The 128392-nt window shown below is 43.9% G+C and overlaps 1 protein-coding gene across 4 annotated transcripts; it reads right to left on the bottom strand.

Annotated features, from left to right (window-relative positions):
- Positions 1–7066: 7066 nt before the first annotated feature.
- Positions 7067–113278, bottom strand: TGFA (transforming growth factor alpha). 4 transcript variants are annotated; one of them, XM_054476293.2, is made up of 6 exons: positions 113177–113278; positions 74275–74328; positions 25401–25521; positions 16114–16263; positions 12986–13095; positions 7067–10649 (listed from the first exon to the last, which is right to left on the bottom strand). In XM_054476293.2, exons 1-6 carry the CDS (start codon positions 113214–113216, stop codon positions 10642–10644), a joined length of 483 nt encoding a protein of 160 aa, XP_054332268.1. In that variant the 5' UTR covers positions 113217–113278; the 3' UTR covers positions 7067–10641. The 4 variants fall into 4 exon arrangements, with proteins under 4 accessions (XP_054332268.1, XP_054332269.1, XP_054332271.1 ...); XM_054476294.2 differs by having other exon boundaries at positions 25401–25518; XM_054476296.1 differs by lacking the exons at positions 74275–74328; positions 113177–113278 and adding an exon at positions 41045–41102 and having other exon boundaries at positions 7076–10649.
- Between the last annotated feature and the right edge of the window lie 15114 nt (positions 113279–128392).

Raw genomic sequence — 128392 nt, 5'->3', positions numbered from 1 at the left:
GCCACCTGCTTGCTCATGGCCCACCATCGATGGCCCCATTCCCTCAGCCCCATTTTTTCTGTCACAGACTTTCTTCTTCAAAGGAATTCATGGACTAACCAGAGACCTATGACTTGTGTGACCAATGCATTGATCCCTCAGGGTCCTCAGGGCCTGCCACAGTCCAGTAACTGGGTCTGGAACAAAGGGACAGGGTATCTGGGAAGAAGGGAGGGTCTCTGGCCGACATCTTAGAAGGGGTTAGAGGCACACAGAATCCACATTTGGCCGAATGCCCAATGGCCATTGCTTGAATCAGTATTCTACGAAATCAGAATATCTGCATCTTCAAAAGAACTTTTGGTTATGAGAAAAGAATCTGAATTTCACGAAAAAACTGATTATTACAATTTTATTGTTAAAAATTAATAATTGTAGCAGATGCTATTTTCACCACATCATATGCCCTCAGACCACCTAATTTCAGTTGCAGCTTTGGAAGAGCTTCCTGTGCTCAGTATCAGTGTCACATATCAGGCCCCTAAGATCTGTGCTCTGTGTGTGTGTGTGTGTGTGTGTGTGTGTGTGTGTGTGTGTGTGGTGGGGGTGGAGGATTAATGACCCTATGGCAACTCTCACCATTGGGTGATGGAAGTCAGTAGTTAATGCCTTCTGCTCTTCAGAGGCTCAATTCGGAGGTGGCATTCTACCTATTTCCTCAGTGGGTGCGCAGTAGGATTGAGCCCCAATTTTACATATTGGTAGTCAGCTCACTGCTAATTTCCCATTGCTGACTTTTCCTCATTCTCTGCCTCACTCTTCTTAGTCTCTCACTCCTGCTTCCTGAGATTGCCTCTAAAATAAAAGATCTGCCCCAAATTATTATCTGAGGCCCTGCCTTTGGGGGAGGCCAGATTTAAAAATTTTGTATTATAGAGGAGGGACAGAATTTTGTAGCAAACTCAGTTGCTGGGTCGCTCTTAGACTCATTGCTCTGCCTATTCCTAACACTAAATAGATGTTCTGTTTTGGCTGATAGAGATTATATTCACATCATTGCCTGTTTGGATCAGAGGCCTCTCAAGGGAGCAGATTAGACTTCAAAGAAACCAACCACAAGAAGGAAATCTCGTAGAGGAAAGCTTTCTGAGAAACCTCCTCCCATCTTTCTCCTCTCCTTTGTCTTTGTGTACAACTTCCTCCTCTCCAGTCTGAGCTCAGGGCTCAGGCCAGGCTGCTTCCTGTTGGAAGGTTGCTGGGGTGTAGACTGTCAGTCAGCAAATGAAAAGAGCTATGAAATCATGACCATTCTCTGAAGAGTTCACTCTTCTGTGTGAGACTAACACAGAGGGTAGAATGGATGTGATTAAAAATTTTTGTCAAATCCACCTAGGCTGTGACAGAATTCTTGGTAAGTCATGGGTCAGAACATACAATGTATTTTTGCCTGGAAGCAAAGCTCCTCATGGTAGATAGGGAACCAGGGAGGGTCGCAAAGACCTATTTGACCTTCGAGGGGTCTGATAATAGCACCCAACACAACATACCAATAATGCAGCCCCACAAGACCCAGGGATCCCATATGACATTGTTCTCTTACCTCCAGAGACATACGGTGGTCCACCCAAAGCCTCATATCTCTAACGATTTTTTTCCACAGAATGTTACCATGTTACCTGCCATGCCTCAGGCATTGCGCTAAATGCCCGGGCTACAAAGATGCACAGAGATTCCTTACCTTGAAGAGTTCAAGACCTGGGGCACAGAATGGCCAGAGACACAAGACAGCTCATGGAGGAGGAACGAAAAGTCCAGCACCGTGAGATGAGTATTCAAACACAAGTTATGCAGGGGGCCTTGGGGTGGGGGCATTATCTTTTCATGCTCCAGGAAGTCTTCAGAAGAAAGTGAGGTGTGTGTGAGCCTGTTCTTGAAGGAACAGAAGTTTGCTCAGGCAAAGATGTAGAAAAAGTCTTTCCCAGCAAAGGGAACTACGAAGGTAGAGAGGCGTGAGGGGCCTGGCAGAGCCAGAGACAAGCAGACAGCTTCAGAGTGGCGGCTGCTAATGAATAGTGGCCTGGTGACAGATTGTGCTGGGGCCACAGGGTCGTTTCTTAACTGGAACCACACTTAGGAATGGAGATATTTTATGAAAAGGGCCAGATTTTCTGTGTCTCTTGAAAAAAAAAAAATAGCAAAACTGACTTCCCTGTTGGAGATCCACTTTAGACTGGGACCGAGAAGTGAACTCCCCCTTCAGCAGTGGTCAGTGCCTGCCAGTACATCACTATGTCCACCACAACCCTGGATTCAGACTCGCTCATCATCATTCATGCTTTCGTCAAGCAGCTGCACTAATTCAGATGACCCACTTCACTCCAGGAGGTGTTTGACTTTTCAGCCTCTGGGTAAGCATCATTGGATATTAAAAAGAGAGGAAGGGTAAGATTGGCAGAGTTCAACTGGCAACTGTGGGAAGGCATTACCACCCCAGTACTGAAGGGGCAACTGGAGGATGTGGTGTCCTGAAGCCCAGTGGGAGTGGGGCTGGGGAATAGGGGCCCAGGAAGCCTAGCCTTAGGGACACAGTTGCTGCCAGATATGCAGCATTGGAGCAGGGAGGGAGCGAGGATGACAAACCCCCATGTCTCTCCTCCTACACCCACTCCGATCTCCTGCTAGTGCCTCCCACTGGCTGAACTGGAAGCCAGAGGACAAGAGAGCCCTAAGGAGGTGGCCCACAGGGGTCAGCTTCTGGGCACAGGGCAGACATGGGGAGAATGGATCTGGGAGTGGCAAATGACTGGCACAAATAGGCACCTAAGAAGTGGAAAGCACCAGAGAGAGCCCTCTCCTGATGAGAGTTGCTGGGGATGTGGTCCCTGTGTGGGGGCCATCCTTAGGATGGCTCTGATGTTAGGAGATGGGAGGTGAGGGGACTGAGCAGGGCCTGAGATCCCCCACCATCACTGGGAAGCCCTGGGAGGACAGAGGATAAAATCTGAGCTCACAAAGATTATTCCAGAAGAGTGCAGTGGGAGGTGGAGGCTTGGAGCTAAATAGGGGTAACCCATGGACTCATAGGTAGGAGATGGTGGTCAGATGCCCCAGGTATTCTGGCTCACGCTCTAGTTCACCAGGAACCCTCTGGGCCCTGGTTGTTACCCACCTCTGTGTGATCACTTTGGAGTTAGGAGGCACACTTGCCTGGAGGACAGCCAGAGCCAGCAGGCAGCTCTGACAATGAAACAGAAGCTTCTACTGAAACAAAACTAACCTGTCTCCTGACCTTGCCCCTTGAGGTCAGACCAAACCTCCTTATGTCTGAAGAGAGTTGTCTTCACTCCTCTGGGTCATTAACCACTTGGAAAGGTGATGTCCTGAGATCATCACCCCCTGGTTTGGTCCCATTTGCTACTGACTCTATGAAAATATTTCTCATGAGCACCTCCCACCGCCCAGCTTCTTTTACCTTGAAGGTCAGTGGGGGACATGGCGAGGGGGGCCTCCCTCGAGCAGGACAATATATTGATAGCATTTAGGATCACATCAGATTTTTTTATTCCAAGAATCAGGCTGTGCTTATGAGATTCAGCTCACAACCCTGGGCTAAATCGGTGGGAATTAAACAGACAGGCACAGGAGGCTCAGAAGGAAACAGTAACATCCCAGGGTGACACAGCCAGCAAGAAGCAGGCTGTAGTGAAACCCTGGGCCTTTGCCTCCAAGCCTCCTCCCACCACAGGGGCTCTGGACCTCTGCACTCTGGTTAGGGGGCTCCTTTCACAAGGGCTGGTGGGAGAGTTATGCTGCAGTGGAGGGGCCTGGCTGTTTGCTCTGATCTGGTAGGACATGGTTTCAGTGATGCTGGCTCCTCACAGCCCAGTTCTCCTGGGATGTCACATGTCCAGAATCCCTTCCTGCAATGCGCAGGACCAACAGCTGAAGCCCCAGCCCCAGGTTGGTGGAGATGTCCTCTTGCCCAGCTCGCAACTTCACCTACTTCCTGCAGGGCTTCCCCTGCAGGTCTTGGGATGGAGGTCCTTAAGGACTCTGGGTCCCAGGCACCTGTGCAGATGCACAAGCCTGAGGCTTCCATTGGAGCAAATGGTCCTGGAAAGTGGTCTCCCCTACCCACTTTCTCTCTTTCCCTTTCAGCATAAATGCCCAACTTTCTTTTATTCCCAAGTGTAAAATTTGGCTCCTAAAAAGCCACTGCCTTGGGAGGCCAAGGTGAGTGGATCACTTGAGGTCGGGAGTTAGAGACCAGCCTGGCCAACTTGATGAAACCCTGTCTCTACTAAAAATATAAAAGTTAGCCAGGCGTGGTGGCTGGCGCCTGTAATCCCAGCTACTTGGGAGGCTGAGGCAGGAGATTTGTCTGAACCTGGGAAGCAGAGGTTGCAGTGAGCTGAGATCATGCTACTGTGCTGTAGCCTGGGTGACAGAGTGAGACCCTGACTCAAAAAAAAAAAAAAAAAGCCACTGCCCACTTGTGCGTGACCTACGACCTCAAGCACCAGCCACAAGGCACTCCTTACAGGAGTACCCACAGGAGATTTCTCACTTCTCTGCCTTAGGCGATCCCACTTGAGAGGAGGCCCAAGCTTCTGTCTCCCCAGAGGTGAACATCTGCTGGATATTAAGGAATCTCCTTGAGGATGGGCCAGGGTGGGGTGCGCTGGGTGAGCACCAGGTACTCTTAGCTCCAGGCATCACACTTCTCCCATGCCACCTGCTCCCTGGGGCCTGGTGTATTCGAGAATCACCTGGAGAGATTTTTAAAGTGATGTCTAAGGTCCATCCCCATATATTCAAATTCCTTATTGATCTTGGGTGACAGACACCACGCTATGAAACAGGCATCGCTAGACACAGCTTCTGTGACTGCAAGCAATTCACTCCTGACTTCTGGAGGTGAAAGGCTGTGGTGGAAACCTCAGAGCCTGCTGGAAGTAGCAAGTCCTGCAGAAAGCAGTTGCGGAAGAGAGGTTTCAGGAGTCAGGGGAAAAAAGTGCTGGTAGTGAAGCTCTGAGCTAGAGAGGAAGCAAGGCAAGGGTTATACTCAAATGTCCCCAAACAGAGCCAGGCATAAGTCAGGGTAACCAGGAAAGATAGGGGTCTGAAGTTTGGGCCAACATGATCCAAAAAGGCTAGACCCAAAGCATCCAGAACATGGCTTTCAGGTTGTCAACTGCAAGTCATCTGGATGAGGAAAGGTCTGGCTTGATTCAAAGTTGATTGGTGCTTTTTCCTGGGATGGGTCCTCCCCACCCCAGACAGTTCAGTGCACCTGACCAGGACAAGGGGCAATCACTGGACCTTGGTTCTGGCAGGCAGGCAGGCTTGGCAGGTAGATGGCTTAGAAATTGGGAAGGAAGAGAAAAAATAGGGACTAGTGAAAAATCCCACTGGTTAGGAAGAAGGCCTGGAGATGTCTCTAAAGACTGAATAGGGTCATGAGGAGGAAGACCAGGTTTGGGTAGCAAGTCTCCCCACTCTCTCTTAAGAGGTAGGGAGAGACTTTATTGAGGGCCAGAATCTTTCTGTAAGTTTGGCTGATCCTAAGCCCTCTGGGTTCTGGACAGCAAGCTCCACATGCTCGTCCCTCCCTACAAAGAGTAGAACCTTCTTTGGGGCCCAGGATTTTATACTGTGCAGCAACGATTTCACCCTCCACTTCTCTGTGAGTGCTTCCTATGTTGCATAGGTGAATCCTACCCATGGGTTAGAAGTGCAGAGGCCTGGCTGGGCGTGGTGGCTCATGCCTGTAATCCTAGCACTTTGGGAGGCCGAAGCGGGTGGATCACAAGGTCAAGAGATTGAGACTCTCCTGGGCAACATGGTGAAACCCCGTCTCTACTAAAAATACAAAAATTAGCTGGGCGTGGTGGCGCGCACCTGTAGTTCCAGCTACTCTGGAGGCTGAGGCAGGAGAATTGCTTGAACCGAGGAGGCAGAGGTTGCGGTGAGCCGAGATCACACCACTGCACTCCAGCCTGGGTGACAGAGATGCCACCTCAAAAAAAAAAAAAAAACAAAAAAAAAACAACAGAACTGCAGAGGCCTTACTATGGGCTTGTAAGATCCGGTTGACAGTTTTAGAACAATTCCTTATAATTAGCGACTGGGTGGTAGGGAACAGGGGTGGGTGAGCCCGGGGGTATGGTGGGAGATGGACAGATCTATTTTTTTCCTTCAACTAGGCTGAGCAGAGAAGATCCAGATAAATGCAGCCCTTCATTCAAGGCTACACTTTCTGATGGCTATTACATTTGAACTCCAAGAGGTAAACTCTGTTTCACTTCTTCTGCAAAGCCTTTTCAAAGCTTTTCCATAAAACTGTAGCTCAACACTAAGTTGTCCCTTCACTGAATCCTATAGCACAGTAGTTCTTAAATTTGAGCATCAGCCAAGCGCAGTGGCCCACACCTATAATCCCAGAACTCTGAGGCCAAGGTGGAGGATTGCTTGAGCCCAGGAGTTTGAAACCAGTGTGGAAAACACAGGGAGACCCCACCTCTCTACAAAATTAAAAAATATATAAAAATTTTGAGCATGTATTAGAATCACCCAGAGGGCAGAGAGAGTATGGAGCACCCCCACAGTATAGTTATAGCAGGTCTGGGCTGGAGCCCAAAGATTTGCATTCCTAACAAGTTCACAGGTTATACCAATGCTGCAGGTCTGGAACCATGCTTTGAGAACCACAGCTGTTAACATATATGCTCTACCTTATAATTTCATGGCTTATTTGTATTGTCTAGAAATAGTCCTGAATTATTCTCAGCATATCAGTCTGTCTTCTCAACCAGATTTCAATTCCTGCAGTGGCAGAGATTGTATATATTTTCCACCACATCAATTAGCATTATTGGACACATAGTCTACTAAGTACTTATATACTGGGAAGAGCTTCAGAGAACTTGAATTCTTCAAGGAGACAGGGATCAACTATGGTTAATTATAGGACTTCCACATTTTGCAAAAATCATCTAATTTTTCCTCATCATTCATATTTGCAGAGAAAAGTCTTCATTTCCTTGAGCAATATCCTAATCTCATTAAAGAAACACTCCAGTCTTGATTTAGGAAAAAAAGATTCATTCCTTCATCCTTCCAAATAAGGTACAGTACAACTCAATAACAATGCACATTACTGAAAAACACAATTGCGTCTTATATTGCTCACTACTCTTTAAGTATAATTCAGATATTAAGGAAAAGAACTGCTAATCACATGAACACATTACAGAAATCAAAAATTAACTTATCACACAAAATAAATTAAAACATTAAATATTAACCTTTTCAGTGCAACATATACAGACGTCAGAGTAAGGAGTTCTAAAAAAAAGCATCAGGTTTATTATAACAAAGATAATGAAAAGTTGACCATTTTAGTAAATTATTAAGACTAAGAAGAGGAGTTGCTTTTTCAGTACTCTCTCTCTCTCTGTGTGAACCACTAGATCTTTCAGAAAGTCTGGTAAATCAATGGCTAGACAGAACAGGTCTTATGTTAGAACATTTAAAAATATACATGTTTGTCTTACTTCTGCAATGTGCTCTTGGTTTTGGGCATTTGAGTCATTCCTCCCTCTGTGACTGGGCAGGTTGGAAGAGATCAAAGCCCAGAACCAACTAGAGGGCAGGGGTCTCCTGAGCAGTGTTAGAGCCTCATTAGTCCATCCTGGCCAAATTGACTGAAAAAGCAACTGGTGACCCACGTGCCCTCGAAAACTTGGCTTGAAGATAACAGGCAGTTTTCTGTACCTGCAAAACACAATCCCTTGAGAAGCTCCAGAAGCACAAATTCTCCTCCCTTACCAGTGTAGGTGGGTGAGTGGCAATCCCATCTGTTTCTCCTTTCTCAGGAAAAAGAACTCTAGGGCCATTCTGCCCATCTCTCCTGCGGGGACAAAATGGCCAGTGCATCCCTGGCTTGGCTCCATGTGTGTCCAGCTGGGGCCCTGTCTTCCAGATCAGGGTTGGCTGCTGTCTATCTTTCCATGTAGAAGAAAACATTTCCTGCCAGGATGCTTAAAAAAAGTCACAGCCTGCAGAGCAGTGGGAAAATCCAGGCTCCATAAGAGTATTGGAGGCCTTTTAAAAAATGTTATTTTTTTAAATGGGGGCTTTTCATTGTCTCCTGAGCCATTGGAAACAGCGATGCTCCCCACTGCCAGGTGTGTGGCAGCTTACCAGGTCAGGATGTTAAATGATTCTCTAATTGTAGTGAACAATTCATTTTCTAAAGGGCAAGGAAACACAGGGAGCTTGCAGAGATGGATTAGAAGATGCATTTTTAACCTGAAATGGAGTATTTTTACAGCTAACCAAAGACTACCATTGCCATTTAATGGCAGAGGGATCCAATGCTTATCAGTCATTTGATTTCTAGAAGAAAAATCCCCAAATAAGCCAGGCTGTCCTATCCTGAGGCATGGACAATGGTCCAACCAGGCTTGCATTGATGCAGCCTCTTTTTCAGACCTGCTGGTTTCCAAAGGACTGACTTGGAAGGCACTTCTAGGGAGGCGTATATTTGAGGCCTCTCACTGCGTGTGTGTTACAGGCATAAGGATGAGGGTACTGGCAGGTGTGACTTGCTGGACCTAGGAACCAGAGCATTCACAGACACTAAATCTCAAGTCTTCGCAGGGAACCTCTGCTTCCACCATCTGTCCAGCCTCATTCCCACGCCTCTGCAAAGTCTCTTGGATGCTAACTACGATTAATGATAGAGGTCTAAAAACCAGTGTCCATTGATTGGTCTCTAAGCAGGATGCTACAGTCAAGCCTCAACCCACATATCTGGCCCAAGGGTGTACACTTGAACTTATTTTAGTAATTTAAAAACCTGGAGCTGTGTCAACTATGTTGCTAGGGGATCAGCTCTGAACAGATCCAGGTGCTTCAGGTGTGGCATTGTTAAATAAGAGTGCCAAAAGTGAAGACACGGGTCATAGAATTGTCTGAATTATAAAAAAAAAAAAAGAGAAAATTCATAGAAATCATTCTTCCAGACCAAGGAAGAAGAATTAGGGGAAGACAAAATTCTCTGAAAATTTCAAGCCAATTTAACATATTTTAAATGTATCTTTCACGATGTAATAAGCTAGGTGCACTTAAGAGTTAATACATAGAAATCTTTCACTTTTCAAATATTAGTAGCGTTTCCTCACACAAGGAGTTTATATATTATTTCTTCGTTACTCTGTTTCCAAATTTTAATGAAAATTCCTAGGGATGAGATATCCACTATGTATTTGAAGGGACCCACTGCTTCTCACAGGCAGGCCCCACGGGTCAGATGGACCCAGATGCTCAGGGGAACAATTGCTCCTTCTCTTGAGGGGAAAGGAAGACCCACATAGTGGAAGTGACTTGTTAGAGTTTTTGTTAATAAAGCCGGCATCCTGAATGGAAATGAAGAAAAAAAAATTACTGGAATAGTTTCCCTAGTGCTCGAAAATAAATAGCAAAGTTAAACTTCTCCTTTTAAAAATAAAGCAACAAACCAACCAAGCAACAAAATGGAAAATAAATGACTGGTCCCCCTTTCATGGATTTGGCCTGAAATGCCTATGGCTCGTGGCTAATGTTCTATTTCTAAACATACTCACGGAGGGCTCATGAGGAAGTGAGCCCATTTAATCACTGGGCAGTACAGTATGTATTGGGTTTATCCTGTGTAGACACACACACTCTTCCTCTCTCCCCAACAGAGGGGACAGATCCCTGCTGATGGATTTGCTAAGCTTTCTCCCAGAATGTATTGAGGCATTTACCGGCTTTGTGGCTTCAATGGCACCACTTCTGAAACCCTACCTTTGTTCCTACCAGTAACCCAGCCTCTAGTTCCATCTCTGCACCCCGGAAGACTTTTCCCAAGCCTTAGCTGTCTTGAGGAGGCCAGACATTTCTAATCAGTATAGCTTTTCAGTCAGCAACACATACATCATTAATGTAGAAGTCTGAAGGGGTTTTATACTTTTTACATTGACTTAAGAGATTAAAAATAAAACCATTATCCATCTAATAAATAAGACATTATCTCCAAGAGTGGCGATAGCTTGGGACAGTCTTCAATGTCATGTATCCATGGAAGATGTTGGGCTGGTTGAGGGTCTTGTGGTTAGAGGATACAGCTTCTCTTAAAGCTGGGGTCTTCATGTGTCTTAAACAGTTTCCCCTCCTTCACTTTCTTCCCCAGTAGGCAAATGACTGACAGAAAACAATAACTATAGAAATCTCCTGTGTTGGGCAGAATTCTGTTGTGGGGAGGTGGCCCATTAAAAGGAAATATATAGCCCGGAATCCATGGCTGGCAGAAGACAACTGCACACATCTGGACTCAGACATCAACCGATGAACACACCTCATCTAGGTGAACAGGAGTCCGTCTCTTTGCAGTTCTTTTTCAACCAGTCTTGAAATCATGGTCCACTGATTTCTTCTCTAGGTCACACTGAATAACCCCGAGCAGACAGAGTTCTTGACAGAGTTTTGAAGGCCCACAAAAGCCTGCACAGGTGATTACAGGCCAAGTAGGAAGGTCTGCGGCACATCCAGGCATCTCTGGCAGTGCTGTCCTGAAGAAGCCTTTCTTTATTGATCTGCCACAGTCCACCTGGCCAAACTCCTCCTCTGGGCTCTTCAGACCACTGGCAGGAAGGAAAAACAGGTTAAGCACTGTGGGCCACACCCTGGCCACGTTGGGAAAATAAGCTTAGGAAAGAGACTTGGAGATGGCAGAGCCAATGTCACCAAGTTCTCTCAGGCAGTTAGGCCCGAGTCCAAATTCTGCTGGTTCAGTCTCGGGGACCGCAACCTCTGACATTGTGCTTTCAGTGCCAAAGGAAGCTAGAGAGACTGATTGAAAGTGAGTGAGTGAGTGAGTGAGTGATAGCAGAAGGAAGGCAGATGGAGGGGAGCGGGGGGATGCCCCCTGTTGTGAGGGTCTCATTTTAATCTGGCCTTCAGTCAGCTCCTGTAAGAGCTGGGTTGGTGGGCAGCCCTGGTCCAGGGCTCTGGTGGCAGAAAGGCTTCCCCTGAGGCCATACAAGAATGGACCCATTTATTTTTCAACAGCTGGGCCCTGAGGGTATCCTCTGTGTCTGTCGTGGTGAGGCAGCATGGACCGTCCTCAGTTCCCGAGTTCAGCTTAGCCTGGACATCTCTCTAGATCCTTGCCATGGTTCCTCTGGAGGTGCTCACAGGTGAGTACCCCTGGTTCACCCATCCTTTAGGCCCAGCAGGCCTGGCAGGTGCTATATGAGGTTGTGATATGCACCATCTGAGGGAGAGGGACTTCAGCCCAGGTGGCCATCTCTAAAGGCCAGACCCATCCCCAGGCTTAGAGCTAACTTCTTAAATGTAGGTAGAGAAGAAGTGACATTAACAAGAAACTTACTCCACCCCAAATGACTCTGTTAGGTTCAGACAAATGCTACAGAATCTATTACAAATTTTCTTAAAAGATTAAAAACATTTTTCTATTGGTGCTAAAAGAAAAAATAAAAATATTTACCTTCATTAGCTCAATAGATTAGCCCAAGGTAGCTGAAAGGAGATGTTGAGAGGGGGCTTTAGAGGCCCTGGTTCTCATCCTCACTCCCCCACTGATTCCCAGTGGGACCCAAGCAGGCTGTCAGCAGACTCAGTTTACCCACATCACTCATGAACCATCCTCTTCCTAAGACCACTGTAAGGCTGAATGGATTTGCATCCTCAAGAGCTGTGGCTCCTAAATCTCAAGTGCTGCTCCCGCACTCTCTGTGTGCTCCCTTACTGTGCACGATGACTATGGTTATTGAAATAAAGAACAAACACGTGTTCTTGGGCCTTCAGCTCCCTCCAGATGACCATGAGCTCTAATGAATGCACATGTGTCCAGCCTCCCAGCAGCCTTCCTCCCTACCCTCTCCATGGACCCTGGAACTTCTGAGCGCCAACTGTTTACTAGGGAAGGACGCCTCTGGGTGGATTCGCTTTAATGACTGTCTCTTGACCCACTATGTCCTCAAGAAGAACTTTACAACGGGCTCTCTTGGTCAAAATTGAATCCCTGAAAAGCTGGCCGGTGTGAGACTTTTCCGGCCCTGTTTGGATGAAGGACTCTTCACCTCCACGAGCCCAGAGCCACTGATGCTCCGTGGAGGCTCCTGAGGTGCAAGCTGGGCCCCACATCCTGATGTCTTCATGGATGTTGGCGAAACTATCCAGGAAACAAGGTAAACTTAGTGAAGATCATAGGATCTAAGGGTTTTAAGGTCCTTAGAGACCTTTCATAGGCCAAATTCCTCCTTTTACAGATGAAAAAGGGGAAGTGACTTTCTCAAGGGAAAGAGAATGAACATCTCTTGAGTGCCTACAATTTGGGTGATACACTATACTAGGTATTTTATATCAGTATTCCTCCAATTTGCACATCTTTTTAAGAATAAGAAAACCAAGGCTAAGACGGGCACAGTGGCTCATGCCTGTAATTCCAGCCCTTTGGGAGGCCGAGGCAGGCAGATCACCTGAAGTCAGGATTTCGAGACCAGCCTGGCCAATACTGCGAAACCCCATCTCTACTAAAAATACAAAAATTTTCTGGGCGTGTTGGTGGGCAGCCTGTAATCCCAGCTACTCGAGAGGCTGAGGCAGGAGAATCACTTGAAACTGGGAGGTGGAGGTTGCAGTGAGCCAAGGTCGCGCCATTGCACTCCAGCTTGGGTGACAGAGTAAGACTCCATCTCAAAAAACAAAAAAACTCTGAGGCTCTGAGAGGTGAGTAACTTGTCAAAAGTCCCACAGCCACCAGCCAGGATATAAGGGGTCCCTACTAAGTAAAAGGCACCTATGAATAAACTAAACCTGACTTGGTAGAATGAAACAGTCTCTTCCTTTTCTCCCCTCTTCCTGCTTCATACTCCAGGAACTTCTGCCCTGACTTGGAGAAAGTGGTCGTTTTCTCCACCCAATAGTGTCTCCCACCAGAGAAGAGGTTCCTTACCTGTTTCTGAGTGGCAGCAAGCGGTTCTTCCCTTCAGGAGGGTGCTGGGCTTCTCGTGCCGGCAGATGAGGGCCCGGCACCACTCACAGTGTTTTCGGACCTGGCAGCAGCTGCAAAGACACAGAGGACCCATTCTGGGCAGGAGCCTGGCAAGAGGGCCAGGTTGGTACAGCATCTGCCCTAGGGGCCTGCTGGGCAGCTCCAGCTCTAAACCAGTTCCAAACCAGCTCCCCATGGGGGCTTCTAGAGGGACAGGCACCATAGGGGGCTGAGGGCATTGTAGGGCAGTGGCTTTTTGGGGCAGATGCTGGCCAACAACAAAAGCATCTGTTGGCTGCCCTAAAGTATTTGCTCCGTTTCTGCAAGCCGACCTGGCTTCAGCTTCCCCAGCTGTCAGAGAGAACTGGTCCTTCACCCGGCTTTCTTGATAAAAAGCCAGGTGGGTAATTCCACAAGTGTAATGGCCTCAGAATTGGGACAAAGGACTGGGATAAAGTGGCCACCTCCAGCTGGCAGGGCTGTGAGGGTTTAGGAAGAGGTTATTCATCTGGTATTGCCAGTAGCAGAACAGGGAACTTGGATGGCTGAATTGACCCATGGAAAAAAATGGAAGAATGAGTTATGGATCTCAATGGCTTTGATTCCTGCTTTCAGGACTAAAATTCTCTAGTTTTGGAACATCTACCCTCTCTGTAAACCTGTGTGACCCGGAGTCCTGAGGCATCAGGATTATAAAGGCTCCTGCCTCCCTCTGTGGGCAGGAATGGACAGTTTTCAGACTTTGCATGAAAGAAAAAAGCCCCAAAAGAACAGAAAAGAAAGCACTGAGTGAGAGATGAGTTCCCCACATACGCTGCCAGCCATTTCCCTTGGGCTATCATGGAGAACTTTGTTTCCACTCATTCTAACCTTAATGCATATATAATTTATGTATCCCTGGGCTAGGGCTGGAGTTAGGAGAAATTTCCTAAGGTGAGCCAGGTGGCAGAGATGAAGAAATAAGCCTGTTGCTGGGCTTCTCTCTTGGTATCCGGTGGACATTTCACGATTCCCATCCCAGCCTCTGTCTTGGCACTGTCCTGCAGTGAGAAGCTGGAAAGGTTACTGGAGCCCCTGAATCTTTGGACAGCAGGGCTAAGGAGGAGGCTCTGAGACCTTCCTGCCCAACCTGCTTATGTCACAGGTGAAAACCGGGAGCCCAGAGCAGTGTGCCTGGGCATGAGGCCCTCCTGAGTTTCAGAGTCTGGGCTGGAAACAGCACATCCCATGCCAGGGGGCTCTAAAGGCCTTGGTTCCAGAGCCATCAATGACTACTTTCTCACAGTCAGCCAGCCAGGTGGACTTGTCCTTGTCACTTCCCAGATAGGAGCATCCCCGGGCAATGGGATCAAGGCCTCTAGATCCCTCCAGCATGGGACAAGCTGGTCCCAACTTGGACCCTGCAACTCAGGAGGGCCCTAAGCCCAGGAAGCCAGCAGCCTGGCAGGAGTGAGAGCTTAGTCTCTGGCTCTTGGATTCTGAACTTGGTCTCTGGCAGGGAGACCAAGGCTGGGAAGGGACACAGGAGTTGGGACTGGCCGCCTCCCTGGAAATGAGAGATGCTGTCTAGGCATCTAGATCATTCCTGTTTCCAGACAATCTGCCAAAATTAGCTCTTAGGTCCCTCTGGGGAGGCCCACATGGGCCCCCAGTCTTGTTCCTAAGTCCCTGTGACCCTCCTGGCCACAGAAACAGGACAATGGAAGGATGGGACAGCACACACAGCTACTGGCCATGAGAAGCAAGGCTGGCAGCCCACTAGCTTGCTCCTGCTCCTCAAGGAGGGTCTTTCTGAGTGGCAGAGCCTGGGCTGTGGCCCAGTCTGAACCAGAGCTACTTGTCTTCTCCCAGCAAACGTGTTTTTCCAAGGCCCTTGGAAGCAGAATGGATACTGCTTGGTGGGGAGGGAAAGGCCAGCCCAGCTCAGACATCAAACCTCACCACTCAGTGCTGCCTTGGTCCAGGAGAAGGATGTGAGCAGGTTGTGGCTACTGTCAACAAGCTGGGGCTCTAACGGGTACCTCATTGTTACCAGAACCAGGGCCATGTGTTTCAGATGTCTCAATAGCCACAAACCAAAGGGACAGTTTGTTTATCTGTCCAAATCTTAGGCAACCTTGGAGGGTGTAAGTCTGGCTTCTTGCATCGACATGTAGCTACTGACCACAGCCTTGCCAGAGGGGCCCATCCACTGACCGTCTCCACCATGAGTTAACCTACACTGAATTGAGTGGCAGCCTTTAACTGTTCTGTGACTTCTTTGTGCATATCCAATTAGGTATATTAGGTTGGTGCAAAAGTAATTGTGGTTTTGGCCTTAAAAAGTAATGGTGAAAACTGCAATTACTTTTGCACCAATCTAATAAATCCCCTAAGACTCAGACTTTAGATATTTCCAGGGAATAAATCTGGCATAGTTCCAAATGCTAGGAATATTGCACTGTATTCCCAGGGTCTCTGACCCTGCACAGCAGTACAGTCAGGAGATATGGGCAAGCAAATGGGGCCAAGACACACCTGAAAAGGTCTGTGCTGGTCTAGGCCCCAGGGAGGCTTCCTGGAATATACAACACAGCAACTGAGTTTTGGAGGATGAGGAGGGACAGAGAAGTGGACAAAGAGGAAGGGCCGTGCAGAGTGATGGTCGTCAGCCTGTAACAGCAACAATGGCCATCGACATGGTTTAGTATTTGCAAAGTGACTTCTGCAGAGAGGAAGTACTTCTGCTGCAGATGGAAGGAGGCTAGGAGCTGTCTCTAGTCCTCTCTGGAGCACCTGCCCACTTCATCACTATTCTGAAGACTCCAACACAACCGTGGAAAGAATGAGCATGCCTTTGGTTCTGCACTGGCCTCCACAGTGCACAAACCCCTCAGCTGGGGATCCGCCCAGGATGCGCGAGGCCTTCATGCAGCTTGGCTGCCACGCCATGCCAACAGTCATCAAAGTAGCATTTAGCTTTCCTGACAGCACTCAGACATCGCAGAAATAAGCTGTGCTGAGGTGGCCCTGTTATCTGGATATACTGCAGATGTCCCTGGTAGGGGAGGCGGGCAGGGAACCTGGCCTTAGGGGCAGCAAGTACTCACTGTATCAGCACACATGTGATGATAAGGACAGCCAGGGCCACGATGGAGACCACCACCAAGGCGGTGATGGCCTGCTTCTTCTGGCTGGCGGCCACCACGGCCAAGAGGTCCGCATGCTCACAGCGTGCACCAACGTACCCAGAATGGCAGCTGGGGAGGAAAGGAACGTCAGTGCACTCTCCTGACAAAAGGTCTTGTTACCCTAGCTCTCCAGGGAGGGCTTTCCTGGAGGGACCCAGAGCCTGCAGGTAAAGCCCAAAGGGGCCCTGCCAGCTTTTGCAATTGGAGGGAAAGGTGTCAGCAAAATGCCTATTTCCCTGCCGCAGGCACCACTGCTTATGTGGAGGAGGAAGGGGAATCTAATCATCCTTATCATCTGCGGATGCAAGCTATGGCTGAAGCAATCCGTGACTATTGTGACTGGGCCAAATCCTGGAGGAATAAAGGCAGCAAATGTGTTCATGACACAAGCTTCATTTTGCAGTTCATAAAAAATCCAGGTTAGTTTTAAACCAAATGTGTATTTTCACAATTTCTGGTGATGAGAAAGAAAACACCTGAAACCAGTGGAGACATAGGCTTGTGGTTTGCCTTTTTGTCGTCTTCGAGTTTAATTAGTTCTTCAAGTATTTACCAGGTTACTCAGCACCACTACCTGGTCATTGTAGGACTGGAGAAGTCACTACTCTCCCGTGAACCCTGGTGTCCTCCTGTCCATCAATACCTGGCCTACCTCCACCCAGGCTTAGTAAAGGCACAAGCAAGGTCGTGTTTGAATGTGCGTGTAGCCCGTACAGTGTGGTGCTAATACCACGTGATGTAATTCCTGGTATTGCTACCATTCAGAGTCAGTCCTGGGCATCAAGATTTTTAAGGCTCCCAGCTGATTCCAGTGTGCAGGGGAAGGCGATTCATTCAGAGGTTCTTTGGTATTAATCTTTCAATCACAGCCCCCTGCTATGCACAAGTGGGTCTCAAAGGTGCTTCAGGATGTGCCCTGGCCACAAGGATGGGATGGTCATTTTCTTTTACAGGCATCCCCTCACCCTGAGCCGCTAATCCCCCAAACATGTGATTCTTCTTAATAAAAGATACTTAGCTTAGACACTGGTCCCTTTGTTACTTCGTTACTCCCTTTGTATAGAGTAACATTCTTATCATCAATAGAAATCTAAGATCGCCACCTCCTTTGCCAGGCGGGACTTCTTTTTTTTTTTTTTTTTTTTTTTTTTTTTTGAGATGGAGTCTCGCTCTTGTGCCCAGCCTGGAGTGCAGTGGCGGGATCTCGGCTCACTGCAACCTCCGTTTCCTGAGTTCAAGTGGTTCTCCTGCCTCAGCCTCCCTAGTAGCTGGGATTACAGGCACATGCCACCACGCCCGGCTAACTTTTGTATTTTTAGTAGAGACGGGGTTTCACCATGTTGGCCAGGCTGGTTTCGAGCTCTTGACCTCAGGTGATCTGCCCACCTCGGCCTCCCAAAGTGCTGGGATTATAGGTGTGAATCACAGCACCCGGCCTCCTGGTGGGGACTTCTTAGCAGAGCAGCCCCATATCATATGCTAGATTTAAAGTTTTGTTTAGTTTTGTTTTTCCCCCAGACATGGCAGTGATAGCTAAACTTTTCTAAAGAGTTTATCTTTTGATTAATTAGCTAGCCTCTAACCTTCACTTTTAGATTAAAAGGCCTTTGAAGACTAGGCACACTGAGAGGGGATCACAGAACTCTGAATAAGAACACTGACTTTCAACGGCTCAGGGGCTATGGGACAGGGGCAGGGTTTTGTTTGCTTGCTTTGATTTTAATAACAAAATTACCTAAAAGCAAAAGTCAAGAAACAGCTCTCCCTGCAGGCACTGGCCCTTTCCTATGAGGCGGAGGCGAAGAGTGGACTAGACTCCAGGCTGAGAGGTGATAAGCAACAGGCTTAGGCAGTGCATAAATCTAAGCCATCCATATCTCAAGAAAATCCTGCAAAGGGTCCCTCCCTCTAGCTCCTCCTCAAGTTTTCACCCTGCACCCAGATGGCTCTCCAACCTTCCAGATGGGGTCCCTGAGTCGTGCACTTCCTCTGTGATATCTAGCCCTCTCTCCTGCAGGGCCCTAATCCACACCTGTACTTTATCTCTCACCCACCTAGGTTCCAGCCAATCCAAGTTGTTGCCACTCCCCACCCCCAGCCCAGCGTTAAATCCACACACTGCACCTAGCAGAGTTCCCAGCATGTGGGGACTCAGGACACACCTGCAGAATGAATGAACAACTACCCTCCATTGTGCATCTCAACTCTGGCTACCTTTTCCACCTGGAATATCATTCCTCACTCTCCTCCTCAGGCTCCAACCCAAGGACCAGATTCTCCAGAAAGATGTAATTTACAGACTCGTTCACGTTCATTTTTGTCATCCATCCATCCATTCTTCCATAGCTCACTTGGATCTCCCTAACCTCTCCTCCTTGATCCCCCCAGGACTATGCCCACCTTTCTGACTGCTCTTCTGTGACCAGCTTCTCTTCTGGTCCCAGCCTCTCTTCTGGTCCCAGCCTTCTTGCTCTTGCAGGACAGGGCTTAGCTCTACAGAAACTGAACGGAATGGGGCCGGGGGGCCTGGGCTTTGGAGTGGATTATCAGATTTGTAACCAGGAGTTGTAGGCAAGCCAATGAGACTTCCATGCAAAAGGGTTAGGGTTAGGGTTAGTGCTTCTTTCTCCCCGGGAAAGGTACCATAATGAGGATTTGCCAAGTCTTTTGTGAAAGGCTCAGCGTATAGGAAGGTGAGCAAGCCATGACAATTTCACACAGCTTGAAACGTTTCTACTTTAACCAGCAGGCCCTGGGAAAGAGGGATTCTAGCACCTCGCCTATTATTTGGCTCTAAAAACACTACGATTTAACACATCAATACTGGAGACCCCAATACATTTCATTTAAATAAAATAGTGGCAGCCAAGTGCTAATTACAACACATAACATTTACTGCAAGCATTAGGCTAAACTCCTACATGAATCATCTCTTTTAATCCCAGCAATCACAACTGACCTGTGAGGTTGTGGCTATTATTTACCTTGTTTGACAGATGAAGAAACAAAAGCTTCTAGAGGTTTGGGAACTAACAATCTCATCCAGTAAGGCTACCTTTCCGGGTTAATAATGCAAATTGGTTTGGAAGATACCCTGGGCTAGTGATTTAGTGACAAACACAAATCTGATCAGACACAAGAGATGGGCTACTGATTGTCCTGGAGCAAGGTCTTCTTGCTGTCAGTGCGGCAAGGTGCAAAGGTGCCCCCAGACAGTGCCGTCTTAACGTACCAAAGGAGATAACCCCCTCGGCTGGGACACACCTTGCTGACTTTCCATGCTTTTTCTACCAGAGGAACATTTGCCATTCATGCATGCTGGCCCCTGCAAATCAGCTCTGCTTTAAAACCGCCCCGGCAGGAGCCCCAGCCCCTTAGGAAAGTCTTCATGCCAGCAAGAATGCCTATCAATCTAGTGTAATAGCTGCAAATGCTCAACTCCCAGTCCCACAGAGTGAAGGAGCCCAACTTGCTTCTGAGCAAACACTTCCCCAAGGTGGGAGGCACCTGGGTAACTGCCTCATCGTTGGGACTCCAGGTCATGACCTAGAAGAGCTCCAAGAACAGTGCGTCTTAGCCCCAAGCAGCCCAGTGGGTCTCACCTAAGCTGGGACCTCCCCGATCAAAATCTCTCTGCAAATGGGGCCTGGGCATTTTTAAAGAAAGGGCCGAAAGGTAATTCTGACGTGGCCAGAGTTGAGAGCCACCAAAAATTTTTAACAGTGAAACCAATGTTTCTCAACCTTGGCTGCCTATTGAAATTGCATGCAGAGCTTTCAAAAATCCTCATGTCCAGGCCACACCTTTAGATCAATTAAATCAGAATCTCTGGGAGTCAGTCCTGGGCATCAAGATTTTTCAAGCTCCCAGCTGATTCCAGTGGGCAGGGGAGGGCGATCCTTTCTCTTCCTAATTGTAATAATGGAAATGCTTCTCAGCTGCTCTTTATGACGGAAAAAGAAAAAGGTTTGGTGACATACTTTAAAAAAAAACTTCCCAAGCTTCTACTAATATTAGACTTAATTATGCTGATTATTTTAGGCACAAGTCACAGAAGGAGTGGGAAGAGTCACCTCACCTGGCTGCAAATGAATCACACTTGATCCAGCTGCTGTTCTCGCCTTTGCCTCAGGTAGGCGCTGGTTCTCATCTGGCTGCACATTCCACAGGGCTATGAGGCTGTGGGTGCACTAGGACCAAGGGCACGTGTATTGGGCTCACGCATTCTCAGCCTTTCAAGAACCAGATTCACCAAGTCCTATAACCTCTGTGCTCTGGGGGCTGGTGGGGAGAGGGCTGGAGTATGGACAGCCCTACTTACATACTCCTTCCAGCAGGACCTCACAACATCCCTTGGCTGCAGTGATGGTGCCAACAGCGGCCACAATAGCAAACACTTGAGCTCATATGCTGTGCTGGGAACTGGGCTTGAATGTTCTCCAGTGCTGTCTAATAGAACTTTCCGTGATCGTGACAGAGTCTATATCTGGGCAGATGAATACAGTAGCCACTAGCTACCCTGAGGTATTACATCCTTAAAATGTGGCTAGTGAGACTGAGAAACTAAATTTTAATCAATTAATTTAAGTAGTCCCACTACTTAAGAATCCAGTGGCTCTTGTCATAGGCAGCAATTGCTCTCTATATATTATCATCACTGGGTCCCCATTACAATCCTATGAAGTATTAGTATCCTCATTTTGTGCACAAAGAAACAGAGGCTTAAAGGAGCCAAGTCACTTGTATGGGAGACTCAGCTGGACTTTACCTTGGTCTGCCTGACCTCCCATCCATGCCTTTAACTGTGGTGTCCTCCTGCCTGGTGTGTGACCCCCACTCTGGGAGGACCTGCACTTTCTCCAGACCTGTGGATGGGAGTGATGTCATCCTTCTTAACCCTACCCCCACCACCTGCTGATAGATCTATGTAAGGGGGCTCGAGTACCAACAAGAAAACTGCCCCCAATCCTAATCTCTGGGGAGGCGCCACCTTGGTCACACAGGCAGCCAGTTATGAACTGATGGCGGTCAGGTCTCTTCGGGTGTTTAACTCTGTTCAGATTCCACTGGAAGGTTCTGTGGCCAGGGCCAGGTGGAATGTTTCCCTTGGCTGACAGGAATTTGCTTTCATACTTTGCTGTGGGAAAGTTGTCAGGGAGTTGGGTCACCAAGGAGCATCTGGGACAGGTGAGAAACTTCAAACTGGTTGCCAGGGGTAAACTTGTCACCTGGGTGGCTTCCTTCAACGGTTTTCCTTTGTTTGAAGGCTTCCACAGGCAGCAGACCAATGGTGTGGGGAATCTGCCTCGGGGAAAAAGTGATCAGAGTCCTAACCTTGCATTTCTATAGCTTTACTGTCTTTGCAAATTCTCTTCCCATTAGTTTTCTGATGTGGTTGGGACTAGGGGATTTATTAAAGGGAGCTGTAAAATACCATCTAGAGTTCACTTGAAGCATAAATATCTAAGGCTAGTTTTCACCACCTTTGGCAGTCTGTGACTAGTTATTTGTTTAAACTTTTTTTCTTTCCTTCATTTTATAGCGTGAGATGTCATTTTAGGTTTTCTGGAAACCTAAAGACTGTTGTTTTTATGGAGGACGGAGTTTAAGACTTATGATATTTTAGAAAGTGCTCCCTCTCTCGAGACTAGAATCCTGGCTCCCTGTGGGTTTGCTTGATGAGGCCATGACAGATGGGGCCTGACCTCAGGGTATTGACCAGGATGTGTGTGTCAGCTTCCCAGGGCTGCGCGAGTCAGAGGAGCAGGGACAGAATGTTCTGCTTTCTCTGCATGCACTCAAGAGTTTCTGGTCTAGTGGGAATTCATTAATTAGAACATTCTTTTGGGTACTGTAAATACAAAAAGGGATAAGGTGTGGTTTTGTCTTCCCAGAGCTCACAAGCCATCAGAGGGGTAAGGAGTGCTGTCAGAGGGGTCTGCAGAGGACCCTGTCCCAGGGCTGAACACATGCAAGCCCCAAGGGGTTCTGCGGATGGCAAAGTGAGCCAAGTGGCCTGGTGTAAGCAGAGCAGCAGGGCAACAGGTGACCAGGGACCAGTGTCACGTTGCTGTGGGGAATTTTGGGGAGAGGTGGAGAATGAAGGGCTGGAGAGCGCGAGCCCTATCTGGGGCGGCACACCTGAGTGAGTCCCAGCTGAGGGGCTGTGTTTGGAAGTTCGGGCCTGGTGTTGCCATTCTGCTTATTCAAGAGGAGCTGGACGTCTGCATGGAAATGTGAAATCTGCCTTCTAAAATGCTGACAACTGATTAAAGCCATCTAAGAACAGTGTGGCTCATTATCTGTTGCCATGTAAAGCATTTCTGTAGACTGAATACTGTCCCTGGGCCATCAAGATCCAGGGGGGAAACTGAGGTAAAGAGCTGTAATTGCTTGCATGGCCGTGCCTCCCCCAAGATGGTCAGCTTTTCCAAATGCGAGTATGTCTCAGCTGTCTCTGTAGCCCCGCACTTGGCCCATAGGAAAAACTTGTTAAGAGTTTGTGGTCAGGGGACTGAGCTTGGGGATAACCCTGACCTTTCTCAGGAGGAGGGTTAATTTGCAGGGGGAAAATGCCTGGAAACAAAAGAGCTGAGTGGTTTGAGGTGAATTTTGCCAAGCAGAGGCACAGCGCCCTCTGGGCAGCAGCTGGGAGCATGGGTTCTGGCGCTGGAATGATGGGACCGAACCCCACCTCTGCCAGTTACTAGCTCTGGGATTCTGGGCAAGTTGCTCAACTTCTCTGAACCCCAGCTTTCTCACTTATACAACAAGGGTAATAATCCCTACTTGAGAGGGGAGCTGTGAGGGATCCATGGTTACGGTGTGCAGAGTGCTGGATACCATGCCTGCCATGAACTAAGCTTTTATTGAGCACTTACTATTATTATTAATAGTAATGTGTATGATGTGAATGTGGAGAGATGGCCAATCACCCTGATTAGCAAAGTGTAAGGGTGTGTGAATGTGATGGACAGTTATAATATTTCCCTTGGGCCAAGAGCAGGGCTTGGGACTGAGGGGAATGGGAGAGCAGTCACCCACCCCAGTGTTCAGAAGGGTTCCAGCAGCTGAAGAGGGGGCTCCTCCGCCACACAGGTGGCTGTGGCTTGGCTTGCCTGGCTGCCAGCTCTTGGAAAATTTACACCAGCCCTGATCATCTGGTGGGGAGGGCACCTAAGGAAGAAAAACTGAGCTTCTGACTCACTTTGGGTCAGAACTTGGTAAAGACCTGCCCTTTTTCTCCAAAGAGGATTCTCTCAGCTTATAGCCCAGTGCACAAGAGGCCCTGTATGCTTGATTCTGGGCCGAGCCCTGGACGTGGCTCGTGGGAGGGTACCTTCTGCCTGTTGTACAGGGAAGCTTTCTGATATCTGGGTCAAGAGGGCAAACTTCCTTCAGGGCCAGTGTTTTTCCACAATGACAAGGGCACTCACGAAAACAACCCCATCAGTCCCACAGGGGCCCCTAGTATGTTAATTATTAATAAGAATGATAATCATGAATAATGACAATGTCTATCATCATCATCGTGCTTTGTATTAACAGGGTGCGGAGGCCTGTCATCTGGAGGAGTTTCTTAGCCCTGCGGTGTTCCGAGGAGGAGGGTGGCCAGTGTGCCGCTCCTTTTTCCTCTCCAGGTGAGGCTCAGAGGCACCCTGAGGGGCCTGCCCAGGCTCAAACAGCTGCACCTCAGAGGAAAGCCCTGCCCACACCGCCTACTGCAGCAGGCTCTCCTGGTCCCCAGGCTCCTGGGCTGATGCATCTGATGGCCTTAAGCATCATGGCTAAGAACTCAGCTTCAGGAGCCGAAGAGGCTGGTTCGAGTCCAGGCCCTGCTATGCGGGCTGGGTATAGCCTCTCTTTCTTCTTCATGGGGTCAGTATGATTAAATGAGTTAGCACATGGATTGTACTTCAAACAGTACTTGACATGAAGCCAAAACCTTAATAGGTGCCAGTTTTTATTAATGATTAGTATGAACCTGCCAATCCTCAACCATATTTGACCTACAAAAATGGCAATTTCATATGGATCCATGACTCTTAACTTGGGGGCAGTTTTGCCCTGCAGAGGACATTTGACAATGTCTGGAGATATTTTTGATTGGCATGGCCAGGGATAGTAGTGCTATTGGCATCTAGTAGATAGAGGCCAGGGATACTGCTGACTTCCTTCAGTGTACAGGTCAGTTTCCACAACAGAATGACCCAGCTCCAAATGTAATAGTGCCAAGGTTCAATATAGGTCCCCCTAATAGTATTCTATTATAGACAGACGGATTGTCTTTAAATATGTCTTTCTGAAACCCACATGGCTTCCATTGACTAAAGAATAAAGACAGCTTTCAACAGGCTCTGGCCTCCAATTTGTCTCTAAGCTGGTCTCCTCTCTGTCTCCCTGGTGTAGCCACACTGATCTGCAGTAGCAGGTCCCCTGAGCATGTGAGGCTTGGAACAACCTCTCTACTTCCCCCAACTGGTCTAACCCTAACACCTGCTCTGGGAAGCTTTCTTCGAGTGAATTTCTTCCCCAACCTGGCTGACTGTGGCAATCACCGCGGCTCTGAACTAATGTGATTCCCAGGTCCCACTCCTGGAGATTCTGATTCTGTAGGTCAGAGCAGGGTTCAGTAATAGTTCGAGAAGCCCCCCAAGGAGGATGATGCTCAGCCAGGTGTGGAGACCACCATGCATGTCCTGCATCTTTATTTCTAAGTTGCTCCTGGTTCTGTTACCATTTATGTACACTAGCCCTTCGCCTGCGCTTCTGGCTTGTTTTATGAGCTGGATTGTGAAGATGCTGGAGGGCAGAGACCACATCTTAGAGACTTTGGCCACTCAAAGTTATCCATCCCAGTGCTTTGTGCTCCAGAAATTCTAAGTTGTGAATTAAATTGGAATCCAAGAATTTTCAGACTTTGCTAAACCCATGAGTGACCTGAGATGCTTGTTAAAAATGCAGAGCCCCAGCTTGAACTTCCCGGGGTTCTGCCTCAGTGGCTGTGGGCTGGGGGCCCTGGAACCTGGATTTTTAGCCATCTGGTTTTGAAAAAGGTGCCCCTCAGCCCACTGTTCCAATCCTCTGACACATCTGGCTCCAAGGGTCTTGGGGCCTCTGGCAAGTCTTGTGGAGGTAAATGCTCTTCTAATTGGATGTTGGACTGACCCCAGCCCCAGATCTCCAGGAGAACAGGGGATACTCACACACATGCTGGCTTGTCCTCCTGCACCAAAAACCTGCAGGTTCCATGGAAGCAGAACTGAGTGTGGGAATCTGGGCAGTCATTAAAATGGGACACCACTGCTGCGGCCACGGGCGGGTCTGCTGGGGAGAGGAAAGATGCGGGGCTCAGATCCAGGAACAGCTGACATGCATACCCCACACCTCCCACCCTACCAGTCAAGAAGGTGGAGCCCCTGATGGCTGGGACTTTGGGTTCTCACCTGGGGCACACCCTCCTCAGCTCTCACTTACTTTCTAAAGCCTAAGACAGGCCTAGAACTCCTGTATAGCGTGCTTTCCAGCTTTTTGTTTTCATAGACAGCAAAACAAATTTCCCCTCAAACTAATGTAATTCAAAGATAACAGAGCAATTTTACTATTTCAACACAAGAGCTACCTAATTTCACTTTTGCAAAGTGACAGTGATTTTTTTTTTAGATAGCTTTCATAAGAATCTGTTTTGAAAGCAAGAGAACAGAAAGGTACAAAAGAATATTCTGTAACCATTAAATTGATGTAGAAGCAGAAGAGTTAATGATGCAAAAAGGTGCTTATGATATACAGTAAGTTAAGTAAATGGGTTTCCAGTATTGTCTGTATAGTATGATCCTCCTTAAAAAAAAAACAAAACACAAATAGAAATTAGACATGAAGGAGTCTGGGAAGGACATACACTAAAATGGTAGCAGGGCTTCTCTTGGTAGGATTAGGAGTGATAAGGCTATAAAGATTACTTAAAGTCCCATTACTGGGTATATACCCAAAGGAATATAAATCATTCTATTATAAAGATACACGCATGCGTATATTCGTGGCAGGCCTATTCACAATAGTAAAGACATGGAACCAACCCAAATGCCCATCAATGACAGACTGGATAAAGAAAATGTGATACATACACACCATGGAATACTATGCAGCCATAAAAAGGAGTGAGATCATGTCCTTTGCAGGGACATGGATGAAGCTGGAAGCCATTATCCTCAGCAAACTAATGCAGGAAGAGAAAACCAAACACTGCATGTTCTCACTTATAAGTGGGAGCTGAACAAAGAGAACACGTGGACACAGGGAGGGGAACAATAACACTCACTGGGGCCTTTTAGGGGAGGGTGTGGGAGAAGAGCATTAGGGAAAAGAACTAATGCATGCTGGGCTTAATACCTAGGTGATGGGTTGTTATGAGCAGCAAACCACCATGGCACACGTTTACCTATGTAACAAACCTGCACATCCTGCACATGTACCCTGGAACCTAAAAAAATTAAATAATTTAAAAAAAAAGATTACTTAAAGCAAGAAACCCATATGAGAGCAGCACAGTCAGTGTTGGGAAATTCTTTTCTCTTTCCCATAATGGGGAGAGAGAAAAAAGAGCAGAGTAGTTGCTGAGACGGGTCCTACTCAGAACCCTAGTACCATGACTCTCACGAGCTTGGGGTGGTCACCAAACCTCTCAGGGTTTTCCATCCCTGGCTTTCAGACAGGAATAAAAATAGCCAGCCAATTCAGGAGCACCGTCATGCACAACAGACCTGCTGACCAGGCAGCACTTTGGGCTTATTTTATTCCACTCTCATTTTGTCCGAAGTAAATTTGAGGCATGGTATGTAGCTATTTCAAGACAGCTCCATCGATATAGTCTCCATTGCTTCTTTCAAGAGGTCCTCGTATGCTTCTATTTTGGGTATTTCAGGAGTGGGTCTTTCCCACTTAGTTTTTTTTGGGGAAAAAAACCATGTTCCTGGAGCTCTTGCTCTCTGAGAAAGGACAGAACATTTCATATCTTGGGAGATTTTAGACCATCACTAAATATTAAACTCCTGTTACTATCTTTCTATTCATGAGCTGCTTCTAGAAGTGTCATCATTTTAGAAGTCCCATAATTCCAGGGGGGAAAAGCAGAGGCTAAAAATACAACAGAATCCTTGACATTGAAGGAGACACATTGTGTAGTGGTTAAAAGCATGGGCTTTGGAGTCAGAGACACAGGTTTGAATCCTGCCTCTGCCACCTGAAGCAGCTGGCCTCTCTTAGCCTGCCTCTGCAGCTACAAGACAGTGGGTCCCCCTGCCTCCTTGGTGCCTCTGCGGTTGAATGAGGTAATGCTTGTTAAGTTCTGTACTCAAGAGATTGTCTGGTATGACACTCAGCTGTTAGCTCTCCTGCTCTCACCACTGACAATCCCAAGATATGAATGAATATCCACATGTGGTAAAACCACTACAGTATGTAATCCCCCCATACATTCAGTGAGGTGTAACTAAAAGTCTAAGTGTCCCCTTTAGCCATTAATGACAGTTACTGTCTTTCACACATGAGGACAAGCAGAGAAGCCCAAAGCCAGGTGGAGATATAGACCTGGAGCTGCTGGACCCTCCTCTGAGCAGGAGTCTGCAGGACTGCTGGGTCCAGTTGCCTGGGTTGGTTACAGTCACCTGCATGTGCTTGGCTTGAGTGGTTGAGGAACAGGCCCAGTCACTGGCTAACAGTAGACGCTGGATGCTGAATTGAGACAGGAAGGGTCTGCTATAGTTTGCATAACTGGCTTCTCTGTGCTCACTGAACTTGTCAAGGAGCAAACACAGAGAGATGAAGGGGCTAGACTCTAGAGGCCAATGCAGGCCGGCAAGGCAGCAAAACTTCATCTGTACTTACAGCCACTTCCCATTGCTCACATTAGCACCCGAGCTCTGCCTCCTGTCAGTTTAGCAGTGGCATTAGATTCTCATAGGAGTGGGAGACCTATCGTGAACTGTGCATGTGAGGGATCTAGGCTGTGTACTTCTTATGAGAATCTAATACCTGATGATCTGTCACTGTCTCCCATCACCCCCAAATCGGACTGTCTAGTTGCAGGGAAACAAGCCCAGGGTTCCTCCTGATTCTACATTATGGTGAGTTGTATAATTATTTCAGTAAATATTACAATGTAATAATAATAGAAATAAAGTACACAATAAATGTAACAAGCTGGAATCATTCTGAAACCAGCACCCCTCCCAAGTCCATGGAAAAATTGTGTTCCATGCAACTGGTCCCTGGTGCCAAAAACGTTGGGGACTGCTGGGCTAGTGGATCTCATTTGATGTACATGTGCAAAAAGGCTTTTGACAGGCTCCACAAAACCACCGTTTAAACCACCATCTCCAAGTGGCTAGAGGAAGTCCCTTTGTCAGGGCTTTGGGCTGGGGTTCCTCCAAGTGTGATCTGCAGACAGACAGCTTCACATTCCCCTGAGTTTGCCTGCCATCCCTACCCAGCCCAGACCTACTGAATCAGGATCTCTGGGGTGAGGCCCAGAAATCTGTGGGACAAACTTGCTGGGTGATTTTTTAAAGTCAGGCCTATTGAAATAGAATTGCTATACTGTAGTTTGCCCTGCAGGTAATTTATTTATTTATTTATTTATTTATATTTTTATTTTGAGACAGGGTCTCACTTTGTCATCCAGGCTGGAGTGCAGTGGCACGTTCATGGCTCACTGCAGCCTTGACCTCCTAGGCTCAAGCAGTCCTCCCACCTCAGCCTCCAGAGTAGCTGGGATTAACAGGTACATGCCACTGCATCCAGCTAATTTTTGTATCTTAGTAGAGAGACAGAGTGTCACCACATTGCCCAGGCTGGCCTCGAACTCCTGGGCTCAAGTGATCCGCCTACCTCAGCCTCCCAAAGTGCTGAGATTATAGGTGCGAGCCGCCACATCCGGCCCCCTGCAGGTGATTCTGATGCACACTAATGTTTGAGATGCAGGCTTGTGTTACACAGAAGCAAAGGATAAATGGGCTCTTGCAAAAGTGGAAAGGCCAGGGTCCTTTTTGGAGCTGATTATCTTCCAGCTCTTCAAACTCCTGTGTGATTCTAAAGCCTGAAATCTGTTGAGGTTCTTCGTGGTAAAGTATTAGGTCAGTAGAAATACACTCAAAGAAAGAGAAAACTTGGAATCTGTTTTGGAACACTTCTCCAAAACTGATTGGTGAAGGGTGGACTCTGCTATGGTCTCATTTAACCCCTATTGATGGATACCTTTGCCTCTTTTTATAAATGACATGAGGTGGTGTTATAAAAATAGGTACCATAAAAAGGCAATGCAAACAAGAAACAAGCCTGTGTGGGAGAAAGAGAGAGAAGGAGAGAGACGGGAGAGAGGGACATAAAAGGGAAGAAAGAGGGAAGGAGACAGAGAGTAGAGAGAGACAGGGGTGGGGTTATGAGAGCGATGAGAGAGAGAAGGAAGAGAAGGAGAAGAAGGGAGGGAGGGAAACAGGAAGAAACAGACAGGCAGGCAGTGAGAGAGGGAAGCAGAGAGTGGGACAAAGAAAAGTAAGGGTAAGGAGCAGCAATGAGCAAAACAGGCACCAGCTTAATACACAAAGGTGGATATCAGAAAACCACATGCACATGCCAAAGCTGAGGGACAAATCTAACTCTATGCCTCCTGGCAGTCTTAGCAAGGATGTATAAGGTTCATTAGATAGGAATATATATACCTGTTCTGCACAAGCTGTACAGGCTCAGCTTTCCCTAAGTCTAGGGTTGGAGAGCAATGGTCAGAGAGCAACTTCTCTTCTTCTGCGGGTGTTTTTGAAGGGGACTTCATGTGCTATGGTGGATGACATCCTGAACAATTTCCCAAAGAAGCATCTGCCCGTGTAAACCATCAGTTCCTTCACTTCACACAGCTCACTAAGAAGCCAGAAGAGTCCAAGCTGTGAAGAAGCTCCATGCAACAGTAACAGTGATGGCAGATGACACGTGGTGGTCTCGCTCTGTGTATTCAGAGACCAGAGTGGAAACAAGCCTGAGGCTTAGAGTGCAAGCTCCTGGTCCTCCGTAATTCCACCTGTCTGCCTCAGCCCAAAGGGCAGAGAGGATGAAGGGAGCTTGATGCTAGTGGATTATCATTAAAAGGTTGTTTATTTAAAAAAACCCTTTTCCTGACTACAACCATGATACATTCACTCTTTTGAAACTTTTTCAAAAGTTTCAAGACATTTTCTCATTACAAAAGTGATATATTTTAGGAAATTAAAATAAATCAATATATAATAAATACCATATTAGAGAATAAAACCCATCTGTAATCCACTGTGTAGAGAGAACCATGTAAGTACATACTGCACATGAACATGCACCTAAATTTACTCTTTCTATTCTGTTATGTGCATTCTCCCCCCGCCCCCCCCCATATAACCAAACTTCTTAAAAACAAGCATTTAATTCAAGTTTGAGGTTCTTTGCGCAGGGTGCTGTCCTGCCCCCACCACCCAGGAAGTTCAATGTGCACCATGTGCAGAACGGGTTCCGCTTCCACTGGCATATTTGGCAGCTTTGGAGCTTGTCACAGGTTTTCTAATAGGGAATGTGATTCAAACTTGAGACCTAAGTGGACAGGGAGGAGTGGGTCAAACCACAGTCCCAAGGGCAAGCCACACTGTGGCCACTCTGCTCTTCCTGTGCATCCTTAGGGTGAGCCAGCTCCAGGAGGGGCAGCATGGGGGCTTGTGCGTCCCTAGGGTGCTGTGCAAGCCTTGTGAGCTGATGTGCTTTACTAAAGCCATCTCCAACAAGTGAGGGGAGTAACTGTTCTCATTTGAGGGCCTTTAAAGGTGTCTGTCTTAGATCCTCCCAGACTCAGCAAAGAACACCCCCAATACCACAGCAGGGTCAGCCCAGGCAGACAAGGCTATTTCTATGAAAGGCACTTTGGTGAAGGTAGGGGAGGGCAGGGACAGGGATGTCACTTATTGAGTGCTTGCTAAGTGCTGGGGGCTTTCCTTACATCATACCCCAAGTCGAGGCAGGGTAGGCGGCCTGCTTTAACCTATATAGTCTCCATTTTTTAGATAAGAAAACTAAACTGAAGCTTAGACAACCTTGTCAATGGGCAAGGGTTTGCTCAGTAACTTAGAGTACCATCTCCTCCTTGGGGGGCAAAACTGCCTCTAGTTATTTTATAAAAATGAGCATTACAAGGAAACCCCCAAATTCCTGGTATCTGTCCTAAGAATGATTCTCTCAGCCTCTCTCTCAGAGTCTGCCTCTTTCTTTTCTTCCTGCTTTTCTCTCTCTCCCTATTTTTTTCTCTACCTCCCCTCACTCTCCCTTTCCCACTCTATTGTTTTTTCTGAAAATTCAAGAAAATAGCGAGTGAGGGAAGGAAAGACCTAGAGACTTAAAATTAAAAAAAAAAGAATCACTTAGAAAAGGAAGGTGGCAAAGGCCAGCAGGGAATATCCAAAGAAAGTCTCCCCAAGATGTGCCAGCTGAGGGCAGAGAAGGACTGGCGCTGGCCCCCAGGACTCTGGCCCATCTCCTCCAGACACCAAGTCTGAATAGCACTTGGGGCTGACGATAGGAAAAGCAAATGTTCCAGGTTTTGGAACAGACCTCATATCGAGCCCACCAGCAGCTGGAGTTTCAAAGCCACTCAGTTCCTGTTGCCATGAAATTTATGAGAGGCCCCTCCAGCATGTTAACCAAACGCACATCTTGCAGACACCACTGCTCTCTGGGGAAGCTGTGAAAGCTGGGTCTGGAGCCCAACCCCACTTACAGGAAGAGGGTCTGGAATAGCAATTGAGGGGCAGGGAAATCCCCCATCCAATTCGCAGGAGGGGTCTCCGCAGTTCAGAGGAGCTAGGGAGACAGCCATCTGGACAGCTCCTTCCAACAGCCCTGCTCCCCTGGGAGCAGCATCCACACCACTGAGCACAATCACCCCCTTTAAAAGCAGCCCTAATTGGACTTCATGCTGTGCTAGTCAGTGGGAGCCGGCTGAGCCCGTGGCTCTTAACTCTCTTCCCCAGATGTCAAAAGTTGTGAACACGTTTGCCCATTGCAGAGCTTACATCATTTATAGCCATTTCATAACTTCCTCAGATATCATGGCTAACTTTCTAACAATTTAATCATGACGTCTGGCTTTTTAGTAGGAACTTTCAGCCAAAGTTTCTGACCTGGGACTAAATATTTTGTCATCAGATACTACAATGGCAAAGCCAACTAATACTTTTTGGATGTCTAGGAGAAAAGGCAGTAGATTAATTTAGTAAAGATGGGAGTCAGCAGTAGCTACTGGGGAAGCTGAGAGGGTATAAATCTGATACTCCCAGGTATCAAGGCCTCCCTTCCACCCCAAGGCCAGGCTGGAGTCACCCAAAGCTCTGGACTCAGCTCTGGGATGGGAGGCTGGCTTCAGGGCAGCAACAGGCCCAGTTTACAAGGGTGGAACTCCAAGCCTGGGAGGCGATGCGTGAACCTGCAAAGGCAGCTATGGAGTGAAGGAGAGGCTGGTGCGGAGGCTTACACTCGGGTGGCAGAACTGCTAAGCCAGAGCTTAGAGAAGTAAATGGTCTAGAACCCAGTGGCTGTCCTGAGAGACTTGGTGAGCAGGGGTCCTTCTCCCCTGGGCATGTGGGGGCAGGTGAGAATAATTCTTAATTTTTGTGAGTGATCCCGAAGAGGAAGGGCACTGTCAGCATCTAGTGTGGCAATGCTACTGACCTTTGCAGAGACAGCAATGCCCCATCAAGGAAACTGATTGACAGGGGCATTTCCTGGGGCTGTGTGTGCAGGCAGAAGAACAAGAGAGTTTTCAAATGAGCAGCGGATGTCAGCAGAGTTACGGAAAAGGAATCCCTGTCACATTTACAGTAGGAAATTGATCTCAAGTGTTACCAACTAATGAGGGGAATTCAATTTTGCTGTCTTAGAGCGGGGAGTGTGGCATGGTGGAGATGAGATAAATATAATTATGCAACTCATTCATTATTAAACCCAAGATCACTGAATATCTTTTAAATGATGGATATAAAACCATTTAAAAACAGAGTTTAGCTCTGCAGTACCATCATTTTAGAGAGAAGGGGCCTTCGTTGTAGTTAAGCAGTGAAAGAGAGAAAGGTAACTACAGTGCTACAGTTCTCTTGCTGTTCCACTTGTTCAGCTGGTTGGGGTGGGGCAGGGCCATTTTTGTCTCTACCATCCCCCAACCCCAGATTCTCAATTTACTGAGAGAACTCCTATGCTTAAAAGAGAACATATTTTTCCTGTAACATAATCCCTGAAAAATTTCCTAATTCTTCAGTGATCTTTTCCAATATTGACCAAATCTGACCCTATTTGCTTTTTAACTTTCCCTGATCATACACTGACTTTAGATCCTACCCACCCCTCCATCCCCATTGAAAGGCAGGGACTCCATATTATCTCACTAAACATCAAAAGCACCCTGTGGGGTTAGCATTATTAGTCTCTATTTTTAAGACAAGAAAACAAAACTGAAGCTTAGATAACCTTGTCAATGGACACGTAGCTGGAATGTAGTAGAACTGAAATTTGATCTCAGTTTTCTCTGATATTGAGATACTGAAGAGCTATAGAAAATTAGGATGCTATTCAAGTCCAGAAAGACAAATGCTGAGAAGGCACATGATCCCAACCCACAAATCACACTGGCAGTGAGGAAGGGGAACACTTAACTAGTGAACATCTTCTAGTAATCAGAAAGGGGCACTTTCAGGAGAAACAAGAGGAAATATTACTTTATTTGGGGGAGGAGTGGGGAACTATACATATGGAACTTATTATTCTCACAAGGGAGCAGTGGTTGAAAATACAGATGCAAAAGAGATTTCTACATGTCCAGGGATGATGGTTAATTGAGGAGCTGCTGGAAGTAGGGTGGTGGCTGGAACATGAGGTGCTATCAGGCCTTCCACTAAGGGCAGGAACCTCTGGGCTACACAATGCTCTTGTCCAGGAGCTCAGAGCAGGCCTAAGATGGCCTTCTGAATTGCTTTTGCAGCTTCAAACAAGATGCTGTAGGTGAAACCTAAGGGAACATCTGAGCCATTTTAATTCCCTCTGACCATTTCTTCCTTTGGGAAAAACCCAAGGGGCATCAGATGTGATGGAACCAAATTCAAACAGAGATATCGGTAAAGAAGCAAACAATTTAGTTTCTACTTTCCTACAAAGATACTGGTTATTGATAACACAGCAGCCGTGTGTGCGTGTGTGTGGGTGTGTGTGTGTGTGTACTGGGAAAAAAGATACAGAGAAGCCCCACTGGGGTTCATCATGCTTACTTTGAAGGCAAAAGCAGAGTTTGCATCATTTGGTACCTTTTTATTTTCCAACGGAGAAGAAAATCAGATAACATGAACACAGAAGTATTTTGCCAGCTTTCAATTTTATCTAAAGTACCTGGTCTTAGAGTTTTTAACCCAATGTAGAATTTTCTGAGGTTGGACTATGATGATGATGATATCATTATTAGGAACAGCTACTATTGGATTGTCCACCTATTGCAAGTGCTATGCCCAGCATTTTATAGAGCGAATTCTATTTAATCCCCACAAAAATCTTGCAAGGGAATCCTCACTATCTCATCTTACAGATGAGGAAAGTGGAGCTGAGGGGGGTTAAAGTTGTTCAATGCTGCGAAGTCAGCAAATGGCAGAGCGGAAACCAAAACTCATGGTTGGTTTCCTCTAAAGCTCTCGCCCTTTCTAATACAGCACACTGTCACTTCAGAGGGCGTGTGTGCATGTGTGAGAGATAGTTGAGAGTTAAGAAGTCCTTATGGGCATCTTCCACACACTCAAGATGACTCTCATTTGGAAAATAAACAAATCAGGAATTACCAGGAAAAGTTAGGGACATTTTAGACTTAAAAGGGCTAAGAGTCCCAAGGCAAATGGCTTTAATTAGCAAAGAGGCTTTGGGAAATTAAAATAAAACCTCAGTGGAATCATGTTAAGTGCGGGCTAAAACCAGAGACGGTATCCATCTAAAGATGCACGACATACATATTTCAACTTGGCCTGTTACCTGTACCCCGACTCCCCCTGGGAACACCACTACCTCCCCCATAAGGCACAAGGAGGAGAGAGGCAGGTATGAGACTCCACAAGCAACCTGCCAATCACCATTCTACATTCATTATGGATTAAAATGCAATGGAAATAGACAGGAAGGAAATATACTGGACAAAGATCACACTCTCTGCCACTAAGCTCCTCTTCTTCCTCATGACTGCATTCTCCAGCTCCCAGGTTGCTTCTTCTATCCCTACTACCTTGGTCTTGGTAATTTTAAGCAAAAAAAAAAAAAAAAAAAAAAAAAAAAAAAAAAAAAAAATTAAGAAAATTATAGGTCATGATTTTGCTTTGAGGACTGGAAGCTAAGCCTCCCCCTTTTCTTTTAATATGTGATAATTTGATTTCAAAGAGACAAATCATTTCCTTCTTTCATGTCTTCAAACCAGAAAGCCCCTTATTATAATTATATCCTCTTGGTGTCAACCAGCATTTGGAAAATACTTTACTTCCAAGTTCCATTCACAACGTAAACAAGGAGGTCTATGTTTGGCTCTCATCAGCTGGCTTTGAATGAGAATGTGAATGGCTCTGGGAACTGGAGCCCAGTCCTACTGGATGGGGAATTCTGTTCTGGCTTTGTTGGAGGAACGGCCCCGTTAGAGCCCAGGGCTACCTGCCTTTGCAGTCTCTGTGTGCCTCTATTCTCCTTATAAATATCAAAATTATTAGGTAAAGTGGTTGGCAGGAAACTCTCAATCCACCCTTAGGAAAAAATGCTTCCTCTTGTTGAGTCTTTGAACCATAATCCCTTTAAACCCTCTACACTGAGCACATATAAGCGCTATTGGGATGATTGTTTTTCTAGAACATTTTATGTCCTCAGAACTTTTGACAGGCGCCTTTTTTCATCTGCAGTTTGCAGATGCAGTGTGGGTGGAAGAAGGATACTCCTCATTTTAAGTGAGGAAACTGAAGAATACAGAGGTAAATTTAAGGCAAAACTTAACAGTCTTAAAAACATAGAAGTGAATTTGTAGTTGGGACTATGTCCCATGACAAAATTGTGCCTCTCTTTCCTATTCCCTCTGAGTTTTGTAAAGATGATTTTGGTTGTCCTTAGATAAAAGCCCTTCAATCAAGATTATATTCAAGAGGAAAGAAGCTGAGATGTAAGAGAGTGGTCAAATTATACGCAATTATTTTCTTTTATAAATTTTCAAATTTCATGAAGTGAGCATTTTAGAGTTTGAACACAACCATTTAAAATTAAAACCCCATAACATTATAAACACAGTTAAAGCTTAACCAATTTTTATTTTTAGTGTTTTATTCACAGACAGAATTGTAGTGTTATAGAAGACTGGGCTTGAGGAATCTAGATTTAACCTGCGCAAGAAAAATCATGTTACTGCCTCATGTTTTATCAATAAAAAGGAAGAAGGAGGAAGGAGACAAAATAATCATTTAGAGAAGACAGAAGATGCTCAGAAGAAAGATGTTTGGTAAGAGATGACCTCAGGCTTGGTCTCTACGGACAGAAACCTCACACACTCCTACCATAAACAACAAAATCCCAAAAGAGTACAGCCTATTTGATCCATTCCATTTCCAACCACTATACTTATGTCACTTTTTTTCTTTTAATTGAAAGAGTTCAGCTGGGAAACTGCTCTCTGAAGGAGGCAGGGAATATGCAAAAGATAAAGTGTGGGCCAGAGACTCCCAGGAGTTCCCCTAAATCTGAAGTCCTTTTTCTCCTGAGAATAGAGACTACATTTCCCAGCCTCCCTTGCAGTTAGGTGTGACCATGTGACCAGGATATGGCCAATGGATCTCAGCAGAGGTAACATGCTCCACTTCCAGGCTTGGTCCGTAAGAACCTCCCTGTGTGACCTCCCTTTGTCTTTTCCCAGCTGCTGTCTGATTAGAGAGGCTCCTGCAGGACATGGAGGAGGGAGGAACCACAGGATGGAAGAAGCCTGGGTCCTTGAATAAGCACATGGAAAGAAGTCTGCAGGGCCAGGAAAATCTGCAGAGCCTTTGACATGAGCAGGAAATAAACAACATTCAGGGTTTATCTATTACAGCAGGGAGTGTTACTCTAATGCCAAGCCTGAAGTCTGAACAGTGTTTAGGGGTTGGTTAGAGAATTTCTGATGTGGGACGAATCCTCACAATAAATCATATCCTTTTCTCTCTTTCTCTGTCTCTTCTGGGAGCCTCACCCAAACATCAACATGCCCTGTGCTTACAATCTGAAGTCAATCTGGCCCTGATTGGGAGGCTCCACTTTGAAACCCTGGTCCCCAGCTTAAGGTCTGTTCTGTCCGTTCTCCGTCCTGGAGGGATCAGGTCGACCTTCACAAACCTCTCCAGGAGTAGTAACAGTCTTTTGGGGTGAGGAGTGAGATCAGCTTTGTAATTGAACAAAGTGTGGATGGGGCAAAGGCTGCTTCTGCAACTCTATAAAACAACATATAAAGTGGTGCCGCCACAATTGACAGCAGGCAGGGCACAACTGTTTTGATGGAAATGCTACACAGCTGATGCAAATGTACTGCATTCTCAAAACCCTCTGGGCAGAAATCGCCAAGGCAGGACAGCATGGTAACTACTATAACATCAATCTTCTTGACATAGAAGATGGATGCCCTACAGTTCTCCAAATGGCCATGATCATGTATCTCACCAGCTGCAAAATCTTAAATCGATACCACTGGAAAGAAAAAAGCACGACCATCCTGGCCCAGAATATCTTGATCATATCTTATTATAACTGGGAACTTCTCATCCATCCATTCTTTAGCTTTACTGGCAATGTGTTACACATCAAATAACTTTTTATAACAGCCCCCACAAGGGATTTTATAATTTGTTATTTAAAAGTTATGCATCTTCATTGTATAATTTTTGGAAATACAAATATCCTAAGCAAGCGACTTGCCGTCTTATCACTGAGAAGAAATAACCTGTGCTTAGAAAACATTTTACAAATGCTTATTATTTTTAGTAGGTTGCCTTTTTTGTCTTTTGTATAAAAGATCATGTTTCTTTGACTTCTTTCCTCTTTTGTGGTGATTTAGAATATAAATACTCTTTTTAATGTATTGTTTAAATTTTTAAAAAATTTAGTTTATTTTCTCAACTATCAATGTTAAAAATGAAATTTGATGTGTCATTTGATAAAAAATTAGCATACTTACTTCCTCCTCCTTTTTCTTCCCAGTTACCAGTTTTTATTTCTGTCATCTGATTTCATATCCTCATTATTTTATATATAAAACTTATATTTCAATAATTAATTTTGACATCTGTACTAGTATAACTAAACTGGCAACAGTTGCTTGGACACATTATCACTGGTTTTGAAAAAATTATATCCTCCCCATTTGGGGGTTTTTATCTTGATACAGCTGTTATCTAGCTGCAGAGGCTCTTTGGACATTTTTTTCCAGGAAGGGCATGTGAAAGGTATATCCATATAATGAAATATTATATGTCTGAGAACATCTGTGTTTCATTAATGTACATGGCTTTGCATGTGAATGACAACTTGGGTCATGAGCTTTGGAGCCCACAGGCCTCCCACCACTGACTTCTGGCTTGTAGTTGATGAAAAAACTGAAGCTAGATTTACTATATTCCTTTGTAACCTGTTTTTATTTTCACTTCAGTGCTTATAAGACCTTTTCTTTGCAATGAGAACTGGTTAAATTACCCTGAAGTTAATGCTTTCAATCTTAAGGACAAGTCTTTTTCAGCTTAAGAAAGTTCTCTTTAGTATCTTTGATGATTGTGTCAGCCTTAGTTTTCTTGTTTCCTTTTGGAATTATCTGTATGTTGGATCACCTGGTCCTTTTTTCCTTTTTTTCTCATTATTTTTGTTTTTCAGTCCTGAGTTCTGGGAGAAATTTCCCAGCCCATTAAAAAAAATTACTGACTTTACTGTGATATCTAATCTTCTGCTCATTAGTGTATTGTGGATTTAAAATTGGTCAGCATATTCTGTCATCTCTTTGTAGCTGTTTCTTACATAGATGCAATGTCAGCTTCAGTCTTGAAGACATAAATTAGATTATTCAATATCTTTACCCATTTCTTAGGAATAGAGGCATTAGTTGAAATTCCTCAAAAAATCTCATATGATGAAATCCTTTCTTGTGGCCAGCAATTTCTTGCATCATCATCTTTACAGAGAAAGATCTGCTTTCGTGTAGCATGATGGGGAGTTAAGTTGGGCTTCATCAGAGACAATGGCCCTATTCAATATTTGGGGGCCAGATAAAGACAGAAAAGGGGAAATTTAACTGTAGTGCCTTCAAATATTTAAGAAATCTATTTGGTAGAAGCAGGAGACAACAGGTACACACCAAAGAGTTTTCTCTTTTCCCCTGTGTTTTCCAGACATTCATGCCATGCCAGTAGTGAGAGCTGACTGAGTTTGTCACTTATTGTGGCCTTGACTGTGTCCTTTCTTGAAGCATTGGCAGGATCCAGATGGCCTTTCCTCACCCTCATACCTTGGCCTTCCAAGATTTGGCTGTTTGGGTGATTCCGCTCCTGACAATCCTGTCTTCCAGAGGAGTGATTGTTGGACTAGGGTAGGAGGGCTGCCACCTGCATGCTCACTGGCAGAAATTCTTCAGAGCTTCTAGTACTGATACACATTTAGAAACGGTTTCATATTTCACTGATTATTTCAGTGAGTGTCCAAGGGTAGATTGGGCTAAGGGAGGAGTAAACGTGGTATGCTGTAGTGTTAATTTCCCTGGAAACCCTTTGCTTATGGACGTTTTCTACATTATATGCCCACGTGATGACCAATATAACAGTGCCTCGCCACCCCCACTAACCACTTAAAAAGTTTCTCCAGGAGGCTCTTTTAAAAATGAGTGCATTCTCAGTTCTCTCTATGGGAATCCCCAGCAAAGCATCAGCTAGTATTTTTGCATACTCAAAGAGTGGACTGATTTCCGTTGGTGGATATCTGAGCCTTCCCTGGACAATATCCCCCAGAGCTGCAACCCCCCTCCCTCTCTCCAAGGTGTGCCAGGATTCCCCGTGAGGAAAACTCAATGCCAACATTCCTGCCTCTTCCATAATCTAAAGGCTCTGCCTCATAAAAAAGTTGGGAATTCCTGGTTTAAATCCCCTGGGCTAAGCGTAAATCAAGCAACTTGGAGCTCTGCTCTTAAAAGGAGAAATGTTGGGGGATTCCAGAAACACCAGGGTCATTTTACCTCTTAATAGTTTCTCCAAGCCATACTGATTCAGAAGCAAAGACCTCATAGTTCCATGACAAATTTGTTTTTCCTCAAAACTAAAAGAAATGAAGCCCTAAGGGTCTCATTTCACAAAATTCTCCCCTAATCCAGAAGTGAAATATCAAAGAGTTGGAGGTACTCACAGCTAACTTTCTACCCAGTCAGGGTTCTGCATATGGTGTCCCTGGGAGAGGACACCCAGCCTGTGCTCTACTCTTCCAGTACTCAGGGGCTCAGTCTCTAAGGTAGTACTAAGTACTACTTCCCCGAATAGAATGAGCTGCCTTAGTACTGGCATTCTGTTTGGGCAGATTATTGCTAGGAGTTTCTTCCTTAAACACATTAACATCTGCCTCCCAGAAACCTCTGTGTATTGTTTTGAATTCCATCCTTGGAAGCCACACAGAATAAGTCTCCCTCTTCTATACAGCAGTCCTTTCCCATTTCTATAGTCAGCCACCAAACCTCTGGGTCTTTGTGGTCCTAAACTCCCCTTGACATCCAGCCTCCAACGTAGCTCCCAATGATCCCTACCTCCTGGTATCCACAGCCTTGTGAAGTCCCCTCCCATACTGTCTCAGGGTTGGTCTGTGTGACCAATAGAATATGAATGAGATGTGACTTCAGAGACTAGGTCATAAAAGGCACTGTAACTTCTGCCTTGTTCTCTTTGTCTCTCTCTCTTGAATTGGTCACTCTGGAGGAAGCTAGTTGCTAAGTCATTGGGACACACAATGGAGAGGTCCATGTGGAAAGACTGAGGCCTCCCAACAATAGCTTTAAGTGAGCCATTCTTCAGCCCCACTCAAGCCTTCAGATGACAGTGCAGCCCCAGTTGCCATCTTGACAGCAACCTCAATGAGAGACCCTGACCCAGAACCTCCCCGCAAAGCCACTTCTGAATTCCTCTCAGACCCTGTGTGGGAAAATAAATGTTTATTGCTTTAAGCTACTAAATTTTAATTTGTCATATAGCAATAAATAACATAAACTTCAAGTTTCTATAAGTATTCTTTAAGCAAGAAAGTCTGCAAACCTCTTACCTCAGGGAAAATTCTGATTTTTTTTTTTAGTGCCTTTCTTAAAATAGTCTACTATAGAGAATGGTGACAACAACAACAACAAAACACATTTACCAAATACGTTGGATGTTGGCCTTTGTGCTAAGAGTTTTATACCTACTACCTAAGTTAATTCTTATAAAAGCCTTGTGATATAGGTTCTATTATTCTATCCATTTTACAGATGAGGAATACAGGTTTAGAGAGGTTAAAAGCCTTGCCTAAAGATGTAGGGCTAGGAAGAGGCAGAACGGAAATCCAAAAACAGGCAGTGCGACCTCAGAGTCCTAGCTCTAAAGCTCTGGGTTACAGGAACAGAGTACAGTAGGAAAACCACCTCCCATGACCTGATTTCTACATTGATAGAACTTAGTTCTCCATCAATTTTGCCAGCAGTCCTGGAATGCTGTTGGATTATATAAGCTTGTGGTCAACTAAGGCCTCTGGCTGTTTCTCCACTTAAACTATTGTCAAATTTGGCCTCATATCTTCCTAATTAAATCATTACTCTTAACCTAAATACTAACTGTTATTATAAGTGTGTCACTGTTCAATTTAACTTGGTTGGTTGGCTGTGATCCATTGTTCTGGCTCAAAACTTTTTTTTTCTCTTGAGTCTTTATTCTATCGTCTAATACTTCAGCTATCATTCTGGGCACTGTGTTGTCTCTAAATCTGATAAACTTTGCCTTACATGTCTTCCTTTGATTTGCTCATAAAATTCTCAACAGGAAAGAAGGATAAAGCCTGCTGGCATACCCAAGAGTCCCCCTTCTAGGTCAATACATCAACAAATGTTTTCTGAAGATGACCTAGTTAAAAATGTCCTGCCCTTCCCAAAAGCTTCTAGGTAAACCCATGTCGGGTATGTTTGGGGATCTCTTTATTTAAAGAGGTCACTGGCATTGTTCCTTCTCACCAACTAGCCAACTGTGAACTCTTGTAACTCATATTTCTCCATTTTGTCCAACTGAATATTTTGATTTTGTCATGTGCCTTGTTGAACTCAACTTGTATTCTCTTATACAGCCTTATGCTGGTGGCATTTCCCTCATCAGTCTTACAACACTAAAAAAGAAGTAAAGTTAATCTGCTGTGACTCATTTTAATAGATTTACTCAAGGGCTTAGGTTTTAATTCTTTATTTGCTGTAATGAATTGGTCTAATGTTTTCCTGGGAGTGTCAAGTTTTATCATCTACATTCTAAACAATCTTCAGGCATTTTTACGTCGTTAAAGTCAGAAATGTATTTGTCTTTTTCCATTCTCTGAGCAATTTTTACATTTGCTGCTATTTCTTAAAAGTCACCAACAGGGATGGGTGATTTTTGCTATAGGTTTCTCAGTACATTGAGGTAAAATTCATCTGTACCCGTGACGAGTAAACTCATCTGTGGTATTAGGGGTCTTTTACTAGGATACTCACTCAACCTTTTATTTCATATTTACTGTGTTTGTTTTATTCTTTTTGACAGAAAATATAAAAGCAAAATTATGTCAATAATAGTCTTTTCCTGATCCTGCACTAACCTTTTCTACCTGCCACAAGAGATGGACTTATTCTTTCCTTTTTTTTACCTGTCTGCTCCCAAAGATAGCCTCAGAAAACCATTGGTTTGTGGCCAATAGCCACAACTCTAGTTCTTTCTGTCCTTCAGTTTTCCTGACATTCTCATAAACACCTGCCACCTAGGAGGCACCAACATACTTATTCACTCAACAAAGTGCTCTTCCATTCTATTCTTTGTCACCTCTTGGGACACGTCCTTCTTTTGATGTTCTTGCATAACTTATTAGATGATGTATCAGAGAATTCCTTCTGCAGCCACATTTGGGTTCCTTACAGTCTCTCTCCCCTTTACTTTCTCATGCACCCTCTGACTACAAACTCAGAACTCTATGAGCCTCTCAACTGGCCTGGCCATATTCCCTTTTAGAATCATGCTTGTGGGATCACATCTGGTTTTACCCTGAATTTTTGGATACTCTGATTGCCTGAAATTGAACTCTACCTAGTGTTTCCTTCTCTCACTTCTATAGCACATATAGATACCAACCTGTTATCCTTTCTGATCAAGACTGCATTCACAGAAGCAGGTGTCCCTGTTGTCTTCTTTATCTTCTGAGTAATACATAACCAACAGGCATGTAAAGAATTCTTCAGGTGTTCAGTTTGCGGCATGCTGAGATTTCCAGAAAATGTACCCATCTGAAGTTTGCTGTCAAACCACATTCTATCCTTATGACTACTTCGTCATCAAGATCCAGACAATATTAATTTCTTAGATCAACCATCTATCTACAGAATTGATCTATGATGATTTAACTTTTGATATCCCCACTATTTTTCTTGAAGCAACTGTCCATGTCATTATTGAGCCCATTTGTTTATTTGGGGCTGCCTGGCAAACATTTCTTTACTTCCTAACAGCACTCAGGTTTTCTTTTAGGGAATTACCTCTTCCCCTACAGGTTTACATTGGCTTATCACCATGATCAGATGTGCTACCCACCCTTCTATCCTCTCTACCTAAAATATGAATCTTGATAAGAAAGACAAAAAGATAATGCTGATGGAATTCATGCACTATAACTGTGGCATGTTGAGCAGTTTCTGTTCTGAGATAGAATCTGCCATTCCTGATTCCTGGCTTCCTGGAGTCATCTGGGTTACTGTTCTGTTCTAAGGGTGATTCTCCAGCTTTCCCACAGATTCTGTGTGCTCCCAACAGCCTTCCAACAAAGTTGCTTTTGTTCAAGTTAGTTGGAATTGATTGCTGCAACCAAAGAACCCTAGGTGATGTATTCAGAACAAGATCTGTTCTTCAACTGACTTATAATGCTATTCCTTGTCACCAACTCTCCAGTGTCCACAGGATCATGGAATCACCCATTCAACTCACTGCAACCATTGATTTGCTTCAGTTTTCCAAAAACATTTCCTTAACAAGCCCACAGGCAGAAACTGAATTGAAATGCCAAGTTTCATCTATTCACTGCCCCCAAAGTGAGCTATAAAGCTGTAGTTACCCAAGGTGGTAAGCCTTGTTTATAGCAATACTGTGTTCTGTAGCTTTACCGCTCTTCCTTCTTCACTCAAGCTCACCCTTCCTAAATTGATACACCTACCTTCACAGTCCCCCCACCTTTTTTTTTGAGACAGACTCTTGCCCTGTCACCCAGGCTAGAGTGCAGTGGCACGATCTGGCTCACTGCAACCTCCGCCTCCTGGGTTCAAGTGATTCTTCTGCCTCAGCCTCCTGAGTAGCTGGGATTACAGGTGCCCGCTGCCGTGCCCGGCTAATTTTTGTATTTTTAGTAGAGATGGGGTTTCACCATCTTGGCCAGGCTGGTCTCGAACTCCTGACCTCATGATCCACCTGCCTCGGTCTCCCAAAGTGCTGGCACAGTCCCTTTTAATGTTTTATGAAATTAGAAAATAAATCCAGTATCACCTCTGAAGACTGAGAATCAATCCAAAGGAACTGAACACTGCTTAGTTTTCAAACCATCCCTGCTACCCTTCCCATAGCATCTGGCTTGACCATTTTGAGTCTTTTTTCTTTCCCCGCAATTTCAGCTTAGGGACATACTGACCAGCTCAGTGGCTCTTTTGCCAAACATGTACTTACTTACTTCCCTGTCTTTGTATGCTACAAAGACATTATAGCTGAAATTATATTCATATATTGCATTTATGCAGGCAACCACCCCACTCTGGTGGCTGGCTGTGTTGGCCCTTCTCTATCAAGTCTCAGATGAACAGTCAAGAAAGACCAGATACTTACTAATTGGCTACATCAGGGGCAACACTGTATCCTTCAGCAGGAAGTCACAATTCACAACCATATTTCCTCCTCCTGGAACTGAAGACTCTTCTACACTCCCAAGTGCCAAGCTGATGGTATTTGAAAGGCAAAAGCTCACAAAGTATATATCTTAATTACAGTGCCCTGAACATATTTTTCCTAGCCTGCTACATCAGGAAGTCATTGCTTTCTACTGCCCACTGGAGTGGACTTTTCCCTCACCTACCCACTTGTGACACTCTTCTTGCAGATGGAGGTCTATATTTTGCCTCCAGCCAATATGGCAAAAATGACCTCTGTAGACTTAGATGGTGAAACAATGAATATTCTGACCTATTCCACAGTGGCCCTTAAGGGACAAAGGGTACAGGGAACAAAGGCAGGATATTTTGCCTCCTTCCATCCGTGTCTGAGTACCTCTAAGGTATACTCCTCTTGGTTGTATGAGACCCCAACTACAAACACCAAAGCTGTCTCTCAAAAACATCTAAGCAAATTCCAACAAGATCCTTATAATTGCACCCCCTGCCTTTATTCATTTGTGTTTTTTGTTTGTTTGTTGTTGTTGTTTGTCTTTTTTTTTTGAGACAGGGTCTCACTTTGTTGTTCAGGCTGGAGTGCAGTGAGGCAAACACAGCCTTCTGGGCTCAAGTCATCCTCCTGCCTCTGCCTCCCAAGTAGCTGGGACTACAGGTGCGCGCTACCACGCCAGGCTAATTTTTGTGTGTTTTTGTAGAGATGAGGTTTTGCATGTTGCCCAGACTGGTATCAAACTCTTGAGCTCAAGCTATCTGCCTGCCATGGCCCCCTAAAGTGCTGGAATTATAGGCGTGAGCTACCATGACTGTCTATTTTTTGGTGTTTTTTTTTTAGATGGAGTCTTGCTCTGTTGCCCAGGCTGGAGTGCAGTGGCATGATCTCGGCTCACTGCAAGCTCCGCCTCCCGGGTTCACACTCATTCTCCCGTCTCAGCCTCCCGAGTAGCTGGGACTACAGAAGCACGCCACCACGCCCGGCTAATTTTTGTATTTTTAGTAGAGACAGGGTTTCACTGTGTTAGCCAGGATGGTCTCGATCTCCTGACCTCGTGATCCGCCCGCCTTGGCCTCCCAAAGTGCTACGATTACAGGCATGAGCCACTGCGCCCAACCCTGTTTCTTGTTTTTAATCACTTTTGAAATTGCAAAAGCAATACATGTTTAAGAGAGAAAACTTGAGAGAACAGAAGAGTACAAAGAAAGAATAAACTCAAAGCATGCAAAAGCCATTCACAGATAACCACTATTAAAACTTTGGAATATAAATATTGTGTTTATTTTGTGTTCTGTGTGCCCAACAGGGAATAAAATGATACTACTCATGAACATTTCCCCAACTCAATTAAGTATTATGCTACAAGTTGAGTATTCTTTATTCAAAGTGCCTGGGATTGGAAGTGTTTTGGATTTTGGATTTTTTCAAATTTTGAATATTTGCATATACATATATGAGACATGAGATATCTTGGGGATGGGACCCAACTCTAAACATAAAATTCATTTGTTTCATATATACCTTATACACATATCTTGAAGGTAATTTTATACAATATTGTAGATAATTTTGTGCATGAAACAAAGTTTTGACTGCATTCTAACTGTGACCACATGAGGTCAGGTGTAGAATTTTCCATTTGTGGTGTCATGTTGGTGCTCAAAGAGGTTCAGATTGTGGAGCATTTTAGATTTCAGGTTTTGGGATTAGGGATGCTCAATCTGGACATGGTAATCTTTGATGGCTGAAGTTTTCATCTAATATATACTATTTAACCAATCTCCTCTTATTGGGCATTGTGATAGCTTCCCAATATCTCACTATTATGAAACATTATATGAAACCGAATATCCTTCTACATAGATCTTTGTTCATGCACATTTATGATTATTCTTCTGAGAGTAGAATTAGTGTGGCAAAGCAATGCTCATTTTTCTGAGATACATTATCAAGCTGCATTCCAGGAAATTTGTAACAATTTACACTCTCCTGAGGAGGAGATGAGTGTTTCTTCATAACCGTTCCAATGCTAGATATTTTTCATTGCCCTTTTTGTCAATTTCGTGGCAATGTATGAGACTCTCTTATGTTAACTGCATTTTCTTAATTTCTTGATGTACATTTTTTTTCATATGATTCTTAACATTTGTATTTCAACTTTGGTTAATTAGCTGTTTATATCTTTTGCCTGTTTTTCTAGTGATACATTCTTTCTTGTCTATTTGAAAGTGTTCTTTAAAATACTAATAACTCTGTATCCTGTTATATATGTTACAAATAATTTGTGGTTTGTGTCTTCCTTTTGCTTATGCAGAAGTCACCCTGACATTATTAGTGGCCTTCCCTTTCTTAAGATTATATAAATATTTACCTACGCTTCCTTCCATTATTTCATTGTTTATATTTAATTATAAACCATCTATATTTTAGTGCATAAGATGTATTTCATTATTTTCTAAACAGCCAACCAATTATCCTAACTCCATTTGTTGAACAGTTTATCATCTCCTTATTGATTTGAAATGTTACCTTTATCATAGGCTAATAACTCATTTTCAGTCTTTCTGCTTAGTTCCACTGAGATTCTGTTTCTGTACCAGCACCAAAGCATTTACTGTAACCTTGTAATATGTTTAATATCTGGCAGTACAAATTTGTCATCTTCCCTTGCCCCTACCCCTCATTTTTTTGAAAACACTTTGAATATTCTCCCCCGTTTGTTTTTCCAGATGACCGTTAGAATCATTTATAAGTTCTCTTCCCCATATCCAAACCTTTAGGGGACTGACATTATAATTATACATCAAGTTAGAGATAACTGGCCCATTTACAACAAGGAGTTTTCCTAGTCACAAATGTGCTATGCTTCTCCATTTATTCGCATTTCTGTGGTGCACCCTGCAGTAAAGTTCCACGGAAGTCCTGCATACAGCCACCACTGCTGGATTTATTATTTCTCTGTAACACCCTCAGCTTACTTTTAACCATCCCTGACAGAAAAAGGAAAGGCCTCCAGCCACGAAGCCCTGCTATAATACCATACATTGGAGGCTGGAAGGGTGTTCCAGGGCTGGAAAGATGGCACAAAAGATTCCAGTCAAGCAGCACGGGCCCCAGTAGCAGCTCTGTCACACTCACTCTAGATGATTTTGGCCAAGTCCTTCCCATCCCTGGGTCTCAGTTTACTCCTCTGTAAACTGTGCTGCCTGTCTGCTCCTGGGGAGAGGGTGCCTGGCTCTGTGCCACAGGCAGAGGCTCCCTGGGCAGGTGAGCGCCTTCTCCCACCAGCTGTTAGAAAAAGGTGGGCGTTGGAATGCTGCTCAGAGGCACCCTGGCTTCGCTCAACCTGGCGTTTCACACACCCATTCCTTAACCTCATTCTCTCCCTATTTCATTCCTCTTCCCACACAGTGTTTACTAAAATCTCTCAACACCAGACGAAGCACAAGACCAGGATGTTCTGGGCTGCCTGGGGAATGTTCCCACAATGGTGAGCCGCTGGGCAGAGAATCACACGGTCGCCACCCATTCAAGGCAGGGGCACCTCAGTTTCCAACTCAGGGGTCATGGACGTGCTCAGGGACAAGAAAACCATCAGACAATGTCTGAGAGAGGGGCTTTTCCTTCGGTGCTTACAAATAAAAGACAAAAATCCTCACAGGAAAAGAAGGATAAAGGCTGTGGTGGCTTTGCTGTTTGTTTACAAAGCAGTCAAGGGACAAGTAAGAACCTGTGTGGCATTTTATACTCACTGTGTCTACAATCTAGGGTCTAGCTATACGTTCTCTTTTATAGTCTAGGAACTTGCTGTTCAAAATGTGGTCCACAGACAAGTGCCACTGGTGCTACCTGGGAGCTTGTTAGAAATGCAGAGTGTCAGGCCTCACCCCTGAGCCACTGAATCTGAATCCGCATTTTAACCAGGCCCCCAGGAGAGTCCTCCACACATTGTAGGCTGAGATATGTGGCTCTGGTTTACCACCTCGCAATCTTCCACACGCATTGCAATCACCTTGGAAAAGTACCCATGCCAGGGCCCACCCCCACACCCAGAGATAATGATTTAATTGTTATGGGGTGCAGCCAGGACAATGGGATTTTAAAAAACTCTTCAGGTGATTCTAATATATAGCAAAGTTTGAGAACCACTGGTCTAGTATACATACAAATAGATTAAAAGAAAAAATGAGAAATCCCTTCCTGTACTATAAATAGAATCATAGAAAGTTTATAAACAACTGTAGCAAAATTTATTGAAAATAAATTGAACATATAACCACCAATCTGATGTCTTTACCATATAGTGTCAATAAATGATGTACTTGAGAAAATAACAACGAATTGCACTATTCAGAGAAGGTAAAAGATAACAGTCTCTCTCCCATCTTCTTTCCACCTTGTGACTAATTAAAACAAAACCTCCTCATATAGTAATTTTCAAATGATGGCAAATGGGAACATTTTTGTGCTTTAGCCTTAGCACAATTTTCCTTTAGCACTGGAAATTTCAGTCTGATAATGCGCTTTGCACTACAGTTACATAAGTACAGTGGAAGTTCTTGTGTTCACTTGTAGAATACAGAGTTTCCTTTTACTCACACACTCCTTTAATGCAGTTGGACATCAATCTTTCCCGCTTAGAAAGGAGGTTTTGTTTCACTGCCAGGGGATAGAACTTCCAAAAAACACAAATGTCTTTCAGCATCATGTTGAGTAAATAATCAAGGGGGTATGAATTGGTCTCTCTCTAACTTCCTGCCTTATTTTGCTTTCAACTCATAGGTGAGTTATGAAAAGACATCTGCCCTAACGTTCCAGCCACCTAGGCAGGATGTCAGCTCCAAAGACAAGTCTCAGCTTATGGTGCTTCCCATGCTTTTTTCGGTTATCTGGTCCTGGAGTCCACTTACAAAACATAAAGGGTAGATATGTCTGTGGACCAATTAGTGCCTTTCCATTCAATTCAAGCCATTCATAAAATTGACTCAGAAAAATAGAAAGTGGCTCTTGGTTCAGGTTTCTCCAATCAGATCAGGTTTTATATAGGATATGACCATATTCGGTGGGGAACTGATCACAGAAAAATTGACAGCATTCTGTAGTCCAAGCCCAGTGGCAGCACAGAGTTCACCCACCCACCTACCCATCTACTTTTAATTGAACTCCTATTAAGAAGGCACTGTCAGCTCCTATGGCCCCACCAGAAACCCAGAAAGTTTGCTGAGATTGGGTCTGAGGACAATGAGTGGAGGTTCGGGATGGTGCTTCCTTCAGGCTATTCAGCAGCCAGGTATGTAGTGTCAGGGATAGGGTTGGAATGGGGTCTCCCAGGACAAACCCATGTTGGGGCATGGCAACAATAAGGTGTGGGGAGGTTGGCCAGGACCAGTGGCTTTCAGTTCAGTAAAGTGTGGGGGACCCAAAACCCTCCCAACCCAAACCAAAGTTTTCAGCTTGGTATGATTCAGAAGTCATCCATACCACACCAGGCAAGGAAAGCCCACTCCACTCAAGATGGCTCCACCAAAGCCCACCTGTGCTTCCATGAGTCTCTGGATTGTGAACTGGCCTATATGAAACTTGGTTTTTAAAAATGTTCATTCCCTTTATCTTCTTGAAAATTCAAAAAGGATAAAAGTGTACAATGTCAAGTCTCCCTCTTATCCTGTCCCCAGCCGGCCATGCCCCTTCCCCGGAGACAGTGGCATAACAGGGTCCCATGCACATGACTGTTGGCATTGCCTTTATTCTTGGAAGGGCTCTTCCTTTATGAGCAAAAGACATTTTTTGCTGTCCTCCGGCCCCCTAAGGAAAGGCTCACATATGGCTTCCCTGCCCTGTGCAAGATTCCATGGCTCTGTCAGTTTCCTACCCTCATCCCTTGGGAAGTCCCAGGGCAGCACTCCACACATCACAGAGTAAAAGTGCATAAAACCCAGTAAATGAGCTGCACAATGGCACATCTCCAGCTTCTTGTAGGTGAGAACTTCAATTCTACTTTTTTTTTTAATTTCTTACCAAATATTAACTTAGCTCTTTCCTTGTGCAGGAATACTTGGCTAGATGCTGCAGAAAAGAAAAACCACGAGCAAGTCATGCCTTATATTCACAGGATCTTAGACCTGCATGAGGTCTAAGATTTATGATGATACAGGGAGAGGAAAAAGTATCAAGAAGGGAAGAAATGGGGGAAGGCAAGAATATAGACAAAACTTTGGGACCTGACACAGCCAGGGGTTGGGAAGGGAAGAAGAGAGAGCAAGCTTGTCCTATATTGATGCGAGCTACCCCATAGCCTATAATTGCACCTTAATAGATACTTGAATGCGCCATTTCCTTCTCCACACCTGGTGAAGGTGGAGCCCAGAGGAGAGGACTCTAGAGCAGGAATTAATGGGCTCTGGCTTGGATCATGGTCAATCGAGCATGGCCCTGGCATCTTCTCAGCTGGACTGTGGTCCCTTGAGGTCCAGCGTGGACAAGATGAGTGGCTGCATGCCCCATTTCTCACCATCGCCAGGCAAACAAGCATTATTTTCCCATTTCATCGACAAGGAAACAGAAGCAAGAGGTTAAGTGACTTGTCTAAGGATGCTCTCTGCTTGTTGGCACTGGGGCCATTCCACAGCTCCACGACTGTCTGGTGATTCAAGCCCAGGCTTCTGTTTTCTTCTCTCACTGTATGAGGCTTTGTTCACCTTGATGTTTCTGGACATCCCTTTTAATTATTGAACTGAATTTGTGCAAAGTAGGGGTTTTCCATATTCTCATCTTTAACTTCAAAACCCAGATTCCATTTCACAACCTTTCCAAATGTTGGGTTAACAAGTCATAACTACGACCCTTTTACATGTTTCTTAATCACCAATTGTGCTTCAAATGTGCTCTGAAAAACAAAGGTGCCTTTCATGTTATTCCCTGATAAAAAAAAACTTTACATTTAGTTAGAATGCTAAATTCTATAGCAATTTGTGTCCAATGGTTATAAGATTAATTCATTCTGATTTTAAAACTCATTCTCACTTGAAAATTTTAAAATGTAGCCCTCATTCCCTATAGGCTCATATACAAATATGAAAACTACATGTATGTATTTATCTTTCATATATTCAATCTCAAATGGTAATGAATATTGATTATGGTTCCTGTGCTTATATATAGATGAAAGAATGTACATGATAAAACCCAAATGCTCCACGTACCAAGTTATTAAACACGCCATATACCCTGTAGTATCAAGCAGTAACTCTCACCATTCATGTTTCAGTTTCCTTCAGCAGCACTGACTGTGGCTTTCTATGGGCCAGAGAGCATGTGAGGAGACTCAGGAGGCCCACCTTCCCTTCTGGACAAGTGACCGGGGGAACCTGGGCTGTTCCACTGCATGGCCTTGACATGACACTATAGCTTCAAACTTCTTATTCTGTATGTGCAAAATTTTGCAGTGATTTTAGCGTAGGAGTCTGGGTAGGAGGGATCTTTCAGGACATCTTTGCAGAAAGACCTAGGACCACCATGGGAGACTCTGTGAGGCCTCCACCCCCAATTTGTTTTGGTTCTGATGGCTTCTAACCTCTGTGTTTGCCTCCACAGTACCCCCTGAAATGTTCTAGAATCCCCCATATGAGAACACACTATTCACCCAAGCACCCACCCCAAAAAGGAAAATGCTAACAACAGTGTAGCCAGCTTTTAAAACAAATAAACTAAAATCTACTCAGCAGCCTCACCCATACTTACCAGTGCCATAACAATGACATACCTAATGATGGTAAACGAATGCTTAAGGAGGAACAGAACTTTAGAGCAAGAAGGGAACCTTAGTGATGAAGAAAAGGAGCTCTAAAGAGGTGACTTCCTAAGGTTGGGACTAGAATCTAGGCCTCTGAACTTCCCACTCAGGACCAACTCGTGTATATGCTCTACATTAGTACAAATTTGATTTTTCCTCCTTTTCCAAGTGCATTAGTTTCCCATTGCTGCTATAACACATTACCACAAATTTAGTGGCTTAAAATCACCCACATTATCTCACATTTCTGGATGTCAGAAGTCTGAAACAAGTCTTATGGGGATAAACTCAAGGTGTCATCACCAGGAGGGCTGGTTCCCTCTGGAGATTGTAGGGGAGAATCTGTTTCATCTTTTCCACCTTCTAGAATCTGCTTGAATCCTCTGGCTTGAGGCTGCATCACTCCAAGCTCTGCTTCCCTCATCACATCTTCTCTTCTGTTTGTGACCCTCTTCCCACCCTGTTATAAAGGTCTTGTGGTTATACTGGGCCCACCCAGATAATCCAAGATACTCTTCCCATTTCAAGGTCCTTAACCCCACCTGCAAAGTCCCTTTTGCCACGTAAGGTAACATAGTCAGAGTTTCTGGAGAATATGAGTTGGACATCTTTGGGGGACCACAATTCAGCCTTCTGCACCAAATGAAAATAATTTCCTTCTGTTTGTTCAATCATCTGTTTGTGCTTGGAGTTTTCCTGATAAGTATCTGGCTGCAATGAACACTAAGCTAAGTTTTGGCACAAATCCACCCATGCTTATTTCCTTAGGATAAATTTTTAGACGTGTTATTTCTGGGTCAACAGATAAGCAGGGCTTATTTTTCAGCCTTATGATAAGTATTACCAAATGGCTCTCATAAATGTTGTACAATTTATATACCCAATAAGTCTCTGACCTTATCTGCTTTGTGTGCAGCTCTTATTTTTATCTTCACTAATTTGACCAATGAAAATGATATCTCATTAATTTGCATCTCTTTGATGACTAGTAAGGCTGGACATCTTTTCTATGTTTATTGGCCACATGTAGTTATTCTTTTGTGACTTGCCTATTCCAATAATTTGCTTATTCTCTTACTGATGTGTTAAAATTTTTGTTATTGGTGTGTGAGTGTATTTTACATATTAAGGATATAAATCCTCTTTAGGATTCAAACACTAGCAAATATGGATTTTATTTATAGTGGTTTTCAGGAGATGTTCAGAAAATTATAATTTTTATGTCTCTATTTTCCTTTATGGTTTCTGTTTTCAATGCTCTGATTAGTCCTCCTTTTGTGTAAGCTATATAAATATCCACTTATTTCCTTGGAGAAATTTTATGCTTCCATTTAAAAAGTATTTCAATTACCTAGAACTTATTTTAGAATGTTGTTACATTTTTAGATCTAGATTCTTTTTAAATGTTTAACCTACCATCTCAGAATAATTTGTGACATGGTCTGCTCCTTCCCTATGGATGTGAAATGCCACTACTATCACATGTCAACTTATGCATAACTGGGTTTCTTTTGGAGCCCTCCATGCTTGCTCATGAATGTGTCTATTCTTGTCCCAGTGTTGCAATGTTTTAATTATTTCAGTGTTTTAATGTTTATTAATATTTGGAGGTACAAATCCCTCCACATTTTACATCAGCATTTTCTTGTGCCTTAAAAGTGAACTTTAGAATCATTTAGTTAAGTCCCCCTTATTCATCCTAATCTTGTGGAAAGGGTAACTAGAACTGCCTTAGGTTTCTAAAGTAATAATGGGAAGAACAGTTCTATAACCTTTTACTTTCCCAGGGGCACAGGTCTCTCTATTAGTAAAATAAATTACCTTAAAAGGAAATTTTATGGTATTCTTTAAATAGATTCTGACACATCTTTTAAAGATTATTTCTGCTTGGTCTATAGTCTATATTTTACAACTATTTTGAAGGTGATTCTCTCCAGTATATTTTTTATTGTTACTATGATTATTGTTATTTGAGAGAGATTCTTTTAAGTGTGTAATATCATTAACTATAAGCACAATGTTGTACAGCAGATCAATAAACTTTTTCATCTTGCATAACTGGAACGTTCTACCCTTTGAATAGTATAATAATTCCCCATTTTTCCCTCCTGCTCAGTATATTTTTAATTGGTTATTGTTAGTTTATAGGAAAACTACTGACTGTTTTCTTACTTGCACTCTACTGGCTACTTTTAAGATTTCTAATAGGCAATTGTGGCAGTTTGTGTGTGCTTCCTTGATATACACTCCTATAATTTGTAGAAATAGTGATTTATCTCTTTTCCAACCAGAGGCTCTTGAGCACTGAGGAGCCTGGCTGCCATGGAGATCTCAGCTGAACACTGCAAAGCTGCTGCCGTACCCACATGTGTGAACCTGAAGGCCCTGAGACTGGGGGAAGGAGGTGGTGTTACCAGAGCATTGTCACTGTTATCTGAAGCGTGGACACTGCTTTCCAGTTGCTGCCATAAATTATTTTTATTGTTTTCTAAAAATGAGACTTTAAGACACATATTGCTTCCCAAATAAGAGTCATTCGTAATCTTCACACTCAAGCAGATCTCCACAGCTCCCTCCAAAATATGCTTCTACCAGAACCCTTTCTTGTTACCACCAAGTTCTTTTGCAGAAAATAGCAGAAAAGGACCTATTTCAAAGGCCATGGACAAAACATTTTGAACCACAGGGAAAAAAAACAGAATACTTCATGCTGTTATACCTATGAAGACACAGAAAGAGGCAAAAACTTAATATTGAACCATAACCTCAGACCTGACTCCGGCACAAACCTTTATAGGCAGACAAACCTGAGATCAAATATTGGCTCTTTGTGACTTACTAATTCTGACCTTGGGCAAGTCACTGAAACTGTCTGGGGCTCAGTTTCCCCATGAATCAATAGGGAATGTTATAAAGGTGAAATAGGTGATATAAAGCACTTGGTATGGTGCATAGTGTTCCTTCCTTCTTTACTTCCTTCATTCATTTACTCACTCAACAAAATATCAAGTGTCTTGTATGTGTCATGCACTGTGCTGGGTACTGGGGATCCATTAATTAACTAGACAGACAAGGTCCCTGCTCTCAAGGAACTTAAGTCTAATGGGGGAGGCAGGCAAATAAGTAAATAAACAAATGAAATCATTATAGACAGCACTGGGTGCTACTAAGGAAATGCACAGAGATGTGATGAAGAGCTACTGCCAGAATCACCATGCAGGGAAAACTTCTCTGAAATGGTGAAGCACATCTGAGACCCGAAGGACATGAATGAGTCAGCCACTGGAAAAACTGGGGAAAGAGCATTCCAGGCAGAAGGAGGAGCAAGTGCAAAGCCTAGGAGTTAGAGAAGGACCTGATACATATGGGAAAAAGAAAGGAGACCAGGGAGCCGGAGCATAGAAAGTAAGGAAGAAAGAGGTATGAGCTACAGATGAAGTGGGAATAGGTGTTGCAGCCGGCAGAGCCTTGCAGGGCAAGGGAGAGCTTGGACTTTACTCTGAGAGTATGTTACTATGTATGTTCTTGCAGCTGTTGATATGAGAGATGCAGTATTGGGTTTGCCACTTAAACCAGAAGCTTACATACATTTTTAACTATTTTCTTTGCAACAAAGTATATGACATAGATCTTAACTTAGGAGGCTCATTTTAAGATTGCTAAGCATTTCTGTTCAATTCAGTGAATCTCCAAGGTCCACAACCAGACCTAACACCATGCACAAAATAATGAAAAGCACTTTCTTCACCTACTATATGAGAAGCACTGAAATAAGAAAAGCCTGCACCAGTGGTCACTGCCTACAAGGAGCTGAGGTCCTTGAGCATCTTCTCCTTTGGGCACATTGCATCCCAGCCCTGCTAACTTCTGATTAAGAACCAGCTGTAGAAAGGAGGGTCAGGCTGGTGGGTAGGACAAGAGAAAGTGGCCTTCAGGTTTTGAAAAGACAGTGGTGGCCTATGATCTGCTGCTTGACATAAAACTTCCACTGCCAAGAACCTCGGCCATGTCAGCCTGACCAGTAAGAATCATTTTACAGAACCTATATCACAGCTATCCAGGCTGAGCAATTCTTCCCATCATTTTTTAAAGCTAACTCATATCAAATGCACAAATCTGTATTTTCACAAAAGGTGTTACAGTTATTTACTTGAGGTACTCTTGCATTGTTCTGCCTTGAAAATTGTTAGACACAAGAGGAAAAATAACTAAAAACAGTTTATTCCAGCATTAACTCTTAGCTCTGCCAATGGACGAAAGCCAATGTGGTATTTTTATAACCAGAGAAAACTGACTGTTGGTACAATTTCCAGTTTACTTAACAGTAGCATTCCAAGAGCTTGTTTGCAAATCATTTGGTGAGATCTCAGAATCCACAGGAAACAGAATATTACAAAAAGTAGGTGAAAGAGCTGGAGCAGCTCATAAAAGCTGGTCTTACCTATTGCATACCTCTCCTCTCAGAGTGCTGCTGAATCTGCCATTCTTAACAATACCACCAGGGACAATGTTGGGCACAAATTTTCTGAGAATATGGATTCCTTATGCTGTTCAAACCATCAGCTAGCAGGCATGGGGCTCCCCCAGGGCCCTGCCTTTCCTGGCATGGGACTAGGGTGGCAGGTGGGAAATAGGCTGCAGGAAGAGGAGGAGATAAGGTTGCAGAGGACCAGAGGTTTGAGGCACCAATTTCAGGTGAACAGAGAGTAAGGGGAACAGGGCTTGGGCTAAGGGTTTTGGAACAGGCTGGAGAGAAAAAAATCAAGACAAGGAATGAGTTTTTTCTTCTCTTTATCCCCTTTATCATCAAGATAAGTGGAGGGGAGGGGAGGTAGAAGGGACCACCCATTTACTGACTATAAAAGGTGGCAGGTGCGCAGGTGTGGTGGATGCTGCCCCTCCTCTCCTGGTTTTGTGTGTGGCAGTGAGATCATGTCATACATATATGACAGCTTGCACAGATCTAGTTTGCATAAAAGTCCACACCTGCTAGTGTATAATGACCAGTATTTGTTCTATATTATAGTTGACAAATGCTTTCACATTCATTTGATCTTTACTGCCTTCAACAGACATGCAAAACCAGATTCGGTCTGTGTTAGAGTCAGGATTCAAGAGTCCTTCCCTCTTTTCCCCTACACTTGTCGTTTTCAACCCTGGCTGCATACTAGAATCTCCAGGGGAGGATTTAAAAATTACTAATGCCTGGATGCCATCCCCAGGCCCTGCAAATTAGATTCTCTGGGGTGGGGCCAGGACACTAGTGTTTTTAAAACTCCCCAGGTAATTCTAATGTGCAGCCATAGTTGAGAACTCTAGTTCTACTCAATGGTCCTCAAACTTACAGTGAATATGAATCACTAGGGGAGTTAAAAATGCAGATCCCTAGGCCCTACCTCTGAGATTTGCATTTGGCCTGTGAAGCAGACATTCCCATTGCTTACCAGTGTACACTCACCTCTACTTCTAGGTATGTAGAGGCCATCCCCATCTCCTTGGAGCTAGGTATGGCCATATGAGTTGTTTCAGAGAATGAAATGTGAGCACTGACAAGTAACGCATAACTAGGCGGGAGCACCCAGCTTGCTGATGGATCCCACTTGCTGATATGGAGATCTAACCTGAACTATCAGTTTTCCTGGGGAGTATCCCAGGGCCCACAGTGGACACAGAGTGACCGAGAGTTAAACCTGCTGTTAAGCCAGTGAAATTTTGTCACTGCAGCATAACCTAACATCTCCTGACTGAATCTTTTAGTCTGGAGTAAATCCTAAGTTTTACAAGCTTTCTGGGTGATTCTTATGCCAACAGCCTATGGTCCGCACTTTTAGAAGTAACCTCAATGCCATATTAACTTTCTGTACTTCATTTGCTTATAAAGAAATTGGTGAGCTACAGCGAGCTAGTATTCATTTATTTACTCAACTTTATTTTGTATCTATTGTGTCTGACATTGCACTAGGGGTTCATCTGTATGCAGAGCATTTTCACAAGTACAGGGACATGAGAAAGCACTCAACAGCTGGCTGCAGCACAATTTTGGGGTGAGACTGAGGAAAGATGACCCTGGGGCTGGCGTTTAGGGAGAAACCCAGGATTGAAGGAAAGGATGTGAGTGAAAACAAATGTGTTGCAAGGTTCTAAAACTGTGAAATAAATGTAAGCTGCATAAGTAATTCTATATATTCTAGTAGCCACCTTTAGGATAAAAAGGTGAAATTGATTTGAATAATGTATTTAATTTAACCAAATAAGGTCAAAATAGTGTTACTTCAATAAACAAGCAATACAAACATTTATTGATATGATATTCAGTTTTAATGTACTAAATCTTCACAATATGGTATATGGTATCTATTTTCAACACATTTCCATTGGAACTAGCCATATGTCAAGCACTCCACAGCTGCACGTGGCTGCCATATTGGACAATGCAGTTCTAGACAGAGCTGCCAGAGGCTTCTCGGGACATCCTCTTCAAGGAGTACCACATGCAAATGGCCTGGGCATCAGGAACTCTTTTATTTAAAAACAAAAATATTAACTGAGAATCCTCTCTGGACCAGATTTTTAATAGTATCAGCCTTTGAACACCAATAAAAATACACTGATATTTTAAAATATTGGTATCATCAAAGCTCTCTCCCCAAACAACATCCTGGTTCAGGGGCAACATTCACTCACAAAGTGATACTACTTAAGCAGAGTTAAAAAAAAAAAAAAAGTTAACTTGTAGTCTTAATGGCAAAATGTACTTTTGGAGAATTCTTGTGGCTAAATGAGTCAGTACTATTTTTTTTCCAAGAGCAACTATTTGAATAGCCCTGTAGTACCAACATTCTGCCAAGGTTGATCATTTTGATTTGAAACGTGACCAGTAGGGAGGAAGAACTGCTCAACTCAGCTCCTTCCCCCAGTGCAGTAAAAGAGACTATCTGGTGCTGCCTCCACTGTATCCTAAATCAAAGGGGCTCTCTCTCCTAGAAGAGCTGGCCCTGGGCACCCTTGCTCTGAGCCATTTGAGTTCTTTATATAGGAACTCCTTGTGTAGGCTTCCATATAAGCCCCCTTATCAGATGGGTGGCTTGCAAATATTTTCTCCCATTCCATAGGTTGTCTCTTCACACTGTTGTTTCCTTGGCTGTGCAGAAGCATTTTAATTGGGTGTAATCCTTTTCTCTATTTTGTTTTTGTTGCCTGTGCTTTTAGGGCCATCTCCAAAAAAAAAAATTGCAGAGAGTGATGTTATGGAGCTCTTTCTCTGTTTTCTTCTAGTAGGTTCACAGTTTCAGATCTTACTTTTAAGTCTTCATCCATTTTGAGTCGATTTTTGTATTTGTTATGCGATGAGGGTCTTAAGTACATGAACTCATGCATATGTTAATTAGCTTGATTTAGCCATTCCCTAATGTATACTTATATTGGAACATGTACACCACATACATTTTTTGGTCAAAAAAATTTTAAAGAAAAAATTTTTAAAGTGCTCTTTGCTTGCAAATCTTTTTTTTTTTTTTTTTCCTCCTCCAGGGAAACTTCTTCAGTGCCCTCAAGAGAGGACAGCCTGCATCCTTCCTAACACCATTTTGTCCACAAGTCTGGCAGACAGTCATTTAATTCAGGCAATGGTTTGCAGTTCTATTTGTCACCTTCACCACTGAGAAGAACCCAAGGGCAATGACTGTCCTTGGTTCATCTCCGATGCCCAGTACAGCCCTCTGCAGTAAGCCCTTCTGCTCACTCACAAAAATGCTTAAACAAGAAGGAGAGAAAGTCAACTTAAATTGGGCCAAAGAGCCCTTCAGTATAATAATACCCTGTTTCTCCAGGGTACCGAAGAACTCTCTTTTTCTTTTTTTGAGCAGGTATGATTTTCTTCCACGTTTTCCCCCAGATGGTAAAGAATTTAAACTCAAATAGCTCTAGTTCCCCAATTAGGTATACTCTCCATTTAATGAGCTAATTATTTTCCATCTTTATACATTTCTAACCTGTACTCTCACTTCAATTCTTACAGCATTAGCATCAAAAGGGAAATTAGGCGCTAACTTTTCCCACATAAAGTGCTATGAATAGTCTCCATCTGTGATCATCACCTCTCCCTGAATCTTTCACACCAAAGGAGAGCAACCTGTTTGTATTTTAAAGAACAGTGTGAAAAGGGCTTCTGTGGAGCAAGCGAGCAAGTGAGAACATGACTTCCTCAAGCAAATGGTCCTGCCGTTTTCACCTCTGTGCTTGTGTGGCAGGTTCTGGGCACTTGCAGGGAGCGGAGACCTTCCTTTGCCTTCCTCTTCTGCCCTCCTGTGCCTCTGCTTCTCTGGCCTTCAGCCTTTCCACACAGCAGCCCCGGTGGTTCCTTCCAATTTCTCGATGTTCCTCCTGAATCTTGTTGCTGGAATAGTGCAAAGCATTCCACGTCTCCCATAAGTAAAGGAAACCACCGAGGGGGTGTGTTTTCTCTGCTTTGGGTGCTGTAATTCTAAAAGTAAAGCTCAGTGTTTTGGCATCTACTGGAATAGCAGGTTCCATGACCCCACTTCCCAACAGCCAAAGTGTGGCTTCCTTTGATCTGTTTTTGTTTGTTTGCTTTGTTTTTGTTTTTGAGATGGAGTCTCACTCTGTTGCCCAGGCTGCAGTGCAATGGCATGATCTAGGCTCACTGCAACCTTTGCTTCCTGGGTTCAAGTGGTTCTCACGCCTCAGCCTCCCGAGTAGCTGGGACTACAGGTGTGAGTCACCATGCCTGGCTAAGACGGGATTTTACCATGTTGGCCAGGCTGGTCTGGAACTCCTGACCTCAAGCGATCTGCTACCTTGGCCTCCCAAAGTGCTGGGATTACAGGCGTGAGCCACCACACCCAGCTGATCTGTTCTTAAAGTGTCGAAAATAACTCCTTAGTGTTGAGTTATGCGATTGATCCTGTCATGGCCCTTATGACTTTAAGCTCAAATCACGTCTCTGCCATCAATTGGCTCAGGCCATCTTAGTATTTCAGATGCCATTTCTTACTTGAATGTTATTGCTTTCTGTCTTTGTAAATCTAAATGAAAATAATTATAACAAATACTTACATAGGACTTACCTGTGTCCTATGTAAGCCTGGCCCTTTTCTAAGTGCTTTACATATATTATCTCATTTCATTCTCACGGAGACCCTGTGGGGTAGGTTCTGCTGTTATCTCCAGGTTACAGATGGGGGACGGAGGCGCAGAGTGGTTAAGAAACGGAACTAGTTCAACCATTGTGGAAGTCAGTGTGGCGATTCCTCAGGGATCTAGAACTAGAAATACCATTTGACCCAGCCATCTCATTACTGGGTATATACCCAAAGGATTATAAATCATGCTGCTATAAAGACACATGCACACGTATGTTTATTGCGGCACTATTCACAAGAGCAAAGACTTGGAACCAACCCAAATGTCCAACAATGATAGACTGGATTAAGAAAATGTGGCACATATACACCATGGAATACTATGCAGCCGTAAAAAATGATGAGTTCATGTCCTTTGTAGGGACATGGATGAAGCTGGAAACCATCATTCTCAGCAAACTATCGCAAGGACAAAAAAACCAAACACCGCATGTTCTCACTCATAGGTGGGAATTGAACAATGAGAACACATGGACACAGGAAGGGGAACATCACACACCAGGGCCTGTTGTGAGGTGGGGGGAGGGGGAAGGGATAGCATTAGGAGATATACCTAATGTAAATGATGAGTTAATGAGTGCAGCACACCAACATGGCACATGTATACATATGTAACAAACCTGCACATTGTGCACATGTACCCTAAAACTTAAAGTATAATAATAATAATAATAAAAAATACAAAAAAAAAAAAAAAAAAAAGAAACTTGCCTAAGGTCATAGTCCCCAGGGGGCACAGTTAAGATTTAAATCTAGGTCATCTGGCTCCTGACTTTAACCACTGTGCTATCAAATACTTACAGTTTTTATTTTTAGGCAACTTTTCATCAAGCCAAATTTAAATAATAAAAAGGCATGATTTCCTCACATGTTAATGAGAAGCGGAAATCAAGCGATGCATTTGCTCTGACCTAGAGGCCCCGTCCTTGGACATACATCCAAGGTGGCTAGCAAATGGTGAGCTCTGTGCACAGAATCAAGCTAAGGAGAGGGAAGACTGCGTTTTCATCCCCACTGACTTTGTGACTTTGGAGGCTGACAGGTTCAATCCCCTGTGCTTCATAAGCCTACTGATACAGTCATCTTCAGTCAATTCATGAAAAGACTCTTTAAGGAAACATCTATTTGTGACCAGATTTGTGCAAAAACATTAAAAATAATAAGAATCTAGACACCACAGAACAAAGCCCATCACAGGAAACTAGTCAGTGTTTGTTGAGTGGAAGAAAATGTGTACAGGCTGGGCACGGGGACTCATGCCTGTAATCCCAACACTGGGAGGCCAGGGTGGGTGGATCACTTGAGCTCAGGAGTTCGAGATGAGCCTGGGCAACATGGCAAAAACTCACCTCTACAAAAAACACAAAAATTAGCCTGTGTGGTGGCATGTGCCTGTAGTCCCAGCTACTTGGGAGGCTGAGTTGGGAAGATTACTTGAGCCCAGGAGGCGGAAGTTGCAGTGAGCTGAGATAGCATCACTGCACTCCAGCTTGGGCAACAGAGCAAGACTCTGTACCAAAAACAAAACAAAACAAATATATATATACACACACACACAGAAAAGATTCCATAGTTTTGTGATAAGATAAAAATAAAAGCTTATGTATACATACATGCATATACTCACATGTGCATTGGTATATATGTATACATGTGCACATTCACACATATAGTTATACACACACATACCTGGCTTTAAGCTGTATGTCTAAATTTTAATGAAATGAAGGGTTAAAAACCCAAGAAAGTGGTTTCCAATCTGTCTTGGAGAAGGGGAAGAAAGAGAGTCACACAGTTATTTAATGCAAAATGTTTGTAAATCTCCCCTCAAATAACATCTGTGGTCTGAGTGAGATGTATGCGCATCTGTGTGTGTGTATGTTTTTGAAGCATAGTGGTGAAGTGCTTAGAATTCTGCAGCCAGTTACCTGGGTTTAAATCCCAGCTCTGCCACTTTCTAACTAGGTGACCTTGGGCAAGTTACTTAACTTCTTTGTGCCTCAATTTTGCCAACTGTAAAATGGAGCTAATAGTAGTACCTTCCTCTTAGAGTTGTTGTAGAAATAAATAAAGCTAAATGGAGCAGCACCCAGCATATAGGGAGTACTCTATAAGTGTTAGTTCATATTATTACGTAAATTCTATTGTGATTGATAAAATACAAATTCATTTTAAAGTGTCACTGATTTCTCATAGCAGCTTTTGACCATTATGTTTATTAATTCATTTAATATAATTCAGGTTAATAGTAAAGGCACAACTACTCTCTGTGGGGTCTCACACAATTTTGATGTTAAAAATGGATCATTATTCTGAAAAAGGTTGGGAAGCACTGATCAAGGGCTGAATCCCTGGGAAATTGCCCACCATGGCAACTGCAATCTGGTTATCATTTGGTCAGGGGTGCATCTAGGTTTCTAGAGCCTTTCACTGTGCTGGGCTGTTTATTCAACAGGATATCAGGTAGAAAGCCTGCTAGAAACTGAGTTTTATAGAGGCTCCCGTGGACTGTTAGGTGATTAATTATATTTCTACTTTTCATATCTAAGAGCACCAGGAAGATTCATTTGTGGCAGATTTCATAGCAATACCTGACATGTTTCACTTTCAAGATCTTAAAGATACCTTTCTGGACCTACTGTGCAAGGCAGGGAGAGATGTTCATTAAATCCAAGCCCCCAAAAGTCAAAACGAAAAAAGACCCTAAAAGAAGGATTCCTCTTGAAGCTACTAAGTGACAACTAGGAAGGAAAAAAAAAACCAACTTTCTCCTTTTGAGCCCCAGGCTACATTGTGAATAGAACTGAGGCCCTCCATTCTGCTTCATCTAATCCATTTTCTCCTGTGTTTTGGTATTTAAGAAACATTTTAGTCAATGCAACCTGGTGATAAAATGGCCAGATGTGTGAAATCACTTTCCATTACACATTCTGATAAGGTAATTGGGCCGTAACTTTCAAGACAGGAAACGAGGAAGGGAGATTCTGAACAAATCCATAAAGCAAACAGTGGGAGAGCCTGCTTGCGGGGACATCTGAGCCTCACTGGATTAAAATAGCTGCAGGTCTCTTCATCAGTAAATAACCAGATGCTCCAGGTCAATCTCTGAACCCAGAAGCCAGGAATTTGGGCTTGCACAGCCAGAAAACAGAGCTGATGTTTTACCAGAAAGCCACCACGTTCATCATTTCATCACAGTAAGGCCAATGAGACAGAAGATGTTTGAGGTCTGAGGTGGCCCAAGTTCTGAGGTTTTTGACTTTTCTTTACCAAAGTCCTGGGTGAGTACTAGAAAGTCAGTCCTGGGTCACACACATTTCACAGACTCCCAGTGACCAGCACTGTCTGGCCGAGGTAAAGCAAGAACTTGGGAGATGGAGAAGTGCTGTCACCTTCTGCTAAGAGTATCTCAGCCTACAAGGACAGTACATTCAGTCTCATCTTCCCATCCAACTGTAACAAAATGTGGTTGATGACTAAAAATGCAGATTTCTGGATCTCATGCTGTAAGGGCCTAGGAATCTTCATTCAACAGAGTCAGCAGGATGACTGTTATGCACACTGAAATGTGAGACCACTACCATAGGACTTAACTCCAGGTGGCAAAAAGTAACCATAAAGATACAGCTTTGCTTCACACTGCATGCATCACCAGTAATGATAATAAGGGTAGTAATAGCAGCAGCAGCAGCTAACACTTAGAGTAGCTGCTGTGTATACAGACAGTTGCAAGTGCTTTATAGTCAACTCTTAATTGTCACATCAACCCTATGATAGGTACTATTATTATCGCCATTCTACAGGCAAGGAAGCCAGGCACAGAGAGGTTAAGTATCTTGCCCAACGTCTCACAGCTAGTAAGTGGCAGAGGTGGAATTTGAACTTGGACTGTCTGGTTTCAGAGTCTTCACATTTGAGAGACTGACCATAGACCTGGATGCCCAGAAAGGCACAACCTCTCTGTTGAAACCTGGAAGTGTTAAGTACTTGAAATTTCTGCAAAGTGGGTCAATATTTAGGAGTCGCAGCCACTGAAGAAGAGTTTGGATGAACATTCCCAGACTTCTGAGGCAAAGTGGCATATGTTGGGGACAACTCATCCAGACAGCAAAGGTCCTGTGAGGGCTGCTGTGCAGGGGAGTGAGGCCTGGGAGCCAAGCTACAAAAATGGGTGTCCCTCATGCAAGGCGCCACTGTTTCCCCATGCTCTAGAAACAGCCATACTGCCTGAGCCTCGGAGATAGTTGCAGTCACTGGACTGCAAGGCCGAGGTAGCCTGCACTCAGTGCACACTGGCCAACAGACCTGCAGGGCGGCCTCTGCCTCTTCTTTTTAGACACTGGAAACACAGGAAAGCACAATGCAAATGAAATTCACATATAGTCTCATTAACCAGAGATCATTAATGTGAACACTATATGCCTTGTATTTTTGCATCTGTGTGTATAGTTTATAAGTTCGAGTTACATCATCCAATTTTATATACTACTTTTTCTATGTATATATCATGTGCATTTTCCCAATCTTTAAACATTCCTCATCAACATGATTTTAAAGGGCTATATAGTAGCCTATCTGTCTACCTGTTCCATAACTATTTTCCTCTTGTTGACATTGACTACTTTTCACTCTATTGGATAATAACCTAACATCTGATTGTTCTGTAAAACAGATCCCTAAGTACGATAGGTGGGTCACAGGGCATATACAATTTTTAAGTTTTCACTTACTAATACTAAGGAATTCAGTTCGCTATTAATGTTAAGCTATTTCTCAGGAGGTTATGTCCATATTCACATCCATTAGTTTTGTCATTTGCCTTGCCTCTTTTGAAGATGGTAGATGCTCTGTTAACTGAGCTCTACTTAAACCAAGGCCCTGATTTACCTAACCCCATACTCTCCATTTCTTTGCTAAAGCATCTAGACCAATGCCCTCAGCACGCAAAACCTCAGTTGGCTACTCTAGTTTATCAACCTATTTCTGTTCTCAACAGTTAGGCTATATATTTACCAAGAGGCCATTTGCATTTGTTGCCAAACCTGTTTACGTCAGCTGTACTCATTATTGTACTTATGTAACTTAATTACATATTATGTAAATTAATGAAATATCTGTGCATAAGAAAAGAGCTGTTGTTTCTATAAGTAGAGAGTTTTGGAAAAATGAAGATGAACTGCTGCTAAGTTAGGGGTGGATAAGACAACTATAAAAGACTAGGAGGGCCGGGCATGGTGGCTCATGCCTGTAAACCCAGCACTTTGGGATGCTGAGGTGGGTGGATCATTTGAGGTCAGGGGTTTGAGACCAGCCTGGCCTACACGGCGAAACCCTGTCTCCACTAAAAATACAAAAATTAGCTGGGCGTGGTGGCCGGTGCTTGTAATCCCAGCTACTGGGGAGGCTGAGGCAGGAAAATTGCTTGAATCTGGGAGGCGGAGGTTGCAGTGAGCCAAGATTGCACCATTGCATGCTAGCCTGGGTGACAAGAGCAAAACTCCATCTCAAAACAAACAAACAAACAAAAAACTAGGGAGGTGAAGGGGAGAATGTTATAGATCTAGAAAGATTTATGGCACTTACTCTGCAAGTGTCTAAGCTCTTATTTATGAATAAATCAAATCTGGAAATTATAGAAGAAGTGATATGGGTGTAATTCATGCAAGTAAAGTGATGCAGAATGCCAATATATGAATCTATTAATAACTAAAACAAGAGTCATGAAGCAGTACGTGTCCTTCCTCCATGTAATGTACTCTGAAATTCTCTAAACTATTCAATTCCACTTTTAAAAATGTTGGTTATGACCTGTAAAGTGATTCTGCAACTCAGTTTGAAAAGATATTGACTTCATTCCACTCCTTCATTTTATTGAGGCAGAACTAAGGTTCAAGAAGATTTAAGAGGTCTGTGAAGGTGTTGCAGCCAGTGAGTCAGAATTACGATTCTGGATTGCATATCCTGTGTTCTGTCTACTACCTTGAGCAGCCTTTGCTCAAAAAGCACTGACCCAGCACAATTTCCTTTGCAAAAAAAGTAGAAGGTGAAATGAGAATGTGGATGACAAGGATAAACCTTGGAGAGGAAAGGAAGAATCCCTCATTCCCTCCTAATTCTCTTCTAAGCATTCTTTAAAGTAAACACAAATGGGTGTATGTGGTTTTATCCCTAAACTGAGACATACCAAGTGTCTTGTGTTATAGACACATATTTGGAGCAGGTGAGCCATGTAGTACCTGGATAGAACACACGAGCCTTCTAATTTTAGAATGACTTCAGCTCCACGTGGGGAAACTCTAGACAATGGAACGGGGAAGCAATTTGCAGTTCTGAAAAGCTTTTGTTAGGCGAGATGAGCAATAACCAGGTCGCTTGCTTGCTGGCTGACACACGCTCTACCTGTTTTCCAAACAAGTAAAGCCTTCAAAGGCTTTTCCCTATAATCTCATCTGCCTTCCCTCTGTGCACCCCCAGCTCAAATTTGCCACCTAAACATATTTAAGCCCAGAGTCACCGCTGAGACCTGATCACCATCTCCCTAAGCCAGCCGATAATGGTGACATTCCCCATGAATAATCGCACTGTAAATTTCCATGTTCTTTCATCCTCACCTCTGAGAAGTCTCCCAGACACTAAATTAAGCAAGCCTTCAAACATGCCTTGATTCCAGGGGGGTGTCCCTAGACACAGGCCAGAGGAAGGAGCAGAAGTTCAGAGGTTTAAAGTGCCACCCTGAGTAACCAGCTCATGCAAGGCAGATAGCAGATGGAAGCCTGAAGGCTGGCTCCTGGGCACCTGAGTAATGCTCTCACCACACCCCCTTGGTCATTAGAGTGAGTCTCATGAAAATATGAGAACCAGATGGGCAGCCTGGGAACTGTGCAACATTTCTCAGGGTTAAGCAAGTAGCCACCCAACGACTTCTTAACCAGGGTGCATTCTGTCCCTCTTAAGGGGCATTTAAAAGTGTCTTTTGAAGATAGGTCATAACTCCTTCCTGGAGAGGATGTGACAGGTGTTCTAAGCTATAGGTGCTGCCCCCCTTGTTCTGCCTCCAGCTAATGTTTCTCTGCATGCTTTACAAATTGACAACCAACCTGATAAAAATACTCTGTCCCCAACCATGCTATTGATTTCACTCCCATGGCAACTATTTTCTAAACCACGCATTAAGCAGTCAGCCAAGTTTGCCCGTATCATTGTGACACATTCCCCCACGGGTTTTCATGCTGTCTTTTCTCACCTGCATGGGAGGTTCCTTGAGGGCAAGGCAGAGAAATTCTGCTCCTTTGGATAGTTCTGGCAACTAGAATCTTTGAACCTGAATGTAAAAAAGCATCTACTTCCAAGAAAATCAAATACGTGTCAGTGACACCACCACTTCCCTACCTTGGGCCTATGACAATTAGCATCACCAGTGGATCAGTGCAGTACTTCCTAAAAACCTGCAGTCAGCCTTATAACCCTCCCCACCCTGGCTCTCCAAGTCATCTCTACCAATCCATCAGTGCGTGGTCATGTGAAAAATCTCACAGGCCACTTCTGATTCAAGTCCAATAGATGAGGAAACAAATCCAAACAGGAACCAGAAAACTAACTTGCCCAGCGACTGGGCAAAAAAACTCAAAAAAACCCTCAGAAAACTCAGAAAAAACTGAGACCAAATGGCCCAAAACCCATGATCTCTCACCTCCAGCCTCAGGCACCACATCCGTCTGCTGTCCCACTCAAATTGTCTGAGAAGCATTTACTAATGACAATGCCAGTTTCCTATGATGCTGGCATCATCTGCCCTCTATATTTGGGGATCTAAGAGAAAGGAAGACAGGAAGAAACCAATGAAATGTCAAGAAGAAAGGCCAAGAGCAATGGTCAAGTAATAAGACCACAGAACTTTTTTTTTTTTCCCCAAAATGCACAAGAAAGGCCAGGCGTGGTGACTCATGCTTGTAATCCCAGCACTTTGGGAGGCCAAAGTGGGAGGACTGCTGGAGCCCAGGAATTTGAGACTAGCCTGGGCAACATAGCAAGATCTCATTTCTAAAAATAAAAGGAAAAAAAATGCACAAGAAAGCCACATGAGATAAGCCCCATGCTCTTTTGAGCCCATTTGACACCTTTGATTAGCACATGGAGTTTGCAATTTTCTCTCCACAATGTTCCATTAAAGTGTGATGGCTTCACCCTGAGTACTCCTGTTGCCCTATGCTCTAGTGCTGTCACTCAGGAATGTATCAAATCCTATCCTGCATCCATTATTATTTCTCATTCCCATCAACTCTTACAGTGAGAAGGCCTGCAAATTTACATCATGGGTAAAGTACTTTAGCTTTTGTTCTAAAATTACCCATTTTCACACCTAACTGGTGGGGATGGTTTCACACCATTTATATTTTTCTGGATGGTTTGTTTCTGGATTGATTCTGGGATTGAGTAAAGGAGCCCACCAGCAGCATCCAGAGCATTGGGAGTTAGGGGCACACAGATGTGAAAGTCACCCAGCAGAGACATGAATACATTTTATGAAAACAGTGTTCACCTGAAAAGAAATATAAGTAGAATGCAAGATACAAAACCATGAAAGTAAACGCAAATTAAAATGAAGTAGCACAAAATTAAATACAGCATCATCTACCTTCCATATCTGAGGATCTAACAAAAAGGAATCATCATTGCCTTTGCTGGTGCAGTAATGGAATTGCAGTGATGTTTTAAAAGCCTTTGTCTGTTAGGTATATGTATTGAAGTGTTACGAGTGAAGTGGGCTTTGCTTTAAAATACCCCAGCAAAGGGAAAAATTAGAAAGATAGGGAGAATAGACCAACGAAAAATGACAGAATGATGCTAATTGTCAAAGCTGGGTGATGGGTATACAGGAACTGATTTCACTTTCTCTTCTTCTGTGGATGAAGGTTTCTCTAATACAATGTTAACAGAGAGTTTTACTTATTAGTCATGAGTACACACAGACACACACACACACTTGCTACAATGACGGGCAGTGAGTGTGGCTGGTGGGAGCTGGTCCCCAGTTTGAGCTGCGCCCACCACAGGATTTCAGCCCTGTGCGGTGATGACAGAGTGGGTGGGATGGGGTGGGAAGGCCTACCAGGGCCTGAGCAGTCCTCTAGGGGACAGGAAGGACATCCTAAAGGAAAGAAAGTTAAGCATAAGCCTGATCTAGTCATAAAGCCCCAGCCTTTGGAGGTGTGACTATAACACGGTCATCACCACTTGGACTTTTCTCCTGGCCCAGCCCTCTCTGGATTCATGTCTGGGTCTCATGGGGCAGGGACAAGAGTAAATAACTCTGGAAAGAGTAATTTCATTAAATCTCTAAGGCCCTGGGGTGCAAGTTCTGTAGCTCAGTGACCCGTCAAACAGAGAGCAACAGAGAGGGCAGATGGGCAGCCACCTCCCTCCTCTGCAGACTGCCAGGCAACCCGGGGGGCTTGAGGCTCTCTGGACTTTAGAAGGTGTGGCAATGCCTCTGCTCTCACAGACCACCTCAGGCCCCAGAGTGGCACCGAGCTGGTTACAGGGTAATATGCAACACAGCAGGGGTTCAACTGCTGTTTTCTGACCACATGTCACAATGAGGGGGAAGCAAATCTAAGAGATGTGCTCATAGAAAGTTCAGGAAGAAAAGATGGAACAGAGGTTGCTCACGACTGCAAAAGGAATAGTCCCCTTCTGGACAAATTTATCACGTCTGCCCATATCTGCTCAGCAGGGCCTGGGGAACCCCAAAAGGCCTAGGCAGGAGTTATGCCAGGCTCCTGGAGAACAGGCTCAAAGGCGACATCCTTTAGGCTTTTCTTGTCTGTCTGAATGGATGCAGACTTGGAGGAGGGGGGTCAAATAACCAAGAGGACCCCCTTTCTATGCATGGCAGTGTCAGCACTTGCCATCATTGCAACTTGTCACCTGACTCAGTAGAGAACATGACTCTTGGCCTTCTTTAGAGTGTGAATCAGGAGGATCGGGAGGAAGCCTTCACCAGAGAGCCGGGAAACTAGGGATAGAGGCCTGGAGAACACAGGACTCCATCTCCTCCTTCCGGCTTAATCTCAAGGCCTTTATACCTCAGTTCCACCCAATTTGGCTTAGAAGAGAGCAGGGAGGGTGAGGAAAACACAGGAGGGTTCTCAGCCCATGGAGATGCCTGGAGATAATAGTGACAAGTATCAAAATGAGTGGTAACCCCCAACTGGCCCAGTGTCCAGGTTCTCTCAAATGATACCCAGTGTGTAAGTGTTGCTGGAGTATCGGTACTTTCTAGTGTTTGGGCAGGTCACCAGAGGTCTATCTGTAGGAGGGGCAGAAGGTGAAGCTTGGGGCAAGTGCATTCTAGAAAGGGGGTTGGGGCAATTCTGAGAACAGCATGGTGAAGTTACTAAGCTATCCTCTTTTTCCTCCTTATATGTTCATATCTGAGTCCTTTGTGGATGGGAGGTAATTAAAAAGTGAAAGTACTGCTTTATGGAAACCCTAGTAGACCCTGGACTCCAGAAGCACTGTTTTGGGGTGGACACACTCACACCCTTCCACTTCCAGCCCCAACAAAGCACGACACAGAGTGGGAGAGGCATTTTCTTCTGTGTCATCATGGACCACCAAGTGGCTTAGGCACCTTAAGGGTCCAAGCGCATCAAGGATAACAGTAGCAAGGGGGGCTGGTGGGGCTGCAGCAGCAGTGGTACCCAGTGGGACTGGTAGTGTCGCCTCCAGTGGGTTTGGAGGGAAAGGCCTGAAGCAGGAGAAGAGCAAGGTACCAGGAACACAGTGTGGTTGGCTACAGAATTTATGAGTAGGTAAGAAATCCGCTCCCTCCCACTGGAACCTCTCTGAAATAACTATGGAGACACAGCAGGAGGCTAGTGCAGTAACAGATGGGAGCAGAAGTTACTGAAACACACTCTATGCTAACCAGGGAATTGTGGGACTGGTGCACTCACACACTGCTGGGAGAAATCAGCACCATTCACTCGGAAAGCTATCTGGCAGTTTGTACCAAGGGTCATAAATCTGTATTTATTTCTGTTTCCGGAGACACATTCTGAGGAAAGAATCCAAAAGGAGGAAAAAGCTTCTAGGCATGAAGAGGTAGCATCATAACTTAAGAAACTAGAGGCACCGTAAATATCCAATGGGAATGTTTCATTAAATCACACACGTTCACTTTAATGGGACAGCATGACATTTTAAGAGAAGAGATTTCAAGACTTTCCAGCAACATGGAACAATGCACAGCCCCAACATTTGAGCTTAAAAAGCAGGAATCCACATTGTTTCCTCACCAGGACTAATCGTATAAAAATATTAACACACGTGGAGAAAGGGCAAAAGCAACATACAAATCAAACAGAGGTTGCTCCCCTGCAGTGCTGTGACCACCCGTGGTTTGCCTCCTACATGTCCCAAGCTCTCCACTATTTTGATTTAGGATCTTTAAAATAATATTTAAAAAAATACCGATTTTTTTTTTACTACAAGTATTAAAACGTAAACCAGAAAATAACTAAACAAAGGTCACCAATGAGGGTTCAGAAATCTGGGTTCTACTTTAGGTGGACTATTACGACGGTGGGGAAAACATAGCTGGCCCCGAGCTCTGGGGTCCTGCAGGCCCTGTTTCGGCACACTTGCCCACAGGAATTGTCTGAACAGCTGAAGAGAGACACGTAGGGGAGGCCCCTGAGGGGGCCAGGAACAGCTCCCCTTGGGCCTGCTGTTAAGACCTTCCAGTGAGCGCCACCTCGCCCCTGAGGAGGGGGCAGAGAGGACTCCGGGACAGGCGTGTGCTTGGTGGGCAGGAGGCCAGGGAGGGAGCTCTTGAGGTTCCACACAGCAGCAGGCCCGCTCCCTTCCCACACACCATCCACACACCCACGGCAGCTGCACTCACCGCTCAGCGGGGACGTGCTGTTCTCCAAGGCCTGGCACGCGGCCAACACAATACCTGTTGGGTGGAGGAGAAGAGGCAAAAGGTCAGAGTCTGCTTGGCAAACGATGTCCTCAGACGCTTAGAGGGCAGGCCCTTTGACAGGCAAAGGTTCGGTAGTTTTACAGAGTGGCCGGTAGACAGGCTCGGCTACATATTTTGTGGATATCAGTGCAAAATGAGCACATGGGACCCCTTGTTGAAAAAGCAAGAAGAAAATGCCCACGAAAAGCACTGAAATCCAGAGCCTTCCGCTTCTTCCCAGTCTCTCTCTCCATCTGTCAGGGTGGTTTTGGCTTTTGTTTTTTCTTAACACCTTATAAATATATATTTTTTTATGGTAGGAAAATATACATAACATGAAATTTACCATTTCAACCATTTTAATTGTACATTTCAGTGACATTAAGTACCTTCACCCTGTTGTTCATGATCATGTTTGTTTGCTATTTATGTCATTGCTGTCCTTTGGGTATGAGGATACCCACAGGTTGAGTGCAGCCTCTCACAGGTGCACCCCAGGGACAGAGTGTGTAAGGGAGCAAAGGACCCACTGCCTGGGTTTCCTTCCAGCTGGCAGCCGGGCCAATATGCTGTGACCCAGCTGGGGGTTGAGGGGTCTAGTCAGGTATCTCTTATTCCCAGGAACTGGCTGTCCCAACCAAGATGGATGGGTGACCCCTTAAGGATATTGCCTCCTCCCTGCCAGGATGTACTAGGTACCTGGATCAGGGGGAGTCAAGCAGCTCACCCCTCTCTAGTTGTCCACTGAAGATGCCATGGAGCTGCCAGTCCAGAATGGGGACAGCTGCCACCATGCCATACCCCGAGATGCCATGTACTTAACCCCAAGCCCCGCCAGGGATAGAGCATGGCAGGAGCAAGAAAACCTAGGGGAGGTACGGAGATAGTAATAAGCAGGACCATGGGAACCAAGCCTCGAAGCCCCCAGTGCATACTGTATTGTCCCACTGGACTTCACCTACAAGACACAAATTTAAAGATAAAACTACAAGATTTTTAAGACTGCAACTGCAGAGTGTTAAACCTCAAGCTCAGGGCCCTTGTGAGCATGGGGTCCTGTGTGACCTATGCAGGTTGCATGCCCATAAAACCAGCCCTGCCAACAGATGACCTTTGTGTGCCTTCAGATTACTGTACTAGAGTTTTCTGGAAACAGTAGCAACCTTCCAATGAAGAAGGAACCTCTTCTGAGTTACGCAATCAGCATGAGCCACATTAGAATGACTTCCCAAAACTGAAATGCAAAAAGATGCCACAGTTGCTGTGCTGAGGGGCTGGGGCTCTGACAGGTTAGCCCAGAAGGCAAATGAATCAAGTTAGCACAGGAAACAAGCAAAGTTCTGTCTGTTACAGGATCGATGCAGCCCCCTACTCTGCAGGCTGTGAGGGTTCCTTGCCCCTTTTCACTTAGCGTATAGACACAGAAGTCCTGACTCTCAAAGAACAAAACGCACTTGGAATAGATAAAGCAATCATGCTCCTGACGTTCCTTTCAACCTCTGAAATGAGAAACATAAGAACTTCAGACTGCTTTTACTGGAGGTCTGGCATGGACCTCCCAAAGACTTTTTACAGAATCCTAAGCCAGATGTTTGGGCTGGAGTTGGAGGCAGGGCAGGGGGACAGGGAGAGAAAATCAGTAAAATCATGCGTGTCTTCCCTGTGCAATTCTTTCTTGCTGTCCAATTGATGCTAATTTTGGAAGCAAGTCTCCCAGGGCCCCTCCGTCACCCACACACCAGTGTTAAAACAAGGCATCCCCATCCAAGCCGGGAAAAGTCAGCGGTTACCCACCTGAAGCTGGGGAACAGTCATGTTCTGACTTCGCTGGTACTGCCACAAACCACCCTTGGCTAAAGTCAACCAGTGACTCATAATAGTGTCCAAGGATGACACCGGGGATGCTTTGCATACTCTGAGGGGAAGCGTGACTTGCCTGTCACAAACTGTCCCTGAACTAAAGAATTATCTTCGTGCCCTGTGCCTGCTCCCTATCCTGTCGGTCAGGGCGAACCCAGTCAGCATGGTTCCTGGGCTCCATGTTGGCCTCTGCTTAAGCAAAACCCAGACAAGAAAGCAAACACTGTACAGCTGAATCCAGGACAAGGCACTGATGAGCACCACTGCTCCAGGAAGATGAGGGTGTGCAATGGGGGCCCGCTCCCCAGCCTTGGGGCAAATTACTTCACCTTCTGTTCCTCACCTGTGAGCTCGCAGCTGCTAAACTCACAGAGGTGTTTTGGGAATGAATTAAAGTTTGCAAAACCATGATGTTCCACAGATGAAAGACACTGGCTTTTTATTCATAATTTGAGCAACACAAGAAGAATAGGTCCTTTCTATACCCTCACATTCCCAAGGAAAACAACTTCTTGGTGCCTTGGGCTTCACTCTGCAATCTTGATTGATGCCCAGCATCAGCTGAGGCCCTGTGATGAGCGGCAAGGCCTCTGCTTTGTCTTCATTATGTGGTGAGCCTGAGAGGACCCTGGAGCAGGAGGACAGGGCTCAGGTCTCTCACTTTGCAGGTGGATGTGCACTACTTTTTGGGCATGACCTAGTCCCAGGCCCAGTGGTAAGGTTCTGCATGTGTTCTCTTACTTAGTCCTCATAACAACTCATGACATAGGTGCCTCCCAACCTTCTGGTCCAGCTGGTAGAAATGCCCAGTCATAGAGATGAAGAAACTGAGGCTTAGAGAGGTTAAGAAATTTGCCCAAGCTCCTGCAGCCACATTCAAACTCAAGTGTCTCCAACTCCCATGCACAAGACAGTGTCTAATTACCAGACCATACCACAGTCCTTCTGACCATGGCCAGTTGTGACACAGGTGTGTATTTAGCAGTCACAAACCCCAAGTGAGTCCAAACAACAGACTCTGCAGGCCCAGCGGCTGAGCCTTGACCCCTCTCTCCCTGAGAGCCATGCATTGCCTCTTGGGGATTCTCCCACTGCCTCCAATCTCCCTGCCATGAACAAGGTCTAATGAGGGGCAAAGGTATGAGCACCCAGGCTCACCAGCTGCCCAGCCCTCTGGCCACACGACTGTGCTTAGAAAGCTGGGCTGTGTGAGGGCCTTCCAGAAACATGTGGCCTTGGCAGGCTCCAAGGGTCATTCCAAACAAAGGAAGGATGGGCAGAGGACAGCCACAGGCACCGTGGCCACATGCAGTGGCTCAGGGAGACACACAGTGCACAGGCCTGGTGGCCCACAGCCACAGGCTCCTCCTGCCTAAGTTTCAAAGCTGGTCCTTGCCTGCCGCAGGCCCTCGGGACAGGAAGGCTTCTAGGAATCCCTTCTAGGCCACTCCTGCTGGCATCCTATTTCTGTTTAAATAGCTCCAAAGAGGGGAATCCCAAGACTGCGGACTTCAAAAAGAAAAAAGAAAAGAAGGGGGTAGTATCAAGGGGAAAACCACATGCAACGGAAGAAAACTCTTATGAAAGGCTGATCCTGTGTCCCCCAAAATAGAGTGGGAACCTGGTCTGCCCTTAGGAAGGACAAAAGTGTTGCCATGCTTATAGTTCAGCTGTTTGGTACTCAGGTAAATGTTCCCAGCAGAAACAAGGTAAAAAGGAGGCTCACTGATTTAGCTCATGAGTCCCCAGAAGTGGAGCCATCCCGAAACCTATGTGCTGATGTGTCAATGGGAAATGCTCTTAAGAGAGGCTGGACACTCCTTTCCCCTGGGCCCCAGAGCAGGACACCCCACTCCAACCCCTCACTCAGGCACGGGACGAGCAATTCTGCACAGATACCCAGGCTGTGCCTTCAGCGTCGGACACCCTTCATCCTCAACCACTCACTGGCCTGATGACCACCTCTTCTGTGGACACTCAGCTATAGTGCCTGGAGCTGGAAGGAGCATCCTCCGGCCCCTGACCACCTCAGCAGAGTGGACCATGTCCTGCTCTGGCCTCCGCTGGGGCTGGTGTTTGCTTTCAGGCCCCTATGTACTCCACTGCATGGATCAGTTGCTCCCTCTAGAATATCAAGAGTTCTACCTTTCACCTGTTTGAGATCCTCTAAGCCAGACTTCCTACATGAAGGGGTGAAGGGTGAGTTTTTGTTTTTGGGGGGATGCAGGAGGATGAAGAGGCTGCAGCAGGTCCTTTTGGATGAAGGATGCTCTGGATTCAGAAGAGGTGGTAAGGAAAGGCCTTTGGATGAAGAACACGCTCAGGGCGGGAGGATAGGAATTGTGCTAGAGGGCAAGGCAGAAGGGAGTGTGGGTGTTCAGAGGGCAGCAGGTTTCCCCCTTCCTCCCCTACTATTCTTAGACCCGGCAGGTCCTAAGGAACAGGAAGTAGTTAGTGGTACGTAGACGGTGGGAATCCCGCTGCTCAGGGAGAGGTCTGCAAATGCTCCCATGTGGGCACAAATATATAAAGAAATGGGCCACACAGAATCCAAGGCCAGTCAGTATAGGTTCATGGCATCTTCCCTTATGAATTATATCCCAGCATTTAAATTTTATTTGTAAGCATGACAGGATTTTAACTGCGTAGCAAAAATCACTAAATCGTATGATTTCATCAATATTTTTAAATCCAAGAGGTTGACAGCCAGGTGAGGATGCTGGCTTCAGGGTAAGAACTGATTAAGAAGGAAAAAGGGAAGGCCCTGCAGAGGAGGACTATGAGCAAGGCTTGTAGGATGAGCGTACCGTGGACTATCCACAAACTCATTAGGATATTAAGGCCAAAAGCAGCCATGTGGCATCTCCAATGGACAGCAGCAAGTTCCAACTTGATAAATCTCGGGAAATACTTCATGATTATGACATCACAGGAAATGATCCAGCATTACCTGAAAGCTCATAGGAATTTTCCGTATCCATCTAAACATATCTGACAACAGCAAAAAACAAAGTATTCAGAAAGAACCTTCAGGATCAGGGAGGCAAGACAGATGGGCAGACAGGTGCCTGCCCCACAACCCCCTACCACTTTCTAGCCTGTCACTGCACAGCAGAAAGGGGCTTTGCCATCAGGCCTGGGTGCAAATCCTGGCTCTGCCACTCCTTCACTGTGAGACCTTGGCTCTATTATGTACCATTGCTGAGGCTTGGTGTGCTCATTCATAAAACAAGGATAAGAGCTCTTCATGGGACTTGCAAGGATTAAGTGAAACAAAATGAAATAGAGTACATGAGGTCCATAAGTCACCATGAGCACCCACTGAACACAGCACTTGATGGCGCTTCATGTTGGTCCTGTTTCATCATAACTTCCAGGAAGTTCAGGATGACGAGGAGGTGGTCATGACCCTCCTCCCTTTGGAAGTCACTAAGGGAACTTCAACAAAGGGTTTTACTTGAGGCCCCAGGGTCGCTCAGCTGCAGGCTACTGATGTTCCATGGACTGATCTTGAAATAGCATGCCTTTTACGTCTTTTGAGGGTTTAAATAGTCAACATGGTGAAACCCGGACTCTACTAAAAATACAAAAATCAGCCGGGTATGGTGGTGGGCATCTGTAATACCAGCTACTTGGGAGGCAGAGGCAGGAGAATTGTTTGAACCTGGGAGGCGGATGTTGCAGTTAGCCAAGATTGTGCCACTGCACTCCAGCCTGGGTGACAGAGCGAGACTCCCACTCCAAAAAAAAAAAAAAAAAAATTGTTATTTACTTATGTTAACTAATCAAATATTTATTGATCACCTACCTACTGCGAGCAAATTAAGTAAAAAAAGAGAAATCTGAGACCTTTGACTTTCCCTTAAAATGTTCAAGTCACATGGGACAGCAACTACCCGAGAAAAATGGAATCCTCTATACCTCAACAAAGGCAGACAAGTGTAGGCTGTTGAAGTTATCACTACAGCCCACCAAGGCACTGGACTGACCCTATATTCCCATAGATGCTTCCCCTGTTTCCATGCCCAAACACTATCTCCAACCTCCACCACTCTCCACAAGGCCTGTACCCCAGATCACGTGTTCAAAATTAAACTCATGTCTTCCACCTTTTCCTTGGTTCTGGGCTGGACTGATAACTAGGCAGTCATTGTCAGCCCCTCCCTCTCCTTCACCCAGTATCCAAGCCAAGCCCTCCTACACACCCAGCCTCCACACCGTCCATCCTATCCATCCCCCTGCATCCCTGCTGTTACTGCCCCAATTCAGGCCCTATCATCTCTCCCTGTGCTATCAAAATAGTTGTTAGACTGGTTTTCTTGCCAACAGCTTAAAAAAAAAAATCTTTGCTCCTACTACTAGACTGACCTTGCTGAATGAAATCACTCCTTTCCTCTAAGCTCTCCATGGGCTCTGTACCACTCACAGAACCCAGAGCAGAGACAGAACCCAGCCCCAAGTCCTGAGTAGAGATTTAACATGCATAACCTGATCCTAGACCCCGTTTCCACCTAAACTCCACCCATTCCCTCCTGTCAGGTCCTCTGACCCCAGCTGCCCAGCACTGCCCCTTTTCCCTGCATAAAAATTGGCACTCCCAGCTTGGTGCCTTGGGTTCATGCTACTAGGATCCTCACTCAACTTCTTATGGCTGCTGACTTTAGTTTAGCTGCCTGAGCCTCAGTTTCCTTCACTGTAAAAGCAGATAAAGATATCCAACTCTTGCACAGGGTTGTTTAGACATTAAACGAGGGACACATGAGAAAAATGTGGTATATTGAGTGACACACAATAAACATGCAACAGATGGTAGTTGCTACTATTGATAGTTTTTTTTTTTTTTTTGAGTCTCGCTCTGTCTCCTAGGCTGGAGTGCAGTGGCACGATCTTGGCTCACTGTAACCTCTGCCTCCCGAGTTCAAGCGATTCTTCTGCCTCCGCCTCCTGAGTAGCTGGGACTACAGGCATGCGCCACCACGCCTGGCTAATTTTTGTAGTTTTAGTAGAGACAGGGGTTTTACCATATTGGCCAGGCTGGTCTTGAACTCTTGACCTCTTGATTCACCTGCCTTGGCCTCCCAAAGTGCGAGGATTACAGGCGTGAGCCACCATACCCAGCCTATTGACAGTTTTCATTCACATCATGCTGATCTCTCAAGTCAGCATATCCCGTCCTCTACCCATCGGAATCCAATTGGCCTCTCAAAGCCTTGCTCAAATGTCAGAAATAATCATTTCTTCCTCAGAGGAATCCTTACTTTACTCTGCCTTGCAGTTCAGCAGTTTTTACCTCTTACCTGTCTCTCCTCTCTAGTGTGTTCAGGAGCTGTGGCTAAATCATCTCCATCCTTACACCTGGCCTAATGCACCTACATAGGATTTTAATACATTTATGTTGAACTGAATTTCTCTAAGAGGTCACCAGCTTGAAAACAGAGTTAAAGTCTTATCAAAGACTTGGACTAGGGGCTGGGTAGTGAGTACTGAGGGTGTACAGATGGGGAATGGGAAAACCTGCAGATCCTTGGGAATTCCTTTACTTCTATTCTAGATCCCTGCTGCTACAGCTCTAGATCTTGGTTCTTACTCTAATTTCAGTGGAGATGGGGAGCACTTGGATTTTTATTTCCAACTTTTATTTTTTATGTATTTATTTTTTTGTGATGGAGTCTTACTCTGTTGCCCAGGCTGGAGTACAGTGGCATGATCTCAGCTCACTGCAACCTCCACCTCCCAGGTTCAAGCAATTCTCCTGCCTCAGCCTCCTGAATAGCTGGGATACAGGTGTGTGCCATCACACCCGGCTAATTTTTTATATTTTTGGTAGAGATGAGGTTTCACCATGTTGGCCAGGCTGGTCTTGAACTCCCGACCTTAAGTGATCCGCCTGCCTCGACCTCCCAAAGTGCTGAGATTACAGCCAACTTTTATTTTAAGTTCAGGGGTACACGTGCAGGACGTGCAGGTTTGTTACTTAGGTAGATGTGTGCCATGGTGGTTTGCTGCACAGAGCCCTTGAATCCTGACATTCATTCATTCAACAAGTGCTCACTGAGCACCTGCTGCACCATTAGCGGGACATGGTTCTAGGTGCTGGGCAGAAAACAATGAATGAAAAGTCCCTTCCTATGAGAAAGAATCCCTCCAATTCTCAAAAACTATTGAACTCCATTATAAATAGCTGTACCATTGTTCAGTTGTATGGTAAGTTAAATCTGTGTTTTTCTATTTAAATGATATTAAATAGTCCCACTACAATATTGAAAAATCCATGAGGAATGAAGGAACTGTCATCCTTATCCAAAGCCCGGAGTTAAGTCTGCTGAAGTGGCCTGTCAAGTTGATCCTATGTTGTTTGGTCACCCGATGAGATGACCCCTGAAATATTTTATTTTCCTACCCTTAACTCATTTTGTTGGCTTTTCCTGAAACTTTTATAAGAACACAAAGACTTCCATCCAGTGACCCCAAAGAGGCCTGGCAATATCCCAAGGAGGCTAAGACAGAGGAGTGAACACTCATTGTGAACGTTCATTGTGAATGTTGTGTCCCAGGGCTCTTCAAGCAAAGGCAAGACTCGCCACAAGGAGTTTACAATCCACATGATCGAAGCAAACACACTCAGTGGTGTTCCTGTATCTCTGATGCTCCCTGTTACAGCCCTTTCTTCCACCCAAATGTTTCTACCTAGTCCAGGTCTCTTATAAACACTAACTCCTTCTCTTCTGCGTAGAAAAGCCTCCTTACTGCCCGACGTCATTTCTACCAGCCTTCCAGGTCAAGCTCAATCCCCAAGTCCTCCACAATGCTCCCTGACCACTCTGGCAGGCAGAGCTCCCTGCCTGCACCTCCTAACACCCACCAGCACTGGGCTGGGTGTAAGATCAGGTCACTCACATGGACTAGTATCTCCTAGTCCCTCCTTCTCTCAGCCCAGACCTCATTTCCCACCATTACTGATTTAGGAGGGCTGGTTACTATCTTTCCCTACTTCAAGAGACAAATGAGAATATTGGCAAAATGCTTTGAACTCTTTAGTCAATGCCGCTAACAAGTGCCCAGAACTGACACCACAGAAGTAACATAGTTGTTATATAACCCTTTGCAGCTATGTTAACAGAGAAGTAACATAAATGCAAAAGGAGGTGAAATGCTTTTTCTGACATCTGGAGAAGCATGCAAAAAATAAACAACTAAATAAAAAAGGCACAGAGACCCTTGGAGGAGGAGCCAGTTGCTTCCTGTTGAGACACTTTTGTTTCTAAGGCCCGGCCACTGTGATGCAACAACTCACACTGCCACACAGACATCTTCCTGTATTCTCCCCAACATGTTACCCACTTCAAAGCCTTATAGAATAAGGCTGCCCACTGATCTGGTGGTCTGAGAGAACACTCTCTCATAAAGCAAAGCAAATAGCAGATATGTAAAACATCTTTAGCCAACAATGTTAACCAGGATGCAGCACGCATCTAGCTAGAGGTGAGGAAGGCCCTGTGCTTGCTCCCAACCTGTGCAGATCTATGCCACACCCTTTTGTGCCAGGAGGAAGCAATTGTCTCTTCTGAAGAGTTAAAGCCTTATCAAAGACTTAGACCAGGGGCTGGGTACTGAGTCAACCTTCCTCTTCCCCAGGCCTGCTCACGCACTGGCTGGCCGAGGGCCCCCATCCAAATTCCTGGAATTGCAAGGCAACAGGGTGAGTATCGCCGAGCCCTCTTGGGCTGGCTGGAGTTCCCCAGCTGCTGAATCACCAACAGGCTCTACCAGGGCCGAGTTCTGAGGTTGCAGAGAAGCAGTGCCAAGCTGAGGCACTCTGAAAACCTGTTCCAGCTGACTGGCACTGTGACGTGAGGCCTTGAGGTGTCTCTGGAAAGGGTGACACTTGATTTTCCCAGAGCCCAGGAGGGAGGAAGAAGGGGATGGGGGCAGTGGGCTAGGGACAAAGCTGGGGATAAAGTGGCAGATGCTATAGCTATATCCACAGGGCCCCGGGCCCTTTGCATTGTGAACCAGCTGAGCAGAGGGCACCTGGCTGACAAGAAGTATAGGAACCAAACACCACCTCTGGAAGGATCCATGGGGATGTTATAAGTCCCTCCCTATCCATGAAGGCCCATTGGTCCCATCTCAACTTCCCTGGCCTGTGATGTCTCAGAGTTGCCATCCCCTGGGCCCAGGTGAGCAGTGGTTCTGCTGGTGTGCACCTCGGGCCAGCAAAGTTAGACTCTCGGTGGCTGAAATCAAACCAAGCCCATCCCCTCAGCTCAGTCAAAGACATGTGTGGGCATCATTCACACAAGTGGCTTGAAAGTAGGGTATGAGCAGGGAGGAGGTAAAAACAAGCAATCCTTGAACTCTGTCCCATTTCCTCCATGTGAATAGCTTGGTGATGACAAACTCATCCCTGCACCCTGGTGCACAACACCCTGGACACCCCGGAACCACCCTGCAGAAGGCATTGTGAGGCTTTGGGTTTGGGCCAACACAAATACCAGTGTGACTTGGCAGAATCTCAGATCAATGCAGCATCAGCCTGGAAGTAGGAGATGGGGGAAGGGGACAATGCTGTCTCATTGCTAATCCCCACCATCTACCTTGGGGGCTGGCCACAGGACACCCCTTAGGCATGCTCACTTGAGTTGATAAGGGTGGCTGATTAAGAAGAAAGTTCAATCAAGAAGGAAACAAATCCCCAGAACTACAGGTTTTCAAGAGTTAAGGGGTAAATACACTTCTTGCAGCTTCCCATTTCTCAACCCACATCACACTGCAAACTGGCAGAATCTCTAAGTTCTCCTCCTTGGGCCCCAGAAGCAAGGCGCAGGAGGAGGGAGAAGAGGCTAGTAGCAGAGAAAGGCCTGGGCAACAAGTGCAGGCTCCAGGTGCTGAAGAGGAGGAGTGGACGGGGTGGTACTCAGATTTACTCCCTTTCACTGGGAGACCTTGACCAGACCACCTGCTAGCCCAGGGGTTCTTACCGCTGGTAGCAGATGCCTCTTAGGGAGCATCTGAGAACCTGTGGTGGGAGGTACTTTCTGACTGTCACAAGGACTAGGGGGCACTACTGGTACTTAATGGTGGGGCCAGGGATGCTAAGTTTCTGATTTCTGTAATGCACAGAACCTTGTCTTGCTTAACATATTGATAGTGCACTCTTGAGAAATTCTGGGCCCCAACAGAGAAAGTCCCTTCAACTGCAGGTCATTTAGTTTCCAACTGTATATGGGCAGATGTACCCAAAACTCAGGGGAAATGGAACAAGCTGGTAGTCACATGAGCAGACAGGGCCACTCATTAGAGCCTTGAAAATGGTCACAGAGGGACCACGGTGATCCAACCTGCCCCATTTACCTGGAATGCTCTCTTTCCTGTCAGCTCTTCCCTCTATTCTCCAGGTCATCAGCCTGTGCCTGTCTTGTCTGTCTCTTTGTATTAACCCAAAGCATTCAGGTTACACAACATGAAGCCTATTTATAAAGTAACAAGACTGACAAGTCACAAAACCCACTCCAGGTGTTTTATAGTCGTGGGGTTCCAATGAGACTCGGAAGCCCCAAGAGGGAAGAAACACATGGGGGTGATGCATTTGACTTTCTTTTGGTCCACTGCCAGATTTTAGGGCCCCTAATCTATCCCCCTCAGGTCAATACATGTTCTTACCAGCCGTGTATAGCAAAGCTGTTCAGTTAATGCCCCAAATGCACTTAGTTGTATGGGCAGAATCTCATTTACTGACAAACCAGTAAGGAACAAGGCATGCCAACCCCAGATCTGTGGGGCAGAGAGCATCATGCACCTTTTAGTAGTGTCAATTTAAAATATTTTAAAGGAAAACAAAAATCCCGGAGAAAATGCAATAGCTCTTCTATGGGAAAATGGGAGTGGGATCTCCCCTGCCAACCCTGCTCTAGGCCATTTTCCCCTTTAACTTTTGTTGGGGAAAGCACAGTGATGAGAAGCAAAAAGGAGGGAGAGGGAAAAGAGGAAGTTTTCTGCTAGGATGGTTTAGTTCTAGCAAGAACAGAGACAAGCAGGAAGACTACAGAAAGAAGAATGAAGGTGGTGGCATTTCACATTAAGTCCCATGTAAGAGTGCAGTGAGAAAAGGGTTTCAGGTTACTAACAGTTAGCCTATTTCTGAAGTATTTCCCAGAAAAATTAGACTCATCTAAATGAAAGTGGTTCAGGAGTCAAAACCAGTTGATAAAGTGGTCCAGACACTTTAGAAGACAGTTTTTCAGTTTCTTACAAAATCAAACATACCCTTATACAATCCAGCAATAGTGCTCCTTGGTATTTACCCAAATTAGTTGAAAACTTATCTTCAAAGAAAAATCTGCATATAGATGCTTACAGTAGCTTTAATCATAACTGTGAAAACTTGGAAGCAACCAAAATGTTCTTCAGTAGGTAAATGGATAAACAAATTGTGGTACATTCATACAGTGGGATATTATACAGCAATGAAAATAAATAAGCCATCAAGTCACATGGAGAAAGCTTAAATGCATATTACTGCGTGAAAGACGCCGTCTGAAAAGGCTGTACACTGTATGATTGTAACTATATAACAGTCTGAAAAAGGCAAAACTGTAGAGATCGTAAAAAGATCAGTAGTTGCCAGGGGCTTGGGAGAGGGGAGAAAGGGATGAACAGGTGTAGCACAGGCAATTTTTAGGTCAGTGAAATGACTCTGTACAATACTATAATGGTGGGTGTCATTATAAATCTGTCCAAACACATAGAATGTACAACTACAAGAGTAAGCCCTAATGTAAATGAAGGACCTTAGTTTATATCTAACTTTAGTTAACTAATATTAACTTTAGTTAATAATGTACCAAAATTGACTCATCAATTGTAACAAACATATCACACCAATGCAGGATGTTAATAATAGGCGAAACTATGCAGTGGGGTAAAGCTCTCTGTGCTTCCTGCTCAATTTTTCTGTAAATCTAAAGCTACTCTAAAAAAGTATTCTATTACCAGCTGATGACAGTTGCAGCACTGTGAAGTTGGATGACTTTACTCTGCACTCTGGATTGTCCAGTCATACTGTTTCCCTAGGTTCAAGTACAACGTCCCATGGCAGGGGCAGCTTGAGTCAGACATTTCTGGAAATGCAGAGGAGACACTGCTTAGTCGTGGATGAGCAGCCTTCTATGGAGCACTGTGGCTGTCAGCCTCATCTGCTGCCCTGTGGGCTTGGCTGATTGCAAAGACAGACAAAGCTCACTTCCAGCCTTTGCCATCACTATGAATTCTACCCTGCTGGAAACAGAGAGGGCAGGAGCATGCTTATTTCTCACCTAGGGTGAAACGTGTTGAAGGGCTATGTTCAGTGACATCTAATTTTTAGTCAACTAGTCTTAACTTTAGTTAATAATATATCAATATTTGTGATACATTTTGAACAATTGCTCATTAATTGTAACAAACATACTACACCAATATCACATGTTAATAACAGGGTCATAGTAGCATGTATTCACAGTGGCTCCCAGGGAGAAGCAATGACTAGCTTTGGTCAGTAGCTGATCTCGCCGGGCTGGGCTGCCCTGTACCGTAAGCCTCACTCTCACACTGGGAGCATGTCAGACTAGAGGAGGCCAAGAAAAACTGTGATCCCTGTGGAAAGAGGCATGGAAAAGGCAGGGATTGGGGGAGTGGGAAGGGAAGGGTAGAACGATGTGGGAGGGGGTCTTCCAGAGAAGTCATCTAGTAGAAAGGTTGACAGGTACACAGTCAGGAATCTGAGCAGCCTTTGAAACAACCAAGAAAAGCCAGTATCCTGGTTTTAGTGCAATTGGCCTTGCTTGTGTGGTTTCCCACAAAAAAGATGATGTATCTTAGGCGCTCTGGCTCTCAGCTGGGGATAAGTTATCAATACAATTTTTAGAAATCTATTTTCAGTGAGCTCTGTGACCAAGAGGGCAGAACCTAAGAGTTACTACAAGGGTGGTTTAATTCAACTTCTTGACCCTCCAGCTATATAAGGGAGGGCTCCCAAGTGGGTATCAGACACGGCCTTTATCATAAAACGAAGCTACAACTACACAGAACTCTTCCAGCCTCCTCTTCCTGTTCCTTCTTACACTTCAGGAGAGAAAGGAACAAGAGAGCACTGGGTGGGATGAGGGGGGCTTTTAATTGTCCAGCATCCACCTCTGGTGAAAATGTGTAGCGAGCAGCTCACTCCCATCCCTGGCTTTATCTTTGTTCCCAGCACTGTTACAACCTGACATTTTATGGTATGTATGTCTGTTTGTTTTCTGTCTCCTTGGGACCAAGTCAGGTGTGTGAGGTGGAGGAGAGTGTTTTTCGTTCACCGTATTCTCATTGCCCAGAACAGTGCCTGACACATACACAAGCAATCAACAAATACTTGCTGAATGAATTGTTTCTTTTCAAGCCAAACCTGCCGGGCAGTTCTACAGAGACACCCAGGGGGCATGAACTACAGAAGACAACACTTGGACTCTCCTATTTGAACAGCAGCACTTTATAAGCCCCTTGTGGAATCTAGGTGATTTCCATCTGGAGTAAGTAGACACTGTTCAAACCTTTCTGTGATGACAGTTCTCCAACAAATAACACAGACACTGGAGCATTTTTCATCACGGATGCGTGTAAATAGATAAATAGTCATCATGGATGTCTTTTCTGAATAGATGACATCTGACACAGGCCTGAATAAAATGAGGGAGCCAGACCTGGAAATATCTAGAGGAAGAGCACGTGCAAAGGTCCTGAGGAGTGAACCCCCCCCCAGTCCCAGAAAAGAGCAGGCAGCTGCTGGGCCTGGGGGAGGGCACACTGGGAAATGAGGCTGGAGAGATGCTGGGGCAGACACCTCCAGTGGGGAGCACTAGGGGCCTGGACTTTATTCCAAGCTGGGCAGCCCCTGGAAGACTTTGAGCAGAGGAACAATAACATCTGATGCATGTGTCAGAAGAGACACTCAGGGTCCTGGGGATAGAAGAGGCCTTAAGGAGACACAAGTGGGAACTGGAAGAATGGGGTGAGATCACTGCAGAAGTTCAGGCAAAGGTCACAGTGGGGTGACCACTGGGACATGAGAGTTGTCAGACATAGAACATAACAGAAACAGAGCCAGCAGAACTTCCTGAGGGACTGAATGTGGGGGTATACTTTGGCCTCATTCTTCCCTCTGCCTCTATCTATACTATTCCCTGCCTTCTCCTTCTACTTCCTAGGCCATGTTCAACCTCCAAGGCCAGTTCAAATACCAATGTCTGCAAGAACCTTTCCTGACCACCTCAGATGGGAGATTCTTTCTCCCTCAAAAAAATTTAAAAAGCAAACAGGAAGAAGTAGGAACACAGGCTTAGAGATATCCATTAGCAGGCTCAACTCCTGTGAGAGTCAGATCTACATGAGTAAATCTTATCTTGGTCTGGATAGTTTAAAACTTCTCTAAAGCACTTTCGAGTTCCCTTCCAGGGTCTGCCCACCATCCCTGAAATATTAATACTTAAGGATGCTGCCACCTGGAATGAAGGCTTTGTCCTTGGTCATTCACAGGCAGATCCCAGGGATCTCCATCTAAGGCAGTGGTGTCCAATCTTTTGGCTTCCCTGGGCCACATTGGAAGAAGAAAGAAGAAAGAAGAAAGAAGAAAGAAGAAAGAAGAAAGAAGAAAGAAGAAAGAAGAAAGAAGAAAGAAGAAGGAAGAAGGAAGAAGGAAGAAGGAAGAAGGAAGAAGGAAGAAGAAAGAAGAAAGAAGAAAGAAGAAGAAGAAGAAGAAGACACATAAAATACACTAACAATAGCTGATAAGCTAAAAATAAAATCACAAAAAAATCTTGTAATGTTTTAAGAAAGTTTACGAATTTGTGTTGGGCCACATTCAAAGCCCTCCTGGGCCACAGGCGGCCCATGGGCCACAGGTTGGACAAACTTGGTCTAAGGTAACCCCAGGTTTACTTATGAGACATGCATTAAATGCCCAGGAGAAATCAGCCTCCAGATGACAATGGCTATGCCCAAGGCTTTCTGGAAGTTCACACAGCGTCTCATCCAGCTCAGCACAGACCTCAGCAATACCACCCGCAGGCAGGTCTGACAGCAACCCAAGCTCAGAGGTGAAGGGTCCACAAGGAGCAAAGCAAACAGGCTCGGTGCTGACCTGGTACCAGAGCATGTGCAAGCTGCAAATGCCAGCCCAAGACTGTGCTCTCCTCTAGGTTTCTATGCCCTCAATGTACCACCTCTGCAGCAATCCATGAGGCCCCAGGTCTCCACGTTCCTTTATATCTCCACACTGCACCTGTGGGAGAGAGTTTAACAGAGATAGCCACCCCCACGGAAGTGGGTGTGATGATGCTGAGCTGGCTGCTCGGGCAGGAGCACTGAGACATGCCCTATATCCTCCAGGGAAAGGAGTCCTCTCCTCTAAGAAAAGGTAGAAGGCAGTGTTCCTTCTGACTAGGAGCCAGACAGAACACTCATGTGATAACTCAACAAGGTCACAAGGTTGACAGACCTGAACATCCACACAGAGTATGGTCAGTCCCATTAGCTGCGTTTTTTTGCCTCTTACTTTGAGGGGAGGCAAATACCCCAGTGTGTCCTGAAGGATTTCAAACATACTAGCCCACACCCTCATGGGCTCTTTGCCTTGCTGGGAAGTCAATCCTGTCTAACAGGACTCCGTAGTGATTCTCCATGGCTATGGTACTAGATTTAAGGAACACCTTTTAAAGCCTCAAGTGCTGCATTTAAAAAAATAAAAAACCATGAGATATAAGTAACATAAGTGGGGACACCTTCAACTAATTCTTAGAAACACATATTTTCCTCATTCTTAAGGAAAAGAGTCCACCATCTCAAGCAAGAATGCAAATACACTGAGCTTGTATCACCACACTCCATACAGAACCCACAGCAGACATTACTAATTGATCACAGCACTACTTCCTGCTGAACTCAGTTGCAGCTTCCAAGTCCTTCTAAACAGCCACTTCTAAATGATCACAGTTGGCACAGAAGATGGAATATTTCCCACTTACTTCAAACAATACCTGCTGCTATGTCAAGGATGTGGGTGGAAGGAAAAAAAAAGGGAAGTGAAGAGAGACTCTTAAGGGTAAAGTATGTCATCAATGAAAACATTGATCAACCCTTGAATGTCACTGCAGAGAATGAACACAAGGGCAAGAGGAAAGGTGAAATAAAAAGTCCATGAAGTAGGAAATGAAACCTCTACTTGAAACACACCCACACTCTCATATACTCACACAAAATTATTGCCAACGGAGCAAGAGGTCATCCAGAGACACTCGTTGGTATTGACTACAAAATGAAAGTGGATTCTTTCCCCCCCAGTATAAGGGAGGCAGTACACAAGAATATCAACAGCTATTCATACCAATCTATCTACCTCCTTAAAGCAAATGGCTTTTATATAAACAAAGTTCCAGATTTTCAGAAAATTTCTGCCTGTGAAGCCTCTGAAAATAGCTCATCAGGTGATTAAACAGACCAGTTGAAAGCAACGGAACCATTTATGGGAGAAGCTAAAACAGAGAAAACCCAAACCAGCACATAGCTAGGGAGTTTAGAACAATCCAGATTTCGTTCTTGCTTTCTAATTATCTTATTGGGAACCTAAACATGAGTTTTCCCAAAGTTAATGACTTTATCTTCAAGGCCAAGCAGGGAGGCCATTCCTCTACTTTTGCTCTGCCCCCAGTGGAGTCAGATGACATCACAGCCCCCAGAGAGCAGGCACGCTTGGCTGTGCCTCCAGCCTCTGGGGCCTTGGCTCAGGGAAGAGGAGCATGCACACAAAGATAGGGATTCCCTTTCCAAAACAATCCTCTTCCTCATTCACAAGGGCGGCTGGTGCCTGCCTTGTTTAAAGTATATTCAAGGGAAGATGCATATCATATCTTATTTACTAGGATAAAAAACATACCCTACCCTCCTACGCCTGTGGTTCATTTCTCAAGGCTGGGGACTCAGATAAACTGCCCATCCTCTCTTAGCCCATCCCCATCCGTGGCCTGTGAACAGTCACCTCTAGAGCAGAACCCTCTCCCTGCTTTAGGCAGTTCCTCCCCCAGAGGAGCCAAAAACAGCCAGAAAGTGCTGTTCCCTGATTGTAGGTGAAGCACATCTCTGAATAATTAAGCAAGTGTATATTCTTTTTCTTTTTTTTTTTTAACAGGGCCTCACTCTGTTGCCCAGGCTGGAGTGCAGTGGCACAATCACTGCTCACTGCAGCCTCAACCTCCCTGGGCTCAGGTGACTCTCTCACCTCAGCCTCCCAAGTAGCTGGGGTGACAGATGCACACAACCACGCCCAGCTAATTTTTGTATTTTTTTTTTTTTCGTAGAGACAGGGTTTCACCATATTGCCTGGTCTCGAACTCTGGGCTCAAGTGATCCACCCATCTCAGCCTCCCAAAATGCTGGGATTACAGGCGTGAGCCGCCACGCCCAGCGGTTTATTTTCTTTACAGCTGGAAAACAGCGTCTTTTCCTTGTTATTACTCACCAGCTCTGTGCAGTTTGGGCTCCTTGTGTTCTGAGGTACAAGCTGAAAAGATGAAGAAATTTCGACCCAAAGGGACTGCTCTGTTATAAAAGGTTAAACCTCTTCCCCCTACCCCCACCCCCCAACGCCTGCTGATTGTTACAACTGAAGCACATCAATCAGATGAGGAAGAAAAATTTTAGATTGTGGGTCACAAAGATCAGCTGACCCAGATGAAGATCAAGGACGCCTATAGTGCAATGTGGACAAAAACTGCAGAAAATACCACAAGGGCCTCTGGTCTGAGCAGCAGAATTTTTAAAAGAAGCTGATGTCTGTGTGTTTAAATCTCAGGAGATAGGTTAGTTTCTTGGCTTCTGAAAATATCAACTCTTCCTCCCCCACAGACGAGCAGGATAGGCTTTTACACAGTTAACAAGTAGTCAACTTTTGTCGAGGTGAAGGGGTGGGCCCTGCAGTAGATGTAATCTGCTTCAAGTAATTCAGAGATGTGAATGATTCGGAATTACAAGCAAATTAAGGGGAAACTCTCCTAAAGGAAGATGATAAGGTCCTTTAAATAAGAGACAGATGTTTAAAATCCACATTTTTTTTTTTTTTCCAGAAGCTCATTCATTGCAAAGAAGCCTGTCTCACTGGTTGTTCTGTGTGTTAGCAATACACTGTTTGCTAATGCATACAACTCTCTTTATCTAAAGGAAAAAAAAAATACATCTTTAACAAACATTTGTAGAATGCACACACTGTGGCCGTGCTATAACACTTGGGGATGCAGACCCGAACCAGATACTGAAGTGTCCACTATTCGGAGGTACAAAGACCACCCAAAAATGCTGCCAGCTGAATGAAGTTCTTACATACAAGTAAAAGAGCAAGTGCTATTTTTGTTCTCATCTGCTGTTCCTTCAAGTCAGTGGAAATGCCTGTGCTTTTTGTAGGTTCATGTCATCGCTAAAGTTGGTGGGGACAAGTCTGAAAGTAAGCCAGCTATTAGCAACTGTGCTCTCGCAGGTTCTATCTTTAGTTGGACTGTGAAGAACTAAAAGTGTTAAAGACTCTGCAGCCTTCTGCCATTGTTTGGGGGAAATGTTGATGGGGAGGTGTAGAGGGGGATGAGGAGGAGGTGAAGCCAGTGCCCCAGGGGCTGCGGCTCACGTGCCCCATGACTTCCGGGTGTGTCACTCACAGGGGGACAGACTGCCTACATCAACAGATCATTCTTCAAATCGAACACCTTTTAAAAAAATTTATGGTAGAAAAGCAAACAAGCCCCCATTAATGAATTTATTATTAGAGGTTCCTTGGTCATAATAAAATACGTCAAATAGCGTGCCTCATGTGATCATCTGAACACCTGAACTGTTGACTGAAGGAGGGAAGAAAAACCACTCTACCATACTTGTTTTTTTATGATATTTCCTAGCACTGGGAAGGGCAGTATTTCTTTCTAACCAGCATGACAACCACCTATGTGGGAATTACTCTCATCATGGTAAATATGTCGGAGAGTGGCTGTCTGAAAGTCTGGCTGCATTTAACCCAAGTCTGCTACACGATGGTGCTCTCACACACAAACAACTCCAGGCACCTCAGCATCCACAGCCTTCCACGGCTGACACGGAGAGTCAGAATGGAAGCAGCGTGGCTAGGATGGCAGGCAAGCGTCCTGGGCTCAAATCCTCATTCTGCTACTTGCTGGCAGAGGGAACTTGGGCAAGTCACCTAACAATTTTGTGCCTCAGTTCAGTTTTTTTTTTTTAATCTATAAAATGGAGATACCATATCTCATAAGATTGCTAGGTGGGTTAAAGGAGTTTGTACAACATGTAAGGTACTGGAAGAACTATGAGCCAGGCAACCTTCTAACTGTTGGCCATTATCTTTTAGAAGAAAGCACCCTTGCCCTGTCATACCAAGAAGGCGCCCAAGGTGTCCACTGTGTACCTCATGTCATATTGTAAAAAACTGTGTGTCTGCTCCTGCTACAATCTATAAGAAATTCAGGAGCTGAGGGAAAGGGCTAGGTCATGGTTCTCTTTGCATTAATAACACCAGACCCAGCAGAGTATCTAATATATAGTTAAATGTCTACTAAAGTGAACAATCCACAAAATAAATCACCAAAATATATAGATACATAGCATCTCCCACTTCGTGCTGATCTTAGTTTAGTTATTCATTCCATTGCCTCTATAAGCATTAAGTAAAGAAAGTAGCTACCTCAGGTGAATTAAGCACCAAATGTTGCATTAGGCCTAGTTCACAAAAATCACAACTACGGTTTGATCACTTAGATATATCCTACATGGGATGATAGCAGAGATATTCCACATGCCTCTGCTCTCACTATTAAAAGAAAAATGCCCTGCTTTTTGTCTGAAATCCAAAACATCCAATTTAGTTGAAAGGACTGTTTTGTTTATTTTCCCCTCTGTTGCACAGTATGGGAAAGAGACACTTCACAAGAAAATAAGGTCGTATTACATAATGAGTTGATGTTGTTTTCCTAAGAGTAAATCCCTAACTTTGAAGTGGTTCACTGGTGCAATACCAGTCTGTTAGCCAAAATCTTCTACAACCCATAGAGGATTCAAAAAAGAATTTATTTGAAATTATGACCTCAATAAAAGAAAGCCCCATTATCTTGACCCTAGTAGAACACTTGTCCAGGAAACTGGAGTAATGCTTTTTTTCTCTGTCTCCACAATTAAAGTTAAAATCAAGCAGAGTTCTGTTTAACTAAGTCAGGAAGAAAACTGAACTCACTGGAACTTCTCATTCACAAGTACTGAGGGAGACTATGTCAACTACAGGTACCACATGAGCATAAAGAGTTTACTAGAGAAGACCTTTATTGAGAGACGCAGAAATAGCTTCTGAATCATTAAAGAATGATGAAGTTACTAAGCAATCCTTAATGTGTATGTGCATCTAACAAGAGTGTCAAAATCCATGAGGCAAAAACTAATAGAACAGCAAGGAGAAATAGAGGAATTCACTATTATGGGTAGCGACTTCAATATCCCTCTAGCAGAAGTGGTTAGCTCTGGCAGGCAGAAATCAGTAAGGACATAGTTGAGCTCTGGCAACAGCAGAATACACATTCTTCCTAAGCTCTTGTGGAACATTCACCAAGAGAGACCACGTTCTGGGCCATAAAATATACCTTAACACATTTAAAGGAATAGAAATCATACAATGCATGCTCTCAGACCACAATGGAAATAAACTAGAAATCAATAACAGAAAGACAGCTGAAAAATCCCCCAGTACTGCAGAAGAAACAACACACTTCTAAACAACACATGGGTCAAAAAGGAAACTCAAGAGCAGTTAAAAATATTTTGAACTAAATGAAAATAAAAACACAACTTATCAAAATGTGTAGGATGCACCAAAAGCAGGCTTAGAGGAAGATTTTTAGCACTTACTGAATATATTACAAAGAAGAGACATCTAAAATCAATATGCTAAGCTTCCACTTTAGGAAACTAGAAAGAGAAGAGCCGATTAAGTGCAAAGTCAACAGAAGATGAAGTTATTCATTTTAGTTACTGTTTTGCTCTGTGCTGAGTATCTGAAAATTAGTCATCCACATGGGATAGCACAGGCATATTTCATTTGATAGAACTTCGCTTTATTGTGCTTCACGGATACCGTAGTTTTTTGTTTTTTCTTTTTTCTTTTTTTTTTACAAATTTAAAGTTTGTGGCATCTATCCAACAGCAAGCACTCACTTCGTGTCTCTGTGTCACATTTTGGTAATTCTCACAATTCATTATTATTATAATATCTGTTATGGTGACCTGTGCTCAGTGATCTTTGATGTTACTATTGTAATTGTTTTGGGGTGCCATGAACCACACCCATAGAAGACAGCAAACTTAGCTGATCAATGGAGCAGTCAGAACACACATTTATCAGTCATTTCTCCATCTCTCTCCTTCTCCTCAGGCCTCCCTATTTCCTGAGACACAATAATATTAAAACTAGGCCAATCAATAACCCTACAATGGCCTCTCAGTTTTGAAGTGAAAGGAAGAGTGGCATGTCTCTCACTTTAAATCAAAAGCTAGAAATGATTGCACTTAGTGAAGTCTGCATGTTGTAAGCAGAGATAGGCCAAAAGCTAGAAATGATTGCACTTAGTGAAGTCTGCATGTTGTAAGCAGAGATAGGCCAAAAGCTAGGCCTCTTGCTCCAAACAATTAGCTAAGTTGTGAATGTGAAGGGAAAGTTCTTGGAGAAAATTAAAAGTGCTACTCCAGTGAACACACAAATGATAAGAGAGCAAAATAGCCTTATGGTTGATATGGAGAAAGTTTTAGTGGTCTGGAAAGAAGGTCAAACCAGCTAAAACTTGCCCTTAAACCAAAGCCTAATCCAGAGTAAGCCCCTAGCTCTTTGATTCTGAGAGAGGTGAAGAAGCTACAGAAGAAAGTTGGAAGCTAGCAGAGGTTGGTTCAAGAGGTTTAAGGAAAGATGCCCTCTCCATAACATGACAGTGCACAGCAAAGCAGCAAGTGCTGGCATAGGAGCTGCAGCAAGTTATCCAGAAGATCTAGCTAAGACCACTGATGAAGGTGGCTACTCTGAACAATAAATTTTCAGTGCAGATGAAACAGCCTTCAATTAGAAGATGATGCCATCTAGGACATTTGTAGCTAAGGAGAAGTCAATGCCTGGCTTAAAAGCTTCAAAAGACAGGATGATTCTCTTGTTAGGGGCTAATGCAGCTGGTGACTTTAGGTTGAAGCCAATGTTCATTTACCATTCAAGATTCCAAAGTCCTTATGCTAAATCTACTCTGCCTGTCCTCTACAAATGGAACAGCAAAGCCTGATTATAGCATGTCTGTTTACAGTGTGGTTTATGGAATATTTTAAGCCCACTGTTGAGATCTATTGCTCAGGAAAAAAAAACATTTCTTTCAAAATGTTACTATTCATTGACAATGCACCTGGGTCACCCAAGAGCTCTGATGGAGCTGTACAAGGAGCTTAAAGTTGTTTCCATGACTGTTAACAGAGCAACCACTATGCAGCCCATGGATTAAAGAGCAATTTCAAATTTCAAGTCTTAAGACCTACATTTTATAATGTTATTGCTGCCACAGATTTGTGATTCCGCTGATGGGTCTAGGTAAAGTAAATTAAAAATCTTGTGGAAATGATTCACCATTCTAGATGACATTAAGAACATTTGTAATTCATGGGAGTAGGTCAAAATATCAACATTAATAGGAGTTTGGAAGAAGTTGATTCCAACTCTGATGACTGACTTTGAGAGGTTTGAGACTTCAGTGGAGGAAGCAACTACAGATGTGGTGGGAATAGCAAGAGAACTGGAATTAGAAGTAAAGCCCGAAGAGACTGAATTGCTGAAATTTCAATAAAATTTGAACAGATGTAGAGTTATGTCTTCTGGATGAACAAAGAAAGTGGTTTCCTGAGATGGAATCTACTCCTGGTGAAGATGCTGTGAACATTGTGGAAATGACAACATAGGACTTAGAGTATTCCATAAACTTAGTTGGTAAGGCAGTGGTAGGGTTTGAGAGGACTGACTTCAAGTTTGAAAGAAGTTCTACTATGAGTAAAATGCTATCAAACAGAATCACATGCCACAGAGAAATCTTTCATGAAAGAAGAGCCAATTAGCATGGCAAATTTCATCGTTGTCTTATTTTAAGAAATTGCTCCAGTTACCCTAACCTTCAGAAACCACAACCCTGATCAGTCAGCAGCCAACAACATCAAGGTGAGATCCTTCACCAACAAAGATTATGATTTGCTGAAGGCTTAGATAATTGTTAGCATTTTTAACAATACAGTATTTTTAATTAAGGTATGTAATTTGTTTAGACATAATGCTATTGCCACTTAATAGAACACAGTATAGTGTAAACATAACTTTTATATGCACTGGGAAACCAAAAAGTTCATGTGACTCACTTTATTGTGATATCTGCTTTATTGTGGTGGCCTGGAACTGGGCCTGCTATATCTCTGAGGTATGCCTATACTTCTCAAACTTTTCCATCAAAACCCCCATAAAATGGCAGAGAGAGGGAACTCATACCTATCCCTCTAGTCTGGGAACACAGCCTGAAGCAATCCAATGGGAGAAAAAAAAATCACAATTTACATAAAGTCTTACCTTTTATCCTAAAAATTAACTTTGATATTTTTGTTTGTTTGTTTGAGGTGGAGTCTCACTCTGTCGCCCAGGCTGGAGTGAAGTGGCACAATCTCAGCACCTGCAACCTCCACCTCCCAGGTTCAAACGATTCTCCTGTCTCAGCTTCCTGAATAGCTGGGATTACAGGCACCTGCCACTATGCCCATCTAATTTTTATATTTTTAGTAGAGTTGGGGTTTCACCATGTTGGCCAGGCTGGTCTTGAACTCCTGACCTCAAGTGATCTGCCCGCCTCGGCCTCCCAAAGTGCTGGGATTACAGGTGTGAGACACCGCACCCAGACAACTTTGATATTTCAATCTTGCATCCTATTCATTAACATATCTAAGTTTGTTTTAATATAGAAAACAATGTTATGACTTGCCAGTTAAGTTCCTTTTTCATTCTCTAGTTGTTCCCATGCCAGGTGTGGTCTGTGGTTCCACAAATGCCATGGCATACTCTACACTAGTACTCCCATTTGAGAAGGGGACATGAAAATAGTTTCAGTTCACCAGAATGTGGAGGATTGCAGGCCTGCCTCATGACCTGGCCCAATTCTTATAAAACACAAAGTTCCAGAAACAATAGGAGAGAGGATAAGCAGGTTCACCATGCCTTTCAGTACAGTAAGACCCAGTGCCCACCAGTCTCTGGCCAAGTGAGAGAATGGCCAGAGAACAGGGAGAGAAACGTGGTAAGTAATCCTTCCCTTCAACACCACCTAGGTAGGAGGGAAGTCAAGGTCTCATTATGAGGGTTAGAAGTGATGGGTATCCACTGTAATACACTTTATCTTCTTGGTTCTGAATATTTTCTGCCTTAATTTTCTAGTGCAATAACACATTCCAACTCATAAGAGTGGTTCATTAGAGCCATGATCCTTAGATCAATGGAACAGAACAGAAACTCGATAGACAGACCCAAGTACTCCTAAGAATGTATCAAGTGACAAAGTGAGATTTGAGATCAGTGAGTGGAGAATGAACTATTCAATAAATGATGTTAGAATAACTGGATCATTATTTGACAAAAAGGCAAGTTAGATGTTTATCCCACATCTTACACCAAAATCCATACCCAAAGAATTAAAATTTAGATTCGAAGGTAACTACATAAATGAATGAGGGGAAATCAGAGATCAAAGAGTCACAGAAAATCCTTTCTACCCCAAGACTAAGTATTACACAAAAGTAGAAATCATAAAGGGATTATGAACAGATTTTTAGTCCCTAAAGGTTAAAAACAAAAAATTACACTTTTAGTAAACCTAAATACAACTCACATAAATTTAAAAGGCAAGATGACAAAATATTTTCATGTGTATTTTTAAAAACTGCTTACAAATCAATAATAAAATCACTAACCTACTCAAAACATGGCCTAAGGATACAAACAGGTAACTCACAAGAAAATAAATTTAAATACTCAACCGTGAAGCAGCATTCAATCTTACTGAAAACCAAAGAAATACAAATTAAAATAATGAGATATCATTTTGCCAACAGAATTAGCAAAGTCTAGAGAATGAAAATATTCACAATGAGCAAATTTGGCAATAAATAGGCATTCACACATAGACAATAGAAGTATAAACGTGTACAACTTTTCTGTTGTCAAAATATATTAAGGGACAAAAAAAGTGTGAAACTTTTGACCTAGTGATCAATTTCTGATGATTCATCCATAGAAAATAATTTTAAAATGCTGATAATAACTCAGTGGCAAGAATTTTCATTTCAGGTTTGAATATTTAAAAGTTTAAAGCAATCTATATCTCCATCAATAGGGATGGATTAATAAGTAACAAGAGTTGTATAATAGGATATATCCTAGCCATTAAAAATTAATAGTTTATAGATATAGTTATATGTTTGCCACAGAAATATTTTCCCCATATACTGTAAGCAAAAAGCAGATTTTAAAACAGAATCTAGCAATGTGGTGAAGGGAAAAAAATGACTATACAAATATCTGTATCCTTGCCCAGAAAGAAGGCTGGTAGGACACCTGGTAGTTAAATCTAGTAAGAGGATGTCTCTGGTGAGTCAATCTGGGGGTGTTTTTACACCCTGTTTGCAGATTCTGATTTCTGCTTCATTTTGGGAAAACAATGTGCAGGATTGAACTGAGGCTGGTGGAAAAGGAGTGTGTCGTGAAGAGCTCACACAGGGAGATGGCAGCAGAGGATGCACGTGTTCTATGAATGAGAAGAGGTCGGCGCTGTGGCCAGCACAGGGGTGTGCTTGTTTTGAGGGTTTTCTTTGTTGGGGGAGGAGAGTGCTTGATGAGATTCAGAGAGAGTCCAGATCCAGAAGGATTCTCCATCTGTGTGATCTATGAGTTTACCTCATATTCCTAAAAACTGCTCAGGCCCCAGGCTTGCTTTCATTCCAGTTCAGGGACCTATGATTCATCCCCTGAAACCCTAATTATAACACCCCAGGTCTGCTATGTGCAAAAAACATCTGTCATTGTTGAAATTTGCTGGCAGGCAGTGTGTACAGCATGCAGACCGGCCTGATGATGCGATCCTCCATTGCAAAACTTAAAACCCAGAAACCATCCCAAGGTGAGAAGGGTTCCAGCCAAAAGTTTCCAACTGCGCTCAGTGACAGATAAGATGGACAGGTTATGGCCACCATAATTCATATGGCAATTCCTCAGGGCTGCTGCCATGGCGGAAGTTACAGATCTTAAGCTCTGTCAACCAAAAAAAAAACCATATATCATAAATTTGAGTTTTCCGTGTTAGTTGCTAAGAACTGGGAGAGGGAAGGGAGGAAAGTGTGTAATTGCAAACCCCTTGTTTATCAGCTTCAGCCGCTTTTGTGTGACCACATTACCTGAACTATTAGCCAGTTAATCTCCTATGCCTCTTGGAAGTACAGTAATTACAAAGAGAATGCCTCAGACCTGGCAAGAGATGATGAAAATGAATAAAGGTACATCTATCCTCTCAGCACCCAGGAGAATTGTTTACTGACCTCATTCAAACTCAGACTGAAGCCCCTAAGGAACCCAAGATGAAGATATGGTCTCATTGTTAGAATCTAATATTCTAACCTAGAAGTACTGATTTTAAAAACACAACAGAAGATAAACAAAAAACCACCAACCACCAATAAATTCTCTCACATAAGCATTGGTTGTGCACCTAATGGACACAATGGTAAATTTGGAGGTTTTTAAGGTGTATTTGGAGGTTTTTAAACTTTGTAAAGTTTAACAAAGCATCAAGATGCTGCTTAGCAGCCTCAGCTACAAATTACGATGTCATATACTCTCCAAATCAGAAGTGGCATTGCTGTAACAACTGTGGTATATGCACGTATGCAAACAAACTAAGGTTATTTACCTGGGCTTATGGGAACACTGTTACTGATGAAACTTTTCCTTCAACTTTATTTAAAAGAAGGGTATTTTCACTTTGGGAGGCCAAGGTGGGCAGATCATTTAAGGTCAGGAGTTCGAGACCAGCCTGGCCAACATGGTGAAACCCTATCTCTACTAAAAATAAAAAATTAGCCGGGCGTAGTGGTGGGCGCCTGTAACCCCAGGTACTTGGGAGGCTGAAGCAGGAGAATCGCTTGAACCCGGGAGGCGGAGGTTGCAGTGAGCCAAGATCATGCCATTGCACTCCAGCCTGGGTAACAAGAGTGAAACTCCACCTAAAAAAAAAAAAACTAAAAACAAAAAATAAAAGAAGGGTTTTTTTCCCCCTAAATATCATCAAGAAAAACAAACTTTAAAATATGTCTTATCTTGGGGGCCTTGATACTTACTTTATTTCACATTTGTTAAAGTCATATTACTAGGCCTGGCATGGTGGCTCATGCCTGTAATCCCAGCACTTTGGGAGACCGAGGCAGGTGGATCTCTTGAGTCCAGGAGTTTGAGACCAACCTGGCCAACATGGCAAAACCCTGTCTCTACTAAAGAATACAAAAATTAGCTGGGCATGGTACACAGCTGTAATCCCAGCTACTTGGGAGGCTGAGGCACGAGAATTGCTTGAACTCAGGAGGCAGAGGTTGCAGTGAGCTGAGATCGCGCCACTTCACTCTAGCCTGGGCAACAGAGCGAGACTCTGTCTCAAACAAAAAAGAAAAAAAAAAGATTACATTAACTGGGGCCACAGATACAAAAAATGTTTCTTTAATTAAAAGGAGTTCATTTATAAATCTATGCTAAAATTTTAGAAATTTGAGTTGAATAGATTGTGAGGAAAATATGTAATTACCAAAACTGACTCAAAAAGTAGAAAATTTGAACTGACCACTAAAAAGGGACCAGGCAAGAAGCTTCATAGCAATTTCTTTCAAGCCTTCACAAAACTGTTGGTTTTCCTGATACTTCAACTGGCAGAACACAAAAAAGATGAGATGCTTTAAAATTTATTTTATAAAGCTGACATAATATTGATATCAAAATCTAAAAAAGAAAACAAAGCCCCAAATACTTCATAATGGACCAGATCTAGTAGTTTATACAGAGAATAATACCACATAGCCAAGAAGAGTTTATTTCAAGAATTTAAAGGTGGCTTTAACATAATTGAGTCAATCAATGTCCTCAAAACATTTGAGGAAAAAAACCCACACATTATTGCCTCCTGCTTCAAAAAACTAACAAAACAAAAATGCCAACTCTTTTAGTAAATTATGATGAGAAATATATTTTAACATCATAAAGAATATATGTGTATATATAATATATATAACCAAAATGTCAGCTTCATACTTAACTGTTAAATGCACAAACATTATCCGTAAAGCCATGAAAAATACAAGGAAATATACTGCCTTTTAAGAAACCATGCTCTTAAAGTCCTGGTCTGTGCTATAAGTAAGAAGAGATTCAAATATTAATAATTTAATATTTAATAAAAGATTAAAATAAGATATTTAATAAGAGATTAAAATATTAAAAGGAAGGAGGCAAAGTTATTATTATTCAAGCTTAAATGATCATCTACCTAGAAAACCTAAGAGGATCAACTGAAGGACTATTAGAATTAACAAAACTCGTTAAGATATAAATATGAAAAAAAAGCTTTTCTATACCAGCAATAACCAATTAGAATAGATAGCAGGGGGAAATGTCTCCCACATTAGAACACAAGTCCACGAGAACTGGAACTCTGCCTCATTCTTGGCTAAATCTCTAGCATCTAGAAGTGGTCCCAGCACAGCACAGGTGCTTAGTAATTATTTGCAGAATAAATGAGTGAACAAATTCACAATAAGGACAAAAATACCAAATAATGGAACCAAACTGATATTCCATAAACAGATTCCAATACTTAAGAATTTAGCATATGAAAATAAACCAGGCACAGAAAGATAAACTTCACATGTTCTCACTTATTCATGGCAGCTGAAAATGAAAACAATTGAACTCATGGAGACAGAGTAGAATGATGGTTACCAGAGGCTAGAAAGGGTAGTGGGTGGTGTGGGAGTGGAGGTGGTTAAAGGGTACAAAAAATAGTTAGAAAGAATAAGATCTAGTATTTGATAGCAGAACAGAGGACTATAGTCAATAATTTAATTTTATATTTTAAAATAGCTAAAAGAGTATAATTGGATTGTTTGTATCACAAGGGATAAATGCTTGAGGTCACAGAGGCTCCATTTACCTTGATGTGTTTATTACACATTGCATGCCTATATATCAAAATATCTCAGGTACCCTATAAATATATATACCTACTATGTACCCACAGAATTAAAAATTGTAAAAATGTTGGAAGGAGACCAAGGAGACGAAGGACACGAAGGAGACGAAGGAGACGAAGAAGACAAAGAAGACGAAGAAAAAGAAGAAGAAGAAGAAGAGGAAGAAGAAGAAGAAAGCATATTGTGTCTCATTTTAAACTGCTAGTAGGGCAGAACTGAGATTTGAATCCAGAGTCTGTGAGAGTCCAAGTCTTGTGCGCTTAGTTCCTATGCTGCAGTATGCCCCAGATCTTATCATTTTACAAAGAACCGGTTTTAATTGTTTAAAAAAAACAGAATTTGTCATATGATGAAAATGGAATTTCACACCACAGGGGGAAGGGTAGATTATTCCATAAATAGCATTTTAGACTACTAACTGGTTGACTGTTTCAAAAAATGAAAATGAGTTACATCTCACAACATACCCTAGAAAAATTATAGATGAAATATTTCAACATAATATATGAGATCACTAAAGAACTACAAGAAAAAAAGTAAGAAAATATTGGCATATCTTGGAAAAAGAAAAGGTTTTTCTAAATATATAAGTAAAGGTAGAACGCTAATGGGAAAAGATGCATAGTTTCTGCTACATAAAAATAAAAACCTTAGGTATGTCAAAATATCATAAACAAAACAGTAAAAGATAAAAAATAAATGGGGGAAAATACTTGCAATGTACGACTGAAAAAGGATTACTATTCTTTTCATATAAAGTGTTATTATAAAGCTCCAAGAAAAGGATGATCAATCAATAAGAAAAAATTTTTAAAGGTTAAGATGCAAGTAGCAAAATGACAAATGTCCAACAAATTTACTGATCCTAACAAATACTACATATGAAAACTGGGCTGAGATCATTTTTCTCCAATCAACTTGGCAAATGTTAAATCTAACTTACAGTGTTATAGAAGATCAAGAAAGTGAGAGAAAAGGCCAATTTCTAGAAATTTATTCTAAATATTACAAGATGTGCCAAACATTTCTGTACAAGAATGCCTGTTGTATTACTTATATTCTTTGACTTTAGGCACTATAGATTTAATAAATGCTTCTTATAAAAAATTAACCAATTCAGAGCAAGACACTGTACTATACATATAGTACTGGAACCTGCCCTTTTAAATTTAGTGTGTTGTGAAAACCCTTCATTACTTTATTTTTATTTTTAATGTCAACTTTTATTTTTAGATTCAGGGGTACATGTGCAGGTTTGTTACGTGGATATATCGTGTAATTCTGTGATTTGGGGTACAATTCATTGTTACCCAGATAGTAAGCATGGTGCCCAATAGATAGTTTTTCAACACTGGCTCCCTCTCTCCATCCCAATGAAAACCCTTTTTTTTTTTTTTTTTTTTTTTTTTTGAGACAGGGCCAGGCTGGAGTGCAGTGGCTCAATCATGACTCACTGCAACCTCGACCTCCCAGGCTCCAGTGATCCACCAGCCTCAGCCTCCCAAGTAGCTGGGACTACAGGCATGCACTACATCACACCCCGCTAATTTTTCTTTTTTTTTGCAGAGATTGTGGGGAGTCTCTCGCTGGGAGCTGCAGACAAAGCTGTTCCTATCTGGCCATCTTTGATCCAGCCACGGTGGGAGTCTCACTATGTTGCCCAGGCTGGTCTTGAACTCCTGGGCTCAAGTGATCTGCCTGCCTCAACCTCCCAAAGGGCTGGGATTACAGGTGTGAGCCACCTTGCTTGGCCAGAAAACCTTTTAATAGCTAAATCTTTTAAATAGCTACACAGTATATCATTGCACTGACATAGAAAAATAAAGGATTTAAGAAATCTCCTTAAATAATTATAGCAGTGTGGTACTAGCAACTTGTTCTTACAAACAATTCAATAGTCACCGTCTTCTACATTTTTCTTTGCACATTTCAACATGTATTTATGTAGAATATATCAAAAGGTGAAATTGATGACTCAGAAGTTATGCCCATTTAAAATTTGTAGCTATTGCCACGCTGACTTTTAAAAAAATGTTGTATCAGTTAATATTCCCACAACAATGTGTGGATTATTCATAATAGTGACAAATAGGAAAAATCTATATGGTCAAAGTGCTTCAAAAGTCATTACAATATATGTAGTCAAGGGAGTATTTCCCAGCCACTAGGAATGCTATAGATGAATGTTTAATGACTCAAAAAATGTTTGTTGGCTGGGCGTGGTGGCCTCACGCCTGTAATTTAGCACTTTGGGAGGCCGAGGCAGGCAGATTGCCTGAGGTCAGGAGTTCAAGACCAGCCTGGCCAACATGAAGAAATCCTGTCTCTACTAAAAACACAAAAATTAGCTGGAAATCACTTAAACCTGGGAGGCAGAGGTTGCGGTGAGCCTAGATCATGCCACTGCACTCCAGCCTGGGCAACAGAGCGAGCCTCCATCTCAAGAAAAAAGAAACACAAAAAACAAACAAAAATTATTATGAAAGATTAAGTTACAAAAACAAGTACATTAAACAGTGTGAGCCCACTGGAATTCATATATGCTTTTAAAGAATAGATACACTATCTATATAATAGTATAAGAACAGAATAAGTATAGATAGTATACTATCTATACTTATACTACTATATTATATATATAGATAGTATACTATTATATATAATATAGTATACTATCTATACAATATACACTATCTGTATATATACTATATATATACTATCTATAGATATATATATAGAGATATATATATCTATAGATATATACTATAAAGAATAGATCCATCAGGTTCTAAAACAAAATGTTAATCAGTTATCTTTCAGTGGTGGAATTATAGGTCATTAAAACACTCTCTTACACTTGTCTTAATTTTCCAAGTGTTCTAGAGAAAAAATACGATTTGCAATTGTGAAGACATTAAATTATAATCTATTTTTTTAAAACAATAAAATGCTATCCTGAAGACTACCAGCATTAGTGATGCAAGACTTTATATGCAACCACCCTTGATTTTCATAATAAAGAATTTTTCAGGATTAACATGAACACCACCAAGTGTTTGCCAACTGAGTACCTCAGAGTATCCTGCACTGAGGCCCCAAGAGGTCATCAAATACTTATTGGTCCCTGCTGAGGCTCAGCCTGTGCTCAGAGGTGCCAAACACAGAGGTGAGGAGGAAGAAACCCTCAAACTGATAGAGGAGAGAGGTTAAGCACCAATCAACATTAATCCAAACCAGAACACAGTGGGGCCAGGGCTCTGCTACGGGGGTTGCCAGCTGGAAAAGTTAACACATTCCAAGATGAAAACAGGTGAAGCAATGATAGCCTGGTTGTTACATAAAGGGGTTCCATCTTGAGGAAACCCTAAGCAGCAGCAAATACTTCAAGGGTACAAACGTGAAGGTGAAGAAAACGGAAAGCCTTTCACAGTAAGGGAACAATAACAACAACAACAACAAAAATTAAAGCCAAAAGTGCTAGGCATAGAACTCACTTGATTAGGGGAGCAGCTCCACGTGAAACAAATTTGCTTCCTCTGACTTAGAGCACTAGCAAAATACATTAAATTCCATCTCAATAAACTTCCAACTTTTTCTAAGCCCAGGTAGCAACTATTTATTTCTTAAGTCATACTCAGTACAACAAACGTGTAATCTTTAACAGAATTTACCATTTTACCCAGTTTTTACCTAGATTTTTAGTGTTATTCTAAAAGGAATGTGCCTTGAACTTGAAGAGCTCCCAAGAGATGGTTTTGGTAGTCTAGATTTCTGGCTTTCTTGAGTCTATGAAAGATTTTTATACTTGACATTTCCTAGGGGGAAGAAAAGGCTAAACAAAACCAAAAACCACCATAAAAGTCTCCCAATCTCCCTTTATCTAAGTGCAATCTTAAACATATTAGCCCTTTAGCAAAGAGCTATGTTCATATTTTTTAATTAGGTGATTAAAATATTTGAAACGGCAGCAAAACAATGGTCAGCTTTTGGTAATCCAAAGGAAAAGGTGACATGATTAGCACTGGCAAGCTTAAGTTTAATAACATGGGATCGTTACATTTTCCATGGATAAAGAACAAGAACACTTAAAATGAAGAGGTCTCAGCAAGAGGGCTAACTCTGTCCTGGTCAGCACGACAGGCCTTAAAGTGCCTTTAATAATAGCTTGTAAATTCACGGTGGCATTTACAAGTGTCTGAACGTACTTTAGGTAACATGCAATTGGTTAAGCCAAAAGTTTCCCTAACAGCAACTGACTGAAAAGCAGTGGTTCTCCAAGGGTCCCTTCTGCCCTTTCCCTATCAGCAACATAAGCCACACCTGGGAACTTGTTAGCCAGGCAAACCTCCCACCCACAGACTCACAACTGCAGTGGAGGGGGCCTGGCAATCCATTTTAACCAGCCCTCCAGATCATTCCAATGTAAGGCCTGCTGTAGAAGATACTACAGAGGTTTTGAGTGTGACACCAAACACAAGATGCCTAATTCAGTGTGTACAAGCCATTTTCATTTCCATTAACCAAACCTCCTCTTCCCGTTGCCCATCCCTTTTAGAGGGCAGTGCAAAGAGTAGGACCTTGTTCAAGACACACTTTGAAAAGGTCCTTAGATAGGCCTAATGGAAAAGTCATCTATTTTTCATATGTTGCCACAGTAACAGTAACAAGAAGCATCACTTATTCCTATAAGAAAAGTCCCCTTTGCAGGGGACATTGAGTATTTACAGAAAGATCACTTTATCCTGAGGAACCCAAAATCTGGAAAAGCAAATATGGAAAACTCAGCCTCTAAGGCTTCCATATACAGCTTTACAGCCCATGTTCTAAGAGAACACTCCCTAATTACGGCTGCCCAATACGGAAAACATGTGTCCTAGGAAAATCTCCACTGTCTACTCTGAAAGACATCACGTCCAGGTAATAGAGAAAAGAAACGTCTTCTTTCAGTTCCCGTACTGGTCCCTCAGTCCTGACTTAAACAGGGAAGGTGATTTATTTCGCCTCTGCCCATCCTTAATGCTACTTTGTTTCCTATGACATCATTCTTTAGGTCCACATTCGGTCCTTACTTATGGGAGTTGCCATAAAAATAATAAAGCTTATCTCTGGATTATAAAATCCATTTTTGTATCATAAGATCAGTTGCATTTTGTGTGCAGTCCTTATTTTTTTTTATAAATAGCTTACATATTTACCATCTCATGTGAGTCTTACAACAGCCTGTGAGGTGGGCACAGTTTTATTATTCCCACTTTACAGATGAGAAAACTGGAACTTAGTGCTAACTTCCATAAACAACTGATCATTGAATACTAAAGGAGATACAAAAAATTTGCATAAAAAATTAAAGAATTAAATAATTAAAATTAAAAAGAATTAAAGAATTCATGATGTCTAAAAGAACCTCCAGGGCCAGGGGCGGTGGCTCACGCCTGTAATCCCAGCACTTTGGGAGGCCGAGGTGGGTGGATCACGAGGTCAGGAGATGTAGACCATCCTGGCTAACACGGTGAAACCCCGTCTCTACTAAAAATATTAAAAAAAAAATTAGCCGGGCGTGGTGGCGGGCGCCTGTAGTCCCAGCTAATGGGGAGGCTGAGGCAGAATGGCGCGAACCCGGGAGGCGGAGCTTGCAGTGAGCCGAGATCGTGCCACTGCACTCCAGCCTGTGAGACAGAGTGAGACTCCGTCTCAAAAACAAAAAACAAAAAACAAAAAACAAAAAAACCCTCCAGATTTGCTTGAATTTGTCATCGGCCAAATCATACTCACCAGAAATTACCTAGGTAGGTTTTTCGGTTGGGTGATATTTTTCTAAGGAATGGTAAAGAGCATGGAGATGAGATAAATGAAAACCTACAAACTCTCCCAGTTATACAACTCACATAACCTGCAATGATGTCTGGAATTCTATGGGGCTCAAAGTAACAACAATGATGATGATGATGATGATGATAAGATTAAGCTCTTACTACATACCAGGCAGCCTTCTGCATACATTAAATATATTCAACAACCCTATTAATATCCCCATTTTGCAGGTGAGAAAAACAAGGCATAGAAAAGCTAAGTAACTTGTCGAAGATCACACATCTTGCTCCGTGAACACAGAGGAGGAAATGTAACTAACTGGAAATGCCAAGCCCCTGTGCGGTCTGCCTGCCAGTGATGGAAACCTGACATGGGAGGGCAGCCACACAGGAACCTGGGTTATGTTTCCAGTGTTGCCATCTGGGCAACAGTCTTCACATTCTCTTACTGAAAACATTAATCAATGCTCAGGTTCCAAGTAATCAAACATTAACCGAGACTCCTAACAGCCAGTTCCTTCTCAGACTAGCCCCACGAAGGTTTCCTAGATCTTGGATAGCGATGGAACACTGGTTGATTCTCCTGGAACTGCCTTCAACTATTTAAGAAAAATCAGAGGGGAAAGCAGCTTTGAAGGAAATGTGCAAAGTAAAGCTATATGTGGGAGGCAGCAGTTCTAGTAAATGCACAGAACTCACAGCTATGATTTTTCTTTTAAAGACATATAAATAAAAAGGAGTCCTCACTGGTGTAAATTACTCCTGCCTTTTTTTTTCTCCACTTTTTTCAACTGCTCACATTTTGGAACTGTGTGAGCCAGCTTTTACATATTGATCAATCTTTTAAAGTTTATACATCATTTTCTTAGGGAAGGAAACAAAGATCAAGCTGAAAAGAACATTCAGGCAAGAGAGTAAAATTACATGATGAATGAATGCAGTCTTCGTGGGCGAGTATTCTGGGATGGGAGTGTGGGGTGTAGGGACAACTTTCAAACAATTACTCAAATGTGCTTATCTTCATCATTTCCTGCCTCTAATTTTTACCGAATAACCACCTTGAGATCCCAGGAATTCAATAGGAAACTCAATTTAACAGCAAGTTCCAGGGTATTCCATATAATCTCTCTTTAAGGCAAAGTCCCAAAAGAGAGATGGGACTATAATGACCACAAGTTAGGTGACTTTTCATATTCACGTTCCTTCCACGTTCTTCGACAATCCTGGTCTAGCTACTTACTGTGGACCCTGTGTGCTTTACTTTCCTCTGCTATATAATGAGAATAATATTAACACCTTCTTTATCAGATTGGTGTGAAAACCGCATGAATAAATGTAAAGCACTTGGACTTTGACACAGAGTAAAATGCTCAAATAGCATCAGCTGTTATTATTACTACTACTTACTACTATTATTTGCAAAAACATTACAAGGGATAATTATATCCAGGAAGCTTCCCTTGTATTGGTAATGTTTTATTGCTTTTTCTAAAATTTAAATCAGAGCAACAGTCAATACATGCACACAAAAAAGGCAATTCTTCAAAAATGTGGGGGAAAAGCCTCCCATACCCATGTTACCTGCTGGTGAGTTTCAGGTAAGGGTGTAGCTGGGAGCATCCGGTTCCAAGACTGCCTTGTATTTCTCTTAGAGGATGCCTCCCCTTCTGCTGCGGTTTTTAATCAGCGTTTCTAGGGCAGGCTTGCAGGCGGGGCCGTGAACCCCCTGGAGTTGTACACGGAGCTGGGTAGAGGCTGCGGCTCTGGGCATTTCTGGGGAGGAGTTCCATGGCTTTCCACTGACTCTGACCACCCTGTAGTGAGCCGCATGCTATACAGGGTTAAACTCGGGGCATATCGAACGAACAATTCACTTCACGGAAGACTAGCAATAACCAGGACACCTGCGCTGTTGATCAGCTATCTCAACACCAGAGACCCCCCAGCACAAGGGGCAAGAACTGGCCAGGCGGCGCGCGGCGCTGCGCCCTCACCGCGTCCAGACAGACCCTTGAACTTCACCGCCAAAAAACGCACCGCTCCGCAGACCCGACCCGGGAGAGGGGTTTAACTTCCCCTCACCTTTCCCATCCCTCCTTCATTTCCAAGGACATACTCAAAGGAAACTGGCAACACTCGGTTTAGGGTTTCGCTCCTGCCCTCCGCTGACACCGAAACCACTTCTCCCAGGGAAGTTAATTAAAGGAACCATTAATCCGCACAAAAATCCAAAACCTACCCCCAAAGCTCAGGAGCTCTGAAAGGAGATCGAGGGCGCCTCTGCCGATCCCGAACATCTCTGCCCGTCGCTGGGGCTTAGGGGTGGGCAGGAGGTGCCAAAGGGACGCAGGCAAGACCCGGCCAGAGGGTTAGACGCCGGCCCCCGTTCCGAGGCGGCCCAGTCTACACGCCAGCGACGCCGGCTGAGCCGGGCTTGGAGGCGGCCAGGTAAGCAGGTAGGTGTAGGCATGCGTCTGAGCAGACACACAGCCGCGGCGGATTAAAGTTCAAGCCCGTTCACACTCCGCTTCCCCTTCCCAGGCGTTCTCACGCACGGCCCAGGCAGCCACTTTCCCGGGGAAGCGTCGGCGCTCGACCGGACAGTCCCCTCTTTGTCATTCTTAATGACTCCCCTTGCCTCCCAGGCGCCAACCCATTGAGACTATTCGCTTCTCTCCACTCTCCCAGGCGGGCGCAGAAACCCCCGGAAAGGGGAACTCGGCGGGGACCGGGGGAAGCAGGGTGCCGCGGGGCGCAGGGGTCGCCGCAGCCGGCGTACGTACCCAGCGCGAACAGGGCGAGCTGTCCAGCCGAGGGGACCATTTTACGGGCGGGCGGGCAGCAGGCGCTCCAGCCTCCTGCCCTACCTGCGGTGCCCGAGTGGCGGAGCGGCGCCGCGGTGCGGGGGAAAAAGGAGCGACTAGGCAGGGCCTGCCCCCGGCGCGGGCGGGCGGAGGGAGGACCGAGCGCCTCTCTGCTGGCACTCGCCCCGCAGCGCTGCCCGCCGGGCGGAAATAGGAAGGCGGCTACCGTCACCTCCTCGCCACTCGGCGACCGGGGCACGGCTGACCCCCTCCCGCCCCAATGGGGGTGCCCCCCTGAGGGCACAGAGGGTGGGGGTTTGGGGCAAGGGGCGGGGACGCTGAGCGCACCGAGCAGGGCGCGGGCTGCTGGGCGGGGCGACCTGGGATCCCAGAGCCTGGCGGCGCGAGCCGGGCACCCAGGCCGAGGAAAAGGCAGGAAGCGCCTGACTTCAGACACCACCCCCGACTGCCAGAGCCGTGCCGCAGCGGACTCCAGCGTGCCGGGTCGGCGCCGGCCGCGCAGCCGGATTGTCCCGGGCCGCAGTGGCGGCTTCCAGGCTCTAGGCGGCGGAGCGGAGTCGCCCGGGCGCCCGTTACCTACACCCAGGGGCCGCTCCTGGGGCATCTCTGGGGCGGGGAAGGCTGGAGGCTGGGGACGCAGCCAGGAAAGGGACCTGCGAGTTTCGCCGGCCGCTTGCTAAGACTTGGCTCAAGGAAAGTGGTCCCCTGAATCAATGAAGAATTTGTTAAACCAGGTTTCCCACCTGTGCCCCAGTTCCCATCAATTCTGGCAACGCCTGCCGCCTTACCTCCCAGGCAGGCCACATCGTTAAGATCAGTCTTTGTACTTCTGGCCTGGGATTGATAAAAGATGGGTCTCTGTGACGAATCTGGTTATATAGCACCACCAGCTGAGGCCAAAAGCCTGCTAGCCTGCCACCAAGTGTACCCCGAAAGAGGGGTGTGTGGGCCCGAGTCACCTGGGTGGTCCTTTCAGGATTTGTGGCTCTGAGGTGGCCCCTAGTGCTGGAATTTGGGGAGGTGGAGGGGATAGAGGGAAGACATTCTGGGCGAAGAGTGGAAGATCCATAGGTTCCTCGGTGACCTTCATGGGGACAGGTTCTCCAGGTACCCAGAGCTCACGGACTAACCCTCTTCTCCTGGCTCCTCTGGCCTACGTGCTCCGGGTAGATCCACTTTCTTTGAAGGTGGGGGTGGGGGCTCTTGGGCCTGGGGAATCTTTTGCTGTTTGCTTGGGGAGGCTCAGGCTCTCACGGTTGACTTCTGCCCAGTTTGTTTCATGTAAGTAGAGCAACCTAGTTTCAAGAAGGAAGCACCAGGCCATTGGTCTCAACATTTGGGCAGGAAGCACCAGTGTAAATCATTCCTTTCAATAGATTTGTCGGAGCATACTTTGTTCTTTTAGGGTAAATCTTTTCCTTGGTCCACCCCATGCGTGTACAAGGCACACATGCACTTCCTTTAGTAGGTTGTCTCTGACTCCCACTTCCTTCAGGTTGATCTTGACCTGCTCTGGTGGTTTCCCTGTCTCCTCCCTAAACTAGTCTGCTTTGGCTACAGAAGGGGAGGAATCAGGCGTTCCCCCATCCTTCTCCTGTTCCCCAGGACTGGAGAAGGACCTGACTCCTTGCTTCCTCCTGGAACATGCAAATCAAGCTCACTGTGGCTGAGGGATGGCTGCCCAGCTGGCTGAGAGTCATGTTCAGCAGTTTCTGCTTATCTGTCCCCTACCCCCAAAGTCAGAGGTGGAGGGAAGTAGCAGAATCAAGCCAATTTCCTTCATGATTGGAAAATATTTTAAATCAAGAGGTAACTTGCAGGCTAGGCATGGTGGCTCACACCTGTAATACCATCACTTTGGGAGGCTGAGGTGGGTGGATTGCTTGAGCTCAGGAGTTCGAGACCAGCCTGGGCAACATGGTAAAACCCCCATTTCTACTAAAAATACAAAAAATTAGCCAGACATGGTGGCGTGCGTCTGTAGTCCCAGCTACTTGGGAGGCAGAGGCACGAGAATCACTTGAACCTGGGAGGCGGAGGTTGCAGTGAGCCAAGATTGTGCCACTGCCCTCCAGCCTGGATGACAGAACAAGACTCTGTCTCAAAAAAAAAAAAAAAAAGAGAGATAATTTGCCATCATACAAACTAAAGAGTATCCAAATCAAAGTACATTCTAATGCTTGAAAATCATTAATTCTCCCTCCAAGATTTTCAAAAGCTGGTCCATATCTGCAGTTTCATAACCCTCCAATTCATTCATGTCAAACAGGTCATCAGGGGCTGGGTGTTTTTTTTTTTTAACTTAAACATCATTTTTTTGGTAAACTGAATTGAAATGATTTTTAAACATTTAGTCATAGAGGAAACCTAATATCCTAAATTGTTGATGCTCTATCTTTTGCATTTTATATATCTCATTTAATCCTCACAATAATCTTATGGGATAGATCTCATCCCCTTTTATAAGAGAACAATCAAGGCTGAGTGAATTTAGTAACTTACCCAGAATTACACAGCCAATAAAGGGCAGAGCTTGATTTTGAAAGCAGAACAAGCTGGTTCCGAGGCTCATGTGCTGGCTTCTATGCTATACTGCCTCGGTTTCCACATTTGCAGTAAGGATAATGCTTAACTCATTGGGTTGATGTGAGTACTAAATGCAAGAATTTATTTGCATACTTAGCATAATATTTGACATCAACAAAGCTACCTATTTTTTAAAAGAAAACTCCCTCAGTGGACACACCTTTCCCTTCTTTTAGTTCCTTACCACTATTTTTATGTTATCATTTTCATATCAGCTTCTTTGCTTGAGCATATGCTTGTACATGCACATGCACACCTCTTCCTATGGGAAATATTTTCATAGGTGAATCAGGAGGTATGAAGTTGTTTCTCAGCTGTGGTGTGAAAGAAATTAGAAAAAAATTGACAGAACGCAATTTAGAGCAAAACAATCATTTTTCCTAAAGGGTGGTGTGACATTTTGTATTGGAACACCTCACTCTCTGAGCCGAGTGAAATTCCAACAGTAGCCCCTTGAAGCTGTGTGGAGACTCAGGTATGCGCCTTCACCTACAGACATTGCATCTGTCTGGCGTGGCCACTGCAGCTCCTGTTTCTCTGCCTGTGGAGCCTGATGATTATGTGGCCTTCCCACTAAGAATCTGCCTGGACTGCCTTTGCACACACTTGCTGCAGCTGGCCTTGAGCTCAGTATAATCTCTTCTGTGAGAAGCCAATCACAGCCTCTCCTCCCTGTGCAAACAAGAGAACTATGTTATGCTCTACTGAGAGCTGGTAAAACCCCCTGTCAGTTTTCCCTTTCCTTTCTCCTACATGCTTATTATAGAGGGTATGTTTAAAGAGCCCTCTTCTTCACTGTGATCAGCCCCCTTTCCTTCCTGATTCATTTGTGGAAGTGATTGTGGAGCTATGAGCACCAGAGCCTTCCCTGAATAATTCAGGCCAGCTGAGCTTGCTGTTTTAGATCAGCAGTTACCCAAGATACTGGGGAGTGAACAGCCCAGACATTCTTTGGGAGGAAGCACAGCCATGGGCCCAGCATTGAAGGAATTACAATTCCCACAGTCAAGCCCCAGGGAGCAGTGACTGGGCTGGTTCAGGTGGCTGCAGGACCTTCCTGGGTGACAGCAGCAGACAGCCAGGCTCAGACGGAAAACAGGATGGGGCACCTGGTGCAGTGGGAGGGCAAAGGAGAGATGTCATCTGTGTATGAGAAAGAAAGAGGGAAGTTTTATTAAGGACTCTGGAGAACTGTGCTTAGGGAGAGTGAGGAGATTTTAATGTGTTAAGGGATTTAGAAAAAGAAATCTATTGTCTAAATATCAGCTCCCTCTGGGGCCTTAGCTATTAGTGTGTTCCTTATCTCTTGCGAAAGGAAAAAGTAGGAAACCTTATGCTGGGCTCATTTTTACAGTTTTCATCACCAGCATAATGGGCGAGGTAAGAAGAGATAAGAGGCATTTGCTTTGTTCTCAGCTACCTGCGTGATTTTCGTTGCCAGTGTTGTCCAAAGACTGGTCTGACCTCCTGCTTAACATCTTCCATCCCCCAGCTCTCAGGCCTACATTTGGAATGCACATTGAAGTTGAAATTGAAGCTCAAATCTTTCCTTTCCAGAGGAGATTTCACAGAATGGCTCTAAAGCCCCATACTGAAGTGTGGAGGTTGGTGTTCCACTAGTGGTCCAAGCAGCTCCATGTCCTAGTCAAGGTGCTAGGTCAGAGTCTCTGGGACTCAGGGCCACCAGGTGGCTACCACATGAAAGACATTATATAGTTTGTGAACTTCCTAGACGACAGGATGCAGTAGCGGTACCCACAGGATTGAGCGCAGCTGCTGTGAAGGCATTCCATTACGTGTGCTTGGAGGCAGGATAACTCTGCATTCAATTCTGTCCTCCTATCTTTGCTACTGTCCTCAGCAGTCTCAACCACACGGCCATACCCTTCTGGAGACTGGAAAGATTGCCCCAGCAGGAGTGCCCCTGGGAAAGTCCTAAATCAAGCACCCAGAAATCCTCAGGCAAGTACACTTAATGATGTTGATGGAAATAGGGTCGTGATGATTAACAGAAGCAAAAGAGAGATAGGAGAAAGAAAATATGAAGAATCAAGGAAGGAGAAATCAAAGAACTATAGAGAGCTGAAAAGGTGGCTTGATAATTGATTTTTCAGTATGGGTCAGTGTGCCTGATAAACTCAAGAGATTCTCCCCGAGCTCAGAGGAAAAGGGAAAATAAATTGAGAGAGCTAAGGTATGAGACAAAGCCAAAGCCAGAATATCCAAAATACTAATGGAGCGCTCAGAAAGAAAGCAGAGAGCTGATAGAGGAGAAACTTCTTATATCCCCCAACAGGAGGGACTAGTGATGGGAAGAGGGTGTTATGCCTCCCATAGGTCTATAAGGTGGAGAGGATCTTGTTTAAAGAGACTATGAAAGGTGCAAGGATAAACTTGCATTCTGTGACAGACATCCAAACCCTCACCTTGAACTTCTCATACCACCCCACCCCCTGCTTCCAAACTCCATTGACGAACCAAAGGAAAATAATGGTAGGGGAAAATCTATGTCATTGTTCAAAACTGAAAGAAGGATTCCACCCACATGCCAGACGTTTTAAGGAATTTCTGTAAGACTTAATGCAGATGAGACCAGTTTGACAGAAGGATTTGACAACCTTCAATTCACCTCAGAGAAAAGCCTCTCCAGGGAAGGACCCCCGCCCCCAACCCCAGACTCAGTAATGCTCCCAAATTGGTCATGACAACAGCTGCAAGCAAAAATAAACCACAGAGGCTGGGGATGGTGACTTACGCCTGTAATCCCAGCACTTTGGGAGGCCGAGGTGGGTGAATCACCTGAGGTCAGAGTTCGAGATCAGCCTGGTCAACATAGTGAAACCCTTTCTCTGCTAAAAATTCAAAAAAATTAGCTGAGTGTGGAGGTGGGCAACTGTAATCCCAGCTCCTCGGGAGGCTGAGGCAGGAGAATCTCTTGAACCTGGGAGGCAGAGGTTGCAGTAGGCCGAACTCGCGCCACTGCACTCCAGCCTGGGTGGCAGAGCATGACTCTGTCTCAAATAAATAAATAAATAAATAAATAAATAAATAAGTCACAGAAAACTCATGTGGGGAAAGTCTCCATCCTCTTGAAACATTTAGGAAGTGCCCAAGTACTGGGGTGCATACAGAGCAGGGATCCCACTGAGGGGATCCTAATTTGGTGCCTGGTACAGAGACAACATTGCTGGGGGGCAGTGGCGAAGGCAGCCACACAAGCTCCTTGCTGGCTTTATGTGTTTACAACAGCGGGGAAAAGAAACTCTTCAATATGAAGGCAAAACTCTGCTCTCTTGGGGGCCCCCACAGAGCACCACTGGCTCTTAATAGTTTTCTTTCATCTCTTTATTCTACGTGTCCATTGCAAGCCTGTTGTGTTCCAGGTACTGGGTTAGGCACTAGGTATTCAACAATGGACAAGTGAAGTGTTTTCTGCTTTGTGGAGCTACTCAGGCAAAAGAATCAGGTTACCTCCAAAGTTAAAAAAAATCATAATTGACATTGACATTTGACATAATTGCCAAAGTAAACAAAGCAATACCCATGGAATTTTGAAGGGAAATGACTGTGACACAAAATTCTGTTTCTTACCAACATATTTCAGATAATCTATTTAAAAGTAAACCATTTATGTACCACTCCAAATGAAAACAAAAGAATCCACAGAAAATATTCTAGCCAAGCAAATAAGCTCAATAAAGTAAAAGAAATGTCAGTGGATGACAGCAATAAAATTTAATGTTGAACCTAACTCCTGATTTTTAATATGTTGTACTGCTCACTGTTGGTTGTCAATAGGATGGAGATTTTAGTTTCCTTCCTGCTAACAGAATCCCAATTTTGTTTGGTCGACAGCATGCCTCTGCCCACAGGAGGAGGCAAGACAATCCCTTGGCCTTTGCTGATGATTGGCCTAGGGGCAGGCACATGACTAAATCTGGCCAATGAAATGTCAGGGAGAGTCTCCTGTTAGGCTTTTTGGGGAGGAATTTGCTTCTTGATAAAGACAGGCAGCAAGGTAGCTTGACTTTCTGCCTCAAAGTTGGTTGTCAAAAGATGAAATATCTGGAGTTGTGGCATCCATCTTGTGACTCTGAGGAGGAGGCCGACAGAATCTGAGACATGCCCACCTTGACATTCAAGAGCTAGCTGCTGAGCCAGCCCTGGACCTGTTTCTTTCACCCATGTTTCTATGTGAGATAATTACATCTCCATCATGTCTGAGATATGGAAGAGAGTTCTAAAACAATATACATGGATTAGGAGTTGGGACTGAATAATAATAAAGTAAATCTAAAGGCCCATATTATTGTCTTAGAAACTGGGAGGACGGGGTGGCATAGGAGAAGGGAAAGTAAAAATGTGCTTGTTTTTCCTTCCTTGCTTCCTTCCTTCCAAGTCTCGCCCTCTCACCCAGGCTGAAGTGCAATGGTACGATCTTGGTTCACTCCACCTCCTGGATTCAAGCGATTCTCCCACCTCAGCCTCCGAAGTAGCTGGGATTACAGGCATATGCCACCATACCTGGCTTATTTTTGTATTTTTGGTAGAGATCGGGTTTCACTATGTTGGCCAGGGTGGTCTCAAACTCCTGACCACAGGTGATCTGCCTGCCTCGGCCTCCCAAAGTGCTGGGATAACAGGTGTGAGCCACCATACCAGGCTCATCTTTTGTTGAAGAGAATTAATAGCTACCGTGAAATCTTTCCTCTGATAGAGAAATTTAAAATTTTTTTTAAAAGTTAAAGGTAACTAGTAATAGAATAAAAATAGAATTTATCCACATTTCTAAAAGAACAAAGAGAGTGAGCAAGAGATGTTGTGTGTAACATTAATGTAGCAAGAAGAAAGAACAAGGAAAATCCCAAGATAGAAAAACCAGGAAGCATATATAATATGATCAGATGGTAGAAGTAAGCACAAATATATCTGTGTCCTCGTTAATCATGAATAGGTTTAACTGCTCCTTTAAAATACAAAATCTGACTAGAGGCTTATAAGAAACACACCCAACAGTGATTTATATCACTATTAAGCAAAAACCATTGCTCAGTAAATGCAAACCAAACAAAACCTGGGGAGGTGATACAATGAGGAGAAAACTAAAATTCACAACAAAAAAGAAATTAATATATACACAGGACCATTTTAGTCAAAACTGTTAGAAATATAAGAAAAACTACAAGGACAAATTTATAATTCCTTTGTATTGGTAGATTGTAACATTAATGGCCCCCAATGAAGCAAACTTCCCATTACCCCGTCCTTGTTTAGTCCCCTGTCACATAGACTGTGGGTTTGGCCATGAGACTTACTTTGGTTGATGGGACGTGAGTAAAGAGAATGATGCATGCAGAGACTTCATAAACTCCTGTGCATTAGGGCTTGTGCTCTTGGAATGTGTCTGCATCATGAACAGCTGCCAATCTAGTCTACTAGAGGCTGATGAGGGGCCGCATGGAGCAGAGCCCCCATTAATGAACCCAGCCCCCCACCCCACCTACCAGTTGAATTTGGCTGTAAGAGTGAACCTAGTCAGCCCATAGAATTGTGATAAATAATAAAATGCCATTGTTTTAAGTCACTAAATTTTAATAGGACTTGTTATGCAGCAGTAAGTAATGACCACACTTTGTCAAACCCGAGCATCTCTTTCTGTCTGTGGTTCCTCAAAAGGAAAGAAATAAGTAAAGTTATGATTAATTTGAATAATTTGTCTGATATAATTAATACATACAAATCAAAATTTCCTACTCTGTAAATATATATTCCTTTCAAGTATCTTTAGAAGATTTTTAAGAAATGATCATATGCCAACCCTCAGAATCTTAAGTAATTCTAAGAAAACACTTTTGCCGGGCGCGGTGGCTCACGTCTGTAATCCCAGCACTTTGGGAGACTGAGGCGGGCAGATCGCTTGAAGTCAGGAGTTCGAGACCAGCCTGGCTAACATAGTGAAACCCCGTCTCTACTAAAAATACAAAAATTAGCCAGATGTGGTGGCACACGCCTGTAATCTCACCTACTCGGGAGGCTGAGGCAGGAGAATCACCTGAGCCCAGGAGGCAGAGGTTGCAGTGAGCCAGGATTGCGCCACTGCACTCCACCCTCCATCTCAAAAAAAAAAAAAAAGAGAAAACACTTTTTAGGTTATAGCCATTGACTATAATACAATTAAACTAGAACTTAATAACAAAAGGACAACTTAAACATCTAATCACTTGGAAATAAATTTTTTTAATCCATATTACTCTTGGATCAAAGAGAAAATGTATGCTACAAAATGGTTATGAAAGCAAAATCAAAACATTTGGGATTCAGCTAAAGTTTTATGCAAAGAAAAATTTGTAGACACAAATTTTCTTTTATTATCAAGAAACAAAACTCACTAAATTAACAATTTAACTGAAAAAAGAAGGAAAAAGCAATAAAGTAAAACTATGGAAGGCAAAAATATGGGTTTACAATTAAAGCATACCTTAATGAATTTAAAGATTGGAAGGAAATGCAAGAGCATTTTGAAAATAATGAAACCATGACAAGACTAATCATGAACAGTAGTGAGAAAATTGAAAATGCACAATGTTGGGAATGAGAAGTGGCATAGAAAAGGTGTTTTAATTATAAGAAAATATGTAATTGAATGTTAATGAATTTTAAAATTTTATTAAAATTAATAAATTTTCCAGGAAAATATAATTGCTAAATTGACTCAAGAACTAGAAAACTTGAAAAGACTAATAATCAAAGAAGAAAAGGATATGTTGTTAAATAATTACTTTATAAAAAAGTCCTGTTCCATAGAGTTATACCGTGGATTTCTTTTCACTCAAGAAATTCAATGTTCTTGCTGTTTAAAATATTCCAGAACATTAAGAAAGAATGAAAAACGTCCCAATTCAGCTTTTGAAACTAAAGTAATCCTGATGTCCCAAACTAACTAAATTGGCAAAAACAAAGCAAAAAAAGAAAACAGAAGACCGATCGGACCTAAGAGTATAGATGAAAAAAGGTAAATAAAATGCTAGCAAATCAAAACTAAAATGTTATTAAAAATAATACACTGTGACCAAGTAGAGTTTGTTCTAGTAATTCAGGTAATGTTTCATTAATATAAATAATTACATCTTAAAATCAAAAATAGAACTTATAATTATCTACAGTGGCTGGAAAATTTCTTTGTTAACTAGAAATAGGGTATTTCATTTATGTAAAGAATACCTCTGTCAAATCAGCATTGACAAAATCCTTCATATTAAGACATTTGAAGTATTCTTATTAATGGGACCAAACAAGGATGCCAATTTAAGTACAATAATATAACATTTTCCATACAGTTTGATTTGTTGTGAAGAATCTTAAGGTTTTTTGATACTGCGTACATTTATCCATTCTTTCCTCACTTCAAACAAGGTATTGTTTGAAATAATACTTTTATCATATGGCAAATTCTTTAATATTCTTGGTTCCATGCCCCCCCCCTCAGGATTTATATTCTGTATTAATTATTTCTCTCTGTCCCCTCCCACAACTTCACACTGTTTTGCATTAGTTTAACTTCATAATGTGTTCTTATGACTATTTTAAATCACACATACACACATACACACACGCCCCCAAACTTCCCTACAGAAAAGTTTTACCAATTAACATTCCTACCAGCTGTGTGTTAGGCTGTTTCCAACATTGGGCCTTTTTCCCCAAGCCAAGTTAATATAAATTATTGATTTTTTGGGTCACCTACAGCTGGGAGAATCTGGTGAAAAGTATGAACTGTTTTGCCTACTACTTCCATATATATTTATATTTATATCCGTGTCTCTATATACCAAATTGCACATATTATTATAGCTGTTTATAGACTCTCTGGAGTTTATGATGGATCCCAGGTTAATAACATCTGCAGTAAATATTCATCTATACTTATTCTTGCACATTTACATTTTACATTTTTAGCTCTTTAATTCAATGGAAATGTATTTTGATGACTATTTACAATATATTCCTAAAAATGTACAGTATGATCCAATTTTTGTCCCTCCCCATAAATATGTTATATACATGCATAGAGAGACAGAAAGTTGCAGATACAGCAAAATGTTTCAATACTATGGGTGGTAAAATTGAGTGATTCTTTGTCTATTCTGTGTTTCTTTATTTAAATTTTCCACAATGAATATATTTCTCTTTTGTAATAAGAAACAGATTAATTTCTTTCAGAAGGAAAAGCAGTGAGAATGGTTTGGTTGGTTACAGAGCTACAGGGAATGAGAGGTGGGAGAGTTTCTCTTCCTTTGTGGGCAGAGATGATTAGGGGGTCGTGGAGAGTGAAGTTTGAATATCAACTGTTTGCACTGGTGCACCAGGGCAGGCAGGAATCAGAGGCTGTCTGGGCCAATCTCACTGCCTGGACACAGGCGCCTCAGTGTGAACCGGGGCCTGTGATGGGCCGATACTGCTCGTTCCTGGAACAAGGGCCCTGTGTCTTCCACTGTCCAACACAAAAGACAGAGGTCCCCTGTTTACTTTGGATTAGAAATGTTCAAACGAAGGACAGCAACAACATTTGAGTTTTTCCTCTTTTCAGTTTCTTACAAAAAAACAAATTGTAGTAAGTCAGAGATTTTTTTGGCATCTTCCGTGAATAAAATCAATCAGACTAGATTGCTGGAGTCTTAAAGAGCTTCCCTTGTTTACTGTGTTTTTTAGATTTATGGCTTAAAGCTTAAGAAGTAGCAGTGACGGACTAGGCCTCTGAATTGTCCATTCATTTCCCAAGAAATGAGGCATTCCCAATTCCTTGGTCAGTTGGGCCAAGTGACCTTTGACCTTTGGCAATAAGCTCATTCTAGGCTGGAAGTACTCACATAATTATGGAAACACTCCTTCCTTTTGTCCAACCTCCCACACACTTCGAAATACTCATTTCCTTTCAGATGCTCATTCAAAACCCCCCTCAATTAGACCTGCTAAGACATAGAGTTTGTGTCAGACACAGAAGTCTTTAAATCATCAAAGTCTAAGTGGTCCCACGTTGAAAGACTGTGCCTAACACTATAGGGAATAAGACCTTGAATACCGTGGTGGTAAGGTGGAAACTGTGTGGCCTTTTGTGATGTCTGGGTTCAAATCTTAGCTCCAGCACTAATGGCTAAGGACAACTTTCTGAACGTTTCTGATTGTCAATTTCCTTACCTGTAAAATGGGGCATATGATAGTACTCAGCATAGAAAGTCATTATGAAGATCAAATGAGACGATGTGTATGAAAGGGTGTAAGTCAGAGCTGGGCACATGAAAATCACTCAATGCATAGTGGCTGCCATCACTGCTGTGACTTGCAACTGTTGTCACCTCACGTGGAATAGGTGGTTACAGCATTCGCCCAGTCCAGGAAGATGGGGCTAAACTGGTGTGTGCATAGGACTAGAAAAGTAGTTTGCCAGGACAGTGATTTTCTGTCTGATACTGGCTTGTTGTTGGGTAACTACCATAATATCAGTAATTACCAAATGAAGTAGATATAGAAATCTTGGGGAAGGACTTTTGTACTCCATATCTGCCCTGCTCTTCCAGTACTGTGAGAGTGAGAATGCCCATCTGTAATGAGAGATGCCCCGACAGGGATGTGATGTGCACGTGAGTGATACAGAAAGGGGAAAGGGAGCCTGCTAATTTTGATCCATTTTATCATCTTCTGCCCTGTCAACTCTAACCATTACTAACATCATCAGGGGCAAGTATCTGAAGTGACATTTGCTTGTTGTATCCCAGGTCATAAGGGTTCCTCAGTGTGACGATTAATCTTATATGTCAACTTGACAGGGCTAAAGGATGCCCAAATAGCTGTGTGTGTCTGTGAGGTTGTTTCCGGAAGAGATTAGCCTTTGAATCAGTAAACAGAGTAAAAATCTGGCCTCATCAATAAAAGTGGGTATCACCCTACCCAACCAGGGCCTGAATAGAATTAAAAGGTGGAGGAAGGGCAAATTTCTTTTGATTGAGCTGAGACATCCATCTTCTCCTGGTCTTGGACATCAGCATTCCTAGTTCTTGGGTCCTCAGACATGAACGGGGGCTTACACCATTGGCCCTCACTTCTTGAATCTTTGAACTGAGACTGGGACTTACAACCTTGGCTCCCCTTGTTCTCAGCCCTCAAGGCTTGGACTGGAACTGCATCACTGGCTTAGCTGGGATGGCAGATTTGGGACTTCTTAGCTTCAGTAATGGTGTGAGCCAAGCCCTCCTAATAAGTCTCTTTCTCTGTATCTCCATAGCCCCTATTGTTCTTGTTTCTCTGGAGAACTTTGAGTCATATACTCAGTCAGCCCTTTTGGGGGTGCTATGCAGAGTTGAATCTCCAAAGATCTGACACAAGGAGTGGAATCACAAGCACCATGGCAGGGCCTTCCCACTTCTTTTTATCTCGAGTTTCTACTGGCCACCAGTAGGAATGCAGAAAGATAAAGTGTAGTAAATCCTCATTTAACATCATTGATGGGTTCTTGGAAACTGCAATGTATAACAAAACCACTTTTACCACAGGCTAATTGACATATACAAGAGTTAAGTTCTTATGGCATATTTCTGGTTACAAAAACATCACCAAACTTCTGAATAAAGACAAAAACACTTCTAGTATTAAACATTGAAATAAATGTGAGCTATACTTACATTTAAGAAAGTGAATAAAAACAAGTAAGATTATTATTTACCCACTTATTCCAGTTCAGGGGAAGGGGTGGCTGGAACCTACCCTGGCAGCTCAGAGCACCAGGCGGGAACCAGCCCTGGACAGGGCACCGGCCCACCATAGGGCGCTCACACACACACCCACACTCACTCAGCGGGGCCCTGTAGACACAATAAGGAACCTGACATGCACATCTCTGGGATGTGGGAAGGAACTGGAGAGCCTGGAGAAAGCCCACACGGACACAGGGAGAATATGCAGACTCCACTCAGACGGTGGCTCCAGCCAGGAATTGATTTTTTTTCTAATCAACATTATAACAAAACGACAGTGAACAAAACATTATTTGAGGACCTGCTGTGAGCCAACAGATTTTAAGATATAGCCAAGATCACACAAAGAAAATCCCCTAAACATACGTCATTTCTTTACACATCATGTTTTCCAAATTCCGATGAGAACAAACATTTATTCCCCCACAGGTAGATGAGTGATGTTGAGAGCAGAAGTGATTGCTCTGAGAAACTGTCGGAAAACCAAGAGTCAGTAAAGTCAGTACTTTATTTGGCGATTGATGCTTCAGGGGACAGGAGCCATTTGTTGGGCTCCATGCTCACTTTAGAACATTTTGTTGGCCAGGCACGGTGGCTCACGCCTGTAATCCCAGCACTTTGGGAGGCCGAGGCAGGTGGATCACGAGGTCAAAAGATCAAGAACATCCTGGCCAACATGGTGAAACCCTGTCTCTGCTAAAAATACAAAAATTAGCTGGGTGTGGTGGCGGGCGCCTGTAGTCCCAGCTACTCGGGAGGCTAAGGCAGGAGAATCCCTTGAACCCAGGAGGCAGAGGTTGCAGTGAACTGAGATCGTGCCACTGCACTCTAGCCTGGTGACAGAGCGAGACTCCGTCTCAAAAAAAAGAACCTTTTGTTGCTTCCTTTCCCTGGGCCGTGTCGTCTCTCTCCTTGCCACCCCACTTGGCCTTGCTCTCCTATCACATTTTCCTTTACCTCTTGTCCTCTCTCTCTTCCTATTTCTCACTTTCTCTTTCTGTTTACCAGCAATAGGAGAAAGTAAGCATCTATAAGATTTTTTATTTCATGTTAACGTCATTGATTTTAAGAGATCTTTATGTTGTCGTTTTTTCTTGTTTAAATTAAAAACCTAAATTTAGTTGACCTTATTCAGATGTAATTCACTTAAATTTTTTCCCACTGTGTGTGCATGTATTTTAAATTAACAACAATCCTTTGACTTCTGTGCTGATCTGAAAGGTGTTTTATCCTGCCATTTTATTTCTTACTGTGAGATAACTGGACCTCTAGTGTGTGTGTGTGTGTGTGTGTGTGTTTTCTTGCAAGCATTTTTATAAACTTGACAATGTATGTTTGTAAATATAGTAGTAAGTAACTCAGCATAATCCAGTTCTTGCCCATGACACAGCCTTCACCTATGCTCTGAAACTGCACCTCAGATCTGAGAAAAATGTGCCCGCCTGGTCCTTGACTTAGATATCACTAAAGATCTGGCCATCAGCCTCTTCCTGATGCCAGACACAAGTCAGGTGAGTAAGCTACTTCTCCAGTTGGGCAGAACTTTGGGATTCCCCTGGATGAGACTCTTGGGTGGGATAGATCCCCTGATATTACTGTTGGATCACACCGAATGAGATAACCAAATTTTCCTTCTCGTGGTGCCACTTACAAAGAGCTTCTGAATAATTATCTGTTTGATCCTTACATCAACCCTGGGAGGTGAAGCTACTAATGTTATCCCCAATTTAAAGATGTGAAAACTGAGACTCACAGAAACTAGGTGACTTGTCTAGGGTCACATGGCCAGGAAACGTCAGGGTGAGAATTTGAACCCTGGCCTTCTGAACTTGAGATCCAG

Source organism: Pongo pygmaeus, chromosome 12 (assembly GCF_028885625.2).
Source record: "Pongo pygmaeus isolate AG05252 chromosome 12, NHGRI_mPonPyg2-v2.0_pri, whole genome shotgun sequence".
Lineage (NCBI taxonomy): Eukaryota > Metazoa > Chordata > Mammalia > Primates > Hominidae > Pongo > Pongo pygmaeus.
This window is presented reverse-complemented; position numbering and strand designations above follow the sequence as displayed.

Excerpts from the sequence above, each read along its gene's own strand:
- TGFA (XM_054476293.2), bottom strand. The coding sequence starts at position 113,216 with ATGGTCCCCTCGGCTGGACAGCTCGCCCTGTTCGCGCTGG. Across the intron at positions 74,329-113,176 it reads GCTCGCCCTGTTCGCGCTGG|GTATTGTGTTGGCCGCGTGC; the intron begins GTACGTACGCCG and ends TCCACCCAACAG. Across the intron at positions 25,522-74,274 it reads CAGCACGTCCCCGCTGAGCG|CAGACCCGCCCGTGGCCGCA; the intron begins GTGAGTGCAGCT and ends TCCTCTCCCCAG.